At 42.3% G+C, this 144,179-nt stretch overlaps 1 long non-coding RNA gene and 1 pseudogene across 1 annotated transcript; one reads left to right on the top strand and one right to left on the bottom strand.

The window, feature by feature from the left end:
* The first annotated feature begins 13,660 nt into the window (after window positions 1-13,660).
* LOC148162034 (uncharacterized) lies at window positions 13,661-73,003 on the top strand. Its single transcript, XR_015767222.1, has 4 exons — window positions 13,661-13,696; window positions 29,797-29,872; window positions 35,831-35,907; window positions 72,849-73,003. It is a non-coding gene; the product is annotated as an uncharacterized LOC148162034 (long non-coding RNA).
* Window positions 24,437-25,001, bottom strand: LOC148162035 (ribonuclease H2 subunit C pseudogene; annotated as a pseudogene).
* Window positions 73,004-144,179: the final 71,176 nt, after the last annotated feature.

The raw sequence follows: 144,179 nt of genomic DNA on the forward strand, positions 1-144,179 counted from the left end.
TCTTTATTTCACCTTCATTTTTGGAAGAGATTTTTCAAGTTTTTGTTTGACAGTTTCTCTTCTCTCTGCTTTGCCTTACAGCATATGCTGTCTCCTCTTTATTGTCTCTCCCTTTCTGTAGGCATTTTGAAGATTTTTTTTGTGATGTCTTCTTTCAGGAATTGGTGTATGTGTCTTCATTTGTCTTGCTTAGGGTTTGTTGGGCTTCTCGGATCTGGAGATTCTTGTTTCCCCCCCCCCCATTTCAAAAACTTTTAGCCTTTATTTTTCATGCCTTTTTGCCCAACCCCCTCCATCTGAGACATCAACGACGTGTGTTAGACCACTCATTTCCACAGGTCATTGAGGTCCCTTGCTTTTTACTTTCTGTGACTCGATTTGGTAGTTTCTGTTGCTCTCTTTTTTAATTCATTGATTTTTATCTTCTGAAGTATCTAGTCTTCTATTAAGATCATCCAGCAAATTTTTTATTCCAAATATTATATTTTTAATATCTGGAAGTGCCGTGTGGTTCTCTCATTTTCATTACTGTTTAGATACCTTTCTTTCCTTCTTGATATGTTCATCGTTTCATTTAAATCTTTCAGCATTTTATAATACTTATTCTTCATTTGTTAATTCCATTGTCTCTGTTATTTCTTGGTATGGTTCTAGTTTTTTTTTTTAAGATTTATTTATTTGAGAGAGAGTGTGCATGCATGAGCAGGGGGAGTGGCAGAGGGAGAGGAAGAGAGAGAATCTCAAGCGGACTCCCTGCTGCGCGCACAGAGCCCAACATGCAACTCAATCTCAAGACCCTGAGATCACAACCTGAGCTGAAACCCAGAGTCAGATGCTTAACTGACGGCGCCCCCTAGGTTCCCAGTTTTTAAGTTTTTAGTTATTCTCCTGTTACAGGTCACAATTTCCTGCTTCTTTGCATGTATGGTAATTATTTTATTGGATGCTGGATATTCTAAGTGTTCCATATTTTTTCATTTTTCAAAACCATTGATTTTATTTTCTTAGTTTAGCAGCTTGTGAATAAACTTGATCTTTTCAAGGCTTGTGCTTACACTTGATTGGGGTGGGCCTCGAGTCCCCTTTATTAGTGATGCTGGTCTAATCCTAGTACAAGGGCTTGATCTTTGTGGCACAGCCTTGGAAATTCTTGGTCGTTCAAAGGTGCCTGTAACTGGCCAGTCGGGCCTGACCTGTCCCCCATTCTGTGTCATCTCTGAGGTTGGTTCAGGGTAGGGCTCTCTGGTAGCACTCTTCCCGGCCAGACCTCATGTTTCCCACCCAGGTGTGTGGCGGCATCAGTAGACAGACTTGTGAGCGCGGTGCGGTAGCCTGCAGTCCCTTCCCCTTTGTTTCCCTTTCAGAGTCGTGCGCCCCAGAGCTCTGATCTCTGTCCCTAAATGTAGAAAGACTGCCATTTGGGGCTTGGCTCCCCCCTCATCCTGTGGTATGGGAAATCCACTTCTGCAAGAAGCTGGCTTCCCACAGGCTGCTATCTGTGTTGTCTTCTCCCAGGCGTCACGGGCCTGTGATGCTCTCAGAAGCACTGTGTCCATGTCTGAAAACAGCTGTTTCACATGTTGTGTCCATTTCCCCAGTGTTTTTGGTGGAAGGGCAAGTCTTATACCAGGTACAACAACATAGCTTATAGAAGCTTTTGATTAATGAGAAATACCAATGTCTGTGGACTAACCAATCTATGTGACATTTCAAATTATACTTAAAAGGTGGCTCATCGAGCATAATAATTTCAAACACCAAATTACTGGGTCTTTGTTTCTTGTGGACTTGGTTGTTGTAGGGACATCCCTGCCAGGAGGATATGGGACCCGGAGCACACTTCTGTGCTGGCCATCCTCCTGCCTCACTTCTGCTGTGTTTCAAGCTAACCAGTCCTTTGTCTTTGGACTCATTCTTGCAAAAAAGAAATGGAGATTAATTTTTTCCTGCTTATAATAGTAATATCATTGAAAATAATCTATACATCATAAAAAAGATGGGAACCAGTCATAATTTTACTTGTTAGCGTTGGCTGCCATTCACATTTGGGTAACAGTTATTCCTGGCGGTGCCCCTTCTCCACCCTTCCTTCCACCACGCACCTGCATGGCTGGATGATACTGTACGTACTTTTTAACTGTTCAACAGTATGCTGCCTAGTACTTGACAAACTATAACTTCAGTAACCAGCCTGGTATTTATTAGTGAATATGAACGGTAACAGTTTTGACATTTTATAGATGGTGTTAGAAATCAGAAGATAGAGATAGTTGAAAGATTTCGATTCTTTTGCCAAAACACCCCGCCCCAACACTGCAGCAGCATGCGCATCTCTTGGTGGCCTGCCCATCTTTCCCATGCGATAAGTATAACTTGTGTTTATATTGGCACTTAATTTTTTAGTGAGGTTGAAGATACCTCTTACCTAAGAAAATCTGTTTCTTGTATTTTAGTTTCATAAGTTTCTGTTTGTGGTGTCTGCCTGTTTTCCTGTTGTGTGTGTTCAGAGGTCTTTATGTGCACTTTGTTCATCATGGATCAGTCTCCCGTTTCTTTAAGTCTTGTCTGAGTGTTTTCGTTGATGGTTTCTTTTGTCCCCGTGGAAGTCTGCCTGCTGGTGGCTGTGCCCAGGCCCCTGGCTGCAGTGACGGCCATGCTTCGGCACAGCTGCGTCCTGGTGTGCACCGTGAACTTGCATGTGTTAGAGGTTAGATGTGTTTCAGTAAAAACAACTTGTAAAAATCAAGTGGTTACTGCCTTTGGTCTCATGTTTAGAATGTTTCCACTCCATGATTATATTTTAAATGATTACTTTGAAAACAACCCCTGCTTTACAGTAAGATCTCCTATCCATGTAGCATTTATTTTGAGTCAAGCTGTGAGTGGGAAATCAAACTTAAGAAAACAACTTGTTAGCCAGTCGCAGTACCATGCACTGCTCACTATTTTAGCAAAAATTTAAAATTGCTCTCAATTGGTCTCACCGTTTTAAACCGTCAACATCAGTGCATGAGTGTGCCTGTCTCTCCCTACCTTTGCCAAGTGTGTGTTGCTTCTGAACTTCTTTGCCTTAGAATATCTTTTGCCGTGTAAATATTTTACATTTTATTTAGGTAATTATTTGTTTTCCTTTATGCTTATGGGTTTTTCGTTGTGATCAGAAGGCTGTTCTCCTACCAGTATTATAATTTTAACCACTGTAAGTGGTTTGTCAGTAGGAAATAAGAGACTGGTCATTAGTATTTCTGGTATTATAGTTATTAAAGCGTCGCTTGCACATGGACTCCCAGAGAAGGAAGGTTCATGACGTCACCACATCTGTGTGGCTACAAGGCTGTCGTAAGAGTGAGTGTCAAGTGGGTTCTTTCGTATCACATCGTGTGACACAGGCCTAATGGTGCTGGAGCCCGCGAATCCGCCCTCTGGTCCCCCCCTTTCTCAGCTCTTCCCGAGACTCACTCAGACTGCCTGTGTTTGTTGTCTGCTTTTCTTCATGTGGCAAAATCAAGCTGTGCTGTCGTTGTATTACTTAGGACATCTAGCTTACAGTTCTCATACTATTTGTGAAAATGGATTTGTGTTTATCACGAGACGCTCTTGCAGCCTCTTGGCTTCCTGATGTGATTTGAGCTGACTCGGGGGTTGGTGCTGCTATTTCTCAGTTGTGTGTTTCTCCTTTGTGCCCTGTTTCTCTTTTTCTGGCGTCCATTCTCAGTAAGCCCTCCAGGATTTAGACCGGTGGGGGAGATAAGGATGATTAATCATAACGGACTGGGAAAGATTTCTGTTTGCCGTATGCACAGATGGGGGCCCCACCCTGCGTCTCCTTTGCAGGAATCCAGTCACTGGCATGGACAGTTGGAAGTGAGTGCACTAGATAACCATTTGTAGTAGCTTTAGTTTGCTAGGAGTGGTAGAAAGGAAAGTGCAAAGTTAAAACACTGTATTGGAAAGAATGTGTCTGAAAGAAAATCCCGAGCTAACAAACCAGTAAGTGTACCTGAGGTGACGATGGTAACGCAGAACTCTGGGAGAGCGGGTGGCACATCCTGCAGAGGGGGGAGGCAGTGTCCCGCAGTTTGGCTGTGCGGATGTCATAGACAGGTGTGGGTGTGCGGGTGTACACAGTTGTACACTTTTACTGCATGTAAGTTATGTCTTAGAAGAGTAGTTAAAACCCCACTCTGTTATCATCCGTACCTTTGAGTGTCCTATTGGCCATGATCCACAGGAAGTGACATTTTATTATGCTCAATATTATAAGGATCTTTTCTTCATTTTTATTAGTGACAGAGGTGTATAAATTTCAAAAACAGTTACAGAGTTATAGTATACAGTTCATATAATGCTAATTTTTAAAAAATTTTATGGTTGATGTACTTTGATAGAGAGTTTGAATAAGCATTTAGGTAAAGTAACTAGTAAATGAAAACATTTTAAGTTTTGATATGACCATAAACTCAAAAAGCAGTATATTCTAGAAAAAAGGGAGTTTCACTGAATTTCTGGTTCATTAATCAATTTTTTTCTAGCTTCATATAATTTGGCACATATGGCTAGATTTCATAGGGAAAAAAGCTCCAATTTCATTATGGATTCAGGCACGGCAATTTGGTTTTTCATTTAACAGCTTACTCTTCCCCTGTCACTCACTTTGACTTCTCTGTCTCTGATGTAATGGATTTGGGGATATTTGGTGTCCTTCCCTGTTTGTCGCATCATCAGTTTAGCATTGTGACACCAAGCAGTAAACCTGCAAACCTCAGAGCTTTAAAGAACCGAGGATACCACCAAGAATACCCTCTCCGATTTTGTTGTATTCCCTGATCTCACGATGTGATCCGTTAAAATCGGAACAAGCCATTTGATAATAACTGTGCTGCAGACCCTGTGACGGCAGGCTCAGCTTCTCGTTGCCACACAGGCAGCTGGAAGGCATGCTTCTCCAGCACCCGTAGATATTTGGGAAACGTGTCTCTGGCTTTTGTGATCAGGCAGATTTATTAACAACAGTGAGGTCACAATAAATCATGACTTGCTGATTTATTTCAAAAGATCCATATAGCAGTAAACAATACCATTTACATTTAATTAGTTTTCTTGAACGAAAGGCAATTTTATTTGTAATGAACCACCTGTTATGATTAAGGATGTATTTTAATGACCTTTAAGTAATGCGAACAAATGTTGCCCTTGACCTAATAGCAGAGGCTTTCCTACATTATTGAAAACTTCAGAATGATTTTTAAATGATCGTGAAAAGCTTCGAATGACATTCTCATTATTGTGCCATTATTCAGTCATTTGATGTCTAATATACTAAATGAAACGCATTCCTCTGAATGTTCATATGCATGTAGAAATGAGGATTGTTGCTAGAATTGTTCTTTATTTCCATGTATCAAAAGGTAGTCTGTTATGCGAGAGCTTCATTTTTTGAAAAATACTTCGACAGGGTAATACTTAAATGATGAAGGGTTCTTAGACCTGCCTTATCCCAGGAGTCGTTTGCCTGCTTATGAAACATTCTCATTGTATTTCCCTAAGTCCACAGTTATCACACGGTGTGGGTTTTTTCTTGTGTAAACCAGCTTGACTTAACTTGAAAATAACTTTTAATTAGTTAATGTATACTCTGTAAACTGCAATAGCAGACCCGCTGTGGTTAGCTGCTCTCTCCATGCTTTATCCAGTGTAGCATCTGTGTTCTCTAGAAAATTGAAAATTCATCAGTGTGTGTTTTCCAGGCCCTGATGAAGGTGTGTGAATGAGCTTTCCCAAGTCAGATTCTCCAAGAATTTCTAGGGCAGGAATGGGGATGAGGTCTCCTTCTGCCCTGTCGGCGTTCTCTGCTGGCAGGGGCCACCCTCAGTGTCACGGGCAGAAGTGGCAGGTGCTGTGTGGTCAGTGGCCTCTGCGCCCTGGAGTCAGACTCAATGAGTGTGTCTTGAACTCAGTAGTTCAAGGGTATTTCCCATGGAGAGGGCCATTTTGGTCATATTCTGAGAGTAATTTTTGGAGGTTCAGTCATGAGTCTCATTCCTTCCTGTGATTTTGGAAGGACCTCACTCCACATACTAAATCCCTTTCTGCTTCTGAGATCGGGAGTGGTTTCTGTTTCCTGAACTGCTGCACCACAAATTAGGAGAGAAGTTTTTTCCCCTCACTTGACAGCCCAGAGGTGGGTGGTCCCAGGCTGAGAAGGCAGCTGTGTCATCATCGATAGGTGACTCTCCCCTGTGTCCCACATGACTGCTCCCCCCCCTGCCATAGCGCGTCTCGTCGTGTTCCGCCCCACGCAGCGCGAGCCGGCTGGAGAGAATGCGGGGCGAGGGCTGCGTTTTGCAGCGGGGGCCATATGCCCGTCGAAGGCCTGGGAGTCCTGTCTTTGAACGAGAGTTGGGGAGGACGGTGGGGTGTGCGGTGTCTCTGCGGCACCATTTCTGCAGTTTGTTTTCTGGTGAGTTTCTTTGATTTCCTCTCGTACTTCCTCCTGGGTGGTGCACACTAAAACTTTTCAGTTAGTTCTCCTGGAGGATTTGGCTGCCCTCAGAGCAGAATGCTCCCTCTGGGGTTGTTATGGTTACCACTTTTATGAGAATCAGGTCTTTCACACTTGTTCTTCCAGTAAGTCTAAGCCACTTGAAGATTTGTGTGCTCCCCACCCACCTAGATTAAAGTAGGAAATGAAACGTAAACCGCGAAATCCATGTTTTCTAGAAATGAAGGAAGCTCTATCATTTTTAGGCTGTTGCTTGTTTTCTGTGAAAGAACATTTTCTTTAAGCGATAGAGCCTGATGTACAGCCCACCATTCGAGGCTCCCACGAACAGAGGAGATCAGACAAGGTTAGATAAATTGGGGTTTCCAGGAATAGAAGACAAGAAATACAAATCTCTAATACATTTTAAGAAATTGGAGGGGATATTACAGCCCAAACAGAAGCTATGAAAAAAAGATCACATGGAAAGTAGACCTCTTAGAAAGACATGATTGCTGAAATAAAAACGTAAATAGGACTGGAAGATGGATTGTTCTGCATCTCTGAGAACGTAGGCCAGAGGTGGGAAGCATGCATGTGTGACTACCATTCCTAGCTCGGTCCTTAATACTACCTGTAATCATTTTATGTGTGTGTTTTCACTTGCATTGAGGTAAGTTTTGGAGACAATGAATTGCGCATCATTAAGCTGTACACTTCAGTATACCTCTGAAACCATCACCACAGATAAGATAGTCCGTAGCCCTTGTTTTGTGTCTGTGACCACCTGTGGTCCTATCACCAGTGGCCAGTGTTTTCAGTCTTCTCAGCTCTCCCGCGGCTCCTCCTACACCTGCCCTTAATCACCGCTTCCCCCTGCAAGGTAAGGTCACGTGAGGAGAGAAGGGCAGGTGTGTGATCCTTCTCGCAGGAGCTTGTCTTACAGAGGAAAGGGATTATAGCGAGTGGAAATTCCTTCTCTTTCCCGCCAGTACGTGAACAGTACTATGCGTACTGGTATTTATTTTTTCTCCCTTTGACCTCTTATGATGAAGAATGGTTCCTTCTCCTGTTGAAGGATAATTCTTCCACCGCTTTGGCCTAACACTGCTGTTTAGAGACCTTGGCAGCAAGACCACCCCCTGCCCTCTCTCTTCCTGACCCTCCCTCACAGGCTGTCTCCTCCACTGCTGCCCACAGCTCCAGTGTCTCAGACATTCCTTTCGCAGTTTTAGGTTAGTTGAATATATTTAGAATTCTGTTTTACTTAATCTGTTAGCTTTTTAGCTATACCTCTTCACAGTTGCTAGAGATCATATTATGCATTTAACTAAAAGTGTGCTGTGGAAAGTTAAAATTGTGTCACTTGACATAAAATGTAAGAACCTTGTCATTGGATGGGTCCATTTCCCCTGCCTGTCCTTTATGCTGAAAGCGTATTGTGCCCTTTCTGTACGCATGTACGTTTTTATGCACTATGTCTGCATAGGAACTGTTCCGATGTTTTATCTGTATTTTAAGGAAACATTAAGTGGAAAAACAGGATTTATTATTTTTCTTCCTCACCATTCCTTCCTAAAGACTGAATTTGTACTGGATACTATTTCCCTTCAGCCTAAAGAATTTCTGTTAACATTTCTTGTAGTGTATATCTGCTTATAGTGAATTCTCATTCTTATTTCTCTGAAAACATCTTTATTTCACTTGTTTTTGTGAAGGATATTTTTGCTGAATATTGAATTCTTGGATGACAGATATCCCCCCTCCCCCGTAGCACTCTGTTTTGTTCCACTGTCTCCTGCTTCCATTATTTCTAATGAGAAATCAGTATTATTTTGATAGTTGTTCCCTGTGTGTAATATGTCGTTTTCTGTGGGTACTTTTGAGATTGCTCTTTGGTTTTTTAGTGGTGTTACCTTGGGTTTTCTTTTCTTTCTTTCTTTCTCTTTTTTTAATTTTATTTATCTGCCTAGGGGTTTTCTAGGCTTCATACATCTGTCTGGGCTGTCAACATATTTTGCATATTTTTAGTCATTATTTCTTCAAATAGTTTTCCTTCCGCATTCTTTTTCCACTCCTTCCAGGAACCCAGTTGTAAGCACGTTAGATCTCCTGATACCCTGTCAGTGGTACTGCAACCATATCCTTTCCTAAATCTTTTTTCTTTGTGTCTTCAGATTCATTATCTCTTGATCTTTCTTCAAGTTCACTGACTCTGTTCTTTCATCTCCAATCTCCTGTTCAGTTCGTCTAATAAGTTTACTTCAGATATTGTATTTTTTTAACGCTAGAATTTCCATTTGGTTCTTTTTCCTTAAACATATACTTTTTTCTGTACTGTGGTTTCCCATTGCTTTAGGAGAAGATTTTCCTTTTATTCTTTGAGATGTTGAAATTGCTTTGAAATTCTCATCTCTTAATTCTGATATCTGGTCATCTCAGAAATAGTCTTTATTGATTGAATTCTTTCCTGAATATGGATCTTGTGTTCTTCTGTCTTCATACGTCTAGAAGTTTGTTTGGATGGTGTCTTCAGCATTTCTAATGATACATTATAGACACTCTGGATTGCCTTATGGTCTTCTAAAGGGTGCTGTTTTTTGAATTTGGTTTTGTTCTACTTGGTAGTTCACTGGGCTGAAGTCGAACTCTGAGCTCTAGCTTCCCTGCAATTGGGGGTCTTTGTTCACTTCTTTCAGCTGGACTGCTGGAAAGCCGCCCCGCATGTGGGTCATGTGGGGTCGGGGTGAGAGGATGCCGGGGTTAGGGCCCCTCCGAGGCACTCTCCCACCTCAGGTCTCCACGTCCCCCGTCGCTCCTCAGCCGCTGTGGTTACCCCCATCTTTGGCCTCTGAGTCTTCATGCCTTCAAGTCTGTGATTTTTCTAAGTGCGGAAGCCACGCTAAAACATTTATTCTGAGGCAAACCCAAAATATAACAAATAACAAAAAATGAAAATGAGAAGTATAAAAATGGTCAACTCTCTGTTTTGGGGGACCTTCAAGACCACCCCCAGTTTTAATGATTACCTGGGAGAATCCCCCAGGACTCAGCACATAGTCCTCCTCATGACCATGATTGATTTTAGCAACGGGACACAGGGCACAGACAGCGGAGTGAAAGGCCCTGGGGTGAATCTGAAGGAAGCATGGCGCACGGTCCGGAGCGCCTCCCAGTGGACCCTCACAGGACGTGCTGCACACCCCCGGCAGCACGTTACGGGAACACAAGTGAGATGGTGCCTACCAAGGAAACACAGGAGAGACTCATGGAGGCATTCCTCTGTCTGGCACATGTCAAGGTGCCAGACTCCCAGAAGGAAGCCTATGTTCGGTATAAACCACGCTGCTTGAATAAATCATTCAGGTACAGTGAGTCTTTCTTATCTGGGAACGGTGGGAATGCTCCTGAAATCCACATCTCTAGACCTCACCCAAGGGCCAGCCTTGCTTGTGAGCAGGCCTTTCTCAAGTCTGCGTTCCTTTTTCTGCACAGCCTACTGCCTCAGCCAAGGTGTCTTCACAGGAGAAGTGCTAGCAGTATTGTTCTGGGACCTCACGCAGCCGGGTGAGACCAGTCTGCATGCCTGCTGCCAGGTCTGCCTCGTATAGGCCCTGGCCAGAGCCCGTTAAAACAGTACCGTTCACCTTTTACCACCATGTGCAAGTGAGAAATCCCAGCTGCCAGACGTGCTGTAGGCCTCGCAGCCCCTTTGGATCTCAGATGCCAATCACTGGCAGCAGGAGGGTTTCCTGCTGGACTGGAGAGCCTGCCGACAGTTGTGAGAAGCAAAAGTGCCCTCTTTCCTCTGCTCCTCCCCAGTGTTGTGCCACCAGGAGTCTTCATGTTGTCTTCCCAGACTTTCAGCTGAAAGGGTTTTATGCAAGAAGCACAAAACATTTGGGGAGCCTGGGTGGCTCATTTGGTTGAGTGTCTGACTCTTGGTTTTGGCTCAGGTCATGAGATTGAGGGATCGAGGGACCTCAGGGTCATGAGATTGAGCCCTACATCAGGCTCCGTGCTTGGCGGTGAGTCCACTTGAGATTCTTTCTCTGCCTCTCCCCCCACCCCCGCTCGCTCTTTCTCCTGCTCTCTCTCAAATAAATCTTTAAAAAAAAAGAAGAAGAAGAAGAAGCACAAAGCATTTTTTACATGAAATTATTTTTTTCTTTAGAGAAAGAGAGATAGTGTCGGGGGGGCGGGTGGAGGCAGAGGGGCAGACGGAGAAGGAGAGAGAATCTTAAGCAGCCTGATGACCTGAGATCATGACCTGAGCCAAAATCAAGAGTCAGACTCTTAAGAGACTGAGCCACCCAGGTTCCCCATACAGGAAAATACTTTTATACAACTTAATCCTGAAGACACATCATGTTTAGGAATTGGTCAAGAGGAAATCTGAATCTTCAAACCATTTCAAAATGGCTTTACATACCCCACCACCGCTTTTGTCCCCATCATTTATCTGGGGAATGGCCCACAGAGATCATGTACTTTCTGGGGCAGTGGCACTTACTAATCAAACTACCTTACTCTCAGGTGCATACAGGGGGAGGTGAGGGAAGTGGGTTCAGGCTCGTGGTCCACTGTTGCAAACTGCAGCTGATCTGGCATGCCAAGCACAAGTTAACAGCAGCCAGACACTCCCGAGACAGATGGGGCTGTGGAGGGTCACCAGCATGGGATGGATCTCCCTCTTGCAGCTTTGGGCAGGGGTCACAAGTTGGTGCCCCTAGCATCTTGATTTCATATGGCCCATCAGAGCATGGGCCCTTGATCGTGGGCAGCTCAGGGAAACCAGATGGCCCAGCCAGCATCCGGGTTGTTTGAATGGTTCATTTCCCTCCAGGGGTTGGGAATTCTTGCACTTGTTGCAGGTCCCAGCTCTGTTTGCGAGCCTGTTCCTCGATTCAGCTTGGCGCTGATCGTGCCATGCTTGAAACAGCCCTGGGAGACCACGTAGGGTCCAGCTTAGAGTCAAGTGCAGGCATTTGGGGTCTGTTGAGTCCAGGGTTCCAGATGATGGGACTTCCAGGCCATGCTGGGAGAGCTGTGCTAAGACGCAGCATCAGCCCTGCTCCAAGGAGGGCTTGAGGGGACGGTGGAGATGGGGGAGGGGGGTGCCTCGTTCTCAGGACACATTGGGAAGCCCACCCTGTTCAGACACCAGCTTGGCCCTCCATCCACAGCTTTTACCTTGCTGTGCAGTGAGCTTGAGTCTGACGAGTTCTTGTGTGAGTGGCTCGTTTTCTCTTTTTCCATTCGTTTTTTCAGTAGTTGCTAGATTGTTGTATCAAACCTGCATTTGTATTACAGAATTTACCTTAAACTTAGAAGTCTCTTTTCATTTTCCAGTTGAGTACCTTCAGGTATCTTCAAGCCCTCCTTGGAGCAGGGCTGATGCTGCGTCTTAGCACAGCTCTCACAGCATGGCCTGGAAGTCCCATCATCTGGAACCCTGGACTCAACAGACCCCAAATGCCTTCAGGTATCTTCAGATGTACGTGATGCCCGTTGTTAACGCGTAGATTATTAATGAAACGGAAAAGGAATCCTAGTCTTCCTTCAGAGGGCAGCAGGGAGACTGGAAATGCGGGCAGCGCATGGGCCAGGGCACTGTGGCTTCAGGGTCCTGAGGGCAGGCAGGCAGCAGCCCTGGCGAGGAGCATGGGGACACAGCGGGCTGGGGTTCTTTCCCTCCTAGCTGATGTGGGTCTTGTTTAAATTTCAGGCCTGTAATAAGGACAGATTTCTGAAACTTCCGTATAGCATTGTACTTGTCCAGCTTTCTGATAGCCAATTAAGAATAGATATATATATTTTAAAACAACTGAAATCCCAAGAACTCAAAGACTTCTGATAGTTTACTCTGAAAGGCTCCAGTATCATCTCCATTGGTGGATGTAACTCACCCACTAAGAATATTACTTGTGTCCACATGAATCAGTTTGAAAAATACAGGAGCATATTTAGATTATAACAAATTTAGTAGGTCACTCTACATCCACATGATCATTTGCATCCTCCCTCTGTGAACTCAGGTATGCTTCCTACCTGTGTGCTTTGGAGTTTTGTCTCCTAATGTCAGTTACACGCTGGTCACGTTAGGATGTGTGGGATCACCACACAGAAGAAATGGGAAGTCACTCGCCCTTGGGCTGTCTAGTAGGCAGTACAGTCAGAATCCTGTGTGGGTGTTGGTGGTTAAAGTCCATACAGGCAAGGAACTTTTTGGTACTATAAATTCTTTGTGATCTCCTGGTAAACATAATCATGCACCATTAAAAAAGTAAAATTTGTTATCAATACGTTTTCACCTATTATAACATTATTTTAATAAAATTATATAGAGTTTTAAAAACTAAAATTTATAAATCAACAGATGTACTTTTATAAATTGCCTTAAAATAAGGTGCTTCAGTGTCATGTCCAGAGACTTACTGTTTAAGCATTTACCTGTTGCCTGTGAGTCGGGTAATCTAAACGACTTTTTTCTACTTCAGAGCTAGTTCTGGGAAAGTTGCTGTGATGTGTGAATAGTTAAAGCCTTCCCATACAATTTTATAAATATAGATCGTGGGGATGTGCTTCAGGCACATGGGAGAAATGCAATATGTTCATAGCTTCAAGGAAGTCAGCTGTTTATGGCAAATGCAGTAGCTGTTAGAAGAAAATCATGCAAGTAAATTTAGGAATTCGCTAAATTGTTTTATAGAACTTATGCGGAATTGTGAGGATTATTTAAATCCCACTAAATTCTTGGGTACCCATGTAACTCCTGAGTACTCATACACAGTATGACAGAACTCCACGAAGTATATTTCCACCTTTAAACTTGGAATCTGGGACAGCCCCAGGCGACATGGAGCTTTTGAGCAACTCCCAAGTGCTCGACATACACCTATCATTAAGTAGTAGTCTTTTAGAACCAAGAGAAATTGCCACACCTCTGTTGAGCTTAAAAATTATTTCCCTTAGTTATCCTCCATCCTAACCTAGTGTTGGCACACAAAGTATAGGAAAACCAACCATCGCTTTTGGTACATAACATATGAAAAATATTAGTTGGTGATTGAAAAATTTCCAAGTAATTTTGTCTAATTATAATGTAATTAATTCAGATATTCTGTATTCCAGGACCTTTTTTCAGTCAGTGCTTATGTGTATGCCCAGAAGCTACAACTGGATATTCATAGTTTTGAAGGCACATTTACCAGGGTAAGTTAAATCTTTTGTTAAATACAAATATATTCATTGTGTATATACGTTAAAAACAGCAAACCTTAAATTTGAATAAATGAGAACAGAAGCTTTGAACTGAAAAGGAAAAGCCTAGACAATGTTTCAAGTTCTTAAATTTTCCCACATCCGGTCTCTGTGGGATATATACTCAGTACAGTGTTTTTGTTCAGCATATTTACTCTGGAGAAAGTCCTTCTCCCTGAAAATATTACGAGCCAGTAAGATGAAGTACTTTCACTAGTTCAGTGTGAGTTTGGATAGGATTTAATAGACTGTGATACCCACATTGTTTCCTGGTTTGTATTGACTGGATGGCTGTGCATCTGCTCATGTACCCGTGTGTGCTTCATTTGATTCTTTGCACGATCATGGTGTTTTGGTATAGCTTGAAGTCCCTTCTCCCCAGTGACTCCCCAATCAGATTTGGAGGACTCAGTAACTTTTGATTTTAACAGCTGATATTATAAATGCTTCATAATACTTAAGGAGTTTGTGGGGGCACCCGGGTGGCTCAGTCGTTAAGTGTCTGCCTTCGGCTCAGGTCACAGTCCCAGGGTCCTGGGATCGAGCCCCATATCGGGCTCCCCGCTCAGCAGGAGGCCTGCTTCTCCCTCTCCCACTCCCCCTGCTTATGTTCCCTCTCTCGCCGTGTCTCTCTCTGTCAAATAAATAAAATCTTTTAAAAATATATATATAATCCTTAAGGGGTTCTAGTATATGTCTATAGTTTACTTTTAATTGCTGCAGATTTCTGTTGGTATAGTGTGCTTCGTTTCCCTCTTGTTCACGTACCAGGATTAGTGAGCAGTTGTCATCATTTGAGAAAGCACTTGCTAATGCCAGATAATGAGGAAATTATGGGGATGTAAAAATGAGGATGCCTGTGGAGGAGATAGTCATTGGCCATTGCTTTGTAACTTTATTTTTACGAGTGCTTCAGTAACAGTATGTTCAAGGTGTTCATGGAAACAGATGAGGGAGACGAGGCAGTGCATAATGAGATCTGGAGAGAATACCGAGATCTTTTATGTGTTTTTGTAAAAATATTTATGAAGAAAGCATCTTCTAATTAAAGACAATTTAGCATTATTTGAGAAAAAGCCTTTCCAAAGGGCTTCCTTAGTACGGTAAGAGTTATTAACTTAGGGGCGCCTGGGTGGCTCAGTCAGTTGAGTGTCTGCTTTTGGCTCAGGCCATGATCCCAGGGTCCTGGGATTGAGCCTCACATCAGGCTCCCCTGCTCAGCTTCTCCTTCTGCCTCTGCCACTCCCCCTGCTTGTGCGCTCTCAAATCTTTGTTCTGTCAAAAAAAATGGATAAAATTAAAAAAAAAAGTTATTAACTTAGCCACTATTAATATTTTGGAATAATATTTGCTTACTTCCTTTCTGTTTCACAGATTTATATTGCTTATCACTTGCTAAGAGTTGGAAATGTCTGCTAGACAATGTGTGGAATCCCCCTGAAATCAGTGCGAGGGAGCAAGAGTTTGGCTGAACACAGCCAGGCTGCAAAGCGCAGTTCACACAGTGCGTGACTGAGCATGGGACAGTGCGTGACCTGTGTGCATGGCCGAGCGTGTGAGACTGTATGTGAGTGAGCGTGCAGATGTGGGGGAAGGGTAGCCAGGCTCCTTCCTGAAGGTCTTGTCAGAAGAAGGATGAGGCCATTTAAGGATTTTCAGCTTAGAAGAGAGATTGTAATATTGGTGTACGTAAAAGAGTCCTCTAGACTTCCGGTTTGCTTGGGATGAAGGCAGTCACCTGAATTTGCTCCTGTCCCACTGCGTCCCCAAACCGTACGGGTCAGGTGCAGGTAGCTCGGGCTGCCTGTAGCTCGTGCACGCAGCACACAGGGGAGAAAGAAAACACTGTGAGCTCCAGGTTCTGTGGTGAGGAAAAGGACCCCACATGGCACAGTCACCTCCAGAGCCAGGAGAGGGCACAAGGATTTTCTCTCCGGATTTGGATCTGAGGGCGGCTTTGTAGTTCTCTGAACTTCTATTTAGCTCGTGTGAGTTACCGCATGTTCTTGATGGGAACAGTCCTGGCCTTTCGTGGCCTCCGTTTAGTGTTTCTGACAAGATTTTATTTCACTCCTTTTAAATACATTCATAGTGAATTCCGGATTATTTTAGGAGAAAAAGCTTTATTTTTTGTGTACATCTTTCAAAAAGGAGGAAAGGAAAAACCATGCTAAATAACTGGTTTTCTAACTGGAAAGTGGAAATCACCAGTATTAAGTGAGCGTTTAAAGAAGTGACATCTGCATATATTCCTTTTCTAGAGTATGAACTACAAGGGAGAGAAAACATAGTGTATATCAGCCTAAGTAATTAAATAAGAATCAGAGCGAATTAATTCAGGTGTCCTGTGGCAATTCACGTATTATGTATTCTGTTGCCTGAGCAGCATCTAATTATGCACATTGTGAATACTGTCCGCTGCTTACCCTATAATGTCAGGGTAACCCCAACTGCTCACTGCATGACATCCCGAGTGATAGAAATGATCCATGTTATTATTGATAGAATTGATTTGCTTATTGTTCAGGACCTAGCAACTCTCCCTGAAGTTTAGAGTTTAAAACTGTAGCCAGTTTGAAATACTATCAGTGTTCCTAGGCCTTTAACATCGCCTTCCCATTTAATGTTCTTTATATGTACTTTCTGCTGTCATTTCTTCTGCAAACCATAGCACACTCATCATTGTTCAGGTCTTTTCCAATCAAAATACTCTATCCTTTCTGAAAAGCAGATCTCTGTTGTTTGTTAAGAGGGGTGCACTATTGTGAAAACAGCTTCATGTGGTGACATTTTGCTTTCTCCCTCCCCAGAGCAAATTTCATCTTTGCAAACTGTGTAACATTAAGGAGAAGGAAACCGAGAGACAAAGTGACTTAGAGATAATTTCTTACCCATCTTCCCAATCTTTATTCTGTACTCTATGAGATTGGTAAAGAGCTATCTTTTACAATAATTTTCTGAATATTAGAAAAAGTTTAATGTTTAAAGTCCCTCATTGTTATTACAGAATTGAAAAGAATCTGCATAGATATTGTGTGTTCTTCAGTACGTAATTGTGCTAGAAATAGACAGAATGAATTCACATGATTAAATAGTTGTAGAAAAGTAATGGGAGAACCAACTTAAGTTTCTAAAATGAAATTGTATTGAACCTTTTATTTGCAGTTTAGAAAGCCTTATAATAATGGAAAGACTGACAAAATTTACATATTTTAAAAGATTTTATTTATTTTACAGAATGAGCGAGAGAGAGCGAGCACAAGTGGGGTGGTGGGGGGAAGAGCAGAAGGAGAGGGAAAGAATCTCAAGCAGACTCCCTGCTGAGTGCAGAGCCTGACACGGGGCTTGATCTCACGGCCCTGAGATCATGACCTGAGCTGAAATCAAGAGTCGGATGCTTAATCGACTGGACCATCCAGTTGCCCCATGTCTATTTTTTAATGCCTTATTTTCTTGGAGTTTGACACAGTGGGAAATGTTGTACTAAAGGGTATGTGTGCATAGGTAATGTTTAGATGTCCATATGTAGGGACCCCTAGGAAGAGTTTCAAACTCATAAAATTGTACTCATTTGTACTTTTGTGGTCACTTGTTGATGGGCAGCTACAGGCAGGTTGTGCCTCAAAGGAGTGCTTCAAAGGCATGCCACGGATTAGGACAGCTTAGAATAACAGCCGACTGCTGGCTTCCCGCGGAGTGCAAAGATAAGGGGTGCTGGAGAGTAGAGGGGGGGCTCCACGTGTTTCTACTCTTTGATTTCTTCAATTACTGGGCAAATATGGGTGCCTGCTCTGCACTTGGTGCTCAGAAGATCTAGGTCAACACCATAGTTACATAGCTCACAGTCTGGGTCGGGGGGAGAGAAGCATGGAAATTGCCACGATACATGAAGATAATTCAGAGTTCACATTAGAGAATCATTTTATTTGTTTCATACTTTTTTTTTATTTTTTTTAAAGATTTTATTTATTTATTTACAGAGAGAGAGCGAGAGCAGGAACACAAGCAGGGGGAGTGGGAGAGGGAGAAGCAGGCTCACCGCTGAGCAGGGAGCCCGATGTGGGGCTCGATCCCAGGACCCTGGGATCATGACCTGAGCCAAAGGCAGCCGCTTAAGCGACTGAGCCACCCAGGCGCCCCTGTTTCATACTTTAAATGATAAGTGTGTGAGTCAACAACTGGCAGGTTTTATCCAAATTATATACTCCATTTGCTAGGTTGTGGCTGTAACTCCTAGATTAACATATAATTGAAAGATAAGCCATGTGGACCATATTTGGGAAATAGGAGTGAGTGTACATACGTTGTTCTCTATCCAACAGTGTCTTTCAGGGTTGGATTCTAAGACCATCTCTCAATGGATCAGAAGTTAGACATTTTAGTTCAGCTATAAATAAATTCAAGTACAAAACAGTTGATGCAGAGAGGCCACATACTCCTCTTTTGAATGTTGATGCTTTGTTCTGTAAAATCATAAAAGTCAAAGGGGAACTCCGTTTTCTTGGAGGATTTATTTCTCAGGTGATTGTTACCTCTGCTTTGAACAGCTGCTTTGGTTCTACACAGAGGGACCAAGTGGCAGCTCCCTTCCCGGGCATTTTCCTGTGGAAGAATCGAGCACACAAGCACAGTACTTGCATACCGTCCCGTGTGGTAAAGACGCTCATGACGGTACGTGGGCTGCTGTGCGGGAGCTCCGTCAGAGGCCGGCTGTGTTTGAACATTTGTAAGGCTGTGGTCACCATTGCTGTGAAGCTGTATAAACTGAAGTGGTTACAAGTGCTCCGAAGTGGGACAGTCTTTCTCCTTCTGATGTAAACTCTAGTGTGACTCTTCTGACTCTTCCAAGTTGTTTCTCAGAAACACATTTTTAGTGGGATCGTGGAAGCCTGATGTTTTTTTTTTCTTAAAAAATACTTTTCCATAGTATTTTGTATATTGATGCCGTTATGTAATTATCAATAGGTTTTTCCAGCTACACCTACTAAATGCAGCAAAGTGTAGAACAGATTTTACTTGAGAAACTATATTTGAAGAAGTAACTTCAGAGTGACTGTAAGATGAAAAAGAAAGTGAGTGTGTCTCCAGAAGCAGAGCTTTGGCCGTACACGGGGGCCGTGGTCCACAGATCCCTTTCATCAAGGGCCGTCTGCGGAGCTCCTGGATCTTAGACCCAGTTTAAGAACTGATACTCAGAAGACTTCCTTTTCTGTTCTGTTCTTTGCTACCGTTGCGCTCCTGCCCGTCCGTGCGTGCGCCGGTGGCGCACTGTGTGTCACTGTGTGTGTCCCTTTTTGGCTCTTGCACTAGACCAGGGACAACTGCGGTGAAAGGCGCGCTCAGCTCTCCTCCCGGCCCCAGCCTCTAACCCGGGCTGTGGGCTCTGCCTAGGAACCGAGTGCATACTGGAAAGAGTAGAATGAACTCTCCTCTTCCCACAGGATGTACCCTAAGCACATTTACATTATATACCCCTCTCTCTTCCTAAAATGGGTTGTATTTCAAGAAACAGCACCCACCTGTGTTTTGAACACTGAATGGCATCGCAGTCAAATGACGAAGCCTGTCTTATCTGTCGAGTGGTAGCTTTCTTTTTAGGGCTCTCTGACGGCCTCGCGAGGGCTCTAGATGGCTGTGGTCCGAGGACTTAACTGCTGACTGTCCAGTGCTTGGAATGCAAGAGGCTGAGCAGCGGCTGGTCCTGCTGTCCCATGTCCACGAGGCCGCTGTGTGCCAAGCCCTTCCCTTGAATTCAATTTAAATTACAGTGTTTCACCTGATCAATATTTGCAATACTAGGGGAAATATTGTGGCAACTTGTCAGGATTGGTTTAGATGTTGTACCTCACAAATAAATCAGAGAACCAAATATCTAGCAAGTGTCTTCCAAGTAATTAGCAAAACGGCCAGAATTTATATCATTGAAAACGACTGGATGAGGGTCGCCTGGGTGGCTCAGTCGGTTAAGGGGGTCGGCCTTCGGCTCAGGTCATGGTCCCAGAGTCCCAGGATCGAGTCCCACATCAGGCTCCCTGCTCAGCGGGGAACCTGCTTCTCCCTCTGTCCTTTACCCTGCTTGTGCTCTCTCTCTCTCTCTCTCTCTCATAAATAAAATCTTTTAAAAAAATGGTTTGATGAGTGAACGGAAAGAAAACACCAGGAGCACAAACCTCTGTTTCATACACACATGTTTGAAAATTTCAGTTTGTTTCCTCCTTCCCAAGTTACTTTTACTTCTCTGATCTTAAAATACAATTCTCCATGGAGGGGGCATTATAGAAGAGAGACTCATGCCACTCGGGACAGTGAAGGTTTGGTACCTCAGACACATAAAGGCAATATGCCACCACGCTTGAAATCTTTCCTGGGATACTTCCAGGGGCAAGGCTCTGGGCTTTTGTAATTCTCTATTCTAGAAACACTCCATAATCAAAATGGCAAGAATGCTGTATAGACCATGTCTTCAGATCAAGGCGAAAAGTTCCCGGATTTGAAATACTTTTGTGTTTAAACATACGCATTATAATGTAAAGATAAAACCAGAGTGTGCGTTATTGTTATTGTGATAATGACTTATGGCCGTGCTTGAGATCTGTACACAGTAGTTCCTAACATACAGCTTACCTCTAGCTTTTTTTAAATGAAAAATGTCTAGTATAATAATAATTTTAAAGAAAAATAAAATACAAATGTCGCCTTTATAGAGATAGATACAGATATGTATTCGTTTTAAAATGTTCACAGATAGACTTTTTTCTCCCGTGAATATATGTATTTGAAAAACATAACCCTTCTCTTTAGCAAAAGGCGAGGACGCCATATTCTACAATAGCCACTAAGTAGAGGTTGATGGGTTAATTTATATTTATCTGTGATAATATTTTATACTTTTCCAGGAGGGCTGTGGTTGTTATTAAGTTACATATTGGAAGATAAAATTTTAGTTTGCTGCCTGAAAGAAATAGAACATGTAGTGGTTTAATGCAAATTTGAAATTATTTATATTAAAGTTAAATATCTTAAAAAGAATTGATTAAAGGCATTCTTTCCACTTATAATTTCATTTTTTTAAGTATTCCCGTATGTTTTGTAATTTTTTTCATTTTGTTATGGTAAAATACACATAACATAAAATTTACCATCGTAAACATTTTTAAGTGTATAGTGCAGTGGCCGTAAATATGTTCATTATGTTGTGCAGGAATCACCACCATTCACATCATAAAACTGAAACTCTGTCCCGATGAAAGACTCACTCCCCCTACCTGCTCCCTGCAGCCCTTGGCACGCACCATTCTCCTTTCTGTCTCTGAGATTTTTTTGGCTAAGTACCTCACGTAACTAGAATCATGCAGTGTTTGTCTTACTGGGATTGGCTTGTTTTACTCGGCACCAGGCCCTCGAGGATCATTTGTGTTGTAGCAGGTGCAGTAGACTCGGTAATATTCCATTAGATGGATAGGCCACATTCTGCCTCTATCCATCCATCCATCCAACCATCCACGGACACTGGGTTGCTTCCATGTGGTCGCTCCTGGGGATAATTCTGCTACGAACTTGGAGGTACAAATATCTCTTCGAGACCCTCCTTTCCATTTTGGGGGGGTCTATACCCACAAGTGGAATTTCTGGATCAAATCATAATTCCGTTTTCAACTTTTGGGGGACCCACCCTACTGTTTCCCACAGCGGCTGCCCCATTTTACCTTCCCACCAGTAGCGCACAGGGGTCCCATTTCTCCACATCCTCTGTTTCCTCCTCTTCTGAGCATTGCCATCCTCATGAGTGTGTGGTGTAAAGTGGGACCTCATTGGGCTTTTGATTTGCTCTTCCCCAATGATTAGTGATCTTGAGCATCTTTTCATGTCTTTTTGGCCATTTATATATCTTTGGAGAAATGTCTATTTGAGTCATTTTCCCATTTTTGAATGTTTTTTTGGTGGTGGTGATGAGTTTCAGGGGTTCTCTTTATATTCTGGATGTTAATCCCTTGTCAGATCTATGATTTGCAGATATTTTCTCCCATTCTTTGGGTTGTCTTTTTACTCTGGATAGTGTCTTTTGATGCACACAATTTAAAAATTTCATGAAGTTCGATTTGTCTGTTCTTTCTCTTGCTGCCTCTGCCTTTGGTGTCACATCCAAGAAATCACTACCAGATTCAGTTTCATGAAGCTTTTATCCAATGTTTTCTTCTAAGGGTTTTGTTGTCGTAAGACTTACATTTAGGTTTTTGGTACATTTTTAGTTATTTTTATATGTGGTATTAGGGAAGGGTAACTTTATTGTTTTGCATGTGGATACCAGTTTTGCACTGGTATCATTTATTTATTGAATTTATTGAAAGACTCTTTTCTCCGGTGGAAGGTCTTGGCACCCTCATCAAAAATTATTTTAACCATATATGCAAGTGTTTGTTTCTGGGCTCTTCATTTTATTCCACTGGTCTGTATGTTTGTCTTTATGCCAGCACCACACCGTTCTGATTACTGTAGATTTGTAGTAAATTTTAAAATCAAGTATGATTCTTCCAGTTTTGTTCTTTTGTTCCTCCAAGATTGTTTTTGATGTTGGGATCCCTTGCAATTCCATATGAATTTTAAGAGGGTTTTTCTATTTCTGCAGAAAATGTCATTGGGATTTTGATAAAGGATTGCATTGAATCTGTGGGTCACTCTGGGTATTCTTGACATTGTAACAATATTAAGTCTTCCAATCCATGAATATGGGATGTGTTTCCATTTATTTATGTCTTTACTTTCATCAGTTTTGCAGTTTTTATTGTACAAGTCTTTCAAGTTAATTCCTAAATATTTTATTATTTTTGAAGCTAGGTGGAATTGTTCTTATAATTTCCTTTTCAGATTGTTCATTGGTAGTGTGTAGAAATGCAGCTGATTTTTTTTTTAAGATTTATTCATTTATTTTGGGGGGGTGCAGAAGGAGAGGGAGAGAGAGTCTCAAGCAGACGCCACACTGAGCCCAGGGCCAGACACAGGGCTTGATCCCACTACCCTGAGATCATGACCTGAGCTGAAACCAAGAGTTGGACACTTAACTGATGCTTAACTACCCCACCTAGGCGCCCCTGAAATGCAGCTGATATTTGTATGTTGACTGTGTGACCTGCTGCTTTGCTGAATTCATTTGTTAGGTCAATCTTCTTGTGGAATCTTCAGTGTTTTTTACATACAAGATCATATCTGCAAACAAGTAATTTTACTTATTCCTTCCCAATAACGTGGCTTTTATTTCTTTTTCTTTCATAATTCCTATAGCGAGAACTTCCAGTACTATGTTCTAAGCTGAATAGACATAGTGAAAGTGGGCATCCTGACCAAAAAAAAAGGTTTCAGTCTTTCACCATCTGGTATGATGCTCACTGTGGGCTTTTCATGTATGGCTTGTATTTATGTTGATGTAGTTCCCCCCCCCCCCGCTTTTGTTTTTAAGGTTTTATTTAAATTATTTGACAGAGCGAGCATAAGCAGGGGGAGGGGCAGTGAGAGAGGGAGCAGCAGGCTCCCCGCTGAGCAGGGAGCCCAATGTAGGACTCGATCCCAGGACCCTGGGATCATGACCTGAGCTGAAGGCAGGCGCTTAACCTACTGAGCCACCCAGACCCCCCTGTAGTTCCCTTCTTTTCCTAGTTTCATTGAATGCTTTTGCTTTTTTCCCCTCAATCACAAAAGCGTATTGAATATTTGCATTTTCTGCATCAGTTGAGATGATCATGTGGATTTTTTTCTTCATTCTGTTAATATAATTATTACATTGATTGGCTTACATGTTGAACCAACCTTGCATTTTGCTTGGTCATCGTGTATAATCCTTTTAATGTTTTGCTAAATTCTGTTCGCTAGTATTACAAGATTTTTGTTTGCATCAGTGATCATAAAGAATGTTGATCTTTATTTTTCTTGTCATGTCTGTGTCTGGCTTTGGTATCAGGGTTGTGCTGGGTTTATAGAGTGAGTTAGGAGATGTCCCTTCTCTAATTTTTTGAAAGTTTGAGAAGGATTGATGTTAGTCTTTCTTTACATTTTTGGTAGATTTCACCAGTGAAGTCATTGGACCCAGGGCTTTTCTCTGTCAGATTTTTTATGATTGATTCAGTCTCTTAACTAGATATAGGTCTATTCAGATTTTCTCTTTCTTCATGATTACTCTTAGTAGGTTTTGTGTTTCTAGAAATTCATCCATTCATCCAATTTCTTGCCACATGGGTACTAATGTATTCTCTTTTAATCCTTTTTATTTCCGTTGAAGTGTAATATTTTCCCACTTTGGTTTCTGAATTTAGTAATTTGAGTCTTCTTTTTTGTTTTTTTCTCAGTCCAACTAGCTAAAGGTTTGCCAGTTTTGTTGATGTTTTCAAAGAATGAACTTTTGCTTTCATTCACTTTTAAAATTGTTTTTCTGTTCTTTATTTCATTTATCTTTGCTCTAATCTTTATTTTTTCCTTCCTTCAGCTGGCTTTAGGTTTAGTTTAGTCTTCTTTTTCTAGTTCCATAGTTGTAAAGTTACGTCATCGATTTGAGATCTGTCCTCTTTTTTAATATAAGCATATTTTATAGCTTCAAATTTCCCCCTTAGCACCACTTATGTTGCACCTCCCAAGTTTTTTTTTGTTTTTTTGTTTTTTTGTTTTTTTTTGCTGTGAAGAGCGTGTTTACTGGGGGGTGATGGAATCAGTCAGTGGTTCCAGAAGGAAGAGCTGGTTTATTGGGGTGGAGGGACCGGTGGCTTTCAATGTCAAGTTCCAGTGCTCAGTCCTCAGGCACCTGTGCGTGAATCGCTGCAGCCAGACCGGGCCAGGTGAGGGCCCCGCGCACTTTGGCATCCGGACCGGGGATGGTCTCCAGGCCCCACAGCGTGAAGCGGCTGAAACTGGCGGTGTCTCCGATAAATCGGTCGAAGTCCCGCTCCAGCGCCTCTGGGGGTGCCGCCAGCTCCTGCTCCTCTCGCAGGTTCGACGAACCCTCCGAGAAGTCCTTCCCCAGCACCTCTCCCTTCTCTTCCATCACCATCACGTATCCCTCGAGGCCGGGCGGCACCACCACCTCCTCGCCCCGTAGGCTGCGGCCCCGAAACGACACTTCGAGTCCATCGGTACCCTGCCGGATGGCTGGGGTGAAGAAGCGCTCCACCGGGGCGGGCCCGTTAACCAGAACCTCGCAGGGCAGAAGGTGCAGCGTGCCAGGGCGCAAGTGGACGCGGCACTTCTCGACCGCCGCCTCGTCGCTGCTTTCCATCCTCCGCCACTCGCTGGCTAAGGCCAAAGCTGGCGCCCTCCCAAGTTTTTTATCATTTGTCTCTAAGTATCTTTTAATTTCCTTTGTGATTTCTTTGTAATCCATTGGTTGTTTAAAAGTTGTTGAATTTCCACAGTTCTGTGAATTTTCTGTTATTGATTTCTCTCTTTATCTCATTGTGGTTGGAGTAGATACTTTGTATGATGATCTGTTGGAGCTTCATTTGTAACATAAGGTCTGTCCTGGGAAATGTCCCGTGTGCACTTGAGAAGAATGTGTATGCTGTTTTTGGGTGGAATGTTCTGCATGTCTGTTAGATCTAGTTGGCTTATTTTGCCAAGTTTTCTCTTTGCTTACTTCTGTCTGGTTGTTCTAGCCATAATTGTGAGTGGAATATTAAGGTCTCTATTACTATTGAGCTATTTCTCCCTTAAGTTCTATCAGTTTTTGCTTCGTATATTTTTACAGGTTTTCATTAGATGCACAGTTGTTTATAATCCTATCTTCCTGCCTTATTGAACATTTAATTAATATATAATGTCTCTTATAACCTTTTTTGGTTTAACATTTAATTTGCTGATATTAGTGTAGCCACACCTGCTCACTTTTGCTTACTATTCTCATGGAATAACTCTTCCTGTACTTTCACTTGCAACTTCTTTGTGTCTTTGGATCTAAAGTGAGTCTCAGCATGTAGACAGTATATAGTTGGATCATGTATTTTTATCCATTGTGCCAATCTGTCTTTTGATGGTTGAGTTTAATCCGTTGATACTTGAAGTAATTACTGAAAAGAAGGGACTTAACTTCTGTCATTGTTCAATTTTTTGTGTGCCTTATATATATATATATTTTGTCCCTCATTTCCTACATTACTGTCTTCTGTTGTGTTTAGTTGGTTTTTGTAGGGAAATGTTTAAATTTCTCTTTTCCTTTTGTGCATATTCTATAGCTGTTTTCTTTGCGGTTACCATGGGAATTACATTTAACATTCTAAAGATATAACACTCTAATTTGATTTTATACCAACTTAAGTTCAATAACATACAAAGGTTGTGCTCCTTTATAGCTCTGTCCCCACCCCTTTTGTTTGCTGATTTCACACAATTACATCTTTATACGGTCTGTGACTAAAAATGTAAACGAATAGTTCTTTTAAATGCACCCAGCCTCTTCATGTAGAAAACAAGATTTGGAGTTACAAACCAAAATTACAACAATACTAGGTTTTATATATTATTCTTTTAAGTCATGTAGAGAACAAAAAGTGCAGTTACAAACCATTGCTACAATAATATTTGCCTTTATAATTGCCTGTATTGTCACCGTTCTTGAGATCTTTATTTCCCCATGTAGTTTCGAGTTATTGTACCCTCTTCTTTTACCTGCAGGACTCCCTTGAACAGTTCTTGCAGGAAAGGTCTAGTGGGACACATACTCTCTAAGCTTTTGTTTGTCTGGGAATATCTTGATTTTACCCATATTTTTGAAGGACAGTTTGCTGGATATGGGATTCTTGGCTGACATGGGTGTTTGTTCATTTGAGCACTTTGTATCAGCACACCGCCTTCTGGTCTCCACTATTTCTAATGAAAAATCTGCATAGAACCTTATTGGGAATTCCTTGTATGTGATGGTTTGCTTCTTTCATACTGCTTTCAAGATTCTCTTTTTGTCCTTTTTTTTTAAAGATTTATTTATTTAATTTTTTAAAATTTTATTTTATTTTATTATGTTATGTTAGTCACCATACAGTACATCATTAGTTTTTGAGGTAGTGATCCACGATTCATTGTTTTCGTATAACACCCAGTGCTCCATGCAGTACGTGCCCTCCTTAATACCCATCACCGGGCTAACCCATCCCCCCACCCCCCTCCCCTCTAGAACCTCAGTTTGTTTCTCAGAGTCCATAATCTCTCATGGTTCGTCTCTCCCTCTGATATCCACCCCCCTTCATTTTTCCCTTCCTTCTCCTAACGTCCTCCCTGCTATTCCTTACGTTCCACAAATAAGTGAGACCATATGATAATTGACTTTCTCTGCTTGACTTATTTCACATAGCATAATCTCCTCCAGTCCCATCCAAGTTGATGTAAAAGTTGGGTATTCATCCTTTCTGATGGCTGCATAATATTCCATTGTGTATATATACCACATCTTCTTTATCCATTCATCCGTTGAAGGGCATCTCGGCTCTTTCCACAGTTTGGCTATTGTGGACATTGCTGCTATGAACATTGGGGTGCATGTGGCCCTTCTTTTCAATACATCTGTGTCTTTGGGGTAAATACCCAGAAGTGCAATTGCTGGGTCATAGGGTAGCTAATGTGAGACGGGAATCCATCAAAATCCTAGAGGAGAACATAGGCAGTAACCTCTTTGCCATTGACCACAGCAACTTCTTTCAAGATACATCTCCAAAGGCTAGTGAAACAGAAGCAAAAATGAACTATTGGGACTTCATCAAGATAAAAAGCTTCTGCACAGCAAAGGAAACAGTCAACAAAACAAAGAGGCAACCCACAGAATGGGAGAAGATATTTGCAAATGACACTACAGACAAAGCGCTGATTTCCAAGATCTATAAAGAACTTCTCAAACTTGACACCCAAAAAACAAATAAGTCAAAAAAATGGGCAATAGACATGAACAGACACTTCTCTGAAGAAGACATACAAATGGCTAACAGACCCATGAAAAAATGTTCATCATCATTAGCCATCAGGGAAATTCAAGTCAAAACCACACTGAGATACCACCTTACACCAGTTAGAATGGCAAACATGGACAAGGCAAGAAACAACAAATGTTGGAGAGGTTGTGGAGACAGGGAACCCTCTTACACTGTGGGTGGGAATGCAAGTTGGTACAGCCACTTTGGAAAACAGTGTGGAGGTGCCTCAAAAAATTAAAAATAGTGCTGCCCTATTTATTTATTTTCGAGAAAGAGATAGAGAATACGTGGCGGGGAGGGACGGAGGGAGAATGAGAGTCTCAAGCAGACTCTGCGCCGATCGTGGAGTCCAGTGTGGGGGTCAGTCTCACAACCCTGAGGTCATGACCTAAGCCGAAACAAAAGTCAGACACCTAATGACTGAGCCACCTGGGCGCCCTTGTCTTTGTCTTTTAAAACTTTTATGATAATGTGTCTCTATGTGGGTCTCTTTGAGTTCATCTTCCTTGGATTTGCTTGAGCTTCTTCACTGTTTACATGCATGTCTTTCATCAGATTTGGGGTGTTTTCATCCATTACTTCTTCACATGTTCTCTCTGCCCTTTTCATTCTGTCTTCCACTTCTGGGACTCCCACAATACCTATATTGGTTTGTACCTTGGTGTCCTGCACTCCCTCAGACCTTTTTAATTTTCCTCCACCTGTTTTCATTCTGTTTCCCAGACTTGGTCATTTCCGTTGTTCCGTGTTCAGGTTTGCTGATTCTTCTGCGTGGTTAGATCTGCCTTGAATCTCTTTAGGGGAATTTTCGTTTCAGTCATCGTACTTTTCAGCTCTTGACTTTCTTCTGCTTTCTGTTTAGGTTTTCTGTCTATTCATATTTACGTTTCGTTCACACATTGTTTTCTTGGCATTCTCCACATCTTCATTTCTTTAAACATCCTTAATACTTTCCTTTTAAAGTCTTTGTCTCGTATATCTGACATCAGGTCTTTTTCAGGGGTTGTTTCTGTTGATTTACAGTGTTCCTTTAAATGTGCCATACTAGGCGCCTGGGTGGCCCAGTTGGTTAAGCGACTGCCTTCAGCTCAGGTCATGATCCCAGAGTCCCTGGATCGAGTCCCACATGTGGCTCCCTGCTCAGTGGGGAGTCTGCTTCTCCCTCTGACCCTCTCGTCTCTCATGCTCTTTCTCACTCTCTCAAATAAATAAAATCTTAAAAAAAAATAAATAAATGGGCCATACTTTTTTTGTTGTTGTTTTGTTTTTAATGCCTTGTTATTGAACACTTTGTTTTTAGTATAGTGATGTACCTCTGGAAGTCCATTCTCACCCTTCTTCCGGGCTTGCTGGGGTTTTAGTCATTATATTTATTTGTTGATTTACTTATTTTTTATGATTATAGACTGTCTCTGTGCCGGGTTATCAGTCTGAGGTGTACATTTAATGTCTTTTCAGGTCTTTTCTGAGCTTTTTCTTGGGCACCCACAGTCACTTTGTGTTTTTTTCCATATATGCAGTTGTATTAGAATGTTCTAGTGTTTAATGTCTGGCTCCCAGAAGGGGGACAAGGGGGCCCTCGCCCTTCCAATGCCCTTGGAGTCACTGGAGCTGGTGGGCCGACAGCAAGGGCCGCCAGGGTCTGTGTCTGCACCTGTGTGATCAGAAGCAGCCGGCAGTGGTCAGAGCTTAGACTCCTGCTCTTTGGAGGACGGGGTGCTTCTTGCCCACCTGGCGTCTGCAGGCTGCCCCAGAAACACGTGCACAGCTGCCTGCCGCACGGCTGGGTAGCTGCTCTGTGCTGGGAGCTAGAAGAGACCAAAACTGACTACTTCTCCTGGACAGCCGCAAGCCTTCAGCCGACTCCACAGTCCCCAAATAGTCCCATCAGACAGATTCTGCCGTGTGGTCATTGCCCGGTGGGCAGAGATTCCTGGTGCTCCCTGCTCTGCCCTCTTCCCAGGAGCCTCTGTCTAAATTCCCATTTTTCACCTTTATTCTGCAGTGCCATTTCACTGCTCATTCACTGAATCCAGCTTGTATGCTTGTTTTATCACTGCTGATATCTGAAGTAAAAAAAGTTTCTAACTTGCCATTTTTCCCCTTCTCTGTGAACAGGAAGACTGCGACCCACCCATTCATGAGAGTCTCAGCCTAGAAAATACACTGCGGGCGAGCACCATTGTTGCGTCAGGTAAGAAACAAGTTCTCTTGTTAGTGTCAGCTCTCACATTTGGTGGTGCTTTTGTGCTGGAGTGACTCTGTGCAGTATCTCTGAAAATAACCACCTTGTACCACCCAGGGACCTTACGGATCATTCCCTGTCGTTGGCGGGTGTGGGGCAGGACCTGAGGGGCTGAGTGCTAAGCAAGCGCTGGCTGTGGGCTGTGCGCTGCAAGGAGCAAGGCCTCCATGGAGCAGGGCAGCGGCATTTCGTGGGTTCTGATCCCTCTTCTCGCCAGACTTGTCAATGTCCCTTACTGGGAGGTGGCCTAGCGCAACCGGGGAAGGAAGTGGTGGTATTTGGGGGTTTTCCCACTCCTCAGTCACCCAGTAGAATTTGGAAGAGATCACTGTGGTGGGTTTGTCTGTCAGGGAGAAAAGTATTAGATGAGATAGGGGGCCTGGGGAGATATTTCCTGTTCGGCCTTTGGGGACCAGAGTAAAGCGTCTTAATTTTCTTCTGAGTGAAATTGGAGGATGTTGGAGTATTTCTAGTGGCTGAACAGGGAGGTCACCTAAATATACATTTTGGGAAGTAAATTTCTCTGGGAGGTATTGAAATCTAAATGCTGGTCAGCTTTTCAGAAAGTAGTTGACTTGCTAATGGTAAACAGGAGTGAATCTTAGCAGGGAGCGTGAAGGCTGCTGGTGGGGGTAGGAAGGCTAGGGGATGTTCAGAGTAGGGCTGTCTGTCTTCTTAATCTGTGGCCCAGCGCCCATAGAGCCTGGTTGCTCTTCTGGTGGTTTTGTAAGAATCCCTCTGCAGAGACCAGGCGCTGTTGAATGCACTGTCCTCGGGAGCGCGCATGGGCAAGGACTACTTTAATAAAGTGAGGCGGGTGCTTTACGCTCTGCTGAGTACCACAGGGAAGTATAGGGTGCCCCCAAAACAAAGAAGCCAAAATCCTTACCTGATCAGAGTTTGAAGGAAGAGCAAACAGGTGCGTGAGGTCAAGGGGTGGAAAGGTGTGGGGAGGATTCGTGAGCGCACCAGCAGCTACGTGAGGGCCTCTTGAGCTGCAGGCTGACGAGGATGGTGCTGGGGCCTGGTGTCTGGGGCTCGGGGAAAGGCCGGGCAGTTCTGTGCGCGTGTGCCGTGGGGGCCTGTGTGCACAGCAGTGTGTCAGTCAGGCTCCTGTAGGGGTCCACGTGTGCACCTTCTAGGGAGTAGAGGAGGAGAGGGGCCTTAGTTTTATACTAATGTTTCCTATGTTTAATAAAAATCTGAGGGCAACTAGGACAATTTTAATAGAAATTGAGGTCTTTCATGATTTTTGTACTGATGATTTTTTAAATTTCTCAAACTAAAGAGAAAGAGAAGTCAGGATAGCACACCAAGGAGGGGTGGGGAGCAGGCCAGGTCTCGGGCTGTGTAGACCCCAGGACGGGGAGACTGGCTGTGCCTGGGGGCTCACTGGAGAGGGCACTGCGGCCAGGAGGAGTCTCTGAATCTTGAGCTCACGCGTCCTCCACGCTGCCGATCTTTGCTGACCTTGCTGACAGCTGCGCCCTGGCTCGGTGTGGTGCTGCACAGCCGCATCGCGCCGGCCCCCATTGTTCGCTCGGTCACACAGCCAGGCTGTCCCAGGGTCGGGATTGGAATCCATCCTCGACAGCTGTCACCCTTCAGCCTTTAGCGTTTAATAGCTGATAGGAAAATATTTAAAACATAGCACATATGAGCTGATACTTGGTCACTGATTTCACATTTTCCCCATGTCTAGAGCTGTATTCTGTTTTGTTTCCATCATACTGAAGATGCTTTTTTTAAAAAAAAAAAATACGTTTTATTTGCTCTTTTGTTCCCTGTGTATTAGAATGTTGCTACTGACCCTAGCGCTATCGATCTGTGGCCTTTCTTCTCACAGAGGCAGAAGCCCCCGAGCAGAAGGCCTATGTGATGTGCGCGGTAACCCCCGTACATACGTTTCCTCTCCAGGCGACCTTGGCACGTGGAAGCTCCTGGTTGCACACGTGGGCAGAACAGACACAAATCTAGGCGTCACATATGCTTGCCACATTGAGGACTGTTTCTCATTCTCTCATGGGTTGAATTCAGTGCACCCGGGCTTTTTATCTTCCAGGAAAGTATTTATGCTGCTCAAAAACCATCCTTTCAAAAAAACTTAAGTCTTAAGACGCCTCTTAAGTTTCATTTGTGTTTGGACATTTTAAAAATGCAAGCTCTTTTCATTAATTTTAAATATTTTAACACATACTTACCTTTATTTAAAAACCTTAATAATGTGAGCAATTACTAGACTCTATATATTACGAAACTGCTGTATCCTGAGCAATGTTTGAAAGACCTTGGGTTTCCAGGAGTAATTTAAGGGCTCATATCTTCTTTATACTTGATTATAAGTTGAGAAAGAATTTTTTTAAATCTTACTTTTTAAATATGTGTCCACTGAATTCAGGCTGCCTCCTAGGTGAAGTGAACTTGGGCCTTCCTCCGTCATCCTGGGGTTCTGAGTGCATGGGAATGAGGGCTCACGTTAACACCACAGAGGATCCGAGGGCCAAGGGTCCCTGAAAAGGGACAAACACAACTGCTTGTGGTGCCCTCCATCTTCTTCCCCCTGTCTGTCAGTGAACGCCATTCCCAGAGCAGAGTCAGTGTCCCAGAGAGCTGCCACGTTGCAAGTGATAAGTGGACAAGAGAGTGTTCTGAAATTAAACTGCCAAGAGCCTGGAAGCAGGGATGTGCCCTAGAGCAGGGCTCCTGGGCGTGTGTGCCAACGGGGGTCCAGGGTGACCCCTCTAGAGCAGGGGCTTGTGTGCCGATGGCAGTGACCCCCCCAGAGCAGGGCTGCTGGGCGTGTGTGCCAACGGGGGTCCAGGGTGACCCCTTTGGAGCGGGGGCGTGTGTGCCGACGATGGTGACCCCCCCCCGGGGCAGGGCTGCTGGGTGTATGTGGTGACGGGGGTCCACGGTGACCCCTCTGGAGCGGGGGCCTTTGTGCCGACGGCGGTGACCCCCCCAGAGCAGGGCTGCTGGGTGTGTGTGCCAACGGGGATCTAGGGTGACCCCTCCCTGTAGAGGGGGGCCTGTACGTAGACAGGGGTCCAGGGCTGGTACTGATTGTGATAAATACAGAAAATGAGAGTAAACACTTGGATACTTTTATAGCAGTTTGATGAAATAATTTAGGTTGAAAAAATTGGAACATAGATATTCTTTTTGGTTTTTGTGTGGTTTCATTTCTCTTGGTAATTTTTGGCATGATATTTTATGAGACTAGTCCTCGTGCCAGATTAGAAACTTAAAATCACACTGTCCCTTTAGTGGGCATGGTGTGTGAGGCTCCTGCGGCAGAGCGGTTGCCTGATGGGCCTCGGGAAAGCAGGAGAAGCTGCCCCACTGCAGTCCCCTGAGGGACATGACCCGCGAGCTGTGGTGCAGGAGGGCAGTGGGGGTCACGGAGGACACAGCGGCGCCGCACGCTGCTGCTGCTTGCACCTCGGGTCCCAGGACTGGGCAGTCCTGGCCGCTGGGAAGTGGGTGCAGCTGCCCTGCTGTCCCCGGACGCATGGCACGCTCACTGGGCGGGGCCCAGACCTGGTGCAGGTCGCAGTGTCCGCCTGTGTCCCTGGCTCGGTCTCGCCGTGTTGCTCTCCTGAGGCAAATCCGTAGTCTTTGCTGGCCGCCTTTGTGCTCCCCCTCTGTTGCAGGCACACGAAAACTCTGCAGTGGGTGGGCCGCCCACGCTCGGGGTTTTGTTGAGACTGGCACGAGGAAAGCACTTCTGCATGGGAGCCAGCAGGTGCCTAAGTGACAGGAAATACTTCGGATGGTTGAGCATTCTCGAGGTCTGTCCATGTGTCTGTCTGTCTCTGACACGTTCTCTCTGTCAGACTTTCTGATGAATGTGCTCTGTTGTGTTCCCTCTCTGGTCTTGTTTCCAAAATGAACAGGTGACCACTTTGCCATATATATCTATATATATGTATCTATAGATAGATTTGCCCTACATACAGGGTTTGGTCAACCTTTCAGCCTATACTAGTCCATAAGTAGGTGCCCTTTGTCAAAAAGAATGGAGAGTACTGCAAATACTCCATACTGACTTCACTAATTTTAGTAGTTAAAAAGCATGACCGACTTGGAAAAAAATGCATTATTCTAATTCCTTTTCAGTGAGAATGGGATGAGATAATGCATGGGAGAGCCTTTACCAGACTTCAGTAGATTATACAAGGAAAACCATGGGAGGAATTCTGTTAAATACTCTTTATGTACATTATATTTAACCTGCGGTACTGATTAAATATGCTATCTATGTGTATCTGTATGCATTACGTTTTCTTAGTCTTGTCATTTCTCAGATTGCATTTTGGATACCTGTAACTGCAATACCAGCCTAGAATCAACATTACTAATAGTTTGTCTGGATTTTAGGACAGTGTTTTCTAGCCTAATTAATTTTTAAGTCTTTTCTGAGACTCTTTGTTCTGCTAATATTAAAAATAATTTTGCAGTTTGTCTTCTGTTTTTGTACTTTTTTCACATTAGTGAGCTCATTTCACATGAGACACTCCTATATTTTAAGTTTAATTGGCAAAATAGGAAGAAACTACCGACGCAGTCGGATTGAATGTACTGTTTGACACAAGAGCTGTGTGTGTTTGGGGTGGGGTCCTCTACGGCACTGGCTCATTACGTAATCTGTGCTTTCCTGAGCACTAAGTGCAGGCCTGCCATCTGCAGCTCTGCTGGGCACTGCTCTACAGAGGTCGCATCTGTGCAGTTTGGGCTGCCCTCTGTGCTGGAGGGGCTGCTCTGCTTTCAAGGGGCTCAGGAAATTCAACCACACAGCTCTGCAAGCGGCTCACAATTAAAACAGGGGGAAGAAAGGAAATGCTTATTTTGAAAGAAACGTGTAACCTCTGCAGATGTGACCACTGAGCAGCCCTCTAGCACCTCCCTGTCTTCCTGAACATTCCATGGAGGAAACCGTTCATTATCTAATGCGTATAATTTGCAGCTCTCTGTTCATATAAATCCAAGAGATCACTAGGATCACATTTATTCCCTGGGTCCTGACTTACAACGCGCTAAATTTCACACGTTACATTAATGTGACATCAAAGAGTTTTTGTACAATTATTATAGTGAATTCTGCAGTGCTGTTGGTCTCAGTGGGTATTTATGGACGTGATTTTCTTTCTTTAATCATTTCTCATCCTCAGAATTTACGAAAACTAGGAATATAGATTATGCATAGCTACAGTTTAGAAACAGACCTGTTCTGTGGTTTTTAATTTAATATTACAGAGGTGAGTGCCTCTGAGCCTTTGTAATCCAATGGTTGTTCTAGGGGTATTTTAGTATTCTTTTACCTTAAGTTTGATAGGCATACACACTTAGAAAACCAAACTTTGAGGAGACATGAGTAAAAAAGGCTAATAACATCTAAATTCAACATCAAATGTTATTTATGTAATTGTCTCTTACTGTTTTAATTGTATAGGTGCTAAAATGTCAGCGGAGGCTCTTATACCTAGTAGTACTCAAGTCTCGCTCAGGGAAGGTGGTTCAGCTGGTGCGGTCTTGGTTTGAAGGTCCCATGATGCATCTGACCACTTGAGAACACAGCCTCTCTTCACTTACCTGTGGTGTTTGCACACGTGAACCGAGTGATGTCACCCTTTCTCTTGACAGGGAGAAGATTATCAGTACATTTTCTAATGTTGTTGTATATAGGTAAATTTGTATAGCTTAAAAAATCAGTTGAGTTCCTCAAAGCTTATTTTGAAAGTTGAGATTAGACTTTCTTGCCCTCCCAAATCAAATGTGCTGTTAGATAAATTTATATAAAATTAAGTAGTGAATAATATTTTCCATCAAGACAATTGATTAGAAGGTGTTCTCTCTGTGCTTCCCCTTTGAGGCATCTCTGTAAGGACCACTTTCGTGTTTTTGCAGGTACTGTAATAGGTGTTGTCATTTATACTGGAAAAGAGACTCGAAGTGTAATGAACACATCCAATCCAAAAAATAAGGTAGGCTAGATTAAGGAGCAGCTGCTTTAATGACTTGATTTTCCCTTTCAGTAAGAAAGTACATGCAGTCCTGAAGAGCTTGTTCATTTTAGCTTAATATAAATAACCTAAAAACAGACTTTCAAAAATGTTGGTGTTTTCAGATGTGAATTCTCTGTATTTATGTAGCAGCATGCTCAGACTGAAGAACTTTCTTTTCAGTTTATTTTACAGTTTGCGTTCTTTTTTTTATGTCGATGGCTCATTTTTAAAATAGAATCTACATTAGTATGTTACAGTATTTGATAGTGCGACACTGTTGAACTCATTTAAGTTATTTTCATTTCATAGCATGTTGAAAACAGGTTTTAGTTTTAAAGACTGCTTGATTATATTCCTAAATTGATCATCTTTCTGTTATACTTCTGAAATTGTTTAGGTAGGCAGCATGTGTATGCAAGTTACATAGGAACCAAAAAAAAGTTAGTTTGATATGTCAGTTGCTATTATTTGGTTAATACATTTTGTATGGTCAAGTCACAGAATTTGCCGATGTCCACTTTATGAGAAGCTCTTTTTAACTGTGCATTTTACTCCTTTTTATTTGAAATATAATCTGAGGTGTATCTGAGTAGAACAAAAAAAGTGCTGTCGTGGATTCATACCTTGCTTTCTGAGTAATCAATAGAAAAGGTTGTCTTTTGTAGGAATTTTTATTGCAAAGCAATAGAAATGAAATAATTCTTTGAAAAGATATTTTTAAGGACAAGATGTATTCCATTTTTTCAGCTAAATATTGTTTTAAAAAATAACCCTTCCAACATTAGGAAAGCGTTCCTTACCCTTTGAATGTCCGTGCCTATTTGCAGTGCTTCAGAGTGGTTCTGACACGTTTGCTGGCTGGCAAGTGTCCTCGCCCCCGCCGGGCCACACGGGTCATCCCAGGGAGCTCGATGAAGTAGTGTTCATTAGGACTCCAAATGTCTGTGTGTGACACATTCATATTAGTTTAAATTCTGATTGTGATAACATGGAAAATTATCCCTGTTGATGTCTGTTACAAAACTTGCGCTCATTTGAGGAAATTGAATATACTTCAAGTCCTTATTTTTTCAGTAGAGTTAAATCTATTTAAAAATAAATTATTAAATTATTGACAGATTACATGCATATTTGTGTATGTTTTCTGTGAAGTATAGCAATATTTTTTTTTTCTTTAGTAAGCAAAACGAGAATGTTCTACCTGTGCATATACAAGTTCTAGGGTATGTTTTGTTTCTTAATCATTTCTAATCGTTTTACTTTTAGGATGACTTTGAGGGTCAATTTTATTTTCAGTAGTAAGCTTTAAAATCTGAAAAGTGATCCTGTCATGGAATACAACTCCTGTTTCCTCCCAGCTTACTCTTTGGGGTGGCTTCTTTTCTGTTCCCTCCTGTTGTCTGTCCTCACCTCACTGCTCTGCACACACCTTTGGTTTTGGCTCCATGCTCTTCCCCTTGGGCGTGGACACAGAAGCCGTCGGGTGACCTTTCCCAGGTGTATACCGGAGGTGAAGAACTCCGGCCTGGGGCTTTGCTGCCCTGTCAGCGTCTGGGCATTGCCACTAGCCAGCTCTGTGACCCTGGGCAAATGGCTTAATTCTGTGTCTTACCGCTCAGTACACATTACCCACCATGACTGTCTTCCTCGACAGGGAAGTGTGCATTGGGAATGAGTGCCCAGAAATACTCAGTGCGCCCCTAGCTGTGCGGGCACCCCACCCCACACTGTCCCGCCAGGGGACCCGGAGACCTGCTCCTTGCCCATGTCGGCAGCCGTCCTTCCGCTCCCCTCCTCTTCCTCCGTCCCTCCTTTAAAACCAAACAAAACCTCTAAATGTCCTTGGTGCTAACACAGCACACCTCTAATAGGAAGGGCATCTCTGACTTTTTGCAGAACTGGATTCAGAACCCTGCTCTGCCACGTGTCAGCCTCACAGGTGGAGCAAACGTGCTCTTCCATGGCCGGCACCTTCCGGGTGCTGCATCAGCTCCAGGTGGAAGTCTTTGTACCTGTGATGGCTGAGGCCCAGGCAGAGCGCCAACACATGGCAGGTGCTGTTAGAAGCACCCGGTACGTAACGTCGTGAATCTGCGTGACCACCCTCGGAGGAAATGGTGGCAGCTGGTTTTGGAGCGGGGACGTTGTGGTGCAGTCACCGTGGTGCTTCTCCCTGAAAGCGCTGCGGGTCAGAATGCGTCAGCTTGAGAGGAAGCGCTTTTGTAAATTAAGGAATGCTCCTAGGAGAAGAATAAAATCTCTAAATTTGCGTATGTTATTAAATATTTCTAAGTGTCAAATGCCAGATTTATAAGAAAAAAATTCAGGAAACATGAGCATGCTACAGTGGGCAAAAAGTAACGGATGTAATTTATCTAGGGGAAGGACTGATACATGTTGAATGAAAAGATGATGGGATCTATTCAGATCCCTAAAGAGAGAAAGGAAGACATCATGTAAAGATGACCTCTCAGTGTTCTTGCAGTGGCTTACTAAACCAGCCAACGTTTGGCCTTCAGAGAAGGCCACCCGAAACACAAAGGAAACATCTCAGAGGGAAGTCAGACCATTTCCAAGTTTCTCTTCTTTAGGGAAGCGCACTGTTCCTCAGACTCCGTTCTGTGTGCACGCAGGGCAGTGACAGACACAGTGCTCCGGTGAGATTTCGCTGTGGTGCTCACGACAGCAGAGTAATTGGGGCTGGAAATACGTACTTACGAAAGAGTCCTGTCTCTGAGTCATGCTGTGACACACATGGCCCTGAAAACCACAGTGGCTTACTACAGCAAAGACCGCTTTCCTCCTCAGTATGGGTCTGACACGTTGGCAGGTGCTCTGCTCATCGTGGTCCCTCGGGGAGCCCTCCTGGACACGTGCTTCCAGGACCACTGGGAACGAAGACACAGACGGGGCGGGTTACATACCAAGTGGCTCAGGTCACCTTTCCTTGGCCAGAGCAAGGAATGGCCCTCACAGAAGGTGAGTGGGTCACGGGGGTAGAGGCCAACCCCCAGTGCAGAAGGAGAGAAAGGGGGACTACTTAATAACTTAGGACCACTGGCTACCCCAGCGTGGTCCTAGAGGAGCGCTCCCAGGCCTTTTATGTACAGTAAGAGCCAGAACGAGACAGGAACCTCGTCAAACCTCCTAGTGCTGGCAGTGAAGGGTTGAAGTGGCAGAAGAGCGGCCAGGGAGGAAGAGGCTGAAGGAGGAAGGCACTCGTAGCAGTGGGTGGAGGTCCACAGCGTGCCGGCGCTCTGGAGGTCGTTGGGGAGAAAAATGAAAAGAGACGAGTAGATTTAGCAACAGGAGAATCATTGTCTTTGATTTGTTCCGGGGGAATCAGATGCAAAGGCAGCAGGAAGGTCGGGGATGAGGGGAAGGACAGCGGGGCCGAGGGTTGGGAGGGAGCCCGAAGCACCAGGACAGCAGCAGGGATGCGGGCAGAGGGTTTTATTGATTTTGTTTGTTTCTGGTTGAGAAAATTGTAAAATTATTCATGCTTTCCATAAAAGAAGAGAGGGCCCTAGTTTATAAAGGAGAAGCTGCAGTCTATGGAAGAACGCGTTCCACGGTCATCCCGCAGTCACTTCAGGTCACCAAAGAGAAGATTCTGTGGTCCCTGGGGGAAGAGCTGCTGTGTGCAGTAGGGCGTGGCTCCATGGCTCTGGACACATGTGGACGGTCCTCAGTCCGTCAGCCGGTGTGTCCTTGCTGTCGCTCCATAGTGCCTTTATTCCCTGCCTTCCCGTAGCGTGCGGAGGAGGGACCTGCTCATTTGTGAAACGTCTGTGCGCTTCTGGGATGGAGGCACTGCGGGAAGAGAGCAGTGCTGACAGGTGGGGGAGAAGCCAGTGATAACAGTCATTCAGGTGGGGAGAGGGATGCACAGCATGGCCGGAGTTGGAGAGGATTCGCCAAACGATTCAGCCTCATCAGTTCTTGAGTGATGGAAGGACCCAACAGCTGCTGGGATTCTTAAGTTTGTAATGGAGCCAGTAAGGAGTGTGTGGCTTTCTCAGGCCGATGTTCAAGAGCCCCAGAGCAGAAGCAGAGACATGGGCGGAGAAATGGCCGGTCCAGAGTGACAGGTGGTGGGGCAGGCGAGTCGGGGAACTTGCACAGTCGCAGGTGCACACAGTTGGCGGTACTCAACATCATGGCCCGCTCGTAGGGCCCCCGTTCCCCTTGGTGGAGTCGGTGAGGACTGTCGCACAGAGCCCTGTCTCCCCCTGGGAAAAGCGCCAGCCGTCCCCACGGGTCAGGGGATGTGCGTGTGACTTCCCTGTGGAGGCCGGAGGTGCTCATGCACCAGCATTTGTACCTGTCAGAATACCCTCCCAGAGCTGAGGAGAGGGATGTTCGCCATTGAACCAGTGTTGCTCGTTGCTTCATAAAACCTGTTTTTAAACTTGTCCTTCTGCCCATCCCATTTCCCAAGCCTTATTTTGGGCCTTTCTCCTTTTGTCTTCATTTTGTCTGTTTCGTTCTTCTCTAGCTGCTTGTCAGAAAGAAAACATCCAACAGAAAAATGAGGAGAAAAATGTGATCACTTGCCTCATCTTCTGCTGTGGCCACAGATGCCTGCACTCTACCCCAGGCATGTATTTTAAGAAACAGAGAAGGCAGTTTCTCTACCTGCTGCCTTAGCCACTTGTCTTACTCTGCGGCACCTCCCTATCCACACGGCCTTGTCTCGTGGCCCAGCTGAGTGGCCCTGGGCTGGTGACATCAGTGTTACCTCTGCCTGCACGGAGACTGCCCCGGGGTGTCCCTCCTAGACCTCCTGAATTGGAGATTGGGGGTGCAGCCAGCCCTGAGGGCTGGGACCCATACTGATAACTGAGAGCCACCGCCTCCTCAGTGGCCACGACATCTGAGATGGAAATCTCTCTTTCCATTCTGAGATGGAAAGAGAATTCGTAGTCAGGTGAACTAAGCTGCAGCCAGATACATCACTGACAGATGAGCCATGTTAGTTCACCCTTTCAGAGTGGTCCTTGGAATCCAAGGTGATCCTTTTATAGAATCAGAGTATACAGCTTTAAGCTTATTACAAGGGTTTATCGGAGTACTCTTTAAATGTAGCACATTTTATCTAGTTGTGTCGATTAATACCAAATTCTGTGATGTTGTTCGATGGAGGAGAGTTCTGAGATATAGACCAGTTCTCGAGGCTCTTTTTCAGGACAAAAATGCATGCCTCCAGGACTCCCAACAGGCGCAAGGCAGGGACATGGGGTCTACCCAGTCTGAAATTGTTATCTTAAAACTTCAAACAAACCAAAAGTTTTTATTACTAAGGAGTTACTTTTATAATAATATTTGGTGAAAGTTTAAATTATAAGGAATACAACTTGAGTAATGGACTGTTGTATAAAGCCTAGCTTGAGATATATTTAATAAGATGATACTTGATTACATTTAAGAGGGAAAGTTCTTACAGGAGGTTAAGAAAAATCAGTTGTGACAGGCTGCCATTTTCATGCCATTCATAATAATAAGTTGCTCAGAGCAAGAGCATCAGGGATGAAATGGTAATACAGATTGCTTCAGGCAGTTATTGTAATCCCTTGGGCATATTGATTTGTGTTTCTAATAAAAAGATGCTTTCAGATGTCTCCCTGACAGACAGGTGATATGTGCCATTATGTGAATTAGAGCTACTTCTTGTTCTCTGAATTATCGTAAAGGCATTTTCAGATAACAGAACAAAATAGAATCATTTATGCTGTACTTTGTAGGTTGAAATATCAGGCTGTGTTGGAGAATAGCTTTCTTATTTTAAAAAGGACAGTTTATTAATATTTTAAAAGTTGTATTGACTTGTATTAAGATGTTACCATAGAATAACTTCCTTCTCTTTTTTCTTGTGGTTTCTTGTGTGCAATCATAGTACCCCTTAATTTTTCTAATAGTTGTCTTCTTGAGTAATAAAATATCCCTGGGTTTAAATATCTGTTTAGAAACGTGATCGTGTGCCTCGCGCACGTGCTGTGTGCTGTAGAATGTGGCAACTGTAAATAACGAGACTTCAGGAATGCTGTCTTTGGATAACTGTTACTAATATTAACAAATCATAGTGTTTGAAAGCCTCATCAGGAAAAGATCAACAAGAGAAACAAGCCTACAATAACGTGGTTCAGCGGCATGCCAACAGGACCCAGGGTGGCTCTAGGGGTTATGGCCCCACATACCCCGCCTTTGCTGCACTTGTGTGACTGCACACTTTCATATTGCAGCTGCTCACCATGGAAAGTTGTGTTTCTTCATCAGCATTGTGAATGTAAATAAACTTACAATTTCAGGAAAGCAATAAAGAGGCAAAATGCTAAATGGTTAAAAAGCAATCCTAATGATAACATCTGGGACATAATGCTCTATCAGAGTATGCAGCAAATATCTACACCAGAAAACCTGGATTTAGTCCCTAAGTTCCTTTTAAGTATGAATTTGATTATAAAGCAGGTGTTCTAAATAGGAACATGAGCGTATCTGTTATTTAAATACTTTGTATCACTAAAAAGCCTTAGTTTTACATAAAGTTCTGAATGAGGAGGGCTTACTAATCATTTGTCGAAAACTACTCGATAGTATTTTATCATTTCTGAGCAGTATAGTTAAATTCTTTATAACCAAAGTCTTAACAAAGAAGTACAGGGGCACCTGGGTGGCTCAGTTGGTTCAGCGTCTGACTCTTGATTTCGGCTCAGGTGGTGATCTCAGAGTCCTGGGATCCAGCCCCGAGTAGGGCTCCACGCTCAGCAGGGAGTCTGCTTAGGATCCTCTCTCTCCTTCTCCCTCAGCTCCCCCACCTAGTGCCCGCTCCCTCTGTCTCTCTAAATAAGTAAATAAATCTTAAAAAACGAAAGAAGTATAGTTTATTCAAGAAGCAAATATTTTCATAATTGTCTTTGTTTTTTGAAATCCTTGTTTCCTTACTCCGAGCCTATAAAAACTTAGAAATTTGTGGAAGTTGTGATGCCTTTCAGTCACAATGTTTCCATCTTTTATGAGCTCACAAAACTGAGTACTTACCATCATCAGATAATCCTGAAGCCTTTTTTGGTGGAAGCCATTTTGGACAGGTGAGAAATGGGATCTGGAATATCTAGTAGAACCGAGAGTAAGGAGTAAGACCAGTTTTAAAACGTGGGACAGGAACTGAAGGAAGGTGGAGTGTGGGTGACGATGGTATGAGTGGAGACTGGGAAGGGGGGTAATGAGGTTTTCCTGTTGCTTTGAGATTCCCAGAGTCATGTCTTCTTCCCAAGAGGGCTGTGGTGGGTCTGAGTGGTACAGACCCACAGTGCAACTGTGCACACGGGGGCCTTCCTCCGGATCAGGAACAGGTTGTGTGCACGGTGTGGGTTCAGAAGCAGACTTTCCTGGGGGTAAATTCCAAGCCAGGCCAGCTAGAAGGGAAGGCCACATGGGCTCCTTACTGTGTCCTGGGAAGGCCTACTGTGCAGCGTGTTTGGCCCCTGCGTTGGCTCCTCCTCATTAGAGAGAGAAGCTGGTCCTCGGTGGGGACATGGACTAGCTAGCACTTGGCAGGCCGTGCAGGGTGCTTGTCCTGGGGGCTGAGGTCTCGGTGGATTTGGAGGCCCGCTGGCTCCTTGTGCAGGGCGCCTCCAGCTTGCTGCCCGGGCCCCAAGCCTTTCCCCCGGAGAGCTGGCCCCACGCTGGCCACCATGACCGTGTCAGACCCCTGGCATAGCGCCCAGCACGTGTGCTGAATGATTAGATAGTTTTACTAAGGAGCTGATTGTCTTTTTTCCCCTCCATAGTTAATTTTTTCTAAGCGACAATTTTTTTAAAAATATTCCTCAGAAACAAATCTTAAAACATCTGGTTTCAACTTAATTGTCTTCTCATACATCTGAAAATATATTCTGAATGCTACCGTTTTTTAAAAAATTTGAGTTGTTGTTAGAGTAGCAACTGTACCAAAGTTTCTTTTTTAAAACTGCATTAACTAAAACGTGTGTATGATAAATTTAACATGAAATTCAATGGCTTTCTTTTCTCCTATGTAATTAGCGGTGTCAGCTAATAATTACCTTTTGTAAAACTTTAAAATATGTCGTGTGTGTGTCTGTGTGTGTGTGAGCTTTCCCACTGTGATGAACTGTTGATTGCCTGGGATTTCTTTCTGAGGGCCAGTCATCCACAGCAAGCATCTCTGAGTCTTGTTTTTAAACTGTGTAATACCATCAAAATCAAAACTTTTTTGAGGCCTTGAGTCACAATGACATTTTTGAACACAGGACACAGAAACTTCTGTGGGATAAGTTACACGTCAGACATTCCTTTTTTTTTTTTTTGGTTTCAGTATAAATTGAAATCAACATGCCAGGGTATTTCTTCATAGTATTTTCTAGAGGCAATAGGAAAAGTTTTGAGCGAGCCCAAAACATACTGGTTAAAGGTTAATTAGTTCCTTCCTCCAGTGAACAGAGCCTCCAGTGGCAAAGCTTTAGCAAAGATCAGTGAAATACTTACTGTTTGATGTTTTTAAATTCTGGTGGGAGGAGCGCTGCGCGGGGCTGGGAGGTTGGCTCAGAAGGATGGTGGTCCTGAGGTCACAGGGGACAGGGATGCGCGGGGCCCGCTGGGTGTTTCACGTAGTGTAAAAACCCCCATCCTAGTGATCATGTGAGCTTGGTCCTGATGCAGGTTAGTTAATAACTGAGGCTGGGTTAGTTCGTGCAGTGGGCTGGCTGAGTGAGCTGTTTGGTTGGTTGATTTGAATTTGTGCTGAAATGAGGCCGAGATTGAGAGGGCCCTTCAGAAGAGCACTGTCTTGTGTTACTCTCACCCTGAAGAAGGAGGGCCGCTGGCAAATGACAGGCAGACCCACAGTGACCCCGAGGTGCCGACGGTGCCGCCCGGGGGCTTCGTGTCACCCTGGGCACCTGTGTGAATTGGCTCTTTGACTCCATTAAAACTTCTAAATTTTTAAACAACCAAGACATCATTATAGACAGAACTATAACATTACGTTCTGATTATGAATCTTATTTTTTGAAGCACATCTAGTTCACAAAAATTACTTTCAAAACAGAGGAGAATTGTTTGGAATGCAAAGTTTGTAAAAGTTTTCACCCTGATAATTTAGGGATTTAAAATGATCTGTTTTATACAGATGCACAGCAGTGTGGGTATTACTTTGAAAATACAGTTACTGCCCAAGCTGCAAATCACTGTTTCCGCAGCGGCTCCTCTGGCAGGAGATGGGGTCGTAAAAACTCAGGTGAATTGAAGATGTGCGCGCTGTGTGAGAGGGTGGCGTACCTGTGGGCTGGTGGCTGGAGCGCCGGGCTCTCATCGTCGTCTTCCCTTGCACCTGCACCCTCCAGCCTCCCCGTCCCCTCCCGTGCGGCTAGCCTCCCCCATCCCCCCATGGTTACCAGCACCCACTCACGTCTGGGGCACCCCTCCGCCCATCAGGGTTTCCCATACTTCTGGGATGGCACCCCCTCCAGGCAGTGCTGCCATTCCCTCACCTGCACAGCTCAGACAGCTGCAGTCCTGTTCTCTTGGCATCACACATGCTCACAAAGTGCAGATTGGTTGAGGTTAGTTTCCTGCCCAGAGCCATTCCTGGGGTCCCCATTTCTTTTTCTTTTTTATTTTTATTAACATATAATGTTTGTTTCAGGGATACAGGTCTGTGATTCATCAGTCTTACACAATTCACAGCGCTCACCATAGCACATACCCTCCCCAGTGTCCATCACCCAGCCACCCCATCCCTCCCACCCCCCACCACTCCAGCAACCCTCAGTTTGTTTCCTGAGATTAAGAATTCCTCATATCAGCGAGGACATATGATACATGTCTTTCTCTGATTGACTTATTTCACTCAGCATAACACCCTCCAGTTCCATCCACGTTGTTGCAAATGGCAAGATCTCATTCCTTTTGATGGCTGCATAATATTCCATTGTGTATATATACCACTCCTGCTTTATCCATTCATCTGTCGATGGACATCTTGGCTCTTTCCATAGTTTGGCTGTTGTGGCATTGCTGCTATAAACATTGGGGTGCATGGGCCCCTTCGGATCACTACATTTGTATTTTGGGGTAAATACCCAGTCGTGTCATTGCTGGATCGTGTGGTAGCTCTATTTTCAACCTTCTGAGGAACCGCCATGCTGTTTTCCAGAGTGACTGCACCAGCTTGCATTCCCACCAACAGTGTAGGAGGGCTCCAGGGGTCCCCATTTCTTGCAGAGTAAACACCAGCACCTCTGCTCTAGCCAGGAGGCCCTGACCTTTTGCAGGTGTTCTTGTAGGCTACACAGCCCCCCGCCCTCCACCTGCTTGGTGCTTAGCCCAGAGGCTCACCTCTGATTCTGTGCTCACCAAGCTTCAGTGGCCCGCACTTGCTTAGCGTTGGGCAGAATCAGAGCTCCCTGCACTAACCCTGAGCTCCGAGGAGAGACGTAACGAGATCATTGTATGACTAGTCTGTCTGCCTCCTTTACTAACAAGTAAGCTTCTTTACCGCAGAGATTGTTCATGTCTGTATTTCAGGTGCCCTGCCCAATGTACATGCTTAAGGAAACTGTTTGAACAAAGGAGTAAACCTGGGGCCACTGTTTGTTTATGTGTCTGCCTCTTCCACACATTTTAAACTTCCTGGAGGCAGAAGCTGTGTCTTTTTCTCTTGCTGCAGTCCAAGCTCCTCAGACATAATTGATGTTGGGCAGTTTAATGAGGAGCGAAGAAGGATCTCAAGATGATTTGCCTGAAAGTTATGTGGTGTCTTTGTAGGGGACGTGGGCTCACTGGAGACTGAGATGCTGTCCTGGGTGGTTGAAGTGCTCTGGCGGTATGCGGAGGGGGTGGGGGCGCTGCAAGATGGAGGGCGCATTTATGGAGCACTTGCTATACTTCAGATACTACTCTTAGCATCTCCTACACTGTCTTATCTGTGACTGGTGGTCTTCTGTTTGCCCCTGGCGTTATCATCTGTCTTACTGTCTTTGATTGATGGTTATATTGTCCCTTTGGCCTATGGGAGTGCATTCAGCCCAGTGTCTGTGTCCCATTATTATAAAGCCATCATTTAGAAGTATTGTAAATGGTGCTGGGAGAATTGGCAGCCCCATGCAAAAGAATGAAACTGGACCTTTTTCTTACACCACACACAAAGATAAACTCAAAATGGATGAAAGACCTAAATGTGAGACAGGAATCCATCAAAATCCTAGAGGAGAACACAGCCAATAACAACCTCGACCTTGGCCACAGCAATTTCTTGCTAGACACGTCTCCAAAGGCAAGAGAAACAAAGTAAAAAAAAATGAATTATTGGTACTTCATCAAGCTAAAAAGCTTTTGCATAGCAAAGGAAACAGTCAACAAAACCAAAAGACAACCGGCAGAATGGGAGAAGATATTTGCAAATGACCTATCAGATAAAGGGCTAGTATCCAAAATCTATAAAGAACTTATGAAACTCAACACCCAAAGAACAAATAATCCAATCAAGAAATGGGCAGAAGACATGAACAGACATTTCTGCAAAGAAGACATCCAAATGGCCAACAGACACATGAAAAAGTGCTCCACATTGCTCGGCATCAGGGAAATCCAAATCAAAACCTCAGGGAGGTATCACCTCACACCAGTCAGAATGGCTAAAATTAAGTCAGGAAACGACAGATGTTGGCGGGGATGCAGAGAAAGGGGAACCCTCCTACACTGTTGGTGGGAATGCAAGCTGGTGCAGCCACTCTGGAAAACAGTATGGAGGTTCCTCAAACAGTTGAAAATAGAGCTATCCTATGACCCAAGCAATGGCACTACTGGGTATTTACCCCAAGGCTACAAATGGAGGGATCCGAAGGGGTATGTGCACCCCGATGTTTATAGCAGCAATGGCCACAATAGCCAAACTGTGGAAAGAGCCCAGATGTCCAGTGACAGATGAATGGATAAAGAAGATGTGGTTCATATATACAATGGAATCTTATGCAGCCACCAAAAAAATGAAATCTTGCCGTTTGCCCATTTGCAATGATGTGGATGGAACTAGAGGGTATTATGCTAAACAAAATACAGTAGAGAAAGACAATTATCATAAGATCTCACTCTTATGTGGAATTTAGAAACAAAACAGAATCATAGGGGAAGGGAAGGAAAAATAAAACAACGAAATCAGAGAGAGACAAATCATAAGAGACACTTAAAAAAAAAAAAGATTTTATTTATTTGACAGAGAGAGCACAAGCAGGGGGAGCGGCAGGGGAGAAGCAGGCTCACTGCTAAGCAAGGAGCCCGATGTGGGGCTCGATCCTAGGACGCTGGGATCTTAACCTGAGCCGAAGGCAGCTGCTTAACCAACTGAGCCACCCAGGTGCCCCTAAGAGACTCTTAACTATAGGAAACAGACTGAGGGTTGCTGGAGGGGAGGTGGGTGGGGGATGGGGTCATTGGGTGATGGGCATTCAGGAGGGCACGGGATGTAACAAGCACTGTGTGTTATACGCAACTGATCAGTCTACCCCTAAAACTAATAATACAGAATATTATAACTAAATTAAACTTAAATTTTAAAAAAATAAAAATACTGTTTTTTCTTTCTGCCACAAAAGATGTTCCAGATTCATCTTGTACTTTCTTTGCCCCTGCCCCGGGATCAGCCATGGGTTCCTTCCAGCAGAGAATGTCCTTTGGAAGTCAGGAGGGACCTGGGTGTGCTCGAAGCTGTTGAGATGTGCTGTACCCAGGCCCAGGCGTGGAACGGCGTAAGGAGACGGAAGTGTGACAGGAAGACGGATGGATGGACCCGTGCGTGCACAGACACACGCTGTTAAGCCTAATATTATTTATGTATATTGAACACTGGGAGTTCAGGCACACTTGCTGCTCCGGTTTCTTCTAGTTTTCTCTCTCTAGTGAGAAACATGGGTACTGTTGCCCTTGATGTATTTACTTATTTGATTGATCCCACACTTTCCAGTTGTACCTCTTTGCTCAGCTGTTGAGCTCCAGCCTCTGGGCCCGACCACCCTTGCCTGTCTCCTTCCTCGGTGGCCTCAGTGCCATCCCCCAACCTGGGCCTGTGCCCTCTCGTGGGGCTGGACGACTCTGCTCGGGCACAGGCCACATGCACTGTGTTTAGAAAGGACAGGGACACAGGGAAGTAATTATTCTCCAGTTGTTTTATTTTTGTTTCGTTTCAATGAAGATTAAAACCATTGTTTATTCATTTTGTAGACCTCAGCCAAAGCCTATAGGTTGTTAAGACAGACACTTGAGGTGTTCAGTAAATGCTGATTGAATGAACAGAGGAGTCACTTGTTGAGAGAACCACTGAGAGACGTATTAAATACTTAAAGCCTCACCCTGAAAGAGCCTTTAGGTGAGTACAGAATAGTATTTGTCTTCAGTTGATTTAAGAGGAAGTGAGATCAAAGTTGCTCAGAGTCTCTTTGGGCATTGAATATAATGTCTGTCTGGTGAGCAGGGTTTGTATTGTTTGCAAGTCTGTGGTCACAGACTGCTGTGCCAGTGTAACAGGTGCTCCTGCTGGGGAACCTCCAGCTGTCCACAGAAAGCCCTGGGTGGACACAGGTGCTGAGGCCTGACTCTTCATCCCAACTCTGGCTCCCCACACTCCACGTCTGCCACACAGCTGTGTGTAGGACCCTGGGCAAAGAGACAAGTGAAGCCATGTTCCTTCCCGTTCTCTGTCTGCTGCTTTCTAAACAAGTAGAGCTGACTTAACTGGAATTGCTCTTTGCATCTGTTATTGCTTGGGATTTGAAATAAATACTGTCCTGAAAGAGATTATAATCAAAAGAGGGAATTCGTCATGGATACATTTATTTTCTGTCTCTGTCCCTACATTTTACACACAGTACACCCTCAATAAATAGTGACTTGTTTTAAGTATGAGTTGCTGGGCTGACATTCAGGGTAGTTTTTTTGTTTTGTTTTGTTTTAATATTCCAAATTAAGTGACTTCCAAGTTAATGAGCAGACTCGGGAAGCTAGGCCTAGAACTCAGATTGATGTCTTCCAGCCACAGAGCAGGATTCCTGTGGACTCTCCCGTGGGTAGTGATGCTCACTGAACATGGAGTACGTACTACTCTTCCTTTGCGGGAACGTTGATGGCCAGCTCCGTGCTGCGTAGAACCCTGTGCTTGCGGAGCGGCATTACAGATCCTCTCCTGCTACTGCAAACACAGACACACGCAGCAGAAGTAGAGAAAGAGAGAAATGGGACATTAGTACGTAAAGTGCATTAACCTGTAGAAATGAGTGGCTTGTGCAGGGTACAATTTAGAGAAGGATTTATTTTGTTTTGGTTGAATATTTAGTCATTCAAGCACCCATCTTAGGTTAAAGTCAATAATTTGTTTTTTTATTACAATTACAAAAATTGTTTCATAGCCTTAAGATACAGACATTGTCTGAAACACACAACATAGAAAACAGAATTTTCATAATGGACCAATTTAATATGTTTTTAATTCCAAACAATATAAAGAAAAATGACTACTTCCAAGTTTTCATTTCGGGCTAAGATGATGCATTTGTTCCATACTTTAGATGAATGCAGATGACATTGCAGCAGCTTGATTTCAGGGGAATGTGCTCACTTTGCCTTCTTGGCAGTCAGATCAGGTTACTACAGAATGTATGCTAGATTCTTTTTTTTTTTTTTTTTTAAGATTTTTTATTTGTGAGGCAGAGGGATCACAAGCAGGGAGAGTGGCAGGCAGAGGAAGAAGCAGGCTCCCCACTGAGCAAGGAGCCCGATGCAAGACTTGATCCCAGGACCCAGGGATCATGACCTGGGCTGAAAGCAGACGCTTAACCGACTGAGCCACCCAGGCATCCCTGTATGCTACATTCTAGAAGAAAAACAGATTGAGAAGTTTCCTCACATTCTTTAATTAGTCATCAGTCTTCTTCAAGATCTATTCTCAAACCTTGGCTTTCTGCATCAAGAATCATAACACTTCTAAAGATATTTGTGGTTGCTAATTAACACCAGTAAATAAATAAATGGGTTCTTGGACATTTTAAAGTATCCATGTGAGGGCACCTGGGTGGCTCAGTTGGTTAAGCGACTGCCTTTGGCTCAGGTCATGATCCTGGAGTCCCGGGATCGAGTCCCACATCGGGCTCCCTGCTCAGCGGGGAGTCTGCTTCTCCCTCTGACCCTCTTCCCTCTCGTGCTTTCTATCTCTCATTCTCTCTCTCTCTCAAATAAATAAAATCTTAAAAAAAAAATAAAGTATCCATGTGATGGCACAATTTCATTTAATACACATTTTAAGTCATTTTAAGGATGTGTATGTAACATGCTGGGTTGTAGCTGGGTGTTCCGTTTTTGTTTTAATGCTGAATTAGTGCACTGAAGAGAAAAGGAGGGTGCTCAGGACCTGGGTCTGTTTTTCAAAGTAAGATTCACATTGCTTAGAAGAGATAGTTCATGTGCAAGTTTTTTTTTTAAAGATTTTATTTATTTATTTGAGAGAAAGAATGAGAGAGAGAGCACATGAGAGGGGGGAGGGTCAGAGGGAGAAGCAGACTCCCCGCTGAGCAGGGAGCCCGATGCGGGACTCGATCCCGGGACTCCAGGACCATGACCCGAGCCGAAGGCAGTCGCTTAACCAACTGAGCCACCCAGGTGCCCCATGTGCAAGTTTTAAAAATAAATGAAGAGTACTCTAATGTTTTTTCCCCTTAAAGTCAATGTAAGTAGTTCAAGAAGTATAAAAATGTTCAGTTTCTTATTTTGTTAGTGCTTCGATGCTAACTTTTCAAAGTAAACTGGTAGGTTTTCATCCATCCTTCTGTCACCCTAGGGCGGAGGGAGCCTCTTACTGGCGCAGCCTGCTCCTGCTTACTGTCCAATCTGAAGTTCTCTGTTAGTTTGGTGGTTGGATACAGGTTGAGCTATTTGCCGCTCTTACTAATTAACATGAAGTTGTTTCTGTTTGTAACCTTTTTTTTCTTTTTATGGGTGCGGGGCAGAGGAGAGAGAATCCCAAGCGCAGAGCCCAACGAGGGGCTCCGTCTCCCGACCCTGAGATCACGAGCTGAGCTGAAATCAAGAGTCAGATGCTTAACTGACTGAGCCACCTGGGCACCCCTGTTTAAAATCTTTTGATATCAATTCACCATATATGTTTCATAATAAGAAATGGAGTATAAATTCTCTGTTTTCTGTTTCGTGCTTCACTGCTTTCCTCAGAATTACCTGGAATGCTGGTAACTCGCTCCTTCATCCATTCGTGGACACTGGTTTTGTGCAGGGGCTTTTTAAGGCACAGGAAAAACATGGGGACCTAAACATCTGTCCCTGGAGGAGCTCATCATCTGCTCAGTGGGAGACATATTAACAGACCATTTTCAAACGGACTTGTCCTTTATAGTCTTACTAGTCCTCAGGTGTCTGGGGGGCAGTGAACACTGACCCTAACAAACCTGGGAGGTCTGGCCTGGAGGGGGTCAGACTCGAGGAGGGGGCTTCAGGGTGCTCTCGGTCAGGGATGAGCAGAGACCCTGGGTGCGTAGGTCCCGGACCAGGAGTGATTTGGCACTTTTGTTGTGTGTGGTTATGGAAGGGAGCGACAAGAACTGTCCTTGAAGAAACAGTGAAGGCCTCGATCGCACGGGGCCTTCCGTTCCGCTGTGGAGTGCGTGACCCACATCCCAGAGCCAGAGTAGAATGAGCTCAGGGCCAGGAGATGTGTGTGGTAGATCGTTCTGAGCGCCGTGGGAGACCAGTTCAGAAGGCAGGACAGGCGGCAGATGAGGTCTGGAGAGCCCCATTTCAGACAGCTCGGTGTCGTTTCGGCAGCACGACGTTGAGGTGAGGATGCTGTGGTGTTTTATTTACACACTTCCTAAATGCTCAAAAATTCAGTCAGAGGTGCAAGAAACTAGAAATTTTAAAATATGAATGGAAAGAAAAAAATACGTAGCTTGGTGCTCAGCTTTTGAGTTTTTAAATAGATTAAAACAAATTTGATGGTCTTAACAACTGAGACTTGATTTGGAAGAGCTGTGTGCTGTTGAGATTTGAGAAGCCAAGTCTTAGAGAAGCCGCGGTGGAATGTGTGTGTGAGCGGTAGGAAAGCCAGACCAGCCCTCCGTAGACATCCTGTCACAGCCTGCTCCGGAGGGGAAAGGAGAAGAGTCGGAGGAGCAAGGAAGAGAGATGTGGGTGTGGAGTTCGTGCCTCTTGGAGCAGAAGCCCCAGTAGCACAGCTGTGGGGGCGGAGGACGCCACGGCCCCAGGTCCTCCCCAGCTGAGCCCCTCCCACGGGTGCCGCAGGCTTCAAGTCCCGCAGGGCAGTCTCAGAAGTTCCCGTGCCACCCGCAGGGGCAGATGGGAGGACCAGGAAAATGTCTGCCATGGTGCTGACCGCCGACCCTGGGACTTCAGCGCCCAGAGCCGATACCATGCAGATAGTGGGCAGAGGAGGGAGCCTCCTCATCCTCAGGTGCCACCAGGCCCTCCCACCCCATCCTGGGTCTAGTGGGGGTGGGGAAACAGAGTGGTAAAGGCCAGAATGCAATTTAATTTAAATCTGAAATATTAATTACGATTTTAGGTTGTGACCAGATTCTATTAGATTGAATATTTCAGGAATTATTTTAGGAAAATAAAGTTAAGCTTTGCACCTCTCAGCCTACATTCTCTAAAGATGATACCTACTACTCTAAAACTTCCCAGATGTTGGCGATTTGAGGAGCTTTTGATACCTGCAGGTAGAGAATTCTAGGTGCGGTTAGATAGGATTCTGTACCTCCTGGTTAGGGTAGAGAGTTGACTGGTAGTTGAGATTGTGGGATAGATACTGTTCTCATGGAAACGGTCTGAGTAGGCTTGGGCCAAGGAGGACACCTGTGCTCCTACAAGAACTAGTATGGTCAGAGGAACAGAACCCACAAAAACGGGCAAAGGCACGAGCTGAATCAAAGAGAAGAGTTTGCAGCTGGAGGGAACGATCACCATTGTCCAATGCAGCCGACTAGAGCACACATGTGGCTCTGACCATGTGCAGGGCTCTGGTGACCTCCAGGATGAGCAGGGAGGGAGGGGGGATGAGGCGATGAGTGTTCTCAGGCTGGGCAGTGTTTACAGGACACGAACAACGTGGCCATGTTTCTGGGCGATGCGAGTAGCAAGGAAGAGAGGGAAGATTCCAGAGAGACAAAGTAGAATAAAGTCCCAAAGGACACAGGAGGGTCTTCAGCAGAGAGGAGGGTGTTCTTGAACTGGGTGAGGGGCATCCCATTTCACGGGACAGGAGAAAGAGAGCAGGACAAGGTCTGGTCAGTACGGATTTGATCAGACATGGCCAGTCATGGCACACCACTCGGCTCCATGTTCTGGGTGAGGTAGGAAATGTGCTGGTCTGTCAGAGTAAAGTCAGGGGAGAGCCCTCTGGCCTGGAGAAAAACCTGGGGAATATGGAGTAGAGAAGGCTGGGAAAACAAGCCATTACAAAGCAAGTAGATTGACCCATATTGCTGAAGCCCTAGTAGAGGCTGGAGACGCCATTTCTAGAAGGATGATTGTAAATTGCTGTGTGACTTTCTCCAGCAAAACTCCTCCAGAAGCAGAAAGTGGGATGTTGGGTTTTGCTGTCAGGGTTGTGCAGGCTGTGAGCCACAGTAAGCTAATGTGCAGTAACAAATGGGCCCTGACATCACAGGGGTTCAGAAAACAGCTCTGAACTTCCTCCTGCCTGCGGAGTGCTCTCTTTGGGGTCCCTGGGGACTTGGGTTTCTCCTACCTTGTGGTTCCAACACCCGGGGCCACGGCACCATCCCCGCATCTAGCCAGAAGGGGGTAGCACAGTGGGCCCCGTCCATTGTCGGCCTGGGAAGTTGGCACACCTGGCCCTACAGCAGAAAGGAGTTGAGCTGAGAAAATCAACCACTGTCACCCGAAAGCTGAGAGACAGGCTTGAGATCTGAGCTGGAGCCATCAACTGGAAGGACTAATTAAGTCATTCTGACCAATTCTGGAGGACGAGTGTGGACTGTCTGAGTCTGGGACCCGGGTGCTGCCATCTTGGGGGCTCCAGAGCCACCACCCCCGCCCCCGCAAGGCAGGAAGGGGACAGGGAGGAGTGTCCCCTACGTAGCAGAGTCTTACTGTAGACAGTGAAAAGCCTGTCTGGCTTTGTCCCACCTGGGGAGGGCATTTCTCCCACTCAGTCCCCCATTTGTGAAGGTGACAGGTCCATTGAAAACCTGGGAGTGAATGACGGCCCCACACCTTAGCCGCACACCGGCGGGTTTCCAGGGCCACAGTGGCAAGTTCCAGATGGAAGAGCTTCGGGACATAGACTCCCCGAGGAGCCACACTCAAGAAGCCCGAGTCAGCGGGGAAGATGGAGCCGAGGACACCGGAGGTCCTCAGGCACTTCCAGCCCCTGCCCAGGTTACTTGGTACATCATGTCCAGCTTTCAGCAAACCTTGTAAGACGTGCTGCCAGGTAGGAAAATAGCCTGGAGAAACAAAGCCAACGCGAGACCCAGACGCACAGAGGGCGCAGCTTCGGGAGCTAGCGGGCGGGATGTGAAAGCACCATGGTCGACATGTTACGGGCTCCTGTAGGAAAAGCAGACGTTGTGCAGGAGCTGGTGTGGGTGGTGCGGGTGGGGACACACTATCGAAAAGACCAAAAGGATCCCTGTGACACGGGAAGAAGGGCTGCGATGGGCTGCTCACCACCAGCCTGAAGACAGGACAAAAGGAACTTCCCAAATGAGAAGCAAAAAGAAAAAAGAATGCAAAAGGGAACGGAAGCCCTGAGTAGAGCCTCCGAGAGTGAGGGACGGTCTCAAAAGGTGTAACGTGCCAGCCAGAGAGGACGGAGCTGACAAGCGGCTGGAGCCGTCCTACAGTTAATGACAGACACCAAACCACAGATCCTGGAGCCCAGGGAACAAGCCAGGCCAGAACCAAAAAGACGTACACCCGCTTGCATCCCACTGAAACCGGAGCAACCCAAAGGCAGAGAGACAACCTTGACGGAAGCCAGAGAAAGTACGAGCACTGGTCTGGAGAAGGACAGCGCACACCGCCAGGGTAGGCGGCGATCATGGTAGCACCTCCTCAGGGCCAGGGAGCGACGCCCGGGGCGGGTGGTAGATGGCAGGCTCCTGGAGCCTTCCCACCAGCCTGAGGGGAGAGGAAGCCCCGCCGGAGGGTTAGCCGCAGTCTTCCAGAGCCCAGTGGGGGGAGGCGCCTCTAGATTTAACACGGTCACATGGTTTAGAAATTCAGAGCGTGAAACCCCTCTTGCCTCTACGGTCTCCCCAGTCGCCCTCGCAGAAGACCAGCTCCAGCAGCGGGGGGGGGGGGGGGGGAGCGGGAAGAGCTGTGCCCCGTGGGTCGCCAAGTGCAGACGCAGCTGATGGGAGCACCCCCCCTCCCCCCGCCACCGTCGGCTTGCTCTGGCTCCATCCATCCACGCTGTGCTGGGTTGGAGCCGCGTGGGGTCCTTCCTCCTCTGGACTTGCGAGGACTCCCGCAGCCTGGCAGGGCCGTCGTGGAGGGCCGTGTGCTGTACTTCATGAGCTACTCACGCAGTCACTGCCGTTTCAGAAAGGCTCTTCAGCTCGTCTCCTCTAAGACGGGAGATGCAGTTCCACACCTATTTACTTTTCCTCTGGAATGGTCTTCCATCCACGTGTCTTGTTACCAGCCCTTCATCTCCTGCTTCACCTCTGAAGGTTTTCCTCAGTGCTTGGGTTTTGTTTGACAACAGGAATGTTACTTAATTTCTGTTATACTGTTTTGATTTTCTGTTTTAATTTTTGTTAACACGCACACGCACAAAAGTCTGCAGGCCAGCGAGTCCTCACAAAGTGAGCACACACTCCTAGTCCATTACTTGGGCAAGAAATAGAACTTTACCCGCACTCCAGAAGCTTCCCTCCCCTGCCCTTTCCTCCCTAAAAATAACCACTGTCCTCCCCTATCTAATCAACATTATTTTTGTTGGGATTTTGAAGTTTTCAAAAAATGCACTTATGTGAAATAGATTCTTATGTCTGGCCCCCGCGGCACAGCGCTCCTCACGTGTGAAGCTGATTGCAGCGCTCTGCCCTGGGCCATGTCTGCGCACCAGTCCACGGTGTAAATAAACCGTGATTGTGTGGCACGTCCTTCGGCGGTTGTGGGATCTATGGTTCCGCCCAGTTCTTGGCTGTTAGGACATGGGTGTGGGTGTGTCTGTGCTGTGTGCGCACAGATTCGGTTTCTCTTGGGTGGGTGCCCAGGGACTGGGGTTGCTGGGTCCCACGATGTCTACGTTCATTTCACGTCATTGCAGTCTTCCACAGCGAGCACACCCGTTTTCATTCCTCTCAGTGCTGGGAGTTCAAGTTCCTCCGGGACCTTGCGCACACTCACGTTGTCCGTTTTTTTCCAGTTGTAACATTCTAGTGGGCGTGTGTTGATGTCCCACCGTGTTCGTAGTTTTCATTTCCCTGATGACTAGTGAGATTGAGCGTCCTCTGTGTGTTTATTGTCTGTCCAGACGTTGTTGGTTTGAGAATTACCTGTGGGTGTTTTTTACTTGTCTTTTTATTGGACGGCTAGTCTTTCGGTGTCCGCCTTGTAGGGGTTCCCTGTGCCCTGCTGGGAGTGCGAGGCCACCCAGGTGCACTACTTCCTCCCCCTCTGCCTCCTCGTGCTCTTCGTGGGGACTTGATGAATAGCGATTGTTAATTCTCATGTCATCAGTTATTTTTTTCTTTTTATGGTTTAACAAATCTTTCTGTACCCTGGGTCATGAAGATACTCTATCTTCTAGAAGTTTTTGTTCTACCTTTCTCACATCTCTAGATGTCTGGAACTAAGTTTTGTGTTTCATGTGAAGATGGGACAGTTTCCACCTTCTTCCCCATGTAGATATCCATGGGCCCATAACCACGTGGAAGGTCCATCCATCCTTTGTGTCGCTGCGGGTGCGGTCCCGTGTCTGAGGACAGTGGGTGTGCGTGCTCTGTGCATCAGTTTCCATGGTAATAATCTTCCATTACTGTAGGGAGTTTGGGATTGCAGTCACTGTCCGTAGAACTTTGATGAATATTGTGTATCCCTTTCTGTTTTTTCAGGTATGATTTCATTTTTTCAGTGGTGTTTTACGATTTTTCTCTGTAGTTTTTTTTTAATTTTTTATTGTTATGTTAATCACCATACATTACATCATTAGTTTTTGATGTAGTGTTCCATGATTCATTGTTTGTGCATAACACCCAGTGCTCCACGCAGAACATGCCCTCTTTAGTACCCATCACCAGGCTAACCCATCCCCGCACCCCGCTCCCCTCTAGAACCCTCAGTTTGTTTTTCAGAGTCCATCGTCTCTCATGGTTTGTCTCCCCCTCCAACTTACTCCCCTTCATTCTTCCCCTCCTGCTAACTTCTTCTTTTTTTTTTTTCTTAACATATATTGCATTATTTGTTTCAGAAGTACAGATCTGTGATTCAACAGTCTTGCACAATTCACAGCACTCACCATAGCACATACCCTCCCCAATTATCACGCAGCCACCCCATCCCTCCCACCCCCCACCACTCCAGCAACCCTCAGTTTGTTTCCTGAGATTAAGAATTCCTCATGTCAGTGAGATCATATGATACATGTGTTTCTCTGATTAACTTATAAGTTTCTTTTCTTTTTTTTAAAGATTTTATTTATTTATTTGAGAGAGAGAGAATGAGAGATAGAGAGCATGAGAGGGAAGAGGGTCAGAGGGAGAAGCAGACTCCCTGCTGAGCAGGGAGCCCGATGCGGGACTTGATCCCAGGCCTCCAGGATCGTGACCTGAGCCGAAGGCAGTCGCTTAACCAACTGAGCCACCCAGGCACCCTCTCTGATTGCCTTATTTCACTCAGCATAACACCCTCCAGTTCCATCCATGTCATTGCAAATGGCAAGATCTCATTCCTTTTGATGGCTGCATAATATTCTATTGTGTATATATACCACCTCTTCTTTATCCATTCATCTGTCGATGGACATCTTGGCTCTTTCCACAGTTTGGCTATTGTGGACATTGCTGCTATAAACATTGGGGTGCACGTACCCCTTCGGATCCCCACATTTGTATCTTTGTGGTAAATACCCAGTAGTTCTCTGTAGAGTTTTGTACACCTTTTGTTTGATTTATTTTTAGGTAGTTAGATTTTGTTGATGCTGTTTTATTTGTTACCTTCTTAAAATTTCATTTTCTGTTTCTTGACATATAAAAATATAGTTGCAGTGAAGCCTTTTATTCCCAAATTGGTTTCCCATTAAAAATATTAAATGCATACTTTGCATTTTAATTACAGATCCCAGTCAGATGTTGAGCACTGTCGTCTCAAGAATTTACCCTGTCTTGGGGCGCTTGGGGGGCTCAGTCAGTCAAGCGACCAACTCTTGATTTTGGCTCAGGGCATGATCTCAGGTTGTCCCGTTTAACACTCTGTCTCTCTGCCCCACCCCTCTAAGAAAAAATATTTACCCTGTTTGGCCAGCTGATAGTTTTTTAAATGAGAAACTTGGTGACTTGTAGCACAAGACTTCACTGCTGTTGGTCAGGTGCTGAGGCCGCCTCAGGGCCCTGTGGAAGCTATTTCCTGTCTGTGTGAGGGAGGCAGATGGTGGGTCCCTGATGTGTCGGTGCAGAGGCTCACAGAAACACTGGAAGAGAAAGCACAGTGACTTGTCAGTTTGGGCTGCTGATGTGCAAGACCATAGTGCAGGATGACCCTGAACACGTCGGTCCCGCCATTTTTATTCCAACTCCGTACACTCCCATGTGTGTTCGGAGCGATGGGGTGTCGCTTTGAAGATGCTTGCCAAAGTCCAGATCTTACTTTTCACTCATGGAATCGGCCAGGCCAGAGCCAGCTCCTTAGTAGTTGTGGGTGCAGCCTGCCCCTGACCGTCCTGACCGGTCCTGAGTCACTCTTCTGCCCCTACCCCACTCACGAGCTCTGTGTGGACAGGCTGTGAAATTCACTTCTGTCTTCTTCCTCCGCTGTTGAGATGGTGATGTGTGTGACCAGTGGCTGAGGGGCCAGGAGCCGACATGACCTCCTGTTGGAGAAAGCTGTTCCAATGATTGGATTTCAAAAGGGGGAAAGATCTGCAGCCTCCAAGTCAGCTATTCTGTAACAGTGTTTTTGCTTGGATTTGAAAGAAATGAGACCAAATAAGAAGTAGATGCTTCATCATGACATTAGAACAAGAATGATGGTGGTTGGCTGCCGTGAGCGGTTCTCCTGTTCCAGCTGTGGGCCAGACTGCAGAGGTTCCAGGGCCGCATCCCAGGCCGGCAGCCTGAGTCGTTCATGCAGAGGGCTCACCGTGGAGAGGGTGCCTTTCAGCCAGAGACCCCAGCGGGCCCAGATGTATCTCGCCTTGAAAGAGGACAAGGCCCTTCCAAGGGCCACACTGGGCGGTGCATGGGGCCAGCGGCCTGGCGGTGCTGAGTTGGCCTGGCTGAGAGGCGAGGCTGTGCCCGCGTGCCCGCCAGTACTCCGTGTGTCTCTCCTGCCCACAGTCCGTCACTAGTTGTGCATCTAGAGAGGAAACAAAGATGGCGAATTTGCACACAGGCCAGATGACATCGTGGCACTTCACGCGGACGTTGTGCACGCAGCCCTGTGCACGTGGACCATTCTCGTGGAGTGGGGCCCCAGGATGAAGCGTGAGCCCCTGAGCTCTGGGAAGACACGTGAGCTAAAGCCTGCCTGAGGCCTGTTGTCGTCGTGACAGGCAGGTGGGAAGATGGGGTGTGCCGCCGTGGATTATAGGTACTTAACAATAGTCTGGGAAGAATTAATTCGTTTAAATTCTAGTCATTATGGTGCCATTTCCTACCATCATGTCATACTTACTTTGAAAGGAAATTGAAGAAAAATTAGCTTACCTGCGGTGGATCATTGTTTAAGAGAAATCTGATGACCAACACTCACTTCAGGCAATTCACAGCAGCTTCTTCTATAGTTTAAAATGCTCTTCATGTAAGTTATAGGATTATCCTTTGGGAAGAATATGTGTCTCACCTTGCTGTTTCCTTGAGAGCATGGTTTTGTAAGGACAGTTAATCATCAGTCAAGTATCAAGGCTCTGAGAGATGCTGAAGGACACAGAGCAGTGTAGAGTGCATCTCTGGGAGTCCTTCAGGACTGCATTTCCACGTGCCCCCACCCTGGCTCTTTGAGGACACCTTCCTGCCCGACCCAGAACCTCAGGGCTCCACACACACCGCCCCGTCCCTGCTTGGAACTCGGTAGAACCTACTTAGAGTGTGGGAAGGAAGGCTTGAGGTAGAACAGGCAGGTACCGTGGGGTTATTTGTCCTTTGATGACTTTGCTGGATAAAAGACTTGCCTTTGTTGACTGTTTACTTTCTTGGTCGTTGGTTTTGGTCAGTCGTTTGATTTAGTCTGTTCTGCTTTCCCCAAAGTAGTTGGTGCCATGTCAGCAAGTTTTAGCACATTTAGATAAAAACAGTGGAGAAAAACATTTTGATAAGCAAAATTTGACCAGTCTTTATTTTATGGACCTTGTGGAAGTGTGTGTAGTTAAAGGGAAGTGCTACCAGAGATCTGATTATGGGGATGAGTAGTCCCAGGGAGCATCCACAGCTGGGCTGTGTCTGGCCCAGGAGGCCAGACTGGAGGAGGAGACCGAAGCTCCCGGGAGGTCAGCCACAAGTGCTGACCTCTGATGGAGTTAGGAAGATCCACCAACGGGAATCATGCAGCAGCCCTTGGGGAAGGCCGTTGGGTGGGAAATGGCTAAGGTCATAAGAGGTCTGAAATTAATCAGACCAAAAATGAAAACTCTTTTATGTTAATTATTAGTGTGGAATTACTCTTGTTAAAGTAAATCAGTTACTTATGCATTTATGTTTTGTTTGCCTGGAGCACTTTTGCCTGCATCTTTTTTCATGTAGAATGTAGCCTGACGGACTCCAGTATTGAACTAGCTCACGGTGGGTCCGTCCCCCAGTCAAAATGCACAGCCTCTCGGAGATCATACTGCCCCTTGTCTCCTCACATCTGGCCTGGGTGCTCTGTCATATTTTTGAGCACCAAGGCTTGATAGACGACGACCTCTGAGATTCTGAGACTCTTCTCAGATCGCCGAGGAGCTGCAACCCCGTACCCTCTTTGTGATCCGTGGCGTGTGTTCTCCGGGAGCAGCTGAGGTGCCGAGGAGCTTTCAGTGCAGACCCACTCGGCCATGGCTGTTCCCGGCTTCAGCCATAAACAGCCCTCATCCAGAGTGAGAACCTGTTGAGTATATTCTGCCATAAGACAATTCACTAATTACTAGAATTTTAGCTCTCTTAGTTTAGGACAACCTTTTCGTCATTACGTGGCATGCTTGTTTTTAGCAGCTAATATGTGTAATTACATTTAAAATAAGTGGCTCCGAGTGCTTTAACAGCATTTTGATATTAGTGTTGTGACCTAGGAGTTGTCTTCTGGTGGCTGAATAATTAATTTGTGTCTAAGAGCTTTCACGTTTGATAGTTGCCTAACACGGGGTTTCCTTGTGGAAGGCCTGCTGGCTTCCAGTGACCCTAAGCTGCCATCTGGTACAAAATCAGAGTGCTTCTGTCATCTGCTAGTAATTGCTGGCACCTGCACGTTGCAGTGCCCCAGAGCTGAGAGTGTGTGAGTAGCACGAGTATGGCCTTTTGGAGTGGGGTCCTCCACACACGCACACGTGGACCCCTGGCAGGGGAGCAGAGCCGTGGGGTTTCTCAGTACAACCATGTGGTAGTTCATCTGTATTTTCATGCACAAGGTAGGAAAGATGGTGACCGTTTGGTGAAGGTAATTAATTCACTAAATCCTGGCGTTGTGTTTGTTTTATGATTTGTTTTAATGGGTCTAGTACTTAGTAGCCTATTTAGGCTGGTAGGATTGTTTCCATGACATTTTACAGAAGACTTCTTTAAATCCTCTTTTGTGAGCGGATAAACTTTAGTCAGGGCACTTAGCCTCTAGCACCATATTATATTAATGTATTTTACTTGTAATTTAGAGAACAAGAGGAATGCCCTGATTTGAAGGCTAAACTGTCCCCCGTGGCACTGGCACAGCTGATAATCGCGAACTAGAAAGATGTGTATATCAAATAGTTTACAAAATGAAGCCAGCTGTGTTTCCCTACATACTGTGGCTTCCTGACATGCATCATTAAACCTTATTAGCTACTTCCTTTTACAAAGATTCTTGTAGTCTTGAACATTGCATATTAACATTTTCTGCCCCTCCAACTGGAAATTATTTGCTTTATTGTAGAGTGTCAACTTGCTCTAGTTTCTGATGCGTTCTAATTGGTACTTTAGAGTGTAATCATCGTGAGATACCACGCCATGCATTTCTTTATTTGGAAATTAATACAGACCTTTTCACTTTATCCGTCAATCTGGGCAACTTTTCACACAATTCCTAACTCCTGGGATTGCTTACAAGCCATTAAGTATGAAATGGTTCATAAAATGTCTTTGAAAACATAAAGTAACACAAAAATTTTAGATGTTTAAAATAGTGTTACATTTTGCCAAGATGCCACTAATAAAGCTCTTACACAGACAGTTCTCATAATAAAGGAGGTAAAGCAAGATGGAAAGTTTCTTCAACCACCTGAAGTTGTCATTTAAAATTTTTAGCCAATCTGCTAAATTCCATTTTTCTTGAAAAATAAGAATGTAAATCATGAGAACCGTGGACTGACTCAAAATTAGATGTTAGACCCACTGGCCACTCTCCATCGGTGTCTCTCTCTCTGCCATTCTTTGTTGGCCTTATAAGGGGCTAGTCACTGCTGATGCTGACTCGGGGGTGCCAGGACATGGGCAGAACGAGCCCCTGTGTTCACGACAGTGTCATCCCCAGATGTTTGAGACACCGGTCCCCAGTGTGTTATGGATCTACCCTATGCTTGATGCCGGTACAGTCGGGGGCATGCGTCGCATTGTCAGGGAGCTTCACGAGTTCTGTGAAACCATGATCCTAGCTTGGGTTCCAATAAATATCTTCGTCATAGATCTTGTCAAGTCAGCTAATGACTCTTGATTTAAAAGCACTGTTGACTGGTTTATGTAATGATAGGTGCCGGATATTCGGAGATTGGGGTAGGGACCTTATGTGGTCCATAAATTCCTGCATATTTACACAATAATCTAAGAAACATTGAGGGGAGACAGTGATGCGTGACCGGACACCATTGCAGCCTTCATGTGACATGGCGGCTGGTGGTACACAGTGTGGGTCCCCGTGGGGCTCGCTGCAGAGGCTCACACGTGGAACCGTGCTACATGAAACTGCACCACTAGAGCAGTTAAGCCTTCTTTTCCTGCTAATTGTCATCCGTCCCCACCCCAAGATGTTTGATTCAGAACTAGCAGCTTCATAGGCTGTGTTTAGTGTTGGACTCAAGTCTCTCATGAAAGCAGACTTTCTGGAATCTATTATATGAAAACTCTGTTGACTAAAGTTGGTAAACTCCCCTGCACAAACCATTATGTACATTGTGTTTGCTGGTACGTCGAAGGAAGAGTTTAGATGTAAGTAACGTTTTGAAGCTAATCACTGAGCAAGTTTCTGACTTTATTTTGGAGACTCCTCTGTATCGTGACCTCTTATGAAAGAGGATCTCAGGTTGGAAATTAAGGTTTCATTTTAAATTAATGGGACCTCATTTACTAATAAAAATTGAGCCATTTCCTTAACCAGAATTTTATAAGGGAAAAAATACAGGTGGAAAGGTGGTAACCCCTGGCCCCATTACATACAATTTCTTAAACACACACACACACACACACACACACACACACACACACACACACTCCCCCAAGAAACGGAAACCGTTCTCATGGCGCACTGCCAGGCAGGCTCCAGGGCCAAGGGCTGCTCCGGCCATCCCCCCGTCAGCCCCGTGCATCCCCGCTGTGGACTGTGCTGGGGAAGGGGTGCTCTGACCTGTATCCTCCCCCAAACCCAGCCTTTTCATATCACCTGTAGTCCAGCAGCTCCAAGCCACTCACCAGAATAATTCCTTCAACACCTCATTTTCTGGATATCAGAAAGGGATCGCATAATTATTTTCTGGCTCTTTAAATAGATTTAAAGTTCAGAGGGTCTCCTGAAGGGAAGCTGTCACTGTGCTTGGCAGTTTGAGGATGCAGTAGAGTTGGAAGGCCTGGCTGTATGTTTAGTAATTTCCTTAACAAGTAGTCATGGAGCCCAGATTTTAGTACTGGTATTATTAACATCCTTAGTGGTACAATACTGTTTTCTAGCCAATAATATTTTACAGATTATATCTAATGAATAAGAATGTGTCTTAAGGGTGTTTCTGAAACACACACACAAGATATTTAAAACAGAGGACTTGCCACGTTGAGGAGAAAGTAAAGATGCACACGTGCACGTGTCTCCCAGAAGAAGACGGTGCTGGGCAGTCTGGTCTCGTCCGTGCAGACCGGTGAAGAGACGAGCGCGGGAGAGGCCAGCACGCGCACCCCCCCCCCGCCACCAGCAGTGCTGCAGGAAGCACAGTCTCCCCTTCAACTCTTAAGATTCCTAATAAAAGCCTTTCTGTAAAAGTATCAGTACCATTTAGGGTTATTATTAGAAAAATCTGATTTTCATGTTGCTAGGGAACAAAGAAATCCCAAGAGCGTCGGGTGTACCGCAGGCCGTGACCCTGGGCGTGAGGTGGCTCTTGTACCTGCAACCTGGGCCCCGTCCCTCCTCCCACATCCCTCCAGGCTTTGTCCTTTAAACACAATAACATGGCTAGACCCCCAACTCGTGGGTGTTGTGTTTGTAGATAGTAAGGATTTGAAAGTAGGTTAATGCTGTTTGTCAATATCTGTTAAATATAAAATTACCAAAATCAACTGCTTATTTAATGACTTTGAAATCCAAATGCCTGACTTGGAATTCCACTTATGTGAATGATGTTGAATGTTAAGGTTTCTGGTGTCAGTGGATAGCTTAGGTTATTGAAGTAATTATTTTAAATTGGTGAGTGGCTTGGCAAAACCATTTAAAATTGATAGCTTCCTACACTGTTAGGACAAAAATAAGGTTAAATATATGCAGGATCTTCTGAAACCATCAATGGAAGCTGTTGTTACTGTTTTATCAATTTAGTTTATAATAGATCTAAATCTTCAGAAGCCTTAGTCCCGTAGTACTCTGCTGATTACCTGCAGTATTCTGAACGTATTCTGGATGTCTGATCTCTAAACATGATTCCTTCTAGAACAGTATGTTTCTATTCAGGAAATTCCCCTCTTGGAAGTCCTTATCAGTTCTGCCTTGAATTCTGCATGGCAGAAATTAGATGTTTAGGGTAACCCTTTTAGGCAACAAAAAAAATACATCCATGTACGTAACATGTATTCAATATACTGAATTGGTTGAATTAGAGATCGAAGTTCTGCATTCAAAAAGCAGGCATTCAGGATTCAGAAAAAATAAGCGTGAGACATGCGCGCCCTCTGCTGGCCACAAAGAGCAGCAAGACATTAACATGACCCGCGACCGCGGCGCACTCAGGTTATAGTCGGTACAGCGCTGGCAGGTGCATTTTAGTCTTCTTACGTCCCTGATTTTCAAATAAATTATGTGGACTATTGTGAAATAAGATTGGGAATACTGTACATTAGAAAGTTACGGGGTTTTCTTAATACTTAGTGCTGGATTTTGATGTAACTTGTGTACATGGAGTACACATTAAATTTCCAAATAGTTTCCAGGCTGTTTTGCATGTTTTCACTCCATTTTTGTTTAAATATGGCATTGATGTGCCACAAGTTGTATACACGAGTATTTGAAATAATTTATGTTAAAAATTAAACTTAGCACTTATTTCTAAGCCACTGTATTGCATTAATTTTGATGACTTCTGACATATTGGTTATCGTTTAATAAAAGTTCTAATATGACAGAGGAAGCTGTCAGACAGTAGCCGACGTGACCAGGTAGGTTGTCTTTCAGGACCATACAGCAAGCCTGCGTTTGGGAAAACCAAATCTGAGATGTGTGCATACATATGTTCATAGACAACCTGCTATTTTTGTGACATTTTTGTCAGTTATAAAAAGTGCCCTGTTGAGTGGATATGTGTCCTATCGGAAATGCTAAAACCAGTATTGAAATTTCTCCAGGGGTCTGCAGGGCCAGCAGTTTGACCAAACAGCTTCATTGTGCACTCGACTTAGCAGGTGACATGTTTGCAGATTTCAGCAAGGCTTTCACCTTCAGCAGCGTGTTTACTGACAGCCAGCTGACGATGCACGGTCTGACAGCGGAGCTCAGTCCCAAGTTTGTGTAAACCAGGCTCACTTAGGGTTTGCCTTGAATCTCCTGTCTCCTCTCTTAAGTTTCTCCCGTTGATATGCAAAGTGGTTTTACTTCTTGCTGAATAGCTGATCCTCCCACCAGTACTTTTTTGTTCCTGTAAAAAATAGAACAACCCCATTTTCTTTTTAAATGTTCAACACTGAAGGAAAACCATCTTACGTAATAACTGTATAGGAAGCACAGGAAGAAACCTTAGTTGCTGAATATAGGAGAGTCAGGCAAAATTTGTTGGTAGGTAAAATTGTAGGATATGAAATATTCTCTAACAACAGACTTTAAAATGTGTATTGTGTAAATATACATTCTTATTTTTAAAAATTAAGGTGATATATTTTAACATTAAGAATTTTCGTACTGATACTTATTTAGGGAGCTTTTAAAAGCACAGATTCTTGAGCCAATAGACTAAAATGGCTCAGAGAAACGCTGCTTATTTCGCAGATCACTGGGGCGGTGAGCAGTAAGAGCTCAAACACGGCTGCAGCGTGTGGCCAGGCTGTGTGTGCAGCAGACACGTCAGACTTAGTAGTTCATGTCCAAAGATGAGTAAGTAAGTAGACTTGAGGAAAAAAATAAAAGGCTATATAGCATCACTTTTTAAAAACTAATACTTTCCATTGAAACTCCAAAATGGAAAAAGTTATTGCTGTAAGAATTAGGAGTTAAATGAGTTTCAATTATTTGAAATACATAAGTACAAATGAAGGTCTGTAGATGACTTATTTTTTTCTTGTTTCTTAAGATTCTACTAAAAGTAGAAAATACAGGGCTGATTTGTTTCAAAGATATTTAAAAGGAATGTGCTTTTTATAGGAATTTCAATTACGTTAAAGTGTCGCCCTGTCTCAGTTTTCTAGTCAAGATCCAAATTCTGAATGATGAGGAACCGGTGGGCTGGTCCAAGAGTAGTTTAGCTGCTAAAAGATAAACAGCGTTAACAACGTTATTTTTTCCCCTAAGTGATCTTTCATGTATGACGCCGTACTTCTGCCCGTGTAGAGTCATCTTGAGTAAATTAGCTATTAGGCTTTTAGATTGGAGGCTTTTCTGTTTCAAAATGTGATCCATGTACAGGGATAATATAGGACAAATTAAAATATTATTTAGCTCCTTGCAAGAGTTTAAATTGGCTTTTTGACATTTCACATCTTACTGTGTAGTTATTCTAAAATACTTCTGTGTAACAGGTGAGTTAAATGTGAGTTTTAAAAGAATGGTGAAAACATTTTGATGTTCACATCATGCTCCTCCAGGGATAATACCATATGGTCAGCACTTAGTGGGTGTCAAGGCCCATTGTTTTGTCTCTAAGTTTGTATAGCACGAGACCTTTGTTCGAGTTTGGGGTGTACACTGACTTCTTAGGGACCTGGTAGCGCAGTAGGGGTTTCACTGTGAGATGGATGGGACAGCGCTGCATCTCAGAGATAAGGCGGGCTCTCATTCGTCCATTTACAAAAACCTGACTGATCTTTTCTTGATTAAGCAGGAGAATACCGTATTTACCCTTTATTGTTGGTAGAAACTGTTATTTTACTGAGAACCATTAGCTATTTAAACTTGGTACATAAATTAAAGAGGAGCTAAATGGATTTGTGATCGTTGCCATTAGTACCATTTTAGATTATACAGGCAATTATTGTGTTCATTATCCTAGAACAGCCCCTTTGCAGAACCACTGTGGTATCTTAGACATTAGGCACAAATTTTCCCCTGGAGATTAAAATTTCCAGTAGCGTATTTAATTTTGTTATCACAGTTGTTTCAAATAAAACAAATATTATGACAAGTAGAAGAAAATTTGCTTTACTAATATAGGAACTTACAATAAATGTTGAAAATTGCTTGCTAGTGTACATAATTTACCTTTTCTTACACAGTCATAATTACTTCGAGTGATTAATAATATATTTTATGGGTGGAAAGGTTTTACAATCACAGCAAAAGGTATTTGCTCTGTTCAGGTGTTTAAAGAAATTTTTTAAAGAAGGAAGAGATTCACATCAAAGTGAAGTTACCATCTTCTTTATAAAACCTGTAAGTTTACGAGTTAACTAGTTTTTATACTGAATATTGTTTTTAAGAGTCCAGATTGCATTTTAAGCGAGTTGTAGAAACTTTTTAAGCATGTTTTAGAGAAATGAGTATAAAAATATTAACTATTAACTAAAAGTGGACTTTATTAGAATTGACCCAAAAAACCAGCAAATTTAGATCATGCTATATACTGTAGCTTGGTTGCAGTGATTTTCCAGGAAGAATAATCATAGTTCAACAAGGGCTACCTGAAAGAATGCAAAGAACAACCTGTTATTGAAAAGTTGTATTTTGCTCTGTAAACTTAAAAAGTTCAAAGTGATGTAGCTTCCCTTTGGATCCGAGGGGTGTGGGAGAGGACCCGCCTAGCGGGAGTCAGGCAGTTGAGCGCCTGCGTCTTGGTCAGACAGGTATGAATACTTGGAGTTATCTGCACAGCAGTGTGCAGTGGGCTGCTGCTCATTGCGGTCCTCTATGTGGCATTTTTTCAAAGGAAACTTTGTACTCATTTCTGACTGTTTTTGTCCCTGTGCTTACAGTCTTTCACTGCTGGGATGCAGGGAGAATGTGAGGTAGTGGTTATGCATTTTGCAAGACAGTGATTCTTTATTTTATTACAGAAAAAAGACCAACTCTGCAAGGCCAGATTAAATCATTCCTTTCACTTTTTAATGGGATTTGGATGAATAGAGTAAAATATGCACTTTGCATTCATTGATAGCATCTTTAGGTTGAGGTAATTGAGTCTTTTTTCCCTGACTGAATGAATAATGACTTCATCTGACCCTCAGCGAGGCCTGACACTCAGGCCTCCTTTGTCACAGCAGAAGGGTCTGGGCTTTGAAACATGCTCTACTTCCTCAGCTTAATTTTTCTTCATTCTAATCCAAAAACCTATTTTTCTCAATAATTCAAGCATAAACTATGTAGTAGTTGAAGTGGCGGAAATTGCAAGATATTTGTCCTGGTTGTGCTGCTCTTCAAACGCGGTTGATAAATCCAGCGCGGGGCTCTTGAGCTGCCCTGTTCTCAAGGGCTCTTACTGGGCGGCCCTGCCGGAGGTTTCCAGAAGCTCGCAAGGGCTCCTGTGCAGCCTGCCCGTCCTCTGGGGAGGGGGCGGGCGCTGCCTGCGGGGCCTGCAGGTGAGGGGCCTGCAGGTGGGGGGCCTCGCGGTGACCCCTGGCCCGAAGGTGACCGCTTGTGCAGGACGGGAAGGCACCTGCCCACAGCCTCAGTTAGGGCGTCGCCAGACCACACCGCGTTCCGCAGGCCCCGCGCTGTCTTCCCAGGGCGGGGGGCGGGGCCACGGGGCGGGTCCGATGGGGCGGGGCCACGGGGGCGGGTCCGATGGGTGGGGCCTGGGGCGGGGCCTACGGGTGGAGCTGGGAGCCTCTGGGGTGGGGCCTGTCGGGGGATTGCCGAGCCCCGCCCAGGACGCAGACCCTGCCTTGTCCTGGTGGGTGAGCAGGTAGAACCCAGGCTCTAGAGAAACGTCAGTGGTTACTTCTGGCTTCTTGTGGTTCCCGTGTTTCTAGGCTGTTCTTAAAGGCCTATAGGGGTGGCATCCGGCAGCAGCTGGGTTAGACAAGAAAACTTTGTTTTGTAATTTTATCACTGCTCTTCATCTTATTTTTCCTACTAGACTGGCTGTTTCTTGCGGGTGGAATCTCAGTGGGCTCATTTTTCATCGCCTTACGCTGTAGCAGAAAGCTCAGCAGACATTTCCATTTATTCAGTGAGTGGATTTCGTCCGAGCTACACTTACTTACCTGCACTTTCTGACAAAGTTTGGTGTTTTTTTCTAACTACAGGTTCGAATGTTCTCATGCAAGTCTGTGGCAGATGTTAATCACAACCAGATACAAACTAAAGACTGAGACATGGGGAAAGCTAACCTCATTTTGGCCAAAATTAGGGGTTTTCAAAAGTACTAAAAAATAAACCAAGTTACTAATTAATTAGCTCAGTAATTCTCAAACACTTTAGTTTGAGAATTGTAGTATCTCGTTTATTTTATCAAAGTTATGGCACTCACTTTCTTTTTAGATTATTCTCTTTCACAATTTGTACGAGATTCGGGAGGAGCTCAGATGGTGGTGAATGACAGAGGTGGTAGGACTCGGTGCCTGTCAGGGTCCCGTGAGTGAGGAGTAGGCAGGGTGGGCAGTCACCAGGGGCGACTGTGGGTTCTCCAGGGCCGGCAGGGAGCCCACCTGGTTAGCAGGTGGGGAGCCGCAGCTTGGGGTTGAGGAAAGCGAGGGTAGCCAGGGGAAGGCCAAGGCCACAGAGGTGGGAAGTGCAGATTCAGATCTCAGTGTTTCCTAACTCAAAGAACGAGAACAGGAAAACGTGTGTGGGCTTACTCTGTCCCAGGAGCTGTGTTTCGTCTTTAACCCCCTGAGTCTTGTTAGGGAGGCACTTCTGTAACCCTGTTTTACAGATAAGAAAATGGGTGTACAGTTTGCCCAAGGTCCTACTGTGAGGTGGCAGAGCCAGCATTCAAATGAGCCTACGTTTTGATTCCCGAGAAAATGTCATTGCTGTGTGACCCCACCTCTCCCCCTGTGTGGTTCTGAAGCCTTTCTGCAAAGCCCAGGACCCCACCCCTGTGTCCACCCACATGCTGTACCACACTGTGGTCCTTCAGCCAGGCAACTTAGCAGGGGAGGGCAGCATGCAGACCACCAGAGCTTGAGATCACTTCTGACTTGAGGAATGAACACTACTTCTCACCGTTTCCAAGATCCCACACAGAATGCACCCCAAAATGAGTTCATTCCCATGGACATAGCTTCCCCTCACGGTTTGCCCAATCAGGCACAATCCACAGAATGAATTTGGGGTTGTATACCTTATGGGGAGAACCTAAAGCGTAGGGTTTGTGCACATTAAAAAGGCATTCCGTCAAGCTAACTACCTTGTCTGTTGCTTTTCTGCTTGATTCAGAGAAGGTGTTTTCAGAGACACTCCTGGCAGAGAGGGATGACAGACACTGTCCTCTTCCTGGGAGCCTCTACGTGAACATGAAATCCTTACGTGGGATGCACTTAAGCATCAGTTAGCTGGCATTCCACGTGCAGAGAGACACACATGCACTCTCCACAGCCTGAGCAGGGCTCTGCTGTGCTTTGCGCCGCCCCCCCCCCCCCCCCCGCCGTCCCAGTCTGCCCTAGTCAGCTGTCATAGCATCTTCATCTTGACAAAGGATCTGGGTGTTTTTTGGTTGGATACCCTGGACTCCCGTTGTCGCAGTAAATCCTTTCTGGGAATTTCCTGGGGATCATGACTCCCTTTCAGAAATTCTGCTTAAATCTCTCAGAGGCTTTTCAGGAGAAGAGTAAAGTTAATACCGTTTTGTATTTTATTATAGTTAAGGTCAGTACAAGAGGAGATCTAAGGATGTCATTCATCACTATCATGTATTCACATTTGTCACGTTAGAGACATTATGGTTATGCCCTAATTCTGTGTTTTCCTTTCAGGTTGGTTTGTTGGACCTTGAACTCAATCAGCTGACCAAAGCACTGTTTGTGGCTTTAGTTGCTCTCTCGGTTGTTATGGTGACCTTACAAGGATTTGTAGGCCCGTGGTACCACAACCTGTTTCGGTTCCTCCTTCTCTTCTCCTACATCATTCCCATCAGGTAGGTGTAAGAATTAAGAGAAAACAAGGAACTGGTTTCATTGAGTTTGATTTTATTGAAATTTATCTTTGTCGGCATGGAAGAAGTTATTCATACAAAGCTAAAGAGGAAGGAGCCAACAACTCTGATGAATCTTAAGGAATGCTTCTGTAGAAAATAGTATTTTGGGGGGCGCCTGGGTGGCTCAGTTGGTTAAGCGACTGCCTTCGGCTCAGGTCATGATCTCAGGGTGTTGGGATCGAGTCCCACATCGGGCTCCCTGCTCAGTGGGCAGTCTGTTTCTCCCTCTCCCACTCCCCCTGCTTGTGTTCCCTCTCTCGCTGTCTCTCTCTGTCAAATAAATAAATAAAATCTTTGGGGAAAAAAAAAAAAAGAAAATAGTATTTTGGGGAGGCAAAGTCAGTTTTGTTAGAATAATCTAGAAATCTGATGCTCTTCCTTATATGAATGTTTTGATAGTATATTCAAGAATTGAGAGATGTTTCTTGATAAAACAAACAGTTTTGTTTATTGCCAATAGACTTTATTTCTAGTGCCATTGGATTATATGCATCACTAAGTTATATTTCAGAAACAATCTAATATATCTGTCAAGGGAGATAAAATATTGAGTAAGACAGACTTTAATATGAACAATTTTTCAAAATGATAACCCCTCTAACTTGAAATTAGGATCTAAATAGTTAATATTAGGTATCTAATGAGTTTAATTTACTAATATTTACAGTACAGATATATATAAGTCCATTCTAAAATATTTCCACAAAGTATATTTTAAAAAATGCTTCATATGTAAGACTGAAAATTTTTACATGAATGAGCAATTCAAGCCTAATCATGTATAAAGCATGAAGCTAGAATAAGCATCTTTTGTAACACAGAACAGAGTAACATAGACTAGAACAGTCTTGCGCAAGGATGTAAACATTCTGAAGGGAAAGGCTTCTTTACAGACCAGCTTTCTCCAAAAGTTTGTCTAAAGGTGAAGTCTCTTTCACTTACGTACATCTAAGTGGAGCTGTAGCGTGCCCCCAGGGTGCTGTGCCCACGACAGTGTCCTGTGTACAGCCCGCTCACGCATCCAGCCCCACTTGCTGTTTGAGACGGGGAGCTTGTCTCTACTCCTCCAAGAACACGCAGTCTTGTGCATTCGCGGCTCTTTCTGCTGGAACTGGAACACTTGCTCCCGTGGCCGCTCTCCCCTTGACTGCCTCAGCGTCGTGCCTGCTGTGGCCAGCCTGCCTTCCCAGCCCTGTGTGTCTCCCTCCACCACCACACCACACTCCAGGCTTGGCCCTTCTCAGCTGCAGGAAGCCTCTCCTAACCTGGGCTCGGTGCTCACTGCCAACTAGCCTCTTGGCGTATCACATCAGCCTGTTTTAATTCTGCTGACGTTTCCACTGGTCACTGATACTTGGTCTTGCTTTTCTGATGCTCTGTGCTCACCACGCTCCGTGAGGATAGGGGCTGCGTTTGGCTCCGTGCTTAGAACAGAGTGCAGGGCATACCCCAGGGCTCCTCACACCCTCACTGAACGGACCCGGCACAGAGTTCCCGCCCTGCTCTGAGGAGCCGCGAGTGTGCAGACCATCGGTTGAGCTATCATGCAGTGTCGTCGTTAGCACCTAGATGCATACCGAGTGCCAGCAGGGGGCTCTGGTGACAGAGCTTTGTCCCCAGAAACTCACTGGGTAAGTGGAAACAGGCAGAATATAGCCATTGATCAGTCTTCCCGAGCCAACTCCTTCAGATGGGACGGTCCAGCGGGCAGTTCCTGGTCTGAACGCACGCAGCCCGGATGCCTAGTCACCTTCCCCCCACAGCCCTGATCTGCACCCGGCACGGCACCCAGTGTCCCCTGGGGACATGGATGCAGTCATAGGCCCGACGCGTGCGTGGAACCCGGCAGAGAGTGCCTTGGCTCAGCTTACTGCCGCTCCAGCAGCCCCAGCCTGGTGCATGGCACACACCACATCCTCAGTGCAGGGCTTGGAAAGAACGGCCCCAAAGGAAAGTCAGCTTGCAAATGTGATAAGTCTGTGTTGCTGGTGTTTTCACTCTTTTACAGTAAATGCAATACAGAGTTCCCTGCCAGACGTGGCACACCAGTGGGTATGTTTCCCAAAACTAGCATTGGAAGCCTCCCTTCCCTTACTCTCTATGTCCACTCCACCACCCATTTCTGTGGATTGTATCTGCTGATGTAGCTTGACTTTGTTGCTCCCTAGATCAAGGACCTTGATGTCATTTCTGCTTTGAATGAATGTCACAGCTTTCCCCAGGAGCTTCCTGACTCGAGTCTGAGGCCGACAAGGATTCCTTCTACAATTGCCACGGGAAAGAAGGCCACATGCCTAGCACCCCACACACAGCCCACTAGGCACCAGCAGCACTTAGTGCTGGAAGGTGTGAGCTTGGGGCCCCACTGCCCAACAGGAGCCCCCTGCCCAGTGTGAACCAGCCCCCCTGCCCGGTGTGAACCAACCCCCCTGCCCGGTGTGAACCAGCCCCCTTGCCCAGTGCAAGCCCACCTGTCTGGTGTGAACCAACCCTACTCCCCAGTGGGAACACCCTTGCCTGGTGTGACCCAACCCCCTACCCAGTGTGAGCCAACCCCCCTACCCAGTGTGAGCCAACCCCCCTGCCCAGTGTGAACAACCCCACTACCCATTGTGAGCCCCCCTGCCTGTAGTGAACCAACCCCCTACCCAGTGTCAGCCAACCCCCCTGCCCCGTGTCAGCCCCCCTGCCTGGTGTGAACCAACCCCACTACCCCTGTGAGCCCCCCTGCCTGGAATGATCCAACCCCCCCTACCCAGTATGAGCCAACGCCCCTGCCCAGTGCAAGCCCCCCGCCCGGTGTGAACCAGCCCCCTTCCCTGGTGCGAGTCCCCCTGCCTGGTGGGGAGCCCCCTCCTCCCCTGCTCAGGCTGTGTCCACAGGGACTGGCACTGCAGGTGTTAGCCTGTTAGCACACTCCTCTACTCTCCTTCAGCTGCCCACAAAAGTCTCCTACTCCTGCATCCATCGAGCAAACACCTATTTTCTTAGTAAATCCTGTATTGTTTTGTTTTGCCTTGGTTTGTGTTTTTGCTTCATTAATCTTGTTTTTCTTCATTTGTGTTGCTTTTGTCAGTTCTAAGGTGTTTTTCTGATGTCCCTTTCAAGACTCTCATAGTGCAGAAGGCCTCTTGGGGACTTTGTTCCTTCTTTTTTCGGGAGCATTTCCATATTTAACCAGTGGAAACCACTGAACACTATTCAAATTTTTATTATATTTTTTAGTGAAATATTTTATTCCTATGGACTCTCATTTCTTCAGCATAATGACAGTATAAAGAGACTTCCCATTTCTTTTGTCAAATTAACAGGAAAAATGAACTATAGGTATGAAATATACATTATAAGCATTTTTAGGCTGATACTAACTTTCAATGTTTTTTTTTTGGATTTCAGTTGTATATATATTTATAGTAAAAAATTAGATAATATCTAATAAAAGAGAAATAGGTATCTGTAATTTTACTATTGGTAAAAACTAAAACTTTTCAGATACGTGTACATATACAGACTTATAAATATGAATGTGCATGTTTACATATATGTAAATATACCAGCATTTACACAAAAACAGATCTTTGTTTTTGTTTGTTTAGCTTATATAGCCTTTTTAAAAGTCTGTTTACAAAATGAGGAATGTACTAAGTTTCTGCAAGTTTGTCTTGTTCTGGTTTTGCAGTCAACAGTTTCTTGGTGTTTTCTTTTTTTTTAATTTTATTTATTTATTTGACAGAGAGAGAGAAAGACACAGCGAGAGCAGGAACACAAGCCGGGGGAGGGGCAGAGAGAGAGGCAGAAGCAGGCTCCCCGCGGAGCAGGGAGCCCGATGTGGGGCTCGATCCCAGGACCCTGGGACCACGACCTGAGCCGAAGGCAGATGCTCAGTGACTGACACACCCAGGCGGCCCCTCCAGTCAACAGTTTTATATTTACATGTTCAGTCAAGTGTGGAGAGACTTACTAGACAGAATTATACCTGCACCTCTTTTTAGCTCCAAAATGTCTCACGCCTACTTCAACATGATCCTTTGTCTTGTTTTTCACAGTTTGAGAATCCAGTTAGACAAATGTGGCAGAAGAAATGAAAACTGTAAAATGTGAAAAGCCTAGGATGCTGATTTAAGGACTTCATGTTTACATTTGATTCAACAAAGTTTGTTTTCCTTTTGCAAAGTTTCCATAAAATATGAATAGTAATATGTTTTAGTATTTGCTAAATACGCTTTTCAATTTAATAAAGGATTTAAAAAAATTTTTTTTGAAAGTGCACAATTTTGGAAAGTTAAATGCTTTTTCCTCTATTGACCTAACACATGTTTTTAATGGAAGTCCAGTGTTCTGTTAGTTTCAGGTGTCCAGCATAGCGATTGGACAGCTCCACGCCTTACCAGGCGCTCCCTGCAGTAAGTCTGCCCCCTGCCGGTGACCGTGCAGTTACCACAGTCTTACCAACTACACTCCCTGTGCTGCACGTTTCATCCCCGTGACTCCCTTATTTTTTAACTGGAGGATCGTACTTGTTAATCCCCTTCATCTGCTTCACCCTTCCCCAGCCCCCTTTCCTGTGGTAAACACCCATTTGTTCTCTGTGTCTGTGAGTCTGTTTCTGGTGTGTTTGGTGGGTTCAAAGGCTTTTCAAATTTAACAAACTTAGGCTGTTTCCTAGAAATTTTTCTCGACAGAATAAAATATTTTTGAGCCACCTGATATAATTTACTTTGTCTTTCAAGGAAAACATTACAGGGTTTAAGTCTTGTAATTGAAATGGATATATGTTCCCTGCATTGTTTGTGTCACTCGTAACAACACACACACCATCAGAGTTCTTCATGGCTCCGTCAGGCCAGGCACTGGTGGTTGCTTGTTGGTTCAGTCGCTCTTCTCCCCACATGATTTCCAAGTGTTGTGTCACGTTCTAGCTGATGGTCCAGAAAACTGTCCTATCAGTGCTGGGTCAGAGGGACCTTTACTCTCACGGGGGCACGCATGGGTGATGGGGGTAGAAAGGTGCTGACAGTGAGGACTCTGTCCCTTCTGAGAAACACATGGGCCCGTCTTGTCTAAAGCACTGCAATCGGTGGGGGCCCTGTGGCTTGGGCAGCGGGGCCCCCATTCTGCCACCTAACTGCCTGAAGGAGTGAGTACCCAGCTCTGCTCAGAGCACTGCACAGTAAGAATCAAGTATCGAAAATGTCAGGTAACATGGGTACAGAATTTGCTTCGGAACCTAGAAATGAACTCTCTTAACATCTCAGTAGGGCCTCCTTTTCCATTTAGCATGCTTGGGGAAAAAAGTGTTTCCAACCTAGGAAACCAGTCAATGGTGTTGGAAATTTGCAGCCTATCCAGATTGCAAAAGATACTAATATAGAAAATTCACGGTTTGTAAAGCATGCACAGGATAGAGGCCAAGGGTGTCACTGGACAGCTCTTTGCTGAAGAGGTTAGGTATGTAACTCATGGACTCACTCACCCACTTGGCCAGAGCCTGGAGCAGATGGGGTTATCCAAGGAGAGATGTGTGCAGAAGCCTCTTGTCAGGTGGTGTGGACCCCCATAACACACATTGGAGAAGCACAGAGTTTTTGAGAATCCTGGATCAGCAGGAGCACTACCAGCTTGGGCTGGAAGGAACAGAGACAGGCTAAAATGAGGGAAGCCTTTTGGACCCCCCAAATCCGACAGGCAGGAAACAGGCTGATAGAGCTGCCCCGCTGCAAACTGGTGCTACCCTTGCGGAGAAAGGAAGAATCACTGTGGCCACAGGTGCACAGGCCTGGACCCACAGGGCCAGAGAGTGGAGCATCCAGTCACAAAAGACTGTCCCCAGCTCTCCTAACCTGAAAGAGTTGGCCCTACTGGGCAGGATACGGGTGTTCTTTTCAGGTCCGTGTTTTACTGATAGTCTTTCTCAATCTATAGCTTGAAGTTTTACTATTGGTGAAATTATGAAAAAATGTTAATTTTGCAGAGTCAAATTTATAAGTCTTTTTTGCTGTTGGTTACACTCTCTTTATGTTGTTCAGAGAGCCGTTCTGGGCTCTGGATGATGGAGCTACCCTCCTGCATTAGCTTCTGAAAGCATGGCAGGGTTGTCTGACCGCTGGAAGTGGTGGGTTTTTTAATAGTGTGAAACAGGATTTTCATGTGTCACTGCTTTCCACACCAGTTGTCTCAGCAGACCTTGTAAGAAAGATTTTATTTCTTAGTAAATAAATAGGAATTTTTTAATATTCCTATTTAATAATATTTTAAATAGGAAAAAGCATTTAACTTTCCAAAATTGTGCACTTAATAATTGAAATCAATAAAGTTTTGGTTATTGATTCCTGTTCCTCGTGACGAGAGCCCCTCCGTCGTACGCTAGGACTCAGACACGCACAGGCCACTCTGGGTCTCCTGTGCTGTCCCCTTGGGGGTTTGTCTATTCCTGAGCCAGAACTCACACACCTTTGTCCTGAGTTAGTGGTTCCTAGAAAGGGCCTTCCTCCTCGTGCTCTTCAAGAGCAGCCTTGTTCTCACTGGCTGTTTGCATTTAATACTGTATCTTCAGACCATGAATCTAGCCTATCTCTAAATTTTTTTTTAAGACTTTTTTTATTCAGGGGCGCCTGGGTGGCTCAGTCATTGTCTGCCTTCGGCTCAGGTCATGCTCTCAGGGTCCTGGGATCGAGCCCCGCATCAGGCTCCCTGCTCGGCGGGGAGCCTGCTTCTCCCTCTCCCACTCCCCCTGCTTGTGTTCCGTCTCTTGCTATGTCTCTCTCTGTCAAATAAAGAAATAAAATCTAAAGAAAAAAAAATTCATTTATGGGGGGGGCGGGCAGAGGGAGAGAATCTCAAGCAGACTCCCTGATGACCATGGAGCCCAACACAGGGCTCGATCCCATGACCCTGAGATCATGAACTGAGCCGAAATCACGAGTCAGCTGCTCATCCGACTGAGCCACCCAGGTGCCCCAACGTAACTCTTAATTTTTTAGGTCTTCTGCCGTATCTCAAATTTTAAAAAATTTCTCCGTAGAAATCTTGCACAACTTTTATTAGAGCTGTTCTTAGATACTTGATATTTTTCAAATGCTGTTATAAATACTATGGGTTTTGAAGGAACTGTTTCCTTTGTATTTGTTACTGGTATGGAGAAATCAAGTGACTTCTATAAAATGATTGAATCCATCAATTTTGGTAAAACTTTATTGATTTCAATTATTAATCTGGGGTTTATTGGACTTTCTCTAAGGTAATTGTATCATCAGTAAATAATGACAGTTTTGATTCCTGCACCATTTATTTCTTTTCCTGATCACTGTATCAAAGATTCCTGATACAATGTTAAGCAGAAGTACTAATAATAGACTCTGCTTTTGTTTCCATCATAAAAGGCAAAACTTCCAAGATTTCATCAAGTATGCTCTATGTTTTTATAGAAACCATTTTTATCCTAAGGAAGTTTTTTTTTTAAAGATTTTATTTGAGCAAGAGAGAGAGCACGAGCGGGGGGCAGGTGGGGAGCAGCAGAGGGAGAGGGAGAAGCAGACTCCCTCTGAGCAGGGAGCCCGATGTGGGCTCCATCCCAGGACCCTGAGATCATGACCTGAGCTGAAGGCAGTCGCGTAACCGATTGAGCCACCCAGGCGCCCCCTGAGGAAGTTTTTCCTATTACTATTTGGCTAAAATTTGTTTTAAAATTATGATTATAGTTTTCGATAGATTTTTAAAATCTATTGAAATGATATTTTATCTTTAAATTTTTCCTTAATATTTTATTATGAAAAATTATATTGTTTGGCTTTCTAATGTGGTACCTGCCTTTATTCTTTGGGGGAAAGATGCAACTTAATCATGATATACCATTCTTTTTGTGTTACTGGGTCCCATTGTTTGCATTTTTTGTGGAATTTTTGCATTGGTCCATATGATTGACTCCGCTGTAACTTTCCTGATGGTGTTTAGTGTCAGGAGCATGCCATTCTCATGAGTACATTGACAAGTCTTCTTTCATTTTCTCCTCTCTAAAATATTTTCTGTAAAATTATAATGATTTATTCCTTGATATTGACACATTAGGGAGGCCTGAATTTTTTACTGTGAAAAGATATTTGGCAGAGTGGATGTCTTTAATAGGTTAAATATATTTATCAAGTAGTTGTAAATAGTTAAATAGTTAAAAAGTTGATTTCAAGTTTTTAATTTCTTCTTCAGTCAGTTTTGCAGTTAACAGTTCTCAGGAAATATGTCCCCTGTGCCCGTATTAAGGTGTATTCCCACAAGCCTGTTGATAATGTTTTCCTTTGACCTCAAATGTGTAGGGTCTGTGGGGTTGATCTTTGTCACTCACTCTTGATACTTGTTCCTCTTTTCTGTTTTTCTTGATCAGTCTTCCAGCAGGTGTATCAGCTGTAGAAGTCTTTTGGGAAAACCTTCTCTAGGCTTTATTGATTCTTTGTGCTATATAATATTTCTCTAATTTATTGTTATCTTCTCTCCTCACACCTTTTTTGGTTTGTGTTATTCTTCTTGAGATAGATGTTTCAGTTACGAGTTTTCAGCCTTTTTTCCCATTCTGAATATGTCATTGAGGCTATAAATTCACACAGAAGTACTGCTTTGGCTACATCCCAGATGCTTCTGTACGTGGTATTTTTGTTACTGTCAGTACAGAATTTCCACTGTGATTTCTTCTTTGACCTGTGGTTATTATAAGCATATTTGCATTTCCTAATTATTATCTGTGTTCATATTTATTTTTTTATGTTGTTGTCCAAGAATGTATCTTAGTCATTTCAGATGCATGCACTTTGCTGAGATGCATTGTAGGGCTGGGTGTCTAGTTGACTTAAACCTGGGTGCTGGATTGCTGGAATGTGTGCACGTCTGTTAGGCCGAGATTGTTAATCTTGTTTTTTAGTTTCTCCGCACCCCCGCTGGCTTTTCTGTGCCTTCTGTCACACTTGCAAAGCGTCAGGTGGAAATCTCCCATTGGTATTGGGAATCTATTTTCTCTGGAATTCTATTGCTGGCATTATATATTTTGTGGCTTTGATATCAGATGTATACAAATTTAAACTGTTAAATATTTCTGCTGAATTAAGCATTTTCTCATTATAAAGTGACTTTGTCTCTGCTAAAGCCTTTTTTTTTTAAAGTTATTTATTTGAGAGAGAGAGAGAGAGAATGGGGGAGAGAGAGGGAGAGGGAGGGAGAGAATCCTCAAGCAGACTCCAAGCTGAGCACAGAGCCTGACACGGGGCTTGACCCCATAACCCCCAGACCATGACCATAGGTTAAATATGCACTTTCCCTTCTGTGTGTGTGTGTATATGTGTGTCTCTTACGTTTCATTTTTACCTACTCTGACAAACTGTGCCTACACACTTACTGTGATTCTGTTGTATTTCTGGTTTAAACCTATCATCTTATTTTGTTTTTTTAGTATGACTCACCTGCTCTGTATTTTTCTCCTGTCTTACCATTTTATAATTCTAGTAGAGTTCCACTTTCTTCTCTACTAGTTTAGAAGATTTTAAGCCATATTTATTCTTTTAGTAGTTAGCCTGTGAACTGAGATCATTATTCTCAATCTATCAAATCTGCAGGTAGTTACTTCCTTTACATATTGTCTCAGAGTAACGTTTACCTCCCTGCACCCTTTCGACCTTGTGCCACTTTTGTCGTGTATTTAAATTCAAGTCATTCTTAAGTCCCAAAGATACTGTCGTTTTCTACATTCTTTATGCACTTTGGTGTATCCGTGTGTTTTTTCATTTCTTCTTATACGTCAGGCCTTTCATGTAGAATGATTTTCCTTCTGTCAAAAATTTATTGTTTTGTTTACTATGGGTTTGTTGGGAATGCTCTAGATTTCTGTTTGGCTTTCCTTCCTGAAACAGTTCCACCTGCGTGCCCCACGCTGCTCCTTGGTGCCCTCCGCCCTGCAGCAGTTTTCCGACCTGTGTCTTGTTGCTCTGGGCTTGGGCGCTGTGTGGGGACAGAAGCTGCTTTTCATATAATGCTTAGGATTTGGTGCGTTTCTCGAATGCACCAGTCTGTGGATTGGTCCTTTCCCATCCCAGAAAACTGGTTGTTGTCTCCTTTTATATACTGCTCTGTCCCCTCTCTTTTGGGGACATGAATGTGGGATTTGTTCAGTGTCCTAACCCCACTTTCTTTCTCCTGTTTTTCCCTATTTTCCACCTTCTGTCCCTATTCTCCATTTTGTATCATTCCCAGCAATCCGACTTCCAAGTCACTGATCTCATCTGTGGCTGCGTCTAGGCCTCTGTCAAACCAATTGAGTTCTTAATTTCAGTTATTGATACTTTTTAGTTTGGGAAATTCTGTTTGGTGTCTTCATCACATTGATTTATTCATTTTTATGTTTGTCTCTGCCTTGCACATGTCTTTCTGGTTTTCCGTACGTTCCCTGTTTTACAGCCTGTGTCAGTCACGTGTGGGATCTGCTGCTTTTGTTGATCCTTCCTCTTGTTTTTCCCTTCTGGCTCTCGCTCCTAGTACGGTCCCCTGAGTGCTGTGCTGTTTGTTGTTGTGTTTTGTTTTTGGTTTATTTGGGGAGGTTTTCTTTGGTAATTGTATTTGAAAAGCTAATTATATGAGTAATGGGAGATCAAAGATGAAAGTGACGTGTTTCTGAAAACTCTACACTTGCTTCTGCGGTGTACTTGGAGGTACCACCTGTCTTGGAACATCTTCCCCCAAATTGGAGATTCACAGTCACCGAATCATGTGAGCCTGGTGCCATCTCCACATGCACCTGCCTCGCTTTCCAGCTTCCCCCTTAGTGTGACAGTGTAGCCCCTCACAGCCCTGCCTCTCAGGGAAAGAAGGGCCTCTTGTTGGACCTCCACCTTTTGATGGTCCCGGTCTTTGTTTTTGCTCCTGCACAGGTAGTCTGTTGAAGAGAGAATTCAAATTCTTGGGGCCTGGCCCGTGATCACTTAACCTTTGTGGAAACTGATGAGGGTTCGACCCAGAAATTCGTATCTAGTCAGTGCCTTATTTCTTTTAAGAAATTTCAAAAACATTTTATACAGTATTTCTTACTGTTTTCAGTGGGAACATTGGTTCAAATAGTATAGCCTACCGTTACCCAAGATCCCAGAACTTTCTTGCAGTTTTGTATAATGAAAGTTAGACAAATTTGAATGAAACTCTCTGATTAACTTTGTTGGCAGTACTTTCCAAGGGTAGGTAAAGTTTTCAGGCCCCAAATGTGATAAACTTTATTCTTGAGAATGCAGCAGGCTTTGTTTTAACAACAAAGTGCAACTATATCATAGCAAATTTGGGGAATGCAAGGTGACAGTAAAAAAAAAATGTGACCTGGATAAATTATGGTCTATCTATATGATGAATACTATCCATTCATAAAAAGGAATAAAGTATTGATACATAGAACAACTTGGGCATTTATAGGATGTTCTTAAAGTTAGAAAATTATAATGACGGACAGTTCAGCAGTTGCCAGGGTTCGGGTTGGGGGCAGCTAGCACTGTTGGGGGTTAACCTGAGGACTGTGAGATGGAACTGTCTGATCCCGATGGTGGACAGGGTGTAACACGAATCTGTCCTTGGGACACATAAAGCAGAAGAGTGTGTGTAAAACCTGACAGAGCCTGAATGAAGCCTGCGTTTGACTTAATCGTGTTGTAACACTGGCTGTGCAGAGTGTGTTTCATGCCCTAAGGTGTCACCACTGGGGGAGCACCCAGGAACTCCCCTGGTTTTGCTACTTCTGTGAGTCTAAAAACAACTTCAAAGTTAGGAGTTACAAAAAAGCGGGGCGCCTGGGTGGCTCAGTCATTGAGCGTCTGCCTTCGGCTCAGGTCATGGTCCTAGGGTCCTGGGATCGAGCCCCGCATCGGGCTCCCTGCTCCACGGGGAGCCTGCTTCTCCCTCTCCCACTCCCCCTGCTTGTGTTCCCTCTCTCACTGTGTCTCTCTCTGTCAAATAAATAAATAAAATCTTTAAAAAGAAAACGTTACAAAAAAGCAAAACACTGTCATCACCATCCACGAGAGTTGGTATATACTTGGAGGTGGAGGTCTCAGGCTCTGGAGTCTGGGGGCTGTGAGTTTGCATTCTTGGGTTGAGGACACCTCACTCCTGCTGTGGCCTCAATTGGTCTCTTCTGTTCCTTCTCAGGGTAAAGTGGTCTTTACTGCACCAGTAGCTGGATTCACTCTTCAGGCCTTTGTCCTTCTGGCTCTTCTTGTTTCAGTTTGTGTTGTCTTTTCATATGATAACGAACAGCTCTTTCATATTTGCAAATATATTTATCTCATTTGCCTTTTCATTAGACTGTGGTACTTTTTCATGAAAGATCTATAGATGCGGTTTGTAAGTTAAGTTAAAGGGGGACTTTGTGTGTCAAACAGGTGCAAAGAAGATGAGAAGAGCGATCTGTTGGGTGTGGCTCGAACAAGAAGCCCAGTGCCCTCTGGGTCTTCTCCCCGTCTGCTGACTCTGCCTTCTTCCGCTTAAGTGTCTTCTGTGCCCCATCTTCCTCACCTGCCTGCACAGATGGTGTTAGCGGTCTCAGGCTCATGTTCTGCTCCCGTAATTACACACTTTATTGAAACTGATTCAGGAAAACTGAGAGTGCACTGGTGCTCCCAGAACCCAGAACCCAGCACTGCCTCACTGTGCGTAGCCTGGATATTCAAGGCCCAGTGCCCCGGTCCGACCTCAGAGCAGGGGTGTGCCTCTGCTGCTGCAGCCTTGCAGCCCAGCAAGGGCGTGACTCGTCCCCGCTCTATTTGCAGGGCTCCATCGTGGGGGCACTGGGGGGCGTTTCCTCCCAGTCCTATACTCTGCCCTGGTTTCACTGTGGTTACTGTCCCCTTCGGGTAGAGAGTTGAGCTGAGCTTTTCCAACCTTGAAAAGCATCTGATTTTCTGCCTTCAACCTTTTTTCTTTTTTTTTTTTTTTTATAGATTTTATTTATTTGGTTGTCAGAGAGAGACTGCGTGCACAAACAGGGGAGGGGGCAGGCAGGGCAGGCAGAGGGAGAAGCAGGCTCCCTGCCGAGCAGGGAGCCCCATGTGGGGCTCGATCCCAGGACCCTGGGATCATGACCTGAGCTGAAGGCAGACACTTAACTGACTGAGCCACCCAGGCATCCCTGCCTTCCACCTGTTCATCTGGTCTTTTTTAGCCTGGTTATAGCTTTCTTATGAATATTTTGACACAACCGCTACATGCTTAATTTGGGGTCTTATACACCTTTGCCATTCCTTTATTCTTAGACTACCAGAGACATTTCATTTTAAGGTGTATCAAATTGCATTTAATTAGTACTCTTATTTATGAACTACAGGAAGTGCTGGCCCTTTAATAGGAATATTTATCTCTTTCACGTATTGACACAAAATATTTGGCCTCACTCCTGCATAAATATCTTTATGCTGTTGCTGTATGGTGTGTTTTACCTGTCAGTACACACACACACACACACACACACACACACACACACACACACACACACCCCCTCTCGACTCCAGCTGGCGCATAGTGTATGCAGTAGTTCACGTGGCCCCCCCACGTAAACACTGAAACAACTCTGAATGGTGGGGAAGGCCTAAATTACCTGTTGCCATTCACCCTGATAATCTGAGCCTATGATTAATATTTGATTGTGGGGGATGTTGAGGAGCTGGGGCTGACATCACTCTGAACAGAAGGCGAAAAGGTGAGTCTCCCTGAAGACCGTCCTTACTGTGCCCCCGTCTCCCTAAGTGTGGCACGGAGCAAGGGTGTGTTCTCGGAGCCCTCTGGGGGGCCCCAGGTCCTGGCACACTCCCGGGCATCCCGCTGCCTCGTGTGCAGCTTCTGACTCTCCTTGTGGCTCTGGCATTTTTTGCTTCAGTTGATCTGGAACCTCGAAGCTCCGTTTATTTCTCCTATTTCATTTCCAATCTCTCATCTTCCCACACCCATTCAAAAACTTAATAATGTGATGTAGAATTTGCATATGCCAATTTAAACTACTTTCATACCTTACCAGATTTTTTGTTTCTTAGGGCCGAAGGCTGTACATTCTTTGTGTCTGTGTGTGTAGTTGATGCGGTTCAGGTGGACTCTCGGTGGATTTAGGTGTGTACCCACCTTTGTTCCACTTACGTGCCATCGGTACCTTCCAAGCTCAGGAGGTTTGCTGACGACCCGCCTTCCCCTAGTGGTGCGCGACATGCTGCCCGCCCGGGTCCGTTCCATTTTAGCTCAGGGCTCATCTTTTCTATAAAACCTTCTCCCGACTGTTGAGACAGTGATATTCTGCTCCAGTAACATAATTCCGTAACCTGCTTTTATGCATGAGTGCCGATACCGACAGTGACCTTCCCTGTAGATGGCATTTTAGAGGTACTATGACAGGCTCAGAAAGATCAAGTGTGTCATTTGTCCAAGATCACGGAACTGGTAAATTTGGAAATTAAAAAATCAGTACAAGTCATACCTAGCCTTAATCCTGTAAAATTCAGTTAGCCATGCCTCTTCCTGATGGAGCATAGAAAGAGGGTTCGGAGAATTGGGGAGGTTGAGTGGGCCAGAGTTGATTATTGAGATAAGGGAAATGAAAGGGAAAAGGAGCCTGGAGTCCTTCGGCAGTTCTGGCTCAGGTGACAGGTGGTCCCAAGGAGTGTTTCCTCCTCCTTGAGAAAGAGTAGATTTCTCTGTTTTGTTTTGTCTGGCACCGGAAGACGAGGAAGGGGGAATGTTACCCTCCATTGTATATATCCATGTAGAGGAGATCTGTGATGAGTCTGAGGTAGGATCGTCTGCAGGCAACAGAATACACTGGTCTCAAGCCCAGGGCAGAGGTCCGGATTCCTAGAAGAGACTTGAATGTTCCCCTCCACGTGCCCAGCGTTGGGAGAGTTCAGCCAGTGAGGATCTTGGTGCCATCCCTTGCCATCCACGGTGTGTCAGGAAGAGGTGGATGGGGCGCCTGGATGGCTTCCTCAGTGGGCATCCGAATCTTTGTCTCAGCTCGGGTCTTGATCTTGGGGTCATGGATTTAGACCCCACATTGGGCTCCACACCCCCAAAAAGAGGTTAAAGATGTCCCAAAATGAAAAATTTGGGGGGAGATTCAGATAAAACGGTATCTGTGCCATTTCCCACAGATGACAATTTACAGGAAAAAGCTTTGATTACTTTTGATAGAACTTCTCATTAAAATGACTTTTCTTTTGCTCAGATTAAGATCTACACATACGCCTCAGTCAGGCAGGAGTGTGTGAGCCCTTTTGGGCGGCTGCGTTCCCTGGGGAGCGCTGCAGGCGCAGGGCCTGGCTCAGCCGGGAGCCCGAGTGCCGCCAAGCGCCACTGCACCGTCGTATCACAGGACAGTCTGAATGCAGCAGGCAGCGGGTGGGCTGAGTGGGGTCCTGGCCCCACCGTGGCACTGAGGGAAATAGGCCTCCTGTTGCTCCAGGGCTCGGGTTCCCTCCTCCGACATTTCCCGGCGGTGAGGTGAGGCCAGGTGGGACTGTTTGGTCAGGAAGGAGCCCCCAGGAGGCGCCTGCTCCCCGGTCAGCCTTGTGCTCGGCTGCGGCGCCCCTTCTTGACACTCCTGACGCTGCGCAGAGTCCAGGGGCTCCGTTTCGGTGTGTGTGACAGCGAGGGCCACCGTGGCCTTCTTGTTCACGTGACTGTCTAAAATGGCAGACAGCTTTTCCACTTCATTTGAAATGGATCTCTTGATCACAAAATCACAGTTGGTCAGTTAGCAATAAAATGAGCTTAAAGTAACTGGTATCCATTACCTTATGATCTATCTCTGTAATTCTCAAAATGGTAGGCTTAATGTTTTTTTGTTCATAGGTCATGTTACTGTAAAGTACTTTACTAGACGAGCGGAGGTCTAAATTTTAAAATTCTATAAATTAGCACATTACTAAGTATAGTGATGATAATTATAATTACTCTGTCAACTTAGTGTTTGAGGTTTGAGCTTCTAGAGATTTTTAACATTAAAAAGCAAACTATACGAACATTTGACCAAAATATACAATGCGTGTAAACTCAACCTTCTGCTTCCTGTGTGGTATTTCAGTCTTAGTTGAAGATACATTTTCTATGATAGTTTTCACTTGTAAAGTGAACTTGTGTTTTATTTTTCCTTGAAGATTATCCGCATTCTCTGTTCACGGGCCTTGAGGGTGTGTGCCGTCAGCCGAAAATAGTCCACTGACGTTTATTTGTGACTCAGTCTTTCGTGAAATAACAGATTCTTACGGCTATGTGACAATAGCAGTGGTTTTATTAAGCCCTAACCGTTCATGATTTGAAGAGAGCACCGCAGATGAACCCAGAAGGTGCTCCTTGGGTTTCCACTCCGCCCCAAGCCCAGCAGCACCCTGTGAACTCTTGAAAACTTCCTGCCTGCCTGTGGAAGTCTGTGTACTTGTCAATTAAAACTCTTCTTTCTGACCCGCCGAGTTCTTAGGATTTTTAAGATGTGAGCTTTATGGACAAATAGCTCATTATGATTATTTTAATTTTCTTTAACTTACCTACAGACTGGACTCTCTCCACTGACTCTGAGTCCTCCACGTTGCTTCTCAAGGGTGCGTTTCTTAGTAGGTAGATCTGTATGAATTGCCGTGTTGGTCATAATGAGTGACTGTCAGCAGCTTCCCTGCATCGTGTAGGTATATCACATACCACGTCTGCTATTTTCTTGACAAAATCAAATCAGGCACAGATTTTTTTCTAGAATTGGAAGCATATCTGAATGGTCTTGAGTCTGAATGTGAACGAGAGCAAAGCTGGTTGTGTGTGAAGTTGGGAGCAGAGTGAGCAAGTCAGTAAGCCCCGCAGGGAGCTGAGTGCCGCTGGGGTCACAGAGGAGCCCTTCATCCGTTGCCCTGACTGTGAAACCCACATTCTGCACCATGGTCTGGCCCCTGCCGCGTCTGATCCCACCTCCTGCCACTCTCCCCCGCTGTGCTTCTGCTCAGGCCACACCACCGCCCCAGTCCTCAGGGACCCTGCTCGGGAGCCTGGTATTCTGAGGGGCCTGGATATTTTACTTTTGCTCTTATAGTTTGGTTAAATAAGGAAATCTAGGGTAAAACTATCCTTCAGAATTATTGTCATTGTTCCATTGTCTTCCAGCTTCTAATGCTGCTTCTGAGAAGTCTAAAGTTCTTCTTGTCCCCTTGAGTGTGAACTGCTTTCCATCCTGTGAAACGTGTGGGATCTTTGTTCCCAATGTTCTTGCAGTGAGTCCCTTTCCACGTACTATGTGGGGCACTAATGAGCCCTTCCAATCTCCAAATTCACATCCTTCGGATCTAGGAATCTCTCCTCTCTCCATCTGGAATTCCTATTATTTGGATGTTAGATATCCTGAATTGGTTCTCTAATATTCTAAACTCTTCTCCTATTTTTGTCATTTTGACCTATCTTCTAAAAAAGTTCTCTATCTTCCAGTCTTTTAGATAAGTCATTATTTCTAATTATCAAGAGTCACTTTCTGTTCACTAGATACTCCATTTTTATGAAATCCTGGCCTTTGTCATGACTGCACTCCTGGTCTCTCTCAGGATATTAACAACAGGTTTATTTTTAAATATTTTCTCTGTGTATATTGTCTCCCCCGGTGGTCTTACTTGTTTTGACCTCTCCTTTCATGTGGCTCAGAAGTCTGATGAACCGTAGCTGCCTGCTTATATTTAAGAATAAAGCACTGGGACATCAGTTGATTAGGGCTTCCAACTTTTGGTTTCAGCTCAGGTCATGATCTTAGGGTTGTGACATCAAGCCCCACATGGGGCTCCATACTCAGCGTGAAGTCTGTTTGTCCCTCTGCTCCTCCCCCCGCTCGCATAGGCTCTTCTGTCTCTCCCAAATAAATAAAATTCTTGGGGGGAAAAAAAAGAACAAAGCATTAAACATGCTCATGTGAAACCCAAGAGTGTGTAGGTGGTGGCTGACAACTTCTTACTGGGTAACCCAGCCAGGCCTTTCATGGAGGACACCCTACTGCTGGCTTCTGTGGGGCTTTCCTCCTGGGTTAGACAGACTCCCCAGATAAGACTCTTCTGATCTCCTTGGGGTATTGAAGCTTGGCTGTCCAAGTGAAGGGAGATGGGAGCCTGTGAGCCCACACCCCATCCTCTACTTCACCAGGCCACAGACTCTGTTTCACTCTCTGGAGAACCACCCTCACTCTTCTCTTGGGCTAGGAAAGAGCCTGGTGCCTTGGATGGAGGGAAAAAGTGTAGAGAACAAAATGCTTCACCAACAGGATCTTCAACGAGCCCTCCTTACCTTAAACTTACTCCACTTCATCTCCACCTCCTTATCTGGTGGTGCCACCTCTTGAGACTTTGGGAGATTCCAGGATATAAATCAAGCACAGATGGCTTAGGATTTAGCTTCCTTGGGTCTGCTAAACTGGTTACTTCTAAGGTTTTCTCAGGTCTACTAAATTCCAAAATTTTACTGGGGTTTTCTCAAGTTCTCATTCTCTGAACCTCATTGTTCTCATATGTGAATGAGCTGTATTTATTAGGATGTTTTCCACTCAATCAAAAACCTCAATTCAAAGTAGCTTTTAAAAAAAGAAAATAATTTCATGAAATTAGAAGTTTAGACACAGAGTGGGCTTCAAAGTGGGTTTTTTCCCACAGCACAACAGTGACATCCAGGGACTGAGTGCTGCCATCCACAAGTTGGCTTGATATGAAGACTGGTGGCTCTTTCTTCTTTAATGTAATTTCATAATTTCTGTTTATTTTGCTCTTTCTTTTCTTCTTTTCCCAGCTAGTAGAATTTCCGTTTATTCTTTTTCCCTATGTTAATTTGGCACTTCAGTGGTTACTTTCTCACTGTTAACAAAAGTAGACTTGTACTTTTTTTAAATATAACATAGTTATAACCCTAGTGATGCCTTACTGAATAACCTTCCTGCACCAAGGTGAAGCTTTCATGATACTTTTATCTATTCTTTCATTGCTTCCCACCCATTCCTCCTAAACCCTGGATTTTGCTGGGATTGCTTTAAAAATATTTAGTATAGGCGCACCTGGGTGGCTCAGTCATTAAAGCATCTGCCTTCAGCTCAGGTCATGATCCCAGGGTCCTGGGATCGAGCCCCACATCAGGCTCCTTGCTCAGCAGGAAGTCTGCTTCTCCCTCTTCCACTCCCCCTGCTTGTGTTCCCTCTCTTGTTGTATCTCTGTCAAATAAATAAATAAAATCTTTAGAAAAAAAAAAATTTAGTATACCGGGGCACCTGAGTGACTCAGTTGGTTAAGTGTCCAACTCTTGATTTCAGCTCAGGTCATGATCTAGGATCGTGAGACCAATCCCTGGGACAGGCTCCACGCTGAGCATGGAGCCTGCTTAAGACTCTTCCTTCCCTCTGCCCCTCCCCTAACCCCCTCAAATTAATTAATTAATTAATTAAATATTTAGTATAAGATTATTATTAAATTTTTCTTTCAATATAAAAGTTGCCATATCCTTAATGCCTAGAATAGTACCTAGCACAAATTAGATACTCAATATACAGATAAGAAATGAAGGAATAAATGAATGTCTTTTTTGGCCCTAATATACATACGACATATTTATAAATATATGAGTTTTTCATTGCAATCTTTCCCCCCCACACCTTTAAAACTAATGATATTATTCAATAATCCTTAGCAGGTTACAAACGGGAAGTTTAATGTTGATTTCTCTCTCCTTTATAAGTGATTTTTCTATGTGAAAGCTTGTAAGGTGTTTTATTATCACTATTCTTGGAATTCAACAATGTTACACAATAAATCTAGATCTTTTAAATGTCCCGTTTAATAATCTTGTCTAGGACTCTGTGGTCTTTTAATCTGCACTAAAATTTTTCTTCAGTTCATTGACATTTTCTTCTATTATCTATTTACTTATTTTTTTTCTACTTGTTCTTTTTCCTCCTTCTAGATGCTTACTATTTAGATTAAGCAGCTTAGCTCTAGTCTGTGTCTGCCATTTCATTGGTGTTTCCTTCTCTTTGTACTTTTGGCTTGTGACATGAAATAGTTCTCCCACTTGATTCTACCAGATAATTAGTTCAGTTTTCAGAAAGACTACACTCATTCCCTATTGCTGCTGTGACAAAGTACCATAAACTTAGTGGCTTAAACACTAATTTATTATCTTACAGTTCTAGAGGTCAGAAGCCTGAAATCTGGGTGTCAGCAGGACTGTGTTCCTTCTGGAGATTCTAGGGGAGAATCTGTTTCTTTGTCTTTTCCAACTTCTAGAGGCACCTGCACTCCTTGGCTCATGGTTCCCTCTTCAGGTCACTAGACACCTTTACTTCCACTGTCACATCTCCTTCTCTAACCCTCACTTATGACAATGCTGTGAGGGCACTGGGCCCACCAGATCATCTGGGATAATCTTGAGACCCTTCACCTAATTACCTTACAAAGTCCTTTTTGCCATGTAGGGGACATGTTTACGGGATCAGGGTGGTTAGGACTTGGATACTTTTGCAGGGTCACTATTCTGCCTACCATAAGGTCTATTTCATCTTTTGTCTACTGAATTTTTAACTTTTTTCACATTCCAGGTGGTCTTTTTTCTTCTCTAATTATAGCTCCTTAAAAGTCTGTATTACTGGGGCGCCTGGGTGGCTCAGGTATTAAGCGTCTGCCTTCAGCTCAGGTCACGGTCCCAGGGTCCTGGGATCGAGCCCCGCGTCGGGCTCCCTGCTCAGCGGGAAGCCTGCTTCTCCCTCTCCCACTCCCCCTGCTTGTGTTCCCTCTCTCGCTGTGTCTCTCTCTGTCAAATAAATAAATGAAATCTTTAAAAAAAAAAAAAGCCCATATTACTTTTGGGGACTAAGTACAAATTCTTATTTGTCTCTCCATTAACTTTTAACTTCAGTGGGAATCATTGTTGTAGATACTCATCTTAACCTTCATCACTCAGCCTTAAGCAAGTGATCATTTTTCTTTATGCACTGCTACTGTTCCCTTCACACTTAATCAAGTCAGACAGTCCTTCAAACAATGACAAACCACTTTGAGGGCCCAGCAATTTCTGTTTTGGGGGCCTGGGGATGAACTGGCCAGAAACAACGATGCAGGAAGAAGAAGCGTTGGTGCTCTGGGGTTTCTCTCTGCAGCTGTACTCCTTTCTCAGAGGGAGAAAGAAAACAGAGGATTCACACCCAAAGTGCAAGATGGCAAAGGTGCTAATGCACTAGGGGAATTCAGAGGCTCTTTTTCTAAGCCCTCCTGGAGAATCACTAAACTCTAGTCTTGCCCTGGGTTCCTAGGAAAGGTAAGTACTGTGCCCTCTGCATCGCCTTCCTCACTTGTGTCCATCACTGAAGAGAGAGAAATTCAATACCTTCTCTTTTGGAGAGCCTGAGGTCTTGAATGCACTAAACTGTTCTACAGTATTTCCAGAGCTCCTGAGTTTAATCATTTTACTAGTCAATATATAACTGACATTTATAGGAGAACAGGGTTAAAGACACAGATATTCAGGTTATAGGAGAACAGGGTTAAAGACAGAGATATTCAGGAAGTGTGGCCCAAAACTACTAAACTTTGACTATGAATGTAGTTTATAGAGTTTCTGGTAGCCAAAGCCAAAGGGAGACAATTAAATTATGGAATCAATAATTATCTCCATATAAGAAGGAGACTTACAGTAAGATGGCATGGTATTATAAGGTTTTCAAGTGTCTTTGCATCAAAGCTTAGACTACATAACAGTCTTAGAGATATCTTTTGCTTTTTACCCCATTTCTTCATAAATTATATGGTGTGTATCTGTAGTTAATGCTCATTTAACTTCTCTATCTGATTAATTACAAATACAATTCCAAACTATACTTCATTCCCTGTATTTATAAAGAAGCATTATTCCAGTAACCAGTTCAGTGCTAAAGAAAAATAATCTGATGAATATTCAGAATTTTAAAATGGAATAGGTATCAGAAGAAACAGTATTCCTGCTGCCAATTTTAAGTTACGTGAAAAGAAAGAAATGCCTACTTTGTGGGTGTGGTATCTGCAAAGCTCAATACAAATATCTAGACCAATCACTATATTTTTCAAAGGAAAAATAACTAAAGTAGTATCTGAAATGCTGTGTTTTTTTCAGGTGACACAACGCTAGGCACACAACAGTTAATAAATACTGACTTGCATACAAAAATTAAGAATACATTCTCATTATCTTCAAACAAAGCATGCTTTGATTCACCTGGAATAACACAATTTTCAAAGACATTACCATCCTTTACTATATATGTATCATTACCTTAGTGAGAAGAGCAAGCGTGTTTAGGCAGAGTCTTCCAGTGCAAATGACCAAAAGGAATGATGGCTATTGTAAGGAATCAAGACACACTGCAAACACATTGGAATGTGACGGGAATTTAAGTTGCACTAAAAAAAAATCATCAAAATATCCTGAACAATTGTATTATCCTTACTTTATTTCAAAATGAATCTAACATGCTCCATGTCAGCATTGTCTAGTCAATAAGTCAAATCGGTAGACAAAACCTGTCTGGACTAGTCATGAAAAATAAAAAGGGATTCTCCAAGAAAACCACAAAGCAGCTCATTTAAGGTCAATTTAACGGTATTCTGTTTTTCTTCCAGCCTCGACATAAGATGTCACTACCTCAAAGGAAATTAGAAGAGTATCTATTTGCATTCCCCTAGGTGATTGGCAGTTCAACACCAATTAGTTCAAAATTACACTGTTACTAGCGTGCAATAAAAACAACACCTTTCATCTTCCTTACACAGGTAAGAATACCTTCAGAGCCAATAACTTTGATCAAGTAAGTATTTTTGATCCTGTCCCACCCGTCTCTTTGGATTCAGGAAAACTAATAGCTGAAGGCAACTCTTCCCGGCTTTATTCTTAAGCTGAAAAACTAGTGTGGTATTAAAAATATTTTGCGTCCAAGATAACAAAATTTCCCAAAGCCCAGCATTTCTTCAATAACTAAGCCTTAATGCATAAAAAAGCTTTAACTGATACTCATATGTTAAAGGGCAGATACTATTTAAAATATGTAATGCATTTTTAAAATAAATATAAATCTCTAAATTGGTATGTAAACAACTCATATAATGTGAAGCAACGAATCTCCCTAAACAATTTAGTGTCCTAAACTAAGTCTCATAATGAATACTATTTAGAAGTAGACATCTCTAGTATAAACAGATTAGTTTTTCATTTTTTTAAATTTAGCATATAACCAAAGAAAGTTGATTAGAAAATCTGTTGCCTAAGTAACTCTTTAAAATTTTGATTGTACTTAATACATTAAATTGACCAATGTGATCTCTATCAACAGATTGTGAGGTCCCTCAAGTACTTTTTAATTATTTCTAATCACTTAGACAGATAATTTTGTTGTCTAAAGCCCAAGACTCCTAAAACTTCATAGAGTGAACAGTCTCCATCCTCTAAGCAAACAGCAATTACTGTTCAGCACAGAGCCACTGCCAATGAGGCAGGCCCCAGAAAGTTTTTGAAAACTGAAGCCCGGACATTCAAATCTCTAAAGCATCTATCTCAGCATCAACAAACTCTGTTATTATCTATAAAAGAGATTGACAATTCATACACTCAAACACTCTATTTCTATTTCATTTGCAATGCTAATATTTGTTAAAATATTAGTTTCTATTTACTCGTGACATATCCACAAAAATATGGCTAAGTACAGAAATCAAGTACTATAAGACATTTCATATCCAACACAATTTGAAGAATCAAATATACTTTCATTATAAACGACCACAGTAAGACATTAAACAATCAGTTTTAAGAACATTATAAAAAGCTACGTACCAGGGCACCTGGGTGGCTCAGTCAGTTAAGCCTCTGGCTTCGGCTCAGGTCGGGATCTGGGGGTCGTGGAATTAAGCCCTGCATCAGGCTCTGCAGGGAGGTGGCTTGTCCCTCTGCCCCTCACTCCACTCGTGCTCTCTTTCTTTCACTCTCTCAAATAAATAGATAAAATCTTTTTTAAAAAAAATCAAGCAATCAAAGTAATTGTTTGGCTTTTTTTTTTAAACCTTAGATATAAGTTATTGGTAGATCTTAAACTAGATAAGATATTAAGATAGTGAATACTATCATCCAAATAGGTTGTGGCTGAACAAGTAGCTCGTGTATATTAAATTTTTTCTTCTGCTAACAAATTTCGATCATTTATGTACAGCAATCTTTCTCTAAATTTCAGAGACTATATGATACTTGACTCTTAAGTTATTCTATAGGTTGTTACTCCAAACTATTGCTCATCTACTGATAATATATCTTATCTTACATCTCTTCAGTCACCTCATTTCATCTTGCAACAGATCATTTGTTTGGGCCACAATTTATAGTCAAGAAAGTGGTTATATGGCCCAAGAAGCCGAATAAATTGTTAACAAGGCATCTCTCATTGTTTCAGACATTTGGACCCAAATGTTGGTAATCATGTTAGAAAGAAACCATTTAATTAACTTCAACAGTAGAGTTAATATTCTTTCCTGTTAGCTCAGGAAGTCAAGATATTACTAGACACTTTCTTCTATCACAGTATTGCCAAAAGGAGGGGGTCACTGAGTATCAACAATTTTTGATATGTATGTTGTTGATGAGAGCTGGTATTTGATCACCTTCAGCCAGTCCAAGCCCATCACTGCTCAAAGTGGCCCAGGGTCTGATACATTTGAGATATTCTCAATTTCAGTGCTATAACCAACAGTAAATCGTATTCCTAGAATAACCATTGCTAGACTATAGAAGAATAGCTAAAGAAAGTCAAGAGGAAGGTATGTAGAGAACACAAGATGTGATACAAGCTCCCTTACATTATGGGTGTTACCTTAATTCAGATAAGGAATGACCAAGTCAGCAAACTGTACTGACAGTAATGATAAAAAATGCCTCTGACAGGATGTAACTACTCTAAACCAAGCATAAATACCACCATAAACCTTGACATCATCATAAAACTGCCTGGCAAACTCAATGTAGTGATAAATAAGCAAGATTCTAAGACTGATGGTGACCAATTGCTTCTGACAGGTAACTACGTTCCACGAGAAGATTGAATGAGTTAATTTTTATCAATCTTCTATTTTTCAGAATACAAAGGTACTGCAACTTGACACTCCACAAACATGAAACAAGTACATTTTCTGTGCTCTTAAGAATAAAGAATACAAGCTTCAATGAAAAAGGACTTTTTAAAAAAAGATCTAAATCAAGCAGGAAAGTAATTGCTACCAAAAGTGATATACTAACTTTTTATCATGAAGATGAAACTAGTACCTAACAAAGTTGAATTGAATCATTAAGTTCAAAGTTTACAATATTTTTAAATAAATTACATTAAAAGAACTGTCAAGGTTTTGAACTTAAACAATAAAAAATAATTCCTATTCATTATGGTACTTCTAAAGTTACCCAGTACACCCATAGGCTATATACACACGAAAGCTAATTATTTCAATTAATGCTGTTGCATTACTTAAACATTTAAACATGCTAATGATATATGCATCCTCTTAATCCTGGGTAGGAATTACAAAAGATTTTCTACCACAATTAATGTAATGGGACTTTCTGTTGGGCTACTCTTCTGGGGTCTTGGAGTAGATAGAAATGGATCTTGATTGCTTGTATTTCATGGCTTCACACTAGGGGAAATCACCTTATGTCTGCTTCTTTACTAACACCCCAGGGCATAAGGTCCTCCAGCCCCACAATCTTGGCTTGTCTTCAGAGGTCTCTACTGTGGGCCTTCCTAAATAGTGTCTCCACGTAATTCTTTTATCCTATCACCAAATTTTATTTCTTCTGCCTTCTTCACTTCCTTCTGGATAAAATGACAACTCTCCATCATGCATGTTTTTCATCTCTTCATTTACTCATGCAACAAATATTTACCATCAACCCACTACGTGACTGGGGATATCATGGGCTCAGGAGTATGGAAAGGAAGAAAACAAACAAAAATCCCTGCCCCTGTGCAGTTCCTGTTCTACTATGAAGAAACTGGCCATATATTTAAAAAGTGGAGAAAGTGGAAAGTGTTACAGGAAAACATAAGGCAGGAAAGAGGGAAAGAAGTGCCAGGGCAGAGGTGGAGCTTGGCAATATTAGTCATACCCACAAGGCTCCAGTGTGGGAAAGCCTACCGAGAAGGGGATCTTTAGGTAAAGCCCTGAAAGACAGAAGGCAAAAGGGAAACGCAATGCCCTGGAACAGGAGGCAATGGGCCAGGGAAGAACAGCAAGGAGACTGCAGGAAAGGAAGTCAGAGAGTACATGGGGGGCAGAAAGGGAAGCACTGCAAAAACTGGTTTTTATTCAGACTGAAAAAGGAAGCCACCGGAGAACACTCAGCAAGTAAGTGAGAAGATCCAGCTTACATCTCAAACACTTTGACTTATAAGGCCAAAGACAGATGCATGGAGGCTAATTAGGAAACAATCTAACCAAGAGGGGACTGTCGCTCAAACCAAGGTGGTGACACACAGATACTTTGAAGCTAGAGCCAACAGCTTTGCTAAAAGGAATCCATACAGGAATTAAGAGAAAGACTCCAAGGAATTGGCCTGAGCACCTAAAAGAATGGATTTGCCACCTATAGAGACAGGTTGGCTATAAGAGAAGCAGAAACGGGAAATGAGATCTTTAGCTGGTTTTGGACATATCAAAGATATGTTTGAGATGCCTATCAGGCATCCAAGTGGAAACGTCAGTGGACAGATGGAGAGGTCAGAAGGGAGATCAGTAGCATATAGATGGTATTTAAAGCCATGAGACCAGATAACCAAAGGAGTGCAGGTAAACAAAGGGAAGAGTTTAAGGACTGAGGCATGAGGTGTTCCAGTGTGAAAAAGCTACGGACACAGAGAAAAACCAGCAGTTTTTTGAGAAGCAGTAGCTCCTTAAGTAAAAGAACAAGGAGAGTGTAGTGAACTGAAAACCAAGTGGAATGAGGAGTATGGCTGAGGACTCCGAAGTCACTAGCCAACTTGACAACAGCATGTCAAGTACAGCAGTGGAGGCGAGAGTGGCTCCAAAACCAAATACGAAGCACAGAAATGAAACCGATGCATGTACAACCCCACGAGTTCTGCTATGAAGACAAGCAAAGCAATGAGATGGTGAGCCAGAAGGGATAGGAAGTCAACACAGATTGATTCCATTTCCTTCTTTCTTTTTTCTTTTCCTTCCTTCCATTTGTTCATTCTATTGAGAAAAATTATAGCATATCTCTGTGCTGAAGGAAATGATCCAGCTGGAGAAAGACTGGTTATGTCAGAGAGACAGGAGAATGGTCATAGATGTGTCCCTGAATCAGGGAGAAGGGACTGAATCCAGTGCCTGAGGGGAGGGCTGAGCTTCAGTCCGGTCATAGCATCAGTAGAAAAGGCAGCATGTTGGGGGGGGGGGTGCAGGTAGATGAGTCAATACGAAGGAAAAAGCTTGTCAACATTTCAGCATGCTTCTATTTTCTCAAGAAAAGAGGAAGCAAGGTCATTGGCTGAGAGTGATGGTGAAGAAGTCCTGAGGAAAGAGAAGGCATAAAATGACTCCAGGAGAACATAAAGTACGTGTAATATACTGGTCACACATTTAAGGAAAGGCCAGGCAGGCAGTTGAACAGGCGTGCGTGCCGAGAACGTGAAGAGCTGGCTGTGACCAAGGCTAGGGTTTGGCCAAGCAGAGAGAGGGAAAGGGAACTGAGAAAGCAGGGCACTGAGTCAAACGATGGCCCAGGAATTGAAACTGTGTGAGACAGCAAGGGTCTGAAGGAGGTGCGGGAGAAAACGCAGTAAAAAGTTACTGAGATGCACAGACGGCATGAAGAACCACGGGGCATGGCACACTTCAGGCAGCAAGCTGGAGGGCAGGGTGACTCATGGTGAGACCGCACAAGAGCTTGTCCTGCTAGTGACAGGCCTGCGCTGTGGCCCCAGGCAGCCAGCGGCCGAGGAAGACCACCGAGAGAGGTGTAGGGTTGGCCAGGCAGGCCGGAAGGGTCATCCACACAGACGCCGAAGTCCCCAGTTGCGACAGGCGTAGTGGCAGAAAGACTGATCAAAAAAAAAAAAAAGAGAGAAAGAAAGAATGATCATGAACCTTAAGGATGGAAGAGGAACTGTCTGGAAGGAGAGGAATGAAGGGAAAAGAAGAAGTAATCAGGCCACGATCTAATGAGATGAGATTCAAAGCGTGTGAAAGCAGAAGAGGACGGGAGGACGCCTGCCCAGACCCCCGCAGGAGCAGAGTAAGGGGCGTGGGAAAGAACACAGCTATCACCTGAGAGGGACTGAGAAGCAGTATGTGCTGGGGGAGCCAAATTTCTTCTAGCAAGAGGGAGAAGACGGAGGATTTCGGTGGCTCTGCTGCTGTCTCCCAGCAGCTCTTAGATCCACAGGGTTCCACATGGTATAAGCAGAGTTTCAGGAGCTCAGGGACAGCGGGAAATCAGGTCAGAAATGCGACGTAGAGAGATGTGAGGGACAATCTGAGATGCAAGGGTCCTGGATATTCTGGGCTCCTTATGCTGACTACAGAAAGGGGGAGGGAAGAATGCAAGCAGTACTCCCCCTGGCCTCAAGGCAGACACCAAAGTAAGGCCGTGTGCTGCGGCCGAGAAGAGCAGGAGCCTCGTGGGACAGTGCTGAGTCCTGGGACATCTCACTCCTTCATGTGATGTGCACACTAGGGAGGGCTGTCTGCAGCAGACGGCTGGCAATCCGGGGCTCCCCCTGCTCCAGGAATACATATGACTCCCACCATCTATTTCTTTTGTTTTCAAGTATTCCAGTTCTGGATAAAATCTTATAGATCCTTACCCTTGTTTTTCTCTTCTTCAGCCAACTCATCTATGATCTTGAGACTCAGAATTTAAATTCATCTGCTCAAGGTCTGCTGCTTAGAAGAAGATGAGCAGTAAACAGAAAAGGGAGGACAAAAAGCCAAGCAGACCACTAGCAGGATGGCTTCTTTAGAACACTGATTTACATTATAATAGTGTACAGGTTAGCTTTATTTTATTAACATATATTTTATAACATTAAATTTATTTTAATAACATATTAACATGTTTTGTTTTGTAACATTAACTTTATAACTTTATAATTTTATACCTTTATTTTATAACATATTAACATTCTGAAGTAATACTAATACTCATAAGAACAAAACTAGCACCAACAAGTGATAAACACGAACAATGGAGAAGTCACAGGCAAGTATTCTATCAAAAAGTATACTGATATTTTAAAAACTATGCATGGAAATTCAACTCCAATAATATAAGAACTACCACAACAAGTTACATATCTTCCAGAAAAAAAAAGTGTTATTTTTTTTCAATGACTGTGAAGCTGAGCTCAGAGCAAACCACGCTGATGTCCCAAAGATTCCTGTGATGTGCCTCACACATCCCCGCACAGACCAAGAAAGCACACTCAATGGCCACTAGCAAAACACCACCATGAATTCTGGAGTAAATCGCTGCTGTAAAAAATTTTTAATTTTCTATTATTATTATTCCTATATTCTTTTCAAGAATATAGGAATATAGGATGCCTGGGTGGCTCAGTCAGTTAAGCGTCTGCCTTTGGCTCAGGTCATGACCCCAGGGTCCTGGGATCAAGTCCCATTCCGGGCTCCCTGCTCAGCAGGGAGTCGGCTTCTCCCTCTCTCTTTGCCCCTCCCCCTCCCCCTGCTTGTGCACAAGTGCTCTAATAAATAATAAAACCTTTAAGAAAAAATAGCCCAGGGCGCCTGGGTGGCTCAGTGGGTTAGGCGACTGCCTTCGGCTCGGGTCATGATCCTGGAGTCCCGGGATCAAGTCCCACATCGGGCTCCCTGCTCAGCGGGGAGTCTGCTTCTCCCTCTGACCCTCCCCCCTCTCATGCTCTCTCTCTCTCTCATTCTCTCTCTCAAATAAATAAATAAAATCTTTAAAAAAAAAAGAAAAAGAAAAAATAGCCCAGAATAAAAAATATTTTAAATTCACTTTTTTTATTTTATTACGTTATGTTAATCACCATACATTATATCATTAATTTTTGATGTAGTGTTCCATGATTCATTGTTTGCATATAACACCCAGTGCTCTGTTCAGTACGTGCCCTCCTTAATACCCATCACCAGGCTAACCCATCCCCCTACCCCCTCCCCTCTAGAACCCTCAGTTTGTTTCTCAGAGTCCATAGTCTCTCATGGTTTGTCTCCCCCTCCGATTTCCTCCCCTTCATTTTTCCCTTCTTACTATCTTTTTTTAACATATAATGTATTATTTAAATTCACTTTTAAAAAAATAATTTAAAATGCAAAATAACTGTTACAACAAAATGCACTTGACATAATACTAGATTAAATCAAACCCATGGGGATGATTTCCACTACTTACATTCTGTGATCTATACTTTTTTTTTTTAAGTAGACTCCATGCCCAGTGTGGACCCCAACATGGGGCTTGAACTCATGACCCTGAGATCAAGACATGAACTGAGATCAAGAGCGGGACGCTTTGCTATAGAACCATTTGTGTTACAAGCCTGTTGTTTTCCACCTGAAACAGTCCACAGTGCTAACAAGCAGCAAATAACAAAACTACAGCAACTATCCCAACATATCATTAAAGAGCATCAATAGAAAGACTTTAAAAACCTACCAACAGAGCACTTAGAAATGGTGCATGGCTTACCAAAATGGCAGAAAATAAAATTATACTTAGCATTAGCTATCATAACATGCTTAATCCTCTCCAAATTATATTTCTGTGGTAGTCAGGGTATTTTGTTTATTTGGGTTTGGCTTCATTTTGTAATATATCTAGCCTTCTGGCAACTACTTCTTTTGCAATTTCTTTAGATATAATGATTCACTTTTGAATTTGAGGAGCCAAAGGATTAGAAAGATTCTGGAGGGACTTTTTCTTAAAGCAAAAAGTGGGAAAAGGTTGTATTTTTGGTTTAGTTTTGTTTTAACTCAACTTCTTTAATTCATGGGGCACTATATATATATACATATATATATATATATATATATTTTAATTAAGTAGACTCCACATCCCACGTGGAGCCCGATGTGGGGCCCAAACCCACAAACCTAAAATCAAGACCTGAGCTGAGATCAAAAGTCGAACGTTTAACCAACTGAGCTACCCAGGGGCCTCCATGGGGTGCTATCTTTTACCCTTCCTAGTTCTCAGCCTCCTGATCTGTAAGACAGAAAGACCATATATTTCAGGCTGAAACATAACTGCATACTGCAGGCAGCATGACAATTCAGGCATATTTATCACTTATTAGCATGATTACCTAAGTAAGACAAATTTATTATAATATTTACTACTTTAACGAAATTTTATAAAGCTGACGGTATTGAGTGTAAAGTTATAATTCTGAAACAAAATAGGCTTAAATATTAAAATAGCTTTAATAACATTAGAAGAATAAAAGATACACGTAGTTCCAGTCTAAAAGTTATTGGTACCAAAGGATACAATATTATTGCCAAGAATTCTCTAAAATAGATAAAATTTGATTTAAGAATAAAGGTCTAAATGTTAGCAACACTTTTGAGTTGATGATTTAAATTTATTATTTGTGGGGCACCTGGGTGGCTCAGTCGGTTAAGCGTCTGCCTTCGGCTCAGGTCATAGTCCCAGGGTCCTGGGATCGAGCCTAGTATAAGTCTCCCTGCTCCATGGGGAGCCTGCTTCTCCCTCTCTATCTGCCTCTCCCCCTCCTTGTGCTCTCTATCTCACTCTCTCTCTCAAATAAATAAATAAAAATAAAATCTTTAAATTCACTATTTGTAGCTTAAGAAAGTAGGTATATTTCTTCCTATTTCATACTTAAAGTACCCTTCCATTTTCTATCTACTCTTTAATTATGACCCTGAAATACAGTTAGCTATTAATAACCTGATCTTGGGGTTGGTTTTCAACATTAAAGAAAAAAAAACAGCTTTTCAGGAGAAGAGAGTGCAGAGTGCAAAGCATTTAAGTAAAATAGAAAATTTACCCAAAGTATATCATTTCTCTGTTAAACTATGTCATTATTCTTTTTTCTACTGGTCCTTCATTTGAAGCCAAAAGGATGGGTAAATAAAAATTGAGCTTTAAGATCTTTGACATGCTTACTTGGTTATCACAGCTGATTATGAATAGCATTCCTAAATAACAACAGAGCTCCTAAGCATAACTGAGACAGTCAAATTTAGCACCTAGTAGCAAAGAGACATACTACTTTTGACCTTAAAGATTTCAACAGGAAAGAAATGCAGTAGGGATATTAAAGTCACTAAGAAAACATGCAAATTTGCAAAACCTCAGTAACTAAGTCGTCATGCTTAAAATACATAGCAGTAGAGGTGTGCCTTAGTGGCCAGTGTCTCAGAACTGAACTGGCCTTGCTAGACTATAGCTAATCACAGCTAGGGAAAGACAGGAACTTGACCACAGTGCCACTAGTCTTCAGCAAAACTATCCTCACCTGGGACGTTCACATGTTACTCTCAGGTTTTGACCTAGTGCATCAGCACAATGTGCTAAGAGGCTTGTATTTTTCCCCCCTCAATTAGCTGTCTTTTTGTGAATTAAATAATTTTTTATTGAGCTCTAACTATGGAATACATACGTACCATTTAGTCATCTCTGCAGTGCTTCCTCCTCTAGGGTAATAATATAAATTTGTTCATCCAGGTCTTCAAGAATCTAAATTCAAAGATCAAACCTTTGACTAATGCAACATTTGAAAACTAGTGCTTATGAGAACACTTAGGTTATTTGGCCTATGACTTAGATAACCATTTAAAATCATTAGGAATTTAAAATAAAAATACTCAAACTAGTTTATTTATAAGTTTAGGAAAAATATTTTAGCATATAACTAAACACATCAAAAGTTGACTATTAGAAAATCTACATATATTTAAATTTAAAGGATTAAAGAACACTGCAGTTCTCTCAATGACAAGTAAATGTATGAATTCTCAATATCCAAAAGGCTAAATACAATTATACCTCTTATGCCCAAACCAACATTTTAGAGCAAGAAGGAATAGATCACTCCGTCCAACACTGGTTTCTCATTTATATTTACCTACATAATATTTAACACAAGAGACCTATAAACTCAGTAACTACCATGCAATACTTTCCAATTACATCATCTGTATATAATAAAAATTTTCTGCAAATTATGAATACTGGTATTATCAAAACCATTCTGTAGACAGAACCCGAGAGAAATATTATGCTTGTATATACCCCACCCACTACCATACCGTACACTAGTAAAAAACAAGAACCACTAATCAATCACCAATTACATAGGATATGATCTGCACTATCTTCACAACTGATAAAGGCTAAAATATGTTTAATTCTAGCTTTGTTAACATAGGTATCCTTCTTGAAATGATCCTAAATATCTTCCTAGCTCTGGGGAAAATCTGAAAGAAGCCCAGAGCTGATATATTTAATGTCATTCAAACCCAAACTACTTATTCCCAACAAAACAATAAATTGTGAGAAGTTGATGGACAAAGCAAAAGGGTAGAAACCCTATATATGTATATCCTTTCAGCTCCCTGATGAGGTACATTCATAAAAAGCAGTCTCAAAGCATGTAACTCCTATCAGGTATCAAATCTGCCTAATTTCTATAAAATTTATTTAGAGCAATCCAATAATTCCCAGTATTTCAACAAATATTGATAATCCCTTATTATCAACAGGTTTAACACTCACAGCAAAATAAAATAGTAAAATAAGAATAAATACCAACACACAAATAAGTACAAAAGCTGACCGACCTAGGAGAAAAGGGTGGGGTGACCCACTTCAGCAGGCCACCACTGAGGGCCTCCCCCAGGAGATGACCCTTGATTCCTAAATGGGAAAGACTGGGCAGATGGACAGCACCGGTACAGGCAGCGGACTGGGCTAAATTAATCCAAGACAGGCTCTGAGCCTACAGTAGGCAGGGGCCCTATCTTTGTGGGTCATGATATCAAGCTTCTTTCCCATCAATATTCTCACCATTTCTACCATTTGGATCACAATCCAGTTTTTACTTTTCTTAAGGTCTAGCCCATACAAAAAGATTTCCTCTTACGATGCAAACTATCCATTAGTGACTTACCACCATGGGTCTGTCTTCATGTGAGTGAGTGACAACGAATGGCACACCGATATTTGTGTTAAATGCTTGTGTGCCTCATCCCCTTGATTCTACAACAATCCAATGAAAAACAGACTGTTATCACCCCCATCTTATAATATGCCAAGAAACAAGGGTTTGGCAAAGAAAAGTTATCTGCCTTTTAAAGCCTATACTCTTAAACACTCTGAGCTGATGGGGACCTAAATATGAGTCAAACACAGTCCCTGACCTCAAACAGCTTACGTTCTAGTGTCCAGGAAAAACAGAATGAACTCAAAAAAATAATTATAGGGTGAAAATAACTGTCATAACTGAAGCAAAAATAAAATGTTACAAAAGTTCAGAGGAAGAAAGACCCCCAAATTCTAGGTGGGAAGAAAAAAGTTTTGGCGAGTGTTTTTCATAATAGTAGCCTCTTAGCTGATAGCTTAGCTTACTAAAAAGGGGAAAGGCATTTGGATCAGAAAACACTGTAAGCAAAACACAGAGATGAAGAGGTATGAAGTACACTCAGCAATAAAGCGGTTCGAGTATTCTGGAGCTTATGGCAGAACAAAACAGTGGTCCAGAGCCCAGGGTCTGTAACCAGTCTCTGGGTTCAAATCCCACCCCATCATGACTGATCTGTAATCTCGTACAAGTGACTTAATCTCCCTGAACTACAGTTAATTCAGCCATAAAATAAGACCACCACCTAACTTATGGGTTTGTTAACACAATTAAATGAAATGTGTGTAAAATATAGTACTTATCACAAACATAGAGCCTACACTGAATTGAGTATCATTAATATTGGATGTTAGGAACAAGAAAAGAGGTGAAGATAATTAAAGTTTCGAGAATAATGTTAATAAAGAGACAAGTTTAGGACAAAAATCAGCTTTGGGAAGGGCACTAAGTAAGTAGTTTGGTTTTCTATAAGCTGAGCTTTCAGCTCCGTTGAGTATTCGGGTATAGCATTTACAATGTGGTGTAGTTTGTTTTCGGTGCCTTTTGCTCCCTAGAGCTACACATTTAGAAGTGTCATGAAAGTGGCAGAGGTGGTAAGGAGAACAGAGCAGAGCAACTTTAGACCAAGGACAGAACTTGGAACATCTGCCTATCTTAGGGGGCTAGGAAATAAAAACGGAAAAGGAGACCAAAAAACAAAAAGAAAAGCTCTGCCAGAGAATCAGGAAAAAATTAAGAATGCAGTGTCATGAAACCTCTTCAAGAGGGAAGTGAATTTCAAGATTTGATAGCATGTTTTGAGTGTGTATACATTTATGTAGCAAGTTAAATAATCCAATTTTATTTTTTTAAAAGACAGGAAAAAATTATTTGTCACTTATTTTTTTAAATCTTTCAAAATTAAGCAAGCATTACTAAAGCAATGTCTACTACAATATTTCCTCAAATTTTTTCTGATTAATCACCTCAATAGGAAAGACAAACATATAACCAAAATAATTTAATAGGTACTAACAAAGGGGAATATGAAAAGTGCAGAGAAAGGAGCTTGATTATCTCAACTTAAAGAAGAGGTGAGGCAAGGTTCAAGAGTAGGCAGTGGGTGCAGCAACATCAGAGCCAGGCCTTGAGGAGGCGGTCAGGCGGCTGGAGCAGGCAGGGGGCACTGATAGGAGAAAGCCCCGGACACGCCTGCTAAGTGAAAGCACGCGGCCCGTTGGGAGCACAGCCCATTAGCAGCGACTGTGCAGTCCGAGCCGCGGGGGCAGGAGCACAGGCTGGAGGTCAGCGGACGAGGGAAGAGGCTGTGAGTCATTCAGACCTGAGTCTGTAGGCAGTGAGGACCCATGAAAAGAATGTAAATGGCAAGTTCCTTAAATGCAGCTAAGAATTACTACCAACTGAAAATCAAAAATGAATATATGGCAACTCTGAGATTCAAGTGAAAAGTATAATCAAAATGTAACATGCAGACAACTTCTCAGAGACATAACTGCTCTGTAAATCAAGGAATATATGTGGTAAATTTTGAAACATAACAGAGTTACTACTGATACAACAGACACCTAAAATACCTGTAAGTATTTGTAAATTTTGTCTTAAAATTTGCTAGAAGAATTTCTACCTGAGTGTCTATAGTTAGTATTTTAAAAGCAAAAACAAATTTGTTTCCAGAGATGAAAAAGATTAAAATAAAAGCAACAATAACAAGGAGGTCACAAGCCCACAGAAATACACTAATGTTTCTGATTGCTAATTCACAACCTAAAAGATGTTCAAATGTAAACACATTTAACAAACAAGATGACACACTTACTGTTCGCTTCACCAGCAACTGACCCATCACTGTGAACATGCGGGAAAGGCCAACAGGGGTACACACTGCAGGAGAGGTCACAGAGAGGAGGCTGATAAATGGCTAGTGCAAAATACAGAACAGACTCCAAGACGATTGTTGTAAGAAAAGTCTTGCCTCAAATTTAGATTCTCTCAGTGTTTTATCAGAGGAGCCTTCATCAATAAAGAAGCTAGAGAGGATGACAGGTGAAAGATGAAAGATACCCAAAGACTGAAGAAGGCTTAGCACGTGCAAGACTCTAGCAGTTGAATAATAGTATTTTCACTTAAAAAATTAAAAAAAAAAACTAAAGAACAGATTAAAATTTCAAGTACTGAAGGAGTTGAGAACCAAACAACTATTATCTTAACTCCTTTTAACTACATTTATCTGCTTATAATATCCCTGAGATATGCTGTAATGCCTCAGGTAAAACTGAGTACATTTTAACTAAATTAAACCACAAATTCACCACACAGGGTCTATGTTACCACTCAAAAGTAGAATCTAATGCTTCAGTGAGTGTGGGCCTGTGTGTGTGTCTCTCCACAAGAGAGGCTTTCCTTACAGAACAGCACATGAGTATTATTTCATGGCTTCAGTTTATCAAAATTTATCTTAACATAAAAAAAGTTAAGGGCCAATTTTAAAAACATCTCCAAGCTGTTAAGTAATTTCATCAGGAAACCTTAGTATAATTTTCTAGAACAAAGAACTCCATTTTCCCATCAACATTAAGCCAGAAAAATACTTACAGAGAAGTAACAAACATCCCGTCCGAGATATACAGGAATATAAATAGGGTAGGTAGAACTCCCAGAGATCTGTAAAGAAACACAAATATATTTTAGTAAATCCAAAATATTGTACATTAAGATATAGGTTGACTATAATGTTTGATAAACATCATAATTGTCTATTTGAGTCTACTAAACCATATAATTTCTAAATTGTACAATAAAAAGATCTAAAACAGAAAAGGAAATACCCCTTTTGCAAAACCTGTTTGGAGGGAGAAAAAAAGTCTCCATGGAATTTTAAGAACAGAAACCAACTAAGAAACAAAGAAAAATCTTAAAAGCTGCTTGCTCGTTCTGAATACAGCAAACACAGGAACACTCATTTATTTTCTTAAACCTGTCTAAAGACTTGTTAACTCTGTAAATTAACAACAAGGGCTGACCACACAAAGAATCACTACAACGTTCACGACAGCGAACGTGTAGTCATAGGCCGGTTCGAGGTCCCGGAGAGAAGCCGACTGACCGTACAAAGACTCCATGCTCGCGGCGTCCTTGTCAACGAGCGCGGAGGCCACCCACACCATCCCCAGGATGAGGAGCGCAAGCAGGACAAGCATGACCAGAGTTTCTAAAATCCGGGCTCGGATTCCCTGAAAAAGATAATGGAGATCTAACTGTATTTCATTTCATCTCATGATTAATTAGGCTTCTATCTGTAAGAAAGCACAAAAATTCTTTGGAAAGGGAAGAAATTTCTATTTATAAGGAAGACAAAACACTAGCTTTACAGTGTCATGTTTAGACTACCTTTGTTTTACCAAATTATGTAGAATACCATCAAGCTTTAAAAAACCAAAAAAATTCGTCACGAAAACATTTTTCAGAGCAGTGTTTTAAGGGGCGCCTGGGAGGCTCAGCCCGTCAAGTGCCTGCCTGCCGCTCAGGTCATGGATCCAGCCCCACGCGGGGCTCCCTGCTCAGTGGGGACCTGCTTCTCCCTCTCCCTCCCGCTTGTACTCTCTCTTGCTATCTTTGTCACCGCCTCTCTCTCTCCCAGATAAATAAAATCTTAAAGAAAAAACAAAAACGGGTTTTAAAACACAGATTGATGAATTTTTGTCTGTGGCTCTAAGCAAGGGCCTCGAGGACGACCACGGTCCGGGGCCAAGCAGCCATGGGAGCGACGGACCCCGCGAGCACACACAGCCCCCAGTCCCCGGGCGCCAGCCACCTGCACCGCTCCCGCAGCCACGGGTGCAGCCGCCAGTGTCCCCACCCCCTTCCCCCACGCCCTGCAGCGGACAGCGCCCCCTCCCCCGCTCCCGCCAGCGCCCCCCTCCGCTCTCCCCGCGCCCTGCAGCGGCCAGTGCCCCCTCCCCGACTTCTGCCAGCAACCACCTCCAGCTCCCGAAGCCTGTGTCCCCCCTGCTCCCGTCAGCAGCCCAGGGACTCCCTGAGCAAAGCCCGCAGCAGAAACCAAGGCCAGGCGCAGTGCACGGTTATCGATTATGTACTACACTTCTTTCTTCACATTAGATAAAACCGCCATTACTTCATGTGCCTGGAATATAATAAACAATCTTTCTGCACAATTTTGTTTTAAATATAAAACAAATTCTGACCATTCTGACCTCAGGGCCAAACCAGAGGCCAGGCTTCTAAACTTGAAACCTATTGGACAAGCCAAACAAACAAACGAATAAAAACAACTTTCTTATATTCCTGAAAAGTCACCAAATGATTGAATCCATACCTAAATTCAAAGATTCACATTGTTGTTTTATACTATAACGTACATGGAATACAACAAACACAATTAGAAGTAAATCCATGTCTCTCGATAAAAGAGTTGGAGGGGCCTGCTCTTATAGCCCAGTCTTACACAGGACTGCCCTCGGCCGGTTAAAAGATGTCCCCAGGTGTGGAGTCAGCACACCTTAAGTGTTTCCAGTAGGGAGGTCGGTGGACCAGAGTAAATGACGCTTGTATTTTATTTAACGCATCAGATCTAACAGTAGTTATGACTCAAGTAAGATGAAATATGAACAGTCCCCAAACATACTACTAAAAAACACACTCCAGCTTTCCGAAAGAACTCTCCAAACCCGCACTTCACAACTTTCAAACCACTTAGGATACCAAAACATGACCACCACCCCCCTTTTTTCTTTTTTAAGTAGGCTCCACGCCCAGTGTGGGGCTTGAACTCACAACCCTGAGATGAAGAGTCACAGGCTCTACCAAGTGAGCCAGCCAGGTGGCCCAGACAGCCACCTTTTAATGGTAATTTCTTTTTCCTTCCTTCTCTCTTTCTGAGCAATAGTCTTTTTTTGTAAGCAAGAATCTTCTTATTACACATCAAATATTACGTGGAAAGCTTGTAACAGATAAAAACAACAGGTGCTTTGATGAGAATGTGTAACACCCTTTCAGCTTGTCTCCTCCTATCTCTGACTGGAGCCCAAATCCTGCCTGTCTCCAACCAGAACTTAGGAATACTAAGGGCTCCCAAAACACCTAACACATGTGTCTTAAGTGTTATGACATATGAGCTAAACACTGCAACCATGTTTGATACAAAACAGTAGTGATCCTTGGAACCATCTGAGACCCACTGTCCCCAAAAAGTGTTTTAATAATATAATTATTAAACAATTGTAATAACATAATAAGTATATAACCATTACGATGATATTAAGTGTTGGGGAATCAATCTACCATAAGATTTACACACTTCCTCTGTTATTTTGGTAAGAAATATCTGTTGGCAATTAAATGTATTTTTCTTCAAATATGTTATTCTGCTTCGGGAGCTAATGCTCCATGGGCCTCTCTCATTTCTGTGCATCTCAGAGGCAGGGATAGACCTTGTTCTGGATTTTTTTTTTTTAAGATTTATTTATTTTCGAGAGAGAGCATGCATGCATGCAGGGGGGAGGGGGAGAGGGTGAGGGAAAGAGAATCCCAAGCTGACAAACCACTGAAAGTGGAGCCCAACAAGTGGCTCAATCCCATGACCCTGAGATCATGACCTGAGCCGAAATCAAATTGGATGCTTAACCAACTGAGCCACCCAGGAGCCCCTGGACTATCTTATTAAGGATGTCTGGATAGCAAACAGCCTTGGAAAATAGAGACGCTGTCTCTCTGAAGCAGGTCTGTTTCATACAGAGCAAAGCACAGACAAGTTTGCTTGAAGCCCATTTGTGGGTTCCCCTGAGATTCCTCAGCTATGACTTGAGCCCACTGTAGGAACAGCCTCCACCTGAGCCACACTGCCCCCATGAAGCTGGGGGGTGGGGGTGTTGTCCTGGAGAACAGGAAACTCATGACTTGCCTGTTCTGAGTAATGAAGTCCTTTGTCTCTGATCCAGGAGTCCCATGTCTACAACTACCATGCAGGAATCTAGCAGACTGTCAGCTTGCAAGTACAGTAAAATCTCAGACCCTCCACAATTCTTGCAGCTTTGGGTGACAAGGGTAGGCAGCTAACATGGCTTTCTAGAGAAGAACAAATAAGGGCCCACAAGGTTGGGTTAGGGGCAATGAGAAAACTCCCAAGATCTAGCAGGGAATGCTCTTACCCAAGCAGTAGGCAAGTGGGAGAAGTATGAGTCCCCCAAGGACCTGACGTGCTAATGCCTGTCAGAGGCTGAGCTACAGGTGGAGCTTGGTCATAGCCCCTTCTCCCAGAGAGTAGGGGTGTTATCATGTTCGTGTAACACCAAGCCCTACAAGGCCAACTAAAAAGACTATGATTACAAGGAACTATTTTTCTTGTATACTTTGTCCTTTTCTGTATTTTCCAAATTTCATAGAGTGAATGTGCAGGGCTTTAAGTAATAGGAGAACAAATTAATGTTGTTTTTAATTTTTGATTTTTTTCTTAAAAGAACTAACTTCCAAGAGATTGACACTCAGAAAAATAATTTTTAAAATATCCAACTTCAGTTTATAAGACAGTATAGCGAGCTAGTTCAGGACCCCAACTCCAGCAACAGACTGCTTGGGTCCAAAGCCTGGTCCCATCACTGACCAACTGTGTAACACTGTGCAAATTTCTAAACCTCTCTGTGCATCAGTTTATTTCTTCATAAAATAGGTTTATCCCTACCTTATGGGGTCATTATAAGGATCAAATAAGTTAAAATAAGTAACATGCTTAGCATTAGGCTAGGTGTTTAGTAAGCACAATATAAGGGTTAACTGTAACGGCTCAAATTACTGCCTTTGTTTTTAAATTTTCCAAGGCTTTGTAGTTTACCTATCATTTGTGTTTCTGGATTAAATTTATTTCTCCTAATGCCAGCTTATCAACTTCTTTCCATCTGTCACCTAACATTCACAGACCTGTAAGACAGCACATCCACTAGCCTGACTCCCTTGTCTCTCAGACCCATCCTAAGATCTCAGACTGTGAGACTGCTCCATATTTCTCTGATACCTCCAGTCCTCTAACCTACACTGTGTCTTCATCATTATAACCTCCACTCCCTCAATCCACCCAACTCCTCCAATCAGTCTTGTTTTCACTTGCTTAAACCCTATGTTGAACTGTGTATTTTTTTTTAAAAGATTTTATTTATTTATTTGAGAGAGAGAGAATGAGAGATAGAAAGCACGAGAGGGAAGAGGGTCAGAGGGAGAAGCAGACTCCCCGCTGAGCAGGGAGCCCGATGCGGGACTCGATCCCAGGACTCCAGGATCATGACCTGAGCCGAAGGCAGTCGCTTGACCGACTGAGCCACCCAGGCGCCCTGAACTGTGTATTTTAATGAAAATCCAGTACCAATAATATTCTAATATTCCTGGTCCCTTTGATTTCCACCAGACTACCTTAATTCCACTGGTGGCTCATTCCTTTGAATTCTCAGTCCTGTGAAAGAAATTTACAAAATCTTGAGAAACATGTGCTACTACATTCCAAAGTGGGTCTTTGCTGTTACCTGGCAATACTTATGCTGATCTCTGGCTAACGATTCCCTCAATGATTTTTTAAATGTTTTCCATTCTCCTTGACCCTAAATCTCATCCCCTGCTTTCTAGCAAATTGCAGCTGCCCTTACCTCTTCCTTAGTAGGACATAACTGGGGAGACTGCACATCCCTCAGCTTCCTTCCCCTATCTCTGGTTTCTCTGTCTCCATTCTTTCTTTCATTCTTTATATAAAGGAAAATGCCTCAGATCCCTTTTTTCCATGGCTCAGGCTTAGATGTTCATCCTTTCAACATGCCGGATTAGTGCTTCTCAAACTTCAGCACATGTCAGCATTACCAAGGGGCTTGCCAATCCCTGAGAACCAGCCCAAAGACACTTCAGTCAATTCTGACGAAGCCAGTTCATGTGATGAAGACACCAGATAGACTGCTCTGTTCTTCCCCTGGGTGATCTCGGCTCCTCACGTAACCAACGGCTCTAAAGTTTCCATCTTTAGTCCAAATCTCACCACTGAGACCAAGATCCATACATCTAAACGGCCACCTCCCCTCAAGTATCTCACAAGTACATAAACAATTCTAAAGTCAAACTCATCACTTTATCCCCTAAACAAGCTCCTTCAGTGTTACATACCCCAATTAATGGCACCATTACCCACTGTTTTTTCCAGATGCTGCAAACATCCTTATCATCCCCCTTGCTGCTGCAACCTCTCTCTCTCTCTCTCGCTCTCTCTCTCTCTCTCACACACACCTTGGACTCTGATCTATTCAAACACCAAGTCCTTCTGATTCTACTGTGTCATTACAACTAAATCCATCCACTTCTCTTTCTGCCACTACATCCAACTCACCTGGACAACTCCCTACTTTGCTAGCTAGTAGTCCAAAATGCAACTCTTAACTCTTTCTGCCTGACCTGTTGCCTACATTGCAGTGGGAATGCAATCTTTGCAAAACACAACTCTGATCGTGTCACTCTTAGTCAGAACTTGCTAACAGAAGTACAGGCCAGCAACAGGGAAACAGGTGCATTAATGCAACAACACATAAACATCAAATCTCATTAGCATCACTTCTAAGAAAATGAGGTGCTATACACATAGATCCTTAAAGCTGGGTCTTACTCTGTCTTCTGCTGTTTAGATGGTAGACAAAATAATTAAAGACAAAACAAATATAGATGAAACAAATTATTTATGATTTAATAGCATACAAAAGTGCTGTCCAAAAGACCCTTCTGTGATGATGGAAATGTTCTGTGTTATCCAATAAGATAGCAACTAGCCATACGTGTTTATCAACCACTTAGAATGTCGTTACTATGAATGAAGAGCTGATTTTTAATTTTATGTAATTTTAGTTCTTTTAAATTTATATAGCCACACATGGCTAATGGTTACCATATTGATCAGAGAAGATTATTAACAGCCTGTTGCTAATAAAATCTGATATAAGTACTCTCTGTACTCTCAAGTACTTTCTGGTTATTTTTTTTAATCCATTTGTTATTCTGTTTTTTTTTAAGATTTTATTTATTTATTTGAGAGAGAGAGAAAGAGACAGCACAAGAGGGAAGAGGGTCAGAGGGACAAGCAGACTCCCTGCTGAGCAGGGAGCCCGATGTGGGACTCGATCCCGGGACTCCAGGATCATGACCTGAGCCGAAGGCAGTTGCTTAACCAACTGAGCCACCCAGGCGCCCCTACCTTCTGGTTATTTTTCTAAATTTAACCTTGATATAAAATTATTTGAAAAACAGCTTGGTTAAAGTAACCTCATTTAACATGCTATTGCTCTACTTAGTATTTTCATTAGCATTTATGTCAAAAAGAGGTAATCTACTTTTAATTCAAAAACTGCCCCCTTCTGTTTATATTAAGAAAAACTACATTCTCTCAGTAAGAAAAAGTTTTTAAAATGCAGCCTACATATGACCCATCTAACACTGATACTAAGGTTCAAGACCCACACACTTATTCCCATACACTGACAAACCAAGTCCTTCAATAAATCTCTTTGTGTTAAAAAAAAAATAAATTATATGTGAACAGTTTTTCTAAAAAGAAACAAGCTGTGTAATTCCAAGAAGATGCTTTTTTCTATTACAGATATATGAATAATATCAAGAAGAAATGTCTAAAATGTATACTCACATGCTTAAGCAGTCATATAAAAATCATTTAGCAAAAAAAGACCTCTGTAGTCAAATCACATAAGTGGTTCAAAATTTACTATCAATATTTCTTTTGAAAAGTACTAAATAGGGCGCCTGGGTGGCTCAGTCGTCAAGCGTCTGCCTTCGGCTCAGGTCATGATCCCGGGATGCTGGGATCGAGTCCCGCATCGGGTCCCCTGCTCCGTGGGAAGCCTGCTTCTCCCTCTCCCACTCCCCCTGCTTGTGTTCCCTCTCTCGCTGTGTCTCTCTCTGTCAAATAAATAAATAAAATCTTTTAAAAAAAATAGTAAATAACACAAAAAGAAATCTGCTCATTTTCAGTTATCAATCTAAGCACAAAAGAGTGAATTAGCAATATTACATGTACAGAAAAGGCTGCCACAGAGCAGGTCATCAAAACTGTTGGATAGGATTATGCCTGTTATGAAATACTGATAACTGCTGTAGGAAGAAATAACCGTTATTCTGACTCAGTCCACTAGGAGGCCAGGACAGTTATGTTTTTCTTTTAATTGTATTCTTTTTTTTTTTTTAATTAAACGAGAAAAAATCAGCCCAACTTGAAATCAGTGAAGTGTCACATTTATGAGCTTTAGCAACACCAATAGAAAAATATAAATTTTTTCATTAAATGCAACGTGGCAGCTTTTTTTTATCCTCAACAACTTTAGGACAGAGAGAAGAGGGGTAATGGGGCTGTAAATAACCAGAGACTTCATCTGTTAATTCAGAATTGACTGGCTCCTACAAGTGCCAAAAATACATAAACTATGGTTACTACCTTTCTTGAGACCATAAAAGTATGACAAAGCCTAAAAAGTACAGGCTTTGTGGCATGGAATATGTGAGATTTTTAAACTTTTGTACGTGATTCTGCCTGCAAAAGTAATGAAAGCATTGAGAGAGCTTTTATCGCTACCACTAATCACCAGCAGGACAGCATATAAGCAAAAAATATGCCTACTGCTCATTTTTCCATTAAGAGTCAGAATGAGGAGCTAGGATCCCCAAGGGGAAGGTTCCTATCAACTCTATTCTTGCATATGCTGAGCTGAAAGATGTGCCAGATGTCAGAATAACTTACTGAAATACCCTGCAAATAACAAAGTGGCAAAACATTGTCAGAGGGGAAAAGGTTTCCATGTTTATCTTAAAAAGTAAGGAAAGTCTCCTGAATATAATAAGATCACAAACTATAAGAACTTGAACTTAAACAGTTGTACTTCTTTCAAGTACTTTTGAATGCTTATCCTCTATCATATATTACTAAGATTTCAAGAACTCCATAATATTTTTATCCCCAGTATAAATACTGGGATAATCCCTCCCAAAAACCATGAACCTAAGTTACTTTAATGAAACTCCACCCCTTTTATTAAAATCATAGTTCAATAAGCACTCAATGTACTAGTTAAAAACAGCATCGAAACTAAGTACTTCTTTCTGCTAACACTTTCTGAAACACTACCTTGTTTTTAAGAAAAGCAAGCTACATAATTACACTAGTTTCATATCAATATTATTTTGAAAAATTACAACCATCACAACATAGTAACAGGTTAAATTAAGTAGGCTAATAAAGACGAAATACATGTAAACAGAGATTTCTTTTTACATTTAAATAAGCACTGAATGGGTAAAAGTCTAAAACATTAAAATAGTTATTGCTTTTTGAACTTTTCGTGCTGGTCAATTACACATTTAATTGCTTTGTGCTGAAGATCAATGAAGTGACAATTACAACGTATACACAAAAGCTCTAACAATAAGCTGACATGTTTCTGTGGTGATGAACATTTAAACAAGATTTTGCCTGGACATCTTGACCTCTCAGAACGTATGTAAACACCATATTATATACTATGGCTCCACCCATCAGGAAAGCCTGGTAAAAATTTCTACAATTATAGAACATTTAAAATATGTATCAAGCCACTGTTCATTTAACAAAAAGAGTCTCTTAGTAACACTAAGATACGGTTTGCTCAGCATGCCATCAAGACTGCACCAAACAGGCTCAGTCGTTAGGTGTCTGCCTTTGGCTCAGGTCATGATCCCGGGGTCCTGGGATTGAGCCCCACATCAGGATCCCTGCTTGTCAAGAAGCCTGCTTCTCCCTCTCCCACTCCTCCTGCTTGTGTTCCCTCTCTCGCTGTTTCTCTCTCTGTCAAATACATAAATAAAATCTTTAAAAAATAATAAATTAATTAAAAAAAAAAAAGACTGCACCAAACATATATGCTGTCATCTGGGGAAGATTGACAGAAACACTAATAAGGAACAGAAAATAAAGGCAGGTCTTAATTATTTTAAACCATGAAAATAGCTACAAACAGGCATCAGTAGAGTGTCACACATTTCCCCCCCTTTGCTCCCAAGGTAATCATTAAGAATTTGGACAAAAAAAAGTTTTGGTCCCAGGGCAAAGAAAACAGCTTTACAGAAAGCTTTGTTAAGCTACAGTGAAATATTTTTAATATTAATATTTTCTGCATTTAATCTATTTAAGATGGAAAGATTAAAACTATAAGATGTTCAAGCTATTAAAATTTGACAGAGAGAATATATTTTAGGATAAGATAAAATAAAAACACTATGATTGCCAGTTTATTTAACTAAGATGTTCACTGTATTCAAATTTATAAGAAACCTCCCATGATGTTAGACAAACAAAAATCCTCAAGATTGCAAGTAAATAAATTAATACGGCAAGTAAATGAAACAAGTAAATAAAAGAACTGAACCATAAAAAGATTGCAAAGAATTTATATTAAAATTTTAAAACGGAATTCTAAATTTGGAAAAAAAGTATTTCTCGGTATACTACATCATATCAAAATAACTTAATGGACAGCCAGTAAAGACCTTTCCTTCTACTTCTTTTCCAATAATCTTTAGTTATCAATTTCACAGAAAAGAGATGGGAAATGACATTTGCCAAGCTCCTACCAGTTGTTTTATATGTGCTCACTGAACCTTCATGATAAATTAGAAGGTAAGTTGTATTATAAATGAGAAAGCTCACACCCCAAAAAGTTAAATAATCTGCCTAGAGTCACCCTGTTCAAGGTTTGCCTGCACTCACAGTAAACACAGGTCTGTCAGCTTTCAAAGCCTGTGCTTTCCACCTCCTCACACAACAGAAATAAGACACCAAAGACAAACTGACATGGAAATAGGGAGGTGGGGGAGAATGCTTAAAACATATTTAAGACAAACCTCTAATTTAGTAAAAGAAATAAAGCAAAATACATAAAAGCTTCTTTTACTAGAACATTAATTTTCAATCCCATAAGAGCAAACTCAGGCTGAGGTCAAATCCTCAGTCCCGTAAGACACTTAATACAAAAGAAGTCAATACCTTACTATTGGTTTCATAAAACACCCAAGCATAAACTCCAATAAAGACACAACAAAACAGAGATTAGGGTTTTTATCACATTACTAGAGCAAAATGTACAAAATACTAAAGTGTAGAATATAATAGAAAATACTGCCCCATGATTTAGATGTAGCGTCACATCGCTTATATGGCAAACAGTACATTCACACAAAAAGCACTAGGAATTCCAAAATACTACATAAACCTTAGGGCTATCTGCCCTCACTCCATTATCTGAGTTGGGCCCATCTCTCCCTGATTTCCACATTCCCTCCAGCTCTCAATAAAAGCTGCTTTGGGTGGATCGGTGTGCACGCATGTGTATTTTACAGTTTCCCACTGAAAACCAATCAATTGGCATTTTAGTTTTACCTATCAGCTTCAATTTGGGTAATGTGAGCCCATCACCAAGACATAAACAGCCTTTTGTTCCTTCCTATTTTTAAATAATGACAGGATACTGTTTAGCTCTGTATGTCTATTAAATACTTGTGGATTTACCACCCAACTTAAAGGAACATCATCACAACCACTGCGGCACCCATGTGGCCCTCCCAACTGCACCAAACTTCCATACCAAAGTGGCCAAATGGAACCACTAATTTGAACTGCCATCTTTGTCATTTATTTACTTTTATTTTTGATTGTGGTAACGTACACAGAACATAAAGTTTACCATTTTGAACATTTTTAAATGTACAGTTCTAGAGCATTAAATACATTCATTCACACTGTTCTGCCATCACCATCACCATCCATCCCCAGAACTTTTTCACATTCTCCAGCTGAAACTCTGCACCCATTATAACAATGACTCCTCATTCCTTCCTGCTCCTACTCCCAGCCCCTAGCACTTACCATCCTATTTCTGTCTCAATGAATTTGACCATTCTAGGGACCTCATATAAGTGGCATCACAGTATTTACCTTGTTGTGTCAGCCTTACCTCACTCAGCATAATGCTCTCAAGGCTCACCCATGTTGCAGCATGTGTCAGAAGATTTCTTTACTTTTTAAGGTGAAATAATATTCCATTGTAGATGCAAACTACATTTTGTTTATCTATTAATCCATTGGTGGATACTTAGGTTGTTTTCACCTTTTGGCCATTATAAATAATGCTGCCAGGAAAATAAGCATAGAAAGGTCTGTGAAGGAAAGAGAGGAAGACGGCGGTGGAGAAGGAGGACCCTAGGCTCACTGGTGACCAGAGGGCAGGTGGGCGAGAGGACGGGGGAAATAGGTGATGGGGGTGAAGGAGTGCACTTGCGATGAGCACCAGGAAGTATATGCAAGTGTTTCACTGTGTTGTACACCTGAAACTAACATTACTCTGTATGTTAACTGGAATTTGAATAAAAACTTTTATAAATAAATAAAGAAATATCTGTGGAGTTCTTGCTTTCAATTCTTTTGTGTGTATACCCAGAAGTGGAATTGCTGGATCATATATAGTAGTTCTATGTTAATTTTTTGAGCAACCACCATGCTGTTTTCCGCAGCATCCACACAATCTTACATGCCCACCAACAGTGTACAAGAGTCCCGTTCTCTCTACATCCTCACCATCACTTGTTATTGTTTTGGGGGTTTTGGCAGTTGTTAGCAGCCATCCTAGTGGGTGTGAAGAAGTACCTCACTGCGGTTTTGATTTACATTTCCCCAAAGACTAGTGCTGCTGAGGTCTTTCATGTGCTTATTGGTCACACGTATGTTTTCTTTGGAGACATGTCTATTCCAGTCCTCTGTTCCTTTTTTATTTGATAGAACAGGTACCATCACCATGTTCTTCAAAATTGCTTTGGCTATTCCTGGCTCTCTGTTCCTCCATAAGAATTTTACTATCTGCTTATTACATTCTTTAAGATAATTTGCTGGAACTCTTTTTAGAATTGCACAAACTCTAAAAAATAATTTGAGAACTGTTATTTTTACCATATAAAGAAAGTCATAAACACAGAATAACCTATCCATTTGTTTAAGTCTCCTGTAACATCCTTCAATGAGATTTTTTGTTTCCATATATTATTTCCATAAAGATTCTGCATATCATTTGTCTAATTTATTTCAAAATACCTTAAGGCTATCTTGCTACTATAAAAATATTTTTAATTAGATTTTCTTTGTTGTTATTTGATTTTTCTATATTAATTTTCTATTTTAATCTATATTAATTTTTTCTATGTTAATCTTTTTTTTTAAAGATTTTATTTATTTATTTGAGAGAGAGAATGAGATAGAGAGAGAGAGACCATGAGAGGGGGGAGGGTCCGAGGGAGAAGCAGACTCACTACTGAGCAGGGAGCCCGATGCGGGACTCGATCCCGGGACTCCAGGATCATGACCTGAGCCGAAGGCAGTCGCTCAACCAACTGAGCCACCCAGGCACCCTTTCTATGTTTATCTTATATCCAGGTTCCTTGCTAAATTTTTTTTTACTTGAATAATTTATCTTTAGATTCTACGGGATTTTTCAATAGACAATATCATCTAACAAATAAAATAATGACTATTTTATTTGTTCCTTTCAAGTGTTCCTTTTCTTGTCTAAATTGTACTACTAGTAACTCCATTACAGTGTTATTAGAAATAAAGGATTTAAGATGGCATCCCAATTTTAAAGTAAATACTATTTACATTTTTACCATTAAGTACAATGTCAGTTACAGACTTAGAGTAGATATCCATTATCAAGTTAAGAAAGTTCACTCAAGTTCTTAGTTTGCTTTTTAATCATGAATGGTTACTGATTTTGCTAAATGTGTTTTGTGTCTCTTTGGAGGTGCTCGCTTGACTTTTTTTTTTCCTCATTTACTTTCCTAATATGAATTACAGCCATTGATTTTCTAATGTGAAACCAATCTTACATACCTGAAATAAAATTTTCCTTGATGATGATTTTTTGCATACATGGCTGAATTCAGCTTAATATTTTCTGATTCACAAGTATTCGCAAATAAGAATGGCCTATAATGATCCTTTCTTATACTGTCCTTGTCTACTTTCAGTATCGAGATTATATTAGTCCCATAAAACTGTGAGTGTTCGTTCCATCTTCAAATCTCTGTACAAATTTGTATGAAACTGAAGTCATCTAGGGGCGCCTGAGTGGCTCAGTCGTTAAGCATCTGCCTTCAGCTCAGGTCATGATCCCAGGGTCCTGGGATCGAGCACCACATCGGGCTCCCTGCTCAGCGGGAAGCCTGCTTCTCCCTCTCCCACTCCCCCTACTTGTGTTCCCTCTCTCGCTGTCTCTCTCTCTGTCAAAAAATAAATTTAAAAATCTTAAAAAAAAAAAAGAAACTGAAGTCACCTATTCTTTGAAGTCTGGTAAAAATATCTTGCAAACTGTCTGGACTTGATTTTTTTTAAATCTAATGACTATAGAACTTTCATTTCTGGCAATATTGAGAATAAGATATCCTTAATTCCCTCCGCCAAAAAATGTCTAAAATGCTAGATCAAATATTTTTAAATCTCCCTGAAATCTTCTCTTTGTCTATTTATTCTGAGCAATACATTGAGTTCGGTACCTCTCACAGTGTTGGCTTTTCCCAATGTCAGGTCATCTTCTGAGTCCCTACTCATCCTTATATTTAAGAGTTTTTGTCCCTCCCAGTTCTCTTTATCACCTCCTGACTCTGGTGACGGTAGAACTAGTAAGTGAATCTAGAAAATAGATCTAGATAGGCAGGATCTGATTCTGAGTGACGTGTCTTGGTAGCTTGTATCCTGGTGGACACTTTTGAGTATTTACCAGACGCTCTACCACCAGAACCCCCATTTTCTATGTCGTCTACAGTATTACTGCTGCTTGCTAACTGCAGCTCCCCTCTGAGTACCCTGATCCTTTCTGTTCCTCACATCCTTTACCAGCAGAGCCAGATGGTTTTAATTTTTGTTAAGACCAGGTCAAACAAAAATGTGAAAAACAGGGCGCCTGGGTGGCTCAGTTGGTTAAGCAACTGCCTTCAGCTCAGGTCATGATCCTGGAGTCCCGGGATCGAGTCCCACATCAGGCTCCCTGCTCTGCGGGGAGTCTGCTTCTCCCTCTGACCCTCTTCCCTCTCGTGCTCTCTCTCTCTCATTCTCTCTCTCTCAAATAAATAATAAAATAAAATCTTTTAAAAAAATGTGAAAAACACAGATATACTTAGGTAACTGGAAATGCTAAAATCAATTTGCTAATAGATGCAAAACTGGATAGTATCCTATGGGACAACATAATAAAATGTTTGGGGTTATCTTTTGTATAGAAAAGGAATCAATTCTATCAGACAGAATCATTTTCATTGCTCTTACTTTCCTACAAGTTAACTCTAATCCTAAAGAGATGTAAAATAGTCAAGTCAATAGAAAGTCAGCCAAAGATACACACCCCTACAAAATCGGATGACCACCACGGTCTACTACACAATGCCTAGGACTCCACTGACAGAACACCCAGGATCTCCTCTGCCCATTTCCAAGTCTTGGACAACTCTTCCTGCCACCAGAAAATTTATGTATGCAAAATAAATTATTAAAATAAAAAGGATATAAACTATATGTACACACTAATTATAATTACACAATACTCCAAACACAAATACTGACAGGTAATCTGGAATGATATAAAGTATAATGACAGATTAATTGGCTTTCTATGAAATTGTCTAAAATTAAAATATTAATGAAAAAGCAACAGAAGTCAAGATACATAGGACAATCAAACAAAATCATCAGCCTCATAAGTATGCTTCATGCAAGCCCAATATGACATAGGAAAAGTAAACATTAAGGATCCTACAATACAGATGCATTCAGGAAGGATTTGTACATTTGTAGAAACCATCTTGGAATCTTGAGGATTTCTGAACATTAGATTGAAAAAGATCTTCTTTGAACAGTAAGGCCACGAGAGGCCAAAACAGTTTACAAAGCTAAAGAGGAGAGGCCAAAAGAAAAGACTGGACCCCCATATTTGCTGACAAAATCAGAGACAATTCAAACAGAGACCACAAAATCTCCCAATCTGGAAAAAGACCCAAGAATGTCCCCAAATTAACAATTAGCAAATGAACACTGTTTTCCAGATAAAGGGCCAGTAAAGTTAACAGGTAGAGAGAAAAGAGCAATCAGGGAGATTGGTTCAAGATGATGAATTATCATAGAAGACAGGAAAAATATATAATAATCAATCAATCAATTAATCCGCACCATCCCTAGCAGCTGTAATAATACCAAGCATACAATAAATGGCCAACAGGAATTAACTGAATGAACTATGCTAGAAGACAAGACTGCCATCAGTAGACTAATAATGTTAAGAAATCCCTGAATGATAGAAAGTAGATGGGATCAAATCTATAGAGAAATTATAGTCTTAAAAAAAAGGGGGAAATAAGAAAAGAGCAGTGATTCTAAGAGCTCTAAGCTTCTAGTCAAAAAATCCAAAAATTATAGATAAATATAGAAAAGATCAGAACACAATAAAATATTTAAAATAATAGATAAGAGTAATATTCGTATATAAATTGCCTTAGAATTGAATAATACAGAGAAAAATAATTTAGATTCATTCTTTTTAATCACCTCACAAAATTAACTACATAGATTAAAATACTAGATCTTTGTAAAAACTCACAGAAAAGGGTAGCTAAAATAAAAGAGACTACGTTATTCATTCTTGACTTTGAGGGATGATAACACTTAACAAACTAAACCAATATCAAATTACTAAGAAAGAGTATAAGTTTAAAGTGTACAAAAGCTAGGATAAAATGAAACCAGGTTTTATTTAGGCCTGCTTATGTAACATTTATTGTCAGGCCTGAGTTTTCTCACACAATTAATTTAAAGGCAATTAAACAACACATGTCATAGTTAAATAGGACCAGGTCAAAAACATATATGGATTATGAATCTTGAATTATAGTAAATGAACTTTCTAAAACCAACTTTAATTATATATTTATATAAACCATTTTTAACTAAAATTTACTTAAAAGTATTACACACTAGGTTAAAATGACAAAATGATGCATAATGCTTTGAAACAACTTTTATGCTAATTTCTTGTCTTGGGATTTCCCAGCAGTTGTTAAATACTGAACCCCAACTCCTAGGAGGTAAAGGCCTGTGCAGTAACTCTCTACCCAGAACTAAGGCTGACAGTACAGTCTTCCCCTATCAGTGGGCAAAGGGTGTGAGTGTGTGTGTATGTGTCTGTGTGTCTGTGTTAAACAAGGAGGCCCTTTTGCTGAAGGTTTTCAGAGGGGCCTCAGTTCCATCTCCTTGCCTCTATGCGCCTATGATCCTCTGTCACCATATAACCACCTCGCTGTCCTGACCAACGCAGCCAGGGCATCACCTACTCACTATTCATGTTTTTGGTGCCTTTTCAGTTTTGTCTTTGGAGATCTTCTTGCTTTCCTGGAACTTATCTATGCATTTAATCATACAGGGATTTGGTTATACAATAAAATTTTTGACTTGGTTCTATTTAACAATGATAGATGCTATTTAACTTCCTTTAAACTAACTATGTAAGAAAACTCATGAGTTGGGGCGCCTGGGTGGCTCAGTCGTTAAGCATCTGCCTTCGGCTCAGGTCATGATCGCAGGGTTCTGGGATCGAGCCCCGCATCGGGCTCCCTGCTCAGCGGAAAGCCGGCTTCTCCCTCTCCCACTCCCCCTGTTTGTGTTCCCTCTCTCACTGTGTCTCTCTGTCAAACAAATAAGTAAAATCTTTAAAAAAAAATTCATGAGTTGGCATCAAACATCATATAAGCAGACCTAAACAAAGCCTTATGTATAAAATATATAGACTAAATTTTCTCTATGTATTACATCTTACAGTATTTTTTTAAACTCTAACGTCTCAAACTTTTAAAAAACTATTTCTTATAACCTTCATATTTTATTTCTACATATTGAAGTAAGAGAAGATTTCAAGCAGTTATTTGCAAATGTTCCTCAATAAATAACACTCCAGGCCCAAGTTGTCTATTTTTAATACATAAAAAGCCAAATTAGATAAAATTATTATTCAATTTTCTCTGGTTAGCATTAATTTTGAAGCTCCAGGGCCATCTTAATGTGCAGTACAGAATTTTTAATGAGGCAAATTTACCTTCACCACAACCCGGTGAGGATTTACTGGGTGGGTCTGCAGAATCATGATTTGTCTCATTATTAGTTGCATGTTCTCTATCCACATTGCACTTAAACCTCAGTGCCCCTTAGATTCATGGTATTTAAACAATCATTCATTGTAGCACTAAATGACTAAGAATTTTTAAAAAAGAAAACACACAATGCTCAAAACCACTACTGTGGCTTGTGGGGTTCACCTGAGTGATCAATCAGTGGAGTCCTGCAACCATGAGCATGCTCCCTGAATCTCCACTAAAACCTGGCAATCTCACCAAATACACATTCACAAGCTCTCAAGATATTTTCTTTTAAGGAAAAAGTATACATTTATTGATTTTTTAAAAATAGAAATAGTATGAAATCTCTTTTTAGAATTGCACTGCAGTAACCCTTCTCTAATCTTGAGAAGGTTTGAGAACTATTTGATTAGTAAATACTAACACAGGGAAAACACACTCTTCGGAGTCTATTACGAGCTTTGCCATGGACCATGTCCTGGAAGTTTCCCAAGAAACCTGGGCTTCAAGACATTATCTATAAGAAATGTGCACTATAACTTGCCTTGGTTACTTCTCAGATATTTAACAAATCAAATGAAATATATGAAAGCAGTTTAAAAACAATAAAATACAAAGCAGGCATGAACCTTCAATAATACCTGGCTGCAGGGAAAAAAGAGGCTAGTGCCTATTCTATGTGAGAATCAGATTTGGCATAGAAGACATTAGGTTAACAATATTAACGCTATTTTCAAAGTTTAACTTTTCATCAATTTCTATCACAAGTAAACACTAGCACCTGTCTTCCTGCCTCTCAGGCACTCCAACCCAGGAGGCATGCTAGTCCTCCACTGACAGGCCAGGCAGAGAAGGAAACTGGGAATGGAGCACTATGGACAGAGGAAAGCTCCACTGCTGAACACGTGGCCCTTGAAGGGCATGGCCAGGAGAAGAAAGACCTCACACCCTGGCAGGTGGTCAACATCCTGCCAGGCAGGCTACAGTCAGGCTGAGCTCTAGCACAACAAGAGAGCTAGAAATACCAGTCTCACCCAACAGGCAAACACGGTGGTGACTGTGCGGCTGATTCCTAACAGCCAGCTAAAGAACCAGGATGGGGTGGGGGAGATACGGTTTTGTAAACCAAGCCAAGGATGGTAAAGATCCTGTAAAGACTCACTTCATTAGTGAAGAGCCTCAGTATAATTTAACCTGGAGGTTCTGGACTAAAAGCCTAAGCTGTACTAAAACAATGCAAACTCTCATGTCTTCATTTGTGTTGAGGTTCTAAAATGATTCTAAAAATAACACACCCTGAAAGATAACCATGCAGGAACCCATAACCAGCCCCCTCCAGAAAGGGGAGCATTGATGCATTTTTAGATCCTTCCTCTGACAAACCAATGGAACCTAAGACCTACTCAGCTTTTATGCTTTATTTTTCCTGTACAAAAGCTTTGTCTGCAGTAGGCTAAGTATATATATTTGGGAATACCATGGTAAATAAGAGAAAAAGACACACCTACAAACAATCACAATACAATTACAATCCCTAACTGCAGGGGGAGGAAGCAGGTCACCACAAAGGAGGCCCACCGGAAAGACTTAAGGAGCACCAGGAGGTAGCACTAAAAGACAGATTCCACCGGGAAGTGAGTAGAGGGCTTCCTGGCAGAACAGCACATGAAGACGGGAGGCCATGAAAGCACCTGGAAAGTCCTGGGCAAGGTGAGGAGCTCAGGGGGATACAGCTTGGGGAATAGGGGAGCCTCCTGAAAAATGTGGCCGAAATGACAGATGGAAGCCAAATTTCCAGAGTTGTAGATATAACGTTACAGATTTTAGACTTCATTTTGTTGGCAGTTAAAAACTATCAAAAGATTTTATGGAGGTTAGTTACACAATATCATTAAGAAAACAATGCTGGAAGGCAGTGTGGAGAGTACATTGTATAGGAAGGAAACTGGAAGCAGAAAAAACAGTAGGACAGTGGTTTAAATAAATCCAAGCAAAAAATGATGAAGCCTGAACTAAGGTAACGGCAAAAAGAAAAGAGGAACATTCAGAACACTTATTCAGAAGTTATTCATAGTAGTGAATCCAGTACTTTTAAGCTATCTAATGCACTAAGTTCTTATTACAAGGTAAGGTACTTTATTACATCTCTTCTAAAAAAAATAAATCAGAAGTATAATTTAATTCTGGGCATTTAAGAAGGAAACAAAAGTCATCATGAGATCAGACAAATCTTTATGATAACTCAAAAAAGCTTTAAAACATTTTAAGCCCTTCCCACGCCTGTTTAAAAAAAAAATCCCACGCTTATAATAAAAATTAATACTCATTAATTAATGTGTAAAGAGAAACATTAAATATCAAGTAATCCCAACTAAAATATGAAAGTATACAAGTATTTAAATCTAGCATTCTGAACAACTTCAAATTTCTTCTTTGTGTTCTAAAAAAAAGATAACAGGAAATGTTTTCTAAGAACTGGTCATTTCAGTACTTAATTCTAACTTTTTCTTCTGTTGATATAGCCTTATTTTTTCAGTTTTTGCCTGCTAATCTTATTTTTAATAACTAAAAGAACATACATTCATATATATACTTCTGACAATTCAGTGCTTTAAAATTCAATCATTCTAGAACAGTAAGAACTTGTCTTTTTTAGATAAGAACTTCCTTTGCTTACCAGATGTGCAAACCAGTAAATTTGTAAGTAATGAAACTGCTAATAACTTCAGTTTTTAAAAAAAGTAGGTATATCACAACCTAAAATATTCCCTAATGTCAAAACTATCAGGGGCGCCTAGGTGGCTCAGTCGTTAAGCGTCTGCCTTCGGCTCAGATCACGATCCCAGGGTCCTGGGATCGAGCCCCGCATCGGGCTCCCTGCTCACTGGGAAGCCTGCTTCTTCCTCTCCCTCTCCCACTCCCCCTGCTTGTGTTCCTGCTCTCGCTGTCTCTCTCTCTCTGTCAAATAAATAAAATCTTTAAAAAAAAAAAACTATCAAACAATCCAATCGCCTTTATCTGCTTACGCAACATTTATTTCCCATACAAATGGGCCAAATAAATGGGTTGGTAAAGTAATATACCAAGTTTCAACTATACACTGGCAAACATTTCATAGAGATCAGAAGATTAACACTGTACCATGCTGAATAAATTATTTTATAGACAAATAAATATGTTTAAATGCCAAACAGATTTTAACAGCCCAAACTCCAGCCGTCCTGTGGACCTGGGGGCATGTGCCATAACGTGCCATAACCAGGTAAGCAGCTCTCTAGTCAGCATGAAATTAGACATTAATTTTACTTTCAAATAAAGTTTATTCCAGCCAAGGGTAGATAGTTTTCAAGTCCCCCCCCAAGAAAAGTTTTGGAAAAGAGACTCTAATCGACAATGATTATTTCCATAAAATTGTTTCATGAATGTTGGAAGTAGTAGGGCCAAATTAATTACGAGTATAATTACTTTAAAATCTGAACCTATTTTTTATTTCCTCCATACTAAAACTCTTCATTTAACAAGGAGCCCCAAATTGTGAGACTTTTAGTTAATACTTTAATCATCATATAAAATAAAGTTTGAAGTCTAGTTACCTATTAAACATAATACCTATATTTTTACAACTTATACTGTTACAAGATAAGGCAGTTCCTATTTCAAAAAGTAAATAAATAAAGCTATGTTGACACCACAATAGTATCTACTATGTAGCTTTGCTATCATATGTAAAAAATAATCCTACACAAATCTTCCTGATGTTTCATATCAACTTCCACACAGCCAATACATTTAAGCACCTACTAAGAGTGGCTGCTCTTACTGCATCTCATATGGTAGGTGAGACAAACAAGACCCTCAGCAACTCCACACCGAGATAAGTACTGCCAGCCCATTTTACAGATGCAGACACTAAGAAACATGCCTGAAGTCCCACTTCAGTAAGGAGAAGAGTCAGGATTTAAGTCAGTCTAAATGCCAAAGCTCACAATTTGTCCACTATACTATTATGCAAATAAAGAGAAAATTTGGCCTTAGAGTAGAAATCTCTCATTTTCTGATAGGACAGAAAGATGAAAGTGCTATATATTGGTCCAATTCAACACTCATACCATCTCAAAGTATATGGGTATACCAGTGATAACTTTTAGAAACACAGCTGCTATTTAACAGTAACAGTTACTGTTACTGGAATTATAATTTAGTTCCCTCCAATATGCCATTATACTAAGAACAGTGACAAAATTAAGATCATTTCATGAAGTAAATGATTTTTAGTTCAAAATCTTTATAAACTCAAATAATTTTAAATGAAACAAATGTATTCTTTTCCTCAAAGTAGTACTTTTATACATCTTTCTCTGAGATCCCATATGCCAAGCTTCAATAAATCATTATAACCACGCCTTTTACAGTAGATTAACAATTCCAAAAAGAACCCTGAGCATAACAACACTACCAGAATCAAACGTTTTAAAAATAATCATCTTTATCCATGTTGTTTCTATGGAAAACAGGGAGTGCTCCCAAGTGGGGGAGGGCAGAGGAATTCTATTAATAAATTACTGAATGATTTTTTTTTTCTTGAAGGTGTTGGGAAAATCAAATTAACACATAACAATAGTTAGTGAGATATGACTCCATTTTCTGTAATAAACACCAAGATCAAAACGCACCCAAGGTAAATTTCCTTGCAAGTTCCCCAGCAGGAGTTTTCCTTTTTGTATGTGATTTCCTCTCACCCACAAAAACCAGGCCAAATACGCGCATGTGCCGCTAACACTAAGCAGCACTTCCTTATTCACTCATGTCCAACAATTTATGGATGATCAGTGGCAAAAACGAGCAAAAATAATGAAAGAATGCCATGAAAGCTCCCTGAGACCAAGCTGGACTTCCTACTCATTTCTGTGTCTCTTTCAGATGGAGGCCTGATACAAATTAGCCACTGGGGGGAAAAGTCATCTGGTCATAAAATACAGTACAAGGTCACTTTTATGTAAGTTTGCCAAAAGGGACATAAACCAGGACAATTTCACACTGTGACACAGGATAGAAACATATTCAAACAATCTCTGTTCCTCCTCCATTGTGCTGTCACAGTGCTCAGCTTTATAGGCCTTCCCAGCACCGGGACCGGGCTCTTCGCTTCCACCTGGTCAGTCTAATTAATTAAGAAAGGAAGTTACCTCAAATTCTGTACTTTTTGCTTTTATTATCAAGCACTTCGTTTGAAGTTATAGGAGTTAACCTCTTAATCCTACAGACCGTGTGCTATGTTCTGGACATTTGGGGATGTCTGGATATAGCTGGATAATTGGTCAGGATGTTGCTGTCGCTTCTGTTAAATTTTATGCCAAGGCTTCAAATCAAAGATAGGCACTAAGGTGAGGCACAATATAAAGTTACTCCCAGAAACATCTTTGGTTTGCGAATTAATCTGTCACTGATTATATTTTTTTCACTTTCATTAAATTGTTGAATTTTTACTTCGTAACATCTGAACTCAAAGTAAGATGTTAAAATATAATATGAAATAAATATATTCCTAACCCTTATTTCAACCCTGGCCAGAGGTTAGAGCCTCAGAGTTCACGATGCAATCAGCAAATATCTTCTGACATCATCCCACAGAATCCAGAGGCCTCCCCGAGGCAGAATGGGAAGAGAAAACCACACAGCTGATCTGAGGTGTGACAGGAACAGCAGTGCTGTCGGCCCCAATACCCTTGTACTCTGGTATATGACTGAGTGACCAAGACAAAAACTGCAGAGAAAGGATCTCCACCACAACACACAACACTCAGCAGATGCAACCGTTTTTATCAGAACTGAAACAAACATTAAGATGCAAGCATGGGATCAGGTTCAAACACACATGAACAAATATAATGCTTGACACAATACATAAAGGTGACTAATAATATAAATTTGATAAACATTTAAGTGCTAATAATAAGTTAGAGTTCTAAGATAAAAGTTACCTTCTTACTAAAAAAATGTTTTGCTTTATCCAAAGCATTTACATTCTCCTACCCTTGAGAATATAAAGAATGGGAATAGTGAGGAGATGGTCCTAATAAAATAGAAACATGCACCGTGGTAAGGAGAGAGAAGAAAGGCTTATTTAAGGCCCTTAAAAGGGCATGGTCAACCCCCCAGGCCTAAAATGTCCTGTTTGAATTAACATAGTGGTTTAATTAAAAACTAAGTAGAGAATTCTGCTTAATTTGATTTTCAATTCAAGCTCTGCATCCGCCCGTGGCCAGTGGCCAATTTCCGCGTCTCGGCACAATATGCAAGGGGCTGTTTTAAAATCGATTGCCCAGGGGAATCAATGGGAGTATGGTGGAGCCATATGCCATTTAGGGACTCCACCAGACTTAGACATAGTAAAACAGCACCAGGAGGGTGGCCAAAGGAATAAAAAAGAAGTTTAACTTAACCATATTTCAAGTTTGTCATTAGTCAAATCATTGTGCGGAATCTACCAATTAGAAGTGTTTTCTAAGCCCTCTTCAATATCCCTTCAGACTAGATGTGTCTAATGCCAATGAGCAAAAAGCTTTAAAGGATATACACAAAGGAATATCCTTGCTAGCCAGCTGTGTTAAAAGTCAATGTCTGTGATACATTCGCTTCAGTGAGGCAGCAGTACAAGTCTGGGATACAGTCTACAACACCGTATAAAGAACTACAGATCTTAACAAACACGATGTAAAACCTGCACAAGTCAACTCCTAGGATCGTGTATTAGAGAAAGGCCTAACAATGAAAGGCTCAAACATAGTTTACACATTTAAGACTTAACCATGCAATGCTAATAACCCTTGCAACTTTCACGTAATTGATTTTAAAACTGAAAAATATGAATATTTAAAATAATATGTCACAATTACCTCAATTTTAAAGCTTTCCAAACAATTCTAATAGGGTCTAGAATGCACCTTATCTTCAAGCAGGTTTGATTTTGCTTCAGTCCATGTCATTTCAAAATGGGAAAAATAATTTGTAACCTTAAAATTGCCCAAGATAATATGTGAATAATTAAGAACTGACTGTACTGTACTCCGTTGCTTTCTGATGGCCCCACAGAACACTTACTGGTGAAATGCATTAAGCTCTAGAATGACAGCACTAATAGCTACCATACCCTGGGCTGTGTGTTCTACATGAATAATCTCCTCTCATTTAATCCTTAAATAATACAGTAAGGTAACAATCATTACTATACTCATTTTACAGAAAGAGAACGTGAGGTCCAGATGAAAAAACCAGCCCAGGCTGTGAGACTCAAAGGGCAGATTTCCTCACCTGAGCACCCTCACCCTCCATCTCTCTGCCACAGGCCCCTCAGTGCAAAAAGAGCAGAATCATTCTGCCTCTTCTGCCTCCAGGCTACAGCCCCATTTTCCCTTCCCTCCTCTAAGAGTTTTAAAGACCAAGTTCTTTCATTTGGTTCCTACAACGCCCAATCATTGTCCAGAGATGCAAGTTGGACAAATGGTAACCACCCATCCTGAGCTCTGTCTCCTTGCCCTCCTTTAGATCCTTCGCTGAGTTGGGGAATCACCTGGACTGGTCATGTCGACTGTACCCTACAGTCATCCAACACATCAGTCCCCTCTGAGATCACGAAATGGGGCTGGTGATGTTGAGGGATTCTGAGGAGACTAACAAAGATGTGCTTAGAAAAGAATAGTCTTTTAAGTGCGTATAGAGAGACTAGACGTAAAAAACTTAGAGGAAAGAATGCTCTACAGTGGTAGGTATGAAATATCTTCAAGTACCTTCTTGTGTCCTTCCTCAAGCTGCTTCTCCCCTTGGACCTTAGTTTACAAGGGGGAACAAGAGAACAGTGACATGTCACTGGGGTTTTTGTCAGTCTTTTTTTTATTCTAGAGATGGTAATTCTACTCCAATAAATGTAGCCAAGTCCCTCTTCTAGTTGGTTAGTTCACAACAAGGGAGGAAGACAATTTGGAGACAAGAGGTCTGTCCACATTACACACTGTTTTTTAAAATAACCTATTTAACTAAAAACTAGAATTTTATAAAGAGTATAAATTAGGTAGAGAAGCGTATACTACCAAATATGAAATTACACTTAACACTGAGCTTTACCAATTGTTTTTGTACTTGGCAAGATTACACACAAGGCAGAGATAGGACAAAAGAACAATCTGCATATTTAACGCAAACATCAGCACAACAATGTTGGGGACCTATGCTGCAATGCTGTTTAGCAGGACAAGGTGCGTGACCGATTCAGTATGGTGGTGTCTCCACATGTACTCCTTCCCTTAGTGACATATGTTTAAACTCTGACATGTGCATTTATCTCCATACTCAAATAAAACAGTAGATGCAAAAATCTTTTTCAAAATTCTGTTGCCAACCCCATTATCTATAGATAATGGAGCACAAAATCCAAACTAACTGGCAGAGGATTCAAGGCCTCCAGGATGTGACCCCAACAAGATTCCACGCACCCTGATCTCTCACCAATTCTCCGTTCTGTAGCTAAGGGTCAGCCATTCCCGCAATCCAGTCAGAACCCGTGCCTTCCCCCAATTCCCTAGGCAAATCAAGCTCTTCACTCCGCAGTGCCCCCCACCGCAGCGGTGTGAAAGTCCATCACACTGCGTCCTGGCAGACTGCACCTCTTCTTTCTCCTTCCGCCTACCCCTGGGAGGCAGAAGCCCTGACTTCATTTCTGTCCCCAGCAAGGTCCTACAGTAGCATAATAATTACTTTCTAGTAGGTGCTTAGTAAAACTCTGTTGAATGAATGAATATCCATCAAAAGCTTTGGCTCTAAAATTATACAGAAATCGCTTTCTCAAGTGTCTCCTATGCCCTCACTTCTTCTTGATGTTCTTTCCATTCCATTCTTCTAGAAACTCTGTCTTCTGGCTCCCAGAAAACCACACTTCTCTTGCTCCCCTGCCTTCTGGCAGGACCTGCTCAGCAGTCCCCTCCGCTTCCTCCCCCCGCAGCAGGCCGTGTAGCCCTCTTCTCTGCTCCAGCCTCACTTGTCCTCGGCCACCTCATCCCCTTGGGCGGCCCCAGTACACTCCACAGTGTTGACGTGTGAAGATCACAACCACTTTGGGGTGGTTAAAAGTGACCCTAGGTTTTAGTACCAGTTCTGGAATTGTACATATATGGCCCTTAGACAATTTAATAATATTTAATATATTTGGACCTCAGTTTTCTCCTTACAAAAGGAAGGTTTGTATTGAATCCCATTCAGCAAAACTCCTATAATTTCTTCAAGAAGTCATAAACACTCAAAGAGCTTTTTAAACTGAAACTACACAATTCTTTCACATTATACAGATGACTTAAATAATTCAAATACATCATGATAAAAAACAATTCCAATATACCAAAGCCAGTTTTCTCAATGTCAGGGTTGACTACCAAATACAACCATCCATTCTGATCTCAGCACATTTACTATATATGAAATCAACGCTGAGTTTTTCAGCTTCAAACTATTCAAGTATGGAATAATATCTAGAAAGCAAAAAGGTGCATCCACTAAAACAATACTTTATCACCTCTGTGACTCTTTCCCAGCATCCTTCAACACACAGACCTAAAAAGTGCTGCACTTAAGGTTTAAAATCAGAAGACTTATCAAAATGTGAAACTAAACAATTTCATTCCTAAGTACCTACAAAAAGTTATATGAAATAAAAAGTCATATAAATTCACAGTTTATGGCTTCCCTTGCCAAATTTATGGAACTGGCATTATAGTATTATTCAACAATAACATACATAGGCATACTTTCACTTCATGTATCACAATATGAATAGAACTAACAACTAAAAAGGTGTAATGTGTCTATAAATAAACTGTAACCTAGAACTCATTTTTGCCAAAAAGTATTAACTACTTAAATCTTTGCATTATATTCCAAATGTTTATAGCAAAGACCTCCACGAGCTATAAACAGAAACATTGTTCATTTCACTTTAAAATGTTATATTCAAAGACAGATGAAGTTATTACCACTGATACAGTCTGGACTGATTGTTTAAGATGCCCTTGCAAAGTCTCCTGTTTTGCTCACTTCTAACCTCCCACATTCACTAAGATCAGTAACTCACAGTATCTTGAGAATTTGACTATCTCCAGGGCATGTTTGATTTTATAAAATGCTACTCCTCTGAAAATACTAGATATAAAATAACTTTTACATCAAGATATGTTTTACTATTTTGAGAATTTCACGTCATGCTTTAAACTAAATGCGAGAGAGCCTAGGAGAGGAAGAATGGCTATTTTATCAGCTTTATTCTCTACAAACATTCCACCAAGTAAACATTCAAAGGCCAAAAGATGACTTCCTCCCTGTGGGCACACAAAATCATTCAATATGCACTATTATTAATAGTATTGTCAACATGATTAATATTAATAAGATGTTATTATTACTAATCAAACTTTTGTATTTCAAATGGTGGCTCAAGCCTGCTTTTACTAGTTCAACATGAATGACGTATACTTCTTAATTTGACAAGTTTAATTCCAAAATATGATTCCCTTACCTTTTTCAGGCCAGCAAAACCTTCTGATTCCAGAAAGAAAAAGGCAAAGGGCATCAACACAAATAAACAAAGGTTGGAAAAGAGAGGAGCAAGATTCCACAAGCCTATAAGGAGATAGCAAAAAAAAGAATAAAGATTAGAGACAGGCCTTGTAAAAAAAAATTACTATGCTAAATTATGGTATTAGTCGAAGATCTATACTTTTTACTAATAAAAATAAACATAAACTTGAGGACAGTGGACTAACGAATCACCTAAACTTAGAAATGAGAAAATAATTACACATCCAAATTTCTGTAACTTTGTAACTTGTAACCTATTAGGAAAAGCCAATATAGAAACTAGAAATATTTTTCCTCATGTCCTAAAACAAATTCACTAAAGATATGACAAATGCAGAGATCCAAAGACACAGTCTCTTTAGACATACTGGCAACTGAATATTTAAATTAGATCCACTAGCATTTACTGAGCACTTAATAAATGCCAGATACTCTACTAGACATTGTACATGCATAATATCATTTAACTTAAGCCTAGTAAAAACACTAAGGGTAATAATTAGCATCTATTGAGCCCTTCTGTGCCAAGCACTATTCTGAGTGATTTACCAATATTATACAAACTCACATACTCTTCATAGGAATCCCCCAACAAGACAGAGGAACAGGCTGGTTATATAACTTAGCCAAGGTTGCAGAGCCAGTGGCAGAACTAACTCCTGGGATTTTTAAAAACCACTATATCATAGAAGTTTAAGTAAGCAATTCTAAGTGGGAAGGAAAATGTAAGAGAGGCAGGCAAATTCATATTACCTTTTCCCTTTTTGACACATTCTGTACTCTTGTCAAACCACAATAAAAAGGTACTAAGATGACAATAAAAATAGATTTAGAAAAAGAAGACTAAGTCTGTCTTTGGGATTATGTTTGGCCAAACATCTTATACCTTTTATAGGTATAACACTCAAATTTAAAACAATTTTCAAAATAATGCCTACTTTTTTTTTAGATTTTTATTTATTTGAGAGAGAATGAGAGAGAGAGAGAGAGAGAGAGAACATGAGAGGGGGGAGGATCAGAGGGAGAAATACACTTCCCACTGAGCAGGGAGCCCAACGTGGGACTCAATCCCAGGACTCCAGGACCATGACCTGAGCTGAAGGCAGTCGCTTAACCAACTGAGCCACCCAGGCGTGCCAAAATAATGCCTATAATACTTATAAAATCAAAAGTTAAAGATAAAATTATGCTAAGCATAAATTCAATCTATCACATGCACTTATCATTCAGTGCTTTGGAAAATGGGAAACCAACGTTCTTTCAACACCCTTATGTAGAAGGCACCGTTCCAAGCACAGGAGACACAGGAACAAACAAAACACAAAACCTTTGTTTTCACCAAAATATGCTATGAGGAATCTTTTCAGTTTTAGCCATTCTAACAAGTATAAAGTGGTATCTCCTTACTGTTTTAATTTACATTTCCCTAATCAATAAAGAATAACATGAACATCTTCATTAACTTATCTGCCACCCATGTATATCTTCTTTGGTGAAGAGTCTCTTCAAGTCTGTTGCCCATTGTTTCATTAGATTGTTTACTTATTGTTGAGTCTGTCAAGTTCTTTATATATGCTGAATACAAGTCCTTTATCAGGTATATAATTTGCAGATATTTTCTCCCCATCTGTAGATTGTCTTTTCATTTTTTTAACAAGTATCTTTCAAAGAACAAAATTTCTTCATTTTGACAAAGTCCAATTTACCAATTTTTTCTTTTACAGACCATCTTACCCAAGAAATTATATGGTCTAGCCCAGTAACACTAAGACTTTCTCCTATGGTTCCTTCTACAAGGGTTACAGTTTTAAGATTTACATTTAGATCTATGATCCCTCTGAGTCACTTTTGTATATGGTGCCAGGTATGGACTGAAGTTCATTTTTTTCCCTATGATTATCCAATTGCTCCAACACCATTTGTAGAAAAGAATACCCTTTTTCCACCAAATTGCCTTTGCACCTTCTTTGAAAGTAAATTGACAATATATGTGTAGATATATTCCTGGATCCTCTATTCCATCGAGTCGATCTATTTATCTTTATGCCAATACCACACCATCAATGATTACTATGGCCTGAATATAGTCTTCGAGTTGGGTAGTAAGTCCTCCAATTTTGTTCTCTCTCAAAGTTGTTTTGACTATTCTAAGTCCTTTGAAGTCCTATCTGAATTTCAGATCAGCTTTTAAATTTCTACAAAAAAAAAAAAAAGCCTGCTGGGATTTTGAATGAGGTTGCATTTAATTGGGAGACCCATCTGGGGAAAACTGACATCTTAACATTGTCTTCTTATCCATGAACATGGTATATCTCTCCATTTATTGTGGCATTCTTTAATTTTTGTCAGCAGGGTTTTATAGTTTATGGTATATAGGTCCCACACATCCCTAAGTATATCAGGTTTCTGATGCTACTGTACACAAGTGGGCTTGTTTTTTTTAATCAATATCCAATTATTCATTGCGAGAATATAGAAATGCAATTGAGTTTTGTATATTTATCGTGTATCCTGCAACCCTGCAAATTCATTTATTGGTTCTAATAGCTTTTTAAGAACAGATTCCATCACAATTTCTATATAGACAACCATATCATCTGTTAACAGAAACAGTTTCACTTTTTCCTTTCCAACCTCAATGTCCTTTACTTTCTAAAAATCACCAGAACAATGTTGAATAGAAGTGGTGAGAGGGGACATCCCTGCCTTATTTCTATTCACAGGGAAAAGAGCATTCAGTCTTTATTAAGGATGATGTTATCTGTAGGGTTTTTACAGATGCTCTTTATTAGGATGAAGAAATTCCTTTTCATGCCTAGTTTGCTGATTTTATCAAGAATGGATGTTGAGGGTGCCTGGGTGCCTCTGTCGTTAAGCGTCTGCCTTCAGCTTAGGTCATGATCCCGGGATCCTGGGATAGAGTCCTGCATCGGGCTCCCTGCTCTGCAGGAGACCTGCTTCTCCCTCTCCCACTCGCCCTGCTTGTGTTCCTGCTCTTGCTATGTCTCTGTCAAATAAATAAATAAAATCTTTAAAAAAAAAAAAAAGAATGAATGTTGAATTTTTTTCCTGCTTTTTCTGCATGTATTGTGGTGACTTTTCTTTTTTAGGGTTTGAATATAGTAATTACATTCATTGATTTTTCAAAAGTCATACTGTATTATCCTTTTTATATATTGCTGTATTTGATTTGCTAAATTTTGTTTAGAATTTATGCATATATGTTCATGAGGGATATTAGTCTGTAATTTTCTTTTCATGTAATGTCTGTCTGGTTCTGGAATCAGGGTAATGCTAGGCACCATGAATTAGGAAGTGTTCCTTCATTTCTAATTTTCTAAAAGAGTCTGTGTAGAACTGGTATTGCTTCGTCCTTAAATATTTGATAGAATTGACAGTGAAGTCTTCTTGGCCTACAGTTTTATTTGTGAGAACATTTGTAACATTTTTACAATGTCTGAGAGACTTTAGTAGTTTTTGCCTTCCAAATTTTTCCATTTCTCTAAGGTGTTGTATTGGCATAAAGGTTTTCACAATGTGCACTAATTATCCTTTTAATACCTGTAGAATCCACATGTATCATATGACCTCACTGATATGAGGAATTCTTAATCTCAGGAAACAAACTGAGGGTTGCTGGAGTAGTGGGGGGGTGGGAGGGATGGGGTGGCTGGGTGATAGACATTGGGGAGGGTATGTGCTATGGTGAGCACTGTGAATTGTATAAGACTGTTGAATCACAGACCTGTACCCCTGAAACAAATAATACATTTTATGTTTTAAAAAAAAGAAGATAGTAGGAAGGGAGAAATGAAGGGGGGGAAATAGGTGGGGGAGACGAACCATGAGAGACTATGGACTCTGAGAAAGAAACTGAGGGTTCTAGAGGGGAGAGGGGTGGGGGGATGGGTTAGCCTGGTGATGGGTATTAAAGAGGGCATGTACTGAATGGAGCACTGGGTGTTAAACGCACACAATGAATCATGGAACACTACATCAAAAACTAATGATGTAATGTATGGTGATTAACATAATATGATAATAAAAAAATACCTGTAGAATCCATAGTGATGTCATCTATTTCATTCCTGATATTGGTAATTGGTGTCTTCTCTTTTTTTTGCTAATCAACCTTGCTGCAGCTTTATCAATTTTATCGATCTCACTTTCTCTGTATTTTCTGTTTTCTATTTCACTGATTTCTCCCCTTATCCTTTTATTTCCAATTTTCCTTTTTTTTTTAAGACTTATTTATTTATTTGAGAGAGCGAGAATGAGAAAGAGAGAGAGTACATGAGAGGGGGAGGGTTAGAGGGAGAAGCAGGCTCCTCACTGAGCAGGGAGCCCGATGCGGGACTCGATCCCGGGACTCCAGGATCATGACCTGAGCCGAAGGCAGCCACTTAACCAACTGAACCACCCAGGCGCCCTCCAATTTTCTTAATTCGGTATTCATTTGTTCCCCTCTTCCTGTTTTCTTAAGGTGGAAATTGTGGGCACTGATTTGAGACCTTTTTTCTTTTCTAAAATAGACATTTTAGTGCTATAAATTTTCAAATATTTTGTTTTCATTTAGTTCAAAGAACTTCCAAACTTCCCTTCTAATTTCTTCTTTGACCTATTATTTAGTTACCAAATAATTGAGTGATTTTCTAAATATGTTTCTTTTACTGGTTTCCCATTTAATTTCATTAGAGAACCTATCTTGTATGACTTAAATTCTTCTAAAAGTACTGAGATTTATTTTATGGCACAGAATATGGTCTCTCTTGGTAAATGTGCCTACTGTACTAAAAGAATGTATATTCTACAACTGTTGGGCAGAGTGGTCTATAAATGCAAATTAGGCCAAATTAGTTAAGAATGTTATTCAAATCTTCTGTGTTGTCTTCTTAATTTGTTCTATCAATTAGTAAAAAGAAGATATTGATAAATCTGAATAGAACTGTGATTTTGACCATTAATCCTTTCATTTCTATTAAGTTTTTGCTTTATGTATTTAATAGCTACTTATTAGGTAGATACATGTTTATTATGTTTTGATGAATTTCGTCATTATGAAATGATCTTATTTATGCCTGGCAAAATCTATACCCTTTTCTAATAATAATAATATACCTACTCCAGCTTTCTTTTTATTAGAATTAGCATGGTATACCTTTTTTCTTCTATTGCTCTAAACCTATTTGCGTCTGTATATTTAAAATGGGTTTACTGTAGGCAGCATATACTTGAGTCCTTCCTTTTTATTCAGTCTGATAATCTCTGCCTTTTTTTTTAAGTTTATTTATTGGTTTATTTTTAAGTAATGTCTACACCCAACGTGGGGCTCGAACTCACAACCCCAAGATCAAGAGTTACATGCTCTTCCGACTGACCCAACCAGGTGTCCCCAATCTCTGTCTTTTAATTGGAATGTTTAGACCACTAATGTTTACTGATATGGTCAGGTTTAAGTCTATTGATTTGCTCTTTGTTTTCTATTTGTCCCATTTATCTTCCCTTTTTCTTCTTTTTCTGTGCTCCTTTGGATTAATTTTTATGATTCCATTTTATTTCTTACAGTTGCTTATTGACTGTATCTCCTTGTTGAGCTATTTTACGGTTATCTGC

This window comes from Eumetopias jubatus, unplaced genomic scaffold, assembly GCF_037043125.1.
Source record: "Eumetopias jubatus isolate StellerSeaLion01/CBP00866 unplaced genomic scaffold, mEumJub1_p1.0 scaffold_26, whole genome shotgun sequence".
Taxonomy (NCBI): domain Eukaryota; kingdom Metazoa; phylum Chordata; class Mammalia; order Carnivora; family Otariidae; genus Eumetopias; species Eumetopias jubatus.